Below are 144,179 nucleotides of genomic sequence, written 5' to 3'. Positions count from 1 at the left end.
TCTAACCTTCTCCCTCTTTGTCTCTCGAACGGAAGAGAGAGAGAGGAGAGACACGAGGGAGAGAGAATGAGAAAATAGGTAGAGAGAGATTTAGGGGAAAATAGGTAGAGAGAGATTTAGAGGAAAATCACATGAAGAGAGAAAAATGATGATGTTTAGAAATGATATGTCTTTTTTATATTTATTTGGGGCAAAAAAATATGTTTAAAGGGGATAAAGTTAGCTTAAGAGGTTAAAAGATTTAAAATACACTATTTCCAAAACTTGAAATCCACTTTTTTCTCATGTCCATGCATCTTGATGTCGAGATGATCAATTTGAGGATATTTGGGCATCAAAACAACATCTTCTAGTGAAATTTTTGAGGTAGGTTCAAATTTGATTGCTTAAAGCCTCGACTCTATATAAACTTTTCCCATATAGAAAAGACATTCTCATGCTAAATCATTCATCTCCTTTGTGATACATTCCTCTCAAATTTCTCTCTCTCTAATATTCACCCTCTTTGTCTCTCGATCGTAAGAGAGAGAGAGTGAGAGACACATGGGAGAGAGAATGGGAAAATAGGTAGAGAGAGATTTAAAAGACAATCACTTGAAGAGAGAGAAATGATGATGTTTAAAAATGATATATCTTTTTTATATTTATTTGGGGTAAAAAATAAATTTAAAAGGGATAAAGTTAGCTTAAGAGGTTAAAAGATATAAAACTTAGATTTTTTATAACTCAATATATGTTTTTAAAGATTGGGTCTATTGAGACATAAAACTTAAAAATGGAGGGTATTTTTCCTTAAAAAGATTATAAAAATCTAAAAAATAAAAAATTTATGTGTAGTTTTACTATTATTTTAGAAAAGATTAAGAAGTATTTTAGCCATAAATACTTAATTTATTTGTAGTTTTACTATTATTTTAGAAAAGATTAAGAAGTATTTTGGCCATAAATATTTATTTTTACATTTTCTATTGCTTTAGATTATTTATAAAATACCACTTGACACAAATTGATTTTTTAAAATCTATTTTTTCACTACTTTTTTAAATGTTGTTTGTTTAATTATAATTTTAAATACAGTTTTCATATTTTTTGAGTGTTTTTTAGATTTTTTTTTAACTTTTTTAAGCCCAGCAAGGACTTGCCTGGTTACCCAAATCGGTTCAGGGTTATTTGTACTCGGGCCATGGCCTGGTTCATGGGCCAGGTCCGCGGCAATCGAACAGTGCACAGTGTACTCCCAAATTGCAAAGCCCGCCCTTTCAAATTTCAGCGGGTCGCGGCGTGCGGAGTGTTGAAACCGGAATAGGGGATGACCAGCTTGACTCGTTGCTTCTTTCGAGATCAAACTTCAAAATCAAGGCCTCGGAGTTGAAAGTTTCCCTACCATGTACGGGTGGGGAAAAAGAAGGTAAAATGGTGGGATTTCATACTTTGTTAATGGTAGTTTGGAGCAAGGTAATAAACAGTGCAGTAAAAAACAGAAAGTCCATTTACCAGGAGACTGATCACAGCTAGGTTTTCTCTCTCTACTCTCTGCTCTTCCTTTATCTTTCGTTTTCGCCTCTCTCTTCCACTTTTTCAATTTATATCTGAAAAAGTGGGAATAATAAAAGCTATTTATTGTATTCATTCCCTCTTACTCTGCAGAGAGAGATTTTGACTGTATCTGGAGATAGAGAGAGATTAACCGTAGAGGAACCCATTTCTCCATTCTGGTCCCCGACCTCTTCTCTAGGTTTTCGGTATTCTCTGTTCTATCGCATTTTCAAGAGATTCACCAAAAAGAAGAGCAGATACGTGCAGATCTGGATGGAGTTATAGAGGGGGAAGTGGGGATTGGAATGAAGAAATGTATGCAATTGTGATTTTCAGGTTTGAGAAAGAAATGGACATTGGAATGGGTTTCAGGCAGGTGGAAGAGAGAATGGAGATTGGACTGAAAGATAGGCAGGAGTGATTTGAGAGAGAGAGAGGAAATGGAGATTGGAATGAAGAAGTTCAGGCAGGTGAGTCCAGAGAGGGGTAGACCATGGTCTGAAAATACACAACACCAGAAGCAGCAGCAGCAGAGGAAAGTGGCAGTAGTGTACTACTTGTGCAGAAACAGGCATCTTGAGCACCCCCATTTCATCGAAGTCCCTCTCGCGTCCCCTCGAGGCCTTTATCTCAGAGGTATAAGAGAGAGAGCTTTGAAATCACTTGTTTGGAATGGTCGATTGGTTCGTAGATTTCTTACTGTTTTCTCTGCAGATTTTATTAGCAGGCTCAATGCTCATAGAGGTAGAGGCATGCCTGCAATGTACTCCTGGTCCTGCAAAAGGTAACTCCCCACCCCCAACCTCAAAAAAAAATGTTTGAATTCATCCTGTTTTGGCCCAGATTTTGCTATTAGAAACAACTGAATTCTGTTTTAGAAACTACAAATATACTGATACGAATTCGTTCTGGTTTAAGTTGAAAAAATTTCTAATAAAAAGTTCCTTGTCTGTGTTGCAGAAGCTACAAGAGTGGTTTTGTATGGCATGATCTATCTGAAGATGACCTGATCCACCCTGTTAATGGAAATGAATATGTCCTCAAAGGCTCAGAGCTACTAGATGAACCATCTCCAGGTAATCCATAAACTTTGACAAAAAATGCAAGCCGGAATAAAAAAAAAAAAAAATCTTAGCTCAAGTCCTTCCTTGAAGAAATCATGGCAAATTGTCACAAGACAAAAAAAAGTTCAGGTCTCTTCTTTGAAAATGCAATGGAAGAATTCAACTTTAAAAACTAAACAAAACCCAAGATCTCGGTTCAGGTCTCTCTTCGAAGAAAGCCATGGCAAATGTGACTAACAAAATGCCCAACTCTCTGTTCAGGTCCTTATTTGAATAATATCAGAAATAGAAAATAGTAGTTCAAGTCCTTACAAGGGCATATGGAAGATTGTGACAGAAAAAGGGAAAGAAAAGTAAATTTCTGGGGCTCTCTTCTTTGAATAAGCAATTGCAGAAAATGACGCTCTAATTAAGATAAAACAAAATACAAAATCTTTTTTTTTTTTTTATAATGTTAACGTAAACAGAATGCAAAATCTTAGTCCAGGTTCCTCTTGAAAATTGATAGAAGCTGTCAGAAAATGTAACAAGGATCAAAAGGTCTTAGTTCAGGTCCTGCTTTGAAGCAGCCATGACACTGTAACAAACTTAGGTCACTTCTTCAAGGAAGTGAGTAAAAACTTAAATATCAGAAGGGGGAGACCCAAGATCTTTGTTTGGTTCCTCTTCGTGGAAGGAGCAGTTGGAGAATGTAACCAAGAAAAACAAAACACTACCATAGTCCTGGTCTCTTCTTTGAAAAAGCCATGGCAAACATCGTATTTGAAGTCCTTTGAAGAAGCTATTCCAGACTTTCAAACTAAAAGAAAATACCTGCTTCAGTTCAAGTCCTTTGAGAAGCCATGACTGAATGTAAAAAGAAAAATTTCCCAATGTCTCTCTTTTAAAGAAGCCATGGATGTGACATCCCTAACCTTTCATTGCAGATCGATACCAACCCATCAAACTACAACAACAACCACAGCTTCAGGCTTCTCCTAAGCAACAACAACTTCTCCTTTGCCAAGAGGCCTCCTCTTCTTCAATCACTGAGAAACCCAAGACAACCACCGAAAACGACCACCTAAGCTCTGCAGGAACCTCCCCAAACTCCATCACCGAGAACTCCTCTGAATACAAAGTCTACAAGGCCCATTCAACTGCCTATGCAGGCCCCACACCTGCCACTGATGCTGCCACGCAGACCGAGGACCGAGGATCCCATGCCGTCCGTGGGGTCTCCACTGAAGAGGCCCTAAATGAAGGGAGCGGGGATGAGGCGTCGCCTCCACCTCCTTCGAGCTCGAGCGCCTCTTCCTCAGGTGGAAGAAAAGCTGAAACCTTAGAATCTCTAATCAAAGCTGATTGTAAGAAAATGAATGGGAGTTTTCGAATAATGGAGGACGAAGAAGAGAGAGAAGGAGGGGTTTATAGGTCGAAGGGTTCAAATGTTCTGATGCAATTGATATCATGTGGTTCAATTGCTGTTAAGGAGGGGGGGCATGGCAGTTTTGGGGGTTTGATGATGAAGCCAAGATTGGTTTCGAAGTCGAGTATGATGATGGGGGAGTTGGATTGTCTTTATGAAAGTAACCCCAGGTTTGTGGGGTTGAGATTGGAGGATAAAGAGTATTTTAGTGGGAGCTTGATTGAGACCAAGAAGAAGCAGGTGGGGGAAGGGGTGCCCACTTTAAAGAGGTCTTCTTCTTGCAATGCAGATAGGTAATCTTTGTTCTTTTTTTTTTTGGTCTTTGGTTTCCTCTCTTTTTCAAATTTTTTTCCTCAACAATTGATTGCTCTCAATTTGTTATTTTGTTTATTTGCATTGAGACTATCTATCTCCCAAGATTGCTCTTATCTTTCGAGCCTATTTTCTTACCAATCAATTATGTCCTATGAATTGCTCCGGTTTATCTATTGCCCTTGAATCTCTCTATCATCTTTCTTTACCTTTGTTTATTGAAGAAGTATGGGGGAAATTAGTGTGGTTCTTTATTATGTCCCCAGAATATTTGGTTCAAAACTTCTACTGCTTTACTCAAGAAACAACTTTCGTTTCTTTGGTTTGGTCTTTATAATCTTCGGTGTTCCTTTAAATAGTTGCTTTTAAGTTTCTGCCACTGCTTGGAAACTGATTCTTTCTTTGCTTAGCTTGCCTTAGATGTGAGTTCTATGCTAATGGCTCTCTTTATGTTTATGGGAAATTTGGCTGCGAGTCCAGGAGAACATTTTTTGTTTTAATTTGTCATCCTCAATGGGGTACCTGATTTTTGGCCGGTGTTGAAAATCCCTCACTTTCTCTTTAAATTTTACTGTGCGTTAATGATGAAAGGAAGTTGCAGGGGCTCCAAGATGGATACAACAAATGAGGAGAAAGAAAAGGATTCTGATACAGTAACTGCAAAATGCATCCCTCGAACGACAAAGAAGCAGCCGAAGAGCGGTGAGCCTCCTCAAAGATCGCCACTCGCTGATGCTCACAGGAAATCTACTGCCCACCAACAGCAACAATCACCCCTCAGCAGCAGCAAACGGATCCTCGGCGCTTCTCAGAGGTTCCACTCCTGCAGGGATCATGACAGTGAGAAGGGCGCTTCTCAGAGATTCCACTCCTTCAGGGATCATGACAGTGAGAAGATCATAAAGATCGAAGAAAGTTAAGAACTCTTCTCTCTCTCTTTCTCACATGATTCTGTCTCTCTCATTAATGATGCAGCTTTGTTTGCTGTCATTCTTTCTTACGTTAATTTGCATACATACTTTCATGCTAGCCCAAATTTGAATTGTTGCAAGGCTGTAACATCTCTCTCTCTCTCCAATCTGTGTGCTTTTGTATTTTCTTTTTGTGGGGAAGTTGGTTTTCTGCTCTTTTATCTTGCTCCCCTAAAATTGGAATCACTTAACAGCTCTCTATCTCTCTGGTCATCCGATTGTTTGTGTATGTTCTGAACTTCTGTATTATTTTGCTACATCTCTCTCTCTTCTTCCTTCCTATTAAAAATGTGAATTTTCGTAATGCCACTCTCTCATCTACTTGCTCTTATACTTTCTCACTGCTCAAATTTTACTGATTTGAGTTTTGCAACAATTACAGGCTTCCTTCTGGTGCTCGGGTTATAATCCAATCCAAGGCAGACTCTACTGAAAGCGATGGTAGCAACAGTTCTTAGAAACAATGCAAAAGAAAAGAAGAAAAAGAAAACAGCAGTTGCTATCAATTTACCCACTGTAGTTAGAATGTTGTGATCGTCATCTATAAGTTTGTTGGGTTGTGTTTGAAAGTTAAAAAGTTTTGCTTTGTACTCTGCAATTCGGTTTGTGAAATGATAATGGGTTTTATTCAACTTTGTATCCGAAGGAAAAGAAAGCTTTATCCTCCAAGAAATTAGAGAGAGAGAGAGAGAGGGAGAGAGCAAATATGGGAGAGAGTCAGAAAGCTTGCAATTTTGGCCTTGAATATGAGAGGGAGCAAACGATCCTCATTAGGGGAAAGTTATTCGAGAACAGTAAAATTGGGGAAACTCTCAGAGTTTCTCATGTACTGTAGTTTTCACCCATTTGAGAGGAAAGTTGAAACTTATATTTTTTTCATTTCACTACTTTTTGGAGAAAATTATAAACCATCAATAAAGCCCTAACCCTTTTTGTTGGGTGGTTTGACAACCACTTTATTGATAAATCATTCATTTGACTTACTCCAACAATTATTGGGTGGTTTGACATTTTAGCAATATTTTATGATAAATTTTTCAATTGAGGGAGAGAGTATCCCAATTTCTCGAAGAATCCTAACCCAGTATTATCCCTAGAGAGAGAGAGCATGATCATTTGGAGAGAGAGAGAGAGAGGGCATGATTATGTGTAGGCAAGCGGCCTTGGTGCAACAGTGATAACAAGCTTGGGTAATGGCAAATGGGATTAGTACACGACAGAGCCAACGAGTGATAAAAATTCATAGATATGAGATCAAATTTCAATCTCAACCATACATTGTAAAAATTACGTTAAAGGGTTATTGCAAGAAAATATTATTTAAAAAATATTTTACACATCAAATATATAATGAGTAGTTAAAGGGAAAAGTTTATATAGAGCCGAGGCTCTAAACAATCAAATTATAGCCCACCACAAAAATTTCACTAGAAAAGGTTTTGATGTTCAAATATCCTCAAATTGATCATCTTGACATCAAGATGTATGTAAATGAGAAAAACATGGATTTCAAGTTTTGAAAATAGAGTATTTTGTCACGAACTTTTGGACCGTCAATTTTCAAGATTTTCATAGATATGTTGATCTACACTATTTTTTAAGCTTTAAACTTTATAAATAAAGGTGTAGTTTTTATAAAGTGGCAACCTTAAACAATCCAATTAAGGTACACCTCCAAATTTTATCATAATATGCAATTGGCTCTAAAATTTTTTTAGGATTATCTGGAAAACTATTTTCATATCTAATTATAAAATTTTAAGCTCCAAAAATAGTTAAAATCAAGTAGATCTATAAACATATAAAAATCTTGAAAATAGAGGTCTAGATAATGTGTCGCAAGATGCACTGTTTATGGTACTCAAAATGTTTTTTTTTATTTTTTATATTCAAGTATCTCGATGTCCATATGATCTATTGGAGGGTTTTCCAACATTAGAACAACCTTTTTAGATGGATTTTTTGATGTGTATATGTAATTCTACATTTTAAGGTTGCAACCTTCTATAAACTTTTTTCTATAAATAAAGATGCAAATATATTTTAAGGCTATCACAAAGATTTTCAGTATTGAAACCACATTTCTCGATACTATTTAAAGGTAGGCTCTAATTTGATTGTTTAGAGCCTAGGCTCTATACAAACTGCACCTATAGTTAGGGGTTTAGGTGTAGTTTGTATAGAGCCTAGGCTCTAAACAATCAAATTAGAGCTTACCTTCAAATAGTGTCGAAAAATGTAGTTTCAATACTGAAAATCATTGGGATAGCCTCGAAATATATTTTCATATTTATTTATAAAGTTTAAAGCTTCAAAAATACTGTAGATTGATAGATATAAGAAAACTTGAAAATTGACGGTCTAAAAACACGTTACATTATTTTCAAAACTTGAAATATATTTTTTTCTCATGTCCATGTATCTTGATGTCGAGATGATCAATTTGAGGATTCTTTGGGCATCAAAACAACTTCTTATAGTGAAATTTTTTAGGTAAGCTATAATTTGATTGTTTAAAGCCTTAGCTCTACATAAATTTTGAGTTAAAAATATATAATTTCTTGCTTTCCCACCACCAAACAAGCGAGAATAATAATATTACAATTTATCAGACAGGTTCTCAATATTCAGGCTACCAGTTTTCACTTTCCTCCGGGATTTTAAGAAAGTCAGCAACAAAAAAAATAAAAAAATAGTGGGAAAGTTGTGAAATGTACCCAAAGAGAGAGAAAGGGAGGAGAGAGGGACAACCCATTGTGGCAGGTATCACCTGGATTTATTTCTATCCTTTGAGCTTAAACAAATGGGAAATGTTTCTATACTTCTTCTACATCATAAAAGATCTATGCTTTCCCTACCATCCAGCCGTTCAATTTTGATCAAGAAAGCCACTCACCGTTTGATCTTAGATCCAATGTTTAAAAGTATTTTATTTTTAGTTTTTTTTATACAAATTGTATAAATATGAAATTTGGTATGTGTCATCTTTTTATTGGGGTGCACCTATAAAAAAATGTTAAAAGTAATTTTTTGATAAAATATAATGGCCCAAATGCCCTTTGAAACTTTCAAAAGTATTTTGGTCATTGTATTTTATTAGAAATATTTTTATATATTTTTCGCTAATGTGAATTTAATAGAGGATTGCACCTCCAAATTTTAGTGTTAAAATAATTTATAAAAAAATATTAAAAATAAAATGATATAGAAATGTGATTGGAGCAATCTTAACCTTCCATTTAAAAAGGATGGTTGGATAAAGAAAAATATATGAGTTTTATGGTGACGGGAAAACACTCGCCCCCGGAACAAATTAAGTTCCATTCTTAGGACAAAATTAGACGTGTGTCTTCTTGTGAAGTCTTTTCTCTCTGATTCTGTCTTATGACGTGGCACTAGTGAGGGAGAGAGGGGGTGGGTGTAAGATTTAGAGAGAGAAGAAGAAATCTTAAATAGGGCGGACAGAGGAGAGGACGGGCTATCATCAGTCCACTTCAGTTTGGCTGTCCAAAAGCTATCTTATCCTCTCTTCCTCCCCTGTGATTCACTTTCCAACTTGGGTCCTCTTCTTACCCTCTTGCTTTTTGGACCCCAGATTTTAGGGGGTGTCAATACCCTAAACGGAAACTCCCGCAATGCACCGGGCCTGGCTAGGCTAGGCTAGGCTAGCCTTGGCCCTCTCCTGGGCCTTGTGCTTATAGTGCCATCCCAGGCCCCGACTATGGTCTATTATAGCCTAGCTGGACAAAAATACTAAGAGCAATGATCCAATGTAATGGTGGTATCATAGTATAATGCAACAACGTTTTTAAAAAACCATGTTTGTGGCATTTGTTTGATATCAAATTTTGCACACACATTCTTTTAATCTCAATAATTAATCCTCCAAAAAAAAAAGTTGAATTTGAACCCTAGATATAGTCAAAATGATTCCCCTCCAAAAACGAATCTAGACCATTCATTTTGTGAATTTCAAAATCTTAGCCTTTATAAACTGAAATTCATTTTTTTTTCTTTTTTAACATTGTTCATCTAATGATAATAAAGCCATTCAAAAAAATTGGTCATGAAAAAATCATTCTAAGGCCTAGATCTAAACATCTTACCAAAATGAACGGTCTATATTAATTGGGTTAAAAAAATACTTTTTAAATTGTGTTTTCAATTTTTCCTTTGTTTATAATTATTTATTATAATGAAAAGAGTGTATATTTCAAACTTTGGTTCAAATAAATGGCATTGTTGCATCATATTACTGTATAAGAGCTGCATGAAATCATTGCCTTAAAACTAAGAACAATGATCCTATGTAATGGTTGTACCACAGTATAATGCAACGACACTTTTAAAAAACTCTGTTTACGGTATTTGTATGACCTCAAATTTTGTATACACACTATCTTAATCTCAATAATCAATCCCGCATGACAAAATTTGTATTTTAAAATTTTTTCTAAAACACAAAATGTTTGAGGTAGAAATTATAAAAAAGGTAAACCAACCTGTGTTTTTTTAAAAAAATATTGCCTCTTGGTCCGAGGATCCTCGGACTGAAATTTGATTATTATTTTTTTAGTTTTTTGTTAGTTTTAATTTTAATTTTAGTTTTTTTACTAACAAAAAAATAAAAAATAAAAATAAAAATTTAATTCGATGATAGAATCCTAGAACCGAGGGCAATTTTAGAAAAAAATAAAAAATACCGGTCGACGGACATTCTTTGTAATTCCCATTTATAAATGAAACATTTCGTATTTAAAAAAAAAAAAAGTCCGTACATAAATCACTCAAAAGAGTGATAACGATAAATGAAGAAAAATTAAAGAAGAAAAGGGGTCGGGGCCGGACCGAACAGCTTAGCCCTACATGCCATAGTTGGCGGCCCAGGCCGTACTTTTTTACGGTCAGTTAACTGGGCGGGGCGGGGCGGGGCGGGGGTAGCCGCTTGGCCAATAGCCAGCCTTAAGAAACGTGGTTTCGTACTTGCTAGTCGGGTCCCTTTCTGTGTACTCTCTCTCTCTAATTGTTTTCACTCTCCTTTTTCACTCATTGTTTTCTCTCTCTCAGAGTTTGGCCGCAAGTGCCACAACCAAATGCGACAAACGCTTGATGCAGATGGTTACTTGCTGGTAAGGTGGGTTCACAAGATTCCTAACCGTTGGGCCCATGTCAAATTCACATGAAGCACTCATGCAAGGCCCTAAAAAGTGAAAATGCACCATTTTCATTTGCAGTCCGAGGTTAAGTGAGTGAGAAGTGCATATTTTTCAACACTCAGATTGAGAAAGATGGTCCAAATTTCCATATCATCATTCCTCTTAAGAAATAGATGGCGAGGTAACCTTTTTTTTTTCCGCATGTAAGTTAGTCAAATAACATTCAATTTTTTAAAAAAAAATAAAAAAAGTGAAGGGTGTGAATCGTAGTTATTTACAACCCCTTTCTTGTGGTCCTGTCCTCTTTTAATGATCCATCATCTTCCCATGTGCTTTTTGTTCGTCACTTTCATTCGCTCTGCCTCTCTCTCTCTCTCTCTCTCTCTCATGGTCCTCAGGCTTTGCAGGTTGTTCTCTCTCTCTCTCATGGTCCTCAGGCTTTGCAGGTTGTTCTCTCTCTCTCATGGTCCTCAGGCTTTGCAGGTAGTCCTCTCTCTCTCCTGGTGCCCGTTGGCTTTGCATGTTGCTTGGAAGGTGATGGGAGATTGTGTTTAACCTCCTTTTCATATGAACACGTATAAAAATAAGGGAAAATTGCGGATACTCTCAAGTTTGAACTTTCTAAGTAGCCTCCCCCAGCGAAATTTTTACTTAAATTATATTTTTCTAGCAAATACACCCTTAAGTAAAAAAAAAAGGTAAAAAAATATCAAAATGCCCTCCACCTCTCTCTTTTCCGGTTGTGGTCTCAGTCCGGCAACATGATAAGCGGTCCAACACTAGTTGCACGAAGTCCGACACATCCAACATTCGGTCCTGCAATTGTTTCTCTGTCTAGGTTGTTGGTTGGGGGGTCTATGCAATTTTCCCTAATAAGAACTAGTAAGATGCACATGCTTTGCATGTCTCATTAAAATGTTATAGATGCACAAAATAATATATTAATTCAAGTATTATGTTATATAGTATAGTGAGTGAGAAAATTCAACAGTTTGTCTTTGTTGAGTGCATGTGGCCATTAGATGCCTTATGAGTACTTGTAATTGAACTTTTGATATAATAGAACATGAACTAAGGGGGATTGTGGTCCTGTGTTGACCATAATAAGAAACAATGTTTGCTGATATCAGACTGAGCTTGATAAGCTAGGCCAATCGATTGAAAAAAACCCATGTTACCTGGGCATAGAGAATAAACCGATAATAGCTATAATAAGTCATTCTTTTATGAAGACGGAGTATGCCCAGTAGAGTGAGCTGAGGGACTGTGTAGTCCTTGTGTGTGATGGAAGCCTTTTGCACCATAGAGCTGTGGATTACATCAGGTCTAGGTGACTTTGATATGTCTATAGGGCAGAACTTGAAATCCACATATTGAAGTTACGACCCCTTGCCCATTGGCTAGACTTTGGTATAGTCCTTATGTGTGATGGAAGGCTTTAGAGATAGGGCCAAAGTCTCATTTGCGTATTGTCACACAACATGCACATATGATAGTCGTTTTGGGGAAATCAAACCACTTTCAGGGTGAAGCTTATGCATGTGTGAGAGATAACCCTTGTGCACTATAGAACTGTGGATCGCATCAGGTCTAAGTGATCTTGATATGTCTCTAGGAGATAACCTTAAATCCATAGACTGAAGTTATGACCCCTTGCCCATTGGCTAGACTTTAGTGATTCACTAATAAGTTCTTGCATGGACTGTGGGTCATGGGCAACACTGGTTGGTTTGAGAAAGCAAGTGTGGATCATAGTCTACAGTAGAAGGTGGAGTGCCACAATATATATTTATTTATTCATAAACCATATTGATCCTTTTCTCATTAAATGTATTTAATTATGTTTTTTATTATATATTATTTTTATATTTTTTACTTGATTTTTTTTGGATCTTGGGTATTTTATTTATAAATTTTGGATTTATAGAAACATAGATATTGATTTTACATTTATTTAAATATTCAAATAGATTTAATAAATTTTAAAAATATTTATATGAATTTAATATTGTTCAAAATTGAATGGGAGCCCATTTGTGTATATGGGCCCACCATGGCAAGTTGGTGGAGCCCATGAGATGCCATCATAGGTGGCACACTCCACCTCTTGGGATCTTTCTATTGTGGTTGTCATCAAGTGATTTGGCTTGTAACCCAAGATGTGGTGTGTTTTGGAAAGCTTGTGATTTGAAGAAGCTTTGAAACAAAATAAAGAATGTGGGGAGAGGGTTGTGCATTAGTATAAAAACGCACAATGTTATTATTTAATATGTTTTATGTATTTTAATTGATGGAAAAATAGTTTAAGAAATGGGGGATAAAGGTTGTAGCACATTTTATATGATCTTGATGGCCTATCTATGGAATGGATGACCCATATCTTTCACTCCACAAGTCATCCAATATCAATGTTTAATATTCAATATTACATAAAGATGCAAGCATAGAATACCTTAAGAAACCCTAAAACCCCGTGAAGTGCTATAAAAAAGGATGGACCCTACCTAATATTCACTACACCAATTTCTCTCTCACACACACACACACCCTCTCTCATCTTGATATGATATGGCTAAGGGTTTAGGGTATAGTTAAATAGATGTTGTCTCTCTCAACTAGGTTATCAAGGGATTCTACCTAAGTTTGAGATTTATGATTGAAAGGAGTTTATGTTCCATTGGAGTGGTTTGGCCTAAACTTGATTTTCTGATATTGAGATTGAATATTGACTATTGATTCGGCATCATTGGAAGATGGTGACTCGGTGTGGGGTGTAAAAAGCTCGGTTTCCTGAGATTGAGATTGAATGTTGACCATTGATCATGCGCCATCGGAACGTGGTGACTCAGTGTGGGGTGTAAGAAGCTCAGTTGAAGTAATCTCTAATGCTTTCTTTATTGTTTTCTTTTATTATTCTCAAGCATACTTTGTGTCTTTATTTGGTTATTGAAAGAAAGGTTTTAAGTGACATCAAGTTTTAAGATCTTAGATTTGTTTCTTGTATTTTCTTTGAAGTTGATTTATTATAAAATGACTACTTGTGAGTGATCTAAGCCGAAAAACAAAAAAAAAAAGAGAAGAAAAAAAAAAGACTAAAAAAGAATATTTACATCGGCTTATATCATACAAGTCCTTCTTTCACTCTTTTTATACAATGTGATTGAATATGAGACATTTGTTTTACAAAATGAGTCAATTGTTTATGTGTTATTTTAAAGTAATATATAAAAATTTAATATAACAATATTATTATGATTATAATTAATTAAATTCTAATTGTATTTAGTTATCATAAAATATTTATTAACATCAATGTTTTTTATTATTAAAATTATATTTCTAATAATAATATAAATAATTTGAAAATAATAATTTTTTGAAATTATAATCATCAAGATACGCATGAATGATTCACTATTTAACATTTTATACATTTGAAACTAATAATTGCAAAATTTCATAATTTATGCATAAACTTATATAATTTCCATTATACAATCTATTGAATATTAACTAACAATTGATTGCAGTTTTAATAATTAACTAATAATACTATATAATTATCATCATTTTGATAATGAATAAACAAAATTATAATTTGAATAAACATTTTCTAACTATATAATTAATTACAATATTATTTATATAAATTTTAAAAAAATTATTATCAAATTTATATAATATAAAAAAATTTCAATAAAATTAAGTAGTTCTTCAATTAAGAACTCAATTAATATATATTTTGTATTAATTAAGAACTTAGTATACATGCATCTGGGACAGAAAAGTATTTTTTTACAGACAGGGGGACGACGATAAGATATATAGTGAGATGGGTGGGAGAGAACATGGCAGAAGGTGGGAGAGAATGTTTGGGAGAGCTTGCTTTCAAACAAAATAATAGAATTATATATATATGGAAAAGTCTTCTTAATGTCTATAGACAAAAATAAATAGTGATTTCACCTAACCCCATCACCATCCAAGTTTCATTGCGTAGTCACAATTGTCCTGTAGTGTCTTATTATTATTATTTTTTTATAAATTGGAATAACTTGAAATTTGGAGGGTATGTACATCTTACTGAGGCGCATCTAATAAAAATATAAAAAGAAAAACACTACACAACGCCTATAGGCGAAAATGAACAACGATTTTACTCACCCTCATCACCATCCAAAGTTCATCGCTTAGCCACGATTGTCCGGTAGTATTTCATTTTTCATTTTTTTCTACAAATCGAAATGACCTAAAAGTTGTAGTGTGTGTATATTTCAGTAAGACGCACTTAATAAAAATATAAAAAAAATAATTCGTAAAAAATAAATTCACCAAAATACCCTTGAAACATTTTAGAGGTATTTTGGTCAATTGTTTTCATGTAAAATATTATTTTAATATTTTTCGTAGATTTTCCTATTATATATATATATAGGAAAACACTATGCAATGCTTATAGGCGAAAATGAACAGTGACTTCGCCTACCCCCATCACCTTTCAAAGTTCATTGTGCGGTCACGATTGTCCGGTAGTGTTTCATTTTTAATTTTTTTTTTTTTTATAAATCAGAATGCCTAAAATATGAAGCGTGTATTCATAAAAAATAGGGGAATCTTAAAAAATTATAAAAAAAATATTTTTCAAGAAAACAATTGACCAAAATACCCCGAAAAGGTTTGGGGGTATTTTACTCAATTTAATTTTCATCGATTTTTTTTATATTTTTATTAGATGCGCATCAATAAGATGTACATACCTTCCAAATTTCAGGTCATTTCGATTTGTAGAAAAAAATAAAAAATAAAAAATTACCAGACAATTGTGACCGCGCAATGAAATTTGGACGGTGATGAAGGTAGACCAAATCACTATTCATTTTTGCCTAAAGGTGTTGGAAAGAATTTTTCTACATATATATATATATATATATATATATATATATATATATATATATATATATATATATATATATATATATATATATATGTGCGGTTTCTATAAGGTTGCAATCTTAAACAATCCAATTAAGGCGCACCTTAAAATTTTATCATAACATGTAATATTTTATTGTACAAAAATTCTTCGTATTTTCTTAAAATCTATTTTCATACCTAATTATAAAATTTGAAAATCCAAAAATGGTTAAAATCAAGTAGATCTATAAATATATGAAAGTCTTGAAAATGGACGGTCTAGATAATGTGTTGAAAGATGCACCATTTTCGGGACTCAAATCGTTTTTTTTCATAGTCATCCATCTCGATGTTGAGATGATCGATTAGAGGGTTTTTTCAACATTAAAGTAACATTTCAGGTAGATTTTTGAGGTGCATCTGAGATTCTACATTTTAATGTTGCAACCAGGGTTTAAAAAATCATCGAGTCGAGCCGGACTTGCTCGGTTCGACTCGAGAATCGCCATAGAACGAGCCGGTTCCATGAATAAAGCGTGAATCGCCCGTGTCCAGAGAGAACTGGGCAATTCCCAACAGTGACTAGCGAGTCAGGCCGAGTTAGACCGGGTCACTCGGAAGAACAGGGGCTGCACAGTGTTCTTCACGGGATTTCGATTTTTTTCATCATTTTGTTATCGATTTTCAACTTTTTCAACCTTATGAACGAATCTTACTTTTTCGACTTTAATTCAAATTTCACATCAATTTCAGTCAATAAAAAGAATTAAAAAGCACCGTTTTTTATCAACAAATTTGGATCGAAGAGTGAGAGTTTTAGGGTTTCGGCCATTTCACTGATTTCAGGAGAAAGAACGCATCATTTTTTGCAAAATTTCAGGCTAAGTGATCGTAAGAGTGTTGGTCTGAATTTTGTGTTCATAATTTGGGATTATCTTGGAGGAATATATATCAATTTTGAATTTGAAGGCACGGGTGCACGAAGAATAGGTAAGTACTGTGTTTTTTTTTTATTTTTCCTCCATGCGATCATATTCAGTCAATATTTTACAAATCATGTATTAAATTTATAGGGTTTTGATTTGTTGTAGTGTTGTTTATCATCACATGTATTCAATTTGATTGTATTTATTCAATTTGAGTTGGATTTTATAGAAAAAAAGACTGATGTCTGTAAAAAAAAAATGGACTGTGTTTTTTTTTTTCCGCCATTTTCTCAATTTCAGTAAATATTTTGCAAAGAATGTGTTGAATTTATAAGGTTTTGATTCGTTATAGTGTTGTTTATCATCGCATGTATTCAATTTTATCTGATTTATTCAATTTGAGCTTCATTTTTGAGATTGAATGACTGATGTCTGTGAAGAACTGCGGTTTTTTTTTCCCTCAATTCAATCGAGTTTATTTAATATTTTGATAATAATGTGTTTATATTATAGGGCTTTGATTCCTTATAGTGTTGTTTATCAAAACATGTATTCAATTTGAGGTAATTTATTCGATTTGAGGCAGATTTTTGAGTTGGAATGACTGATCTTAGGTTGGTTTACGAAGAATTGGGTTTTTTTTTTTTTTTTTTATATTCATGATCAATTTTTTTTAAAAATCGTGATTTTTCGAAAAATTGTTTTTGATTATCATTAGGAATTAGACAATATTTTTAATTTTTATTGTTAAATTTCTAGTTCAAAAAATTGCATGTTGATAGATTATTTATGCAAAAAAATACATTTTATTATATTTTTAATGCAAAACTGTATTTTTTTAATTTGTTGTTAATGCAAGAAAATACATTTACAAATACATGTTGTTAAACTGTATTATGTTTTTAATGCAGTTTTGCATTAAAAATTTATTTTTATTTTTTAAAATTTTTAATGCAAAAAATACATGTTGTTAAACTGTATTATCATGATGAATTAAAGTGAATATCATTGTAAAAAAATCCTGGCACGTTATTATATTTTTAATGCAAAACTGTATTTTTTAATTTGTTGTTAATGCAAAAAAATACATTAACAAATACATGCTCTTAAGCTGTATTATATTTTTAATGCTGTTTTGCATTAAAGAAGTACTTTTAATTTTTTAAACTTTAAATGCAAAAAATGCATGTTGTTAAACTGTATTATCTTAAGGAATTAAAGTGAATATCATTGTAAAAAAATCGTGGCATGATATTATATTTGTAATGCAAAACTGTATTTTTTAATTTGTTGTTAATGCAAAAAAATACATTAACAAATAGATGTTGTTAAATTGTATTATATTTTTAATGCAGTTTTGCATTAAAACTATATTTTTAATGCAAAAAATACATGTTGTTAAACTGTATTATCATGAGGAATTAAAGTGAATATCATTGTAAAAAAATCGTGGCATGATTTTATATTTTTAATGCAAAACTGTATTTTTTAATTTGTTGTTAATGCAAAAAAATACATTAACAAATACATGTTGTTAAATTGTTTTATATTTTTAATGCAGTTTTGCATTAAAACAGTATTTTTAATGCAAAAAATACATGTTGTTAAACTGTATTATCATGAGGAATTAAAGTGAATATCATTGTAAAAAATCGTGGCATGTTATTATATTTTTAATGCAAAGCTGTATTTTTTAATTTGTTGTTAATGCAAAAAAATAGATAAACAAATACATGATGTTAAACTGTATTATATTTTTAATGCAATTTTGCATTAAAAATTTATTTTTAATTTTTAAAATTTTTAATACAAAAAATACATGTTGTTAAACTGTATTATCATGAGGAATTAAAGTGCTTATCATTGGAAAAAAATCGTGGCATGATATTATATTTTTAATGCAAAACTGTATTTTTTAATTTGTTGTTAATGCAAAAAAATACATTAACAAATACATGTTGTTAAACTATAATATATTTTTAATGCAGTCTTGCATTAAAAAAGTGTTTTTAATGTAAAAAATACATGTTGTTAAACTATAATATATTTTTAATGCAGTCTTGCATTAAAAAAGTGTTTTTAATGTAAAAAATACATGTTGTTAAACTGTAGTATCATGAGGAATTAAAGTGAATATCATTGTAAAAAAATCGTGACATGTTATTATATTTTTAATGCAAAGTTGTATTTTTTAATCTGTTGTTAATGCAAAAAAATACATAAACAAATACATGATGTTAAACTGTATTATATTTTTAATGCAGTTTTGCATTAAATTGTTTTTTTAAATTTTTAATGCAAAAAATACATGTTGTTAAACTGTATTATCCTGAGGAATTAAAGTGAATATCATTGTAAAACAATTGTGGCATGTATAACAATTATATTATCTTGTAATTTTCAATTTTATTATTAAATTTTTAATGTAAAAAATGTATGTTCTTGATAACTGAGTTGTAACCATGTTTGGAGCTTGTTTTTTTTATTATATTATCTTGCATATTTGTAATTGAGATGTATGAATATTTGTGATCATTTCAATCGAGTTGGGATTGTGTCGACTATATCATTGTAAATTTTATTTGTGTAATTGTGAATGACTATATCATTGTAAATGTTTTTTGTGTCAAATATACGTGTAGTGACATTATGGATGACTATATTAATATAATTTTTTTCTTGATTCTAAGTGTGACTTATACAGACCTTTTTTTATCTATAATGTTGCATAAATATTTTTTTTTTCTCAGTAGGAACTAATTCATATTTGTCGAAATAAAGATTTGTGACAAGTCCATATGTATTGGCATTGTGAATTACTATACCATGGTAAATATTTTTTTATTGATACTATATCAATGTAAATTTATTGTTCTATATGTAGTGGCTGATATAGGCTATTTTTATCTATAATGTTGCATAAATAAATTATTTTTCTCAGTAGGAATTAAAATATTTTTGTCAATAGAAGTATTTTGCATTAACAACAAATATAACTTCATGAACTACCCCTACATATTATCACTACACATGATGATTATTTTTCATGTTCAACTGCTAGGTTAATTTTTAACCTTTTACATTTTAAAGTTGAACCATGGCAAGATCTGTGGAAGACCCTGCATGGCAACATGGGGTATGACTTGATCCTAACAAAAAAGATAAAATTATTTGTAATTAGTGCCAAAGAGTGATAGGTAGTGGGGTTTATAGCTTCAAGCAACACTTGGCAACGGTTAAGGGAGATGTTTCTGCTTGTAAAGAAAGCAGATGGCGGCATTTCTCAAGGCCACCAAAGGTAAAAAAATTACAAAGCAGAGGATGGATGAGGAGATAGCTAGTTTATGTACGCCATCAAGCGGGAATGATCCTGAAGAGCAATATAATAATGACTTGGAGATGGCTACAAGAATGAGTTTACATGAAACATATCAAAGGGAACGCGGGTTTAGACTGCCTGGTGGTTATGACCTGGGCATGCATGGTGGGCCTAGCTCAGACATGCATAGTGGGCCCAGCTCCAGCATGTATGGCGGGCCCAGCTCAAATATGTATGGAGGGGTTAGTGGCAATATGTATCAAGAGGAATCAGACGTTGAAAAAATTGTTTCTAACTTACCTAGGAGTGTTAGTGTTGCAGGTTATGGTCGTATAGACCCATTTCTCTCAAAGCCTAAGTCAGAACAGATAACCCTCAAAGGCATGGTGAAAGGTACGAGAAACACGTTGGGCAGATATATAGGGAAATGGTTCTACGATAAAGGGATCCCCTTTGATGCAGCCAATAGCCCATATTTTCCACCTTTGGTCAACACAATCCAGAGAGCCGGACCTGGGGTAAAACTCCCGACGGCATATGAGCTCAGTGGGCCAATATTGGATGAAGAGGTGGAGGAAGTTAGAAAGTGGATTGAAGAATATAAACAGAGTTGGCCAAGAACAGACATTACTCTCACGAGTGATGGTTGATTGAATAAAGTTAGTAAAAAGGAGTTTGTAAACTTCTTGGCCTATTCTCCAAAAGGTACAACTTTTTTGTCTAGCAAAGACGTATCAGGGACGAAGAAGGATGCAAACTTCTACGTATGGCTATATGATCAGATAGTGGAGGAGGTGGGAGACAAGCATGTAGTCCAATTTATTACGGACAATGCACTTGCATGCGTTTCTGCGGGCAGCAAGTTGATGGATAAGAGGAAGCATCTAGTATAGACCTCGTGTGCTGCACACAGCATCGATCTGATATTAGAGGAGATCGGTGAGATCAAAATTGTGAAGGAGACTCTATAGGAAGCGAGGTTGGTGTCAAGATTTATATATAACTATTCTAAAATTTTATATTTGTTCAGAGAACAGTCTAAGAAAAAAGAGATAATCAGGCTTGCCATAACCTGCTTTGCGACATATTACTTGGCTGTGGACTCCATTTGGGAATCTGAAGGTGCAATAAAGAGATTGTTTACCAATGAAGAGTTGTTAAATGACTGCCTCTCGAAGTTCAATATCGTGCTAAAAGTGGACGGCATAGTCTCAAATAAGAGGTTCTGGTCTTGATGTTCTAGTATAATAGAGGCCACTGCCCCTTTGGTCACGGTGTTAAGAATGGTGGATGCTGACAAGAAAGCTACCATGGGCATCCTTTATGAAGGTATCGAGAGAGCCAAATCAGCTATTGGGGAGAAGTGTAGTTTTGCTAGTAAAGTGATCGAGATTATAGAAAGAAGGTGGAACACCAAATTTGAACGTCCAATTCATTATGCAGGTAAATATATATTTATATCATTAGAATGTTTCATTGTAAATTATTTTTTTATGAAATTTTAAATAACATATCTTTATCTATATATTTTTCAGGTTACTACTTCAACCCAAATTTTTTTTATTTGACACCTGAATATCCCCACAAGATTATAAAAGGGGTCAGATACATTATTGTTAGGTTGGAGAGAAGCCATCGAAACCAGATAGCAGCAATACAAGAGGTATTATTTAATATTTCGGTAAGAACTTGATTGAGTTGTTATATTTGTGAGGAATAATGCACTAAAACGAAATATTTTTTTTTAGCTTGCTATGTATAGGGATGCTATAGGATCCTTCAGAACTAGACTTGCTAAGAATTCTCGAACTAAGATGGATCTAGGTTATCCCCTAACTAATATTTTGTTCATTCATATATTTAATCTTATGAATTGTTCTTGCCCTTAGAATGCTTTTCGCATTTTAATCCAGCTGAATAGTGGGAGATATATGGTAGTGATGCACCTCACCTAAAGAGGATAGTAATCTAGGTGCTCTCCCAAACATGTTCTGCTACTGGCCGTGAGCGAAACTGGAGTACACTCCAATTGTTGCACACTACTAGAAGGAATCGACTCGCTTCAGAGAAGCTTCATAAATATATATATATATATATATATATATATATATGGAAAATTCTTCCCAATGCTTATAGGCGAAAATGAACACTGATTTCACCCACCCTCATCACCGTCTAAAGTTCATCGCATGGTCACGATTATCCGATAGTATTTCATTTTTCATTTTTTTTTCTACAAATTGGAATGACCTAAAAGTTAAAGCGTATGTACATTTTAGTAAGACACACCTAATAAAAATATATAAAAAATAATTCGTAAAAAATAAATTGACCAAAATACCTCTAAAACATTTCAGGGGTATTTTGGTCAATCATTTTCATGTAAAATATTTTTTAAAATTTTTTTGTAGATTCTCTTAGTTTTTATGAACATATACTCCAAATTTTAGGTCATTCTGATTTTTAGAAAAAAAAATGAAAAATAAAACACTACCGTTTATAAACACCGCACGATGAACTTTGGACGGTGATGATGATAGGCGAAATCACTGTTCATTTTTGTCTATAGGCGTTTTGTAGTATCTTCATATATATATATATATATATATATATATATAGAAAAGTCTTTCCAATGCCTATAGGCGAAAATGAATAGTGATTTAGCCTACCCTCATTACCGTCCACATTTCATCCCGTGGTCACAATTATCTAATAGTGTTTTATTTTTTATTTTTTTTAATAAATTGTAACGAATTGAAATTTGAAGAGTATGTACATCTTACTGAGGCTCATCTAATAAAAATATAAAAAATTATCCGTATAAATAAATTGACCAAAATACCCCTAAAATTTTTCAGAGGTATTTCGGTCAATTATTTTCATGTAAAATATTTTTTTTTATAATTTTCAAAAATTTCCCTATTTTTGATGAATACACACTCCAAATTTCAGGTCATTCCGATTTGTAAAAAAAAATATAAAAAAAAATATTACTCAACAAGCGTGACCACACGATGAACTTTAGACGATGATAGAGGTAGGCCAAATCACTGTTCATTTTCGCCTATAGGAGTTACGTCGTATTTTCGTATATATATATATATATATATATATATATATATATATATATATATATATATATATATATATATATATATATATATATATATATATATATATATATATATATATAAACTTCACAACCCTTCAAATTACAAAAGTTCAAGATTAAGACAGTTGTGAATGGTGGATTTATTAATTTTGTAGCCTATTTTTTAAAAAACGTTACTTTTGTGGGGCAATTTGGGAAAATATTATTTTGTGGGTATTTTTGTTATCTCCATATAGGGTAAAATTGAAATTTTAACTAAATGACAAGGGCACTCTACAAATAAAATTCTAAGACACTAATTTCTAAAATGTCATTGCAATTTTGTGAAAATTTCAAATTTGTTTTTGCTTAATGGTAAAGTTACCTATTTAAATAATTTTTTAATAAAAAAGAATGATTGTTTTGATAAATACACCCATCACAACCCCTTCTCACTTGAACCTTCGGATTTTGAGGGGTTGTTAACTCTAGACAAATTCATATATATATATATATATATATATATATAGGGAATGATTTTATGGAACGGTTGTATAGTAGTATAATGCAACCATCCTCAAAAACCATGTTAAAGACATTTATTTGACACAAATTTTTAAATGTACACTCTTTTCATTCTGAAGAACAATCACAATTTTTTTTTTTTTGAAAAAAACCTCTAGAAAGTTTTCATTCTAAGCCCAATTAATATAAGCCGTCCATTTTATTGAGATGGTTAGATTGGTTAGATATAGGCCTCAGAAGGATTTTTTTGTTCCCAAAATTTGTATATAACATTATCATCATTAGCTTATGCTAAAAAGAAAAAGTGATTTTGAATTTGTTAGGGCCTAGATATTGAAATTCACCAAATGAATGATCGAGATTCATTGTTGGATAGGTACTAATTTTGACCATATCTAAGGTACAAATTGATTTTTTTTTTTGTAAGATTGATTATGAAGATGAAGACAATTTGTATGCAAAATTTGGGGTCATACAAATGCCAAAAATATGGTTTTCTAGATATGTGATTGCATTATACTACTATACAATTGTTGCATTAGATCATTTCCCTATATATATATATATATAGGATTAGCCCACTAACTCATATGAACATATGAACCCAACGGCTTAGATTGAATCTGGGCTGATCTGACGGTCACGACTTTATTTTATGTTTGAATTTTAATTTTTTTTTCTACAAATTCAAATCACTTGAAATTTTAGATATGTGTTCTTCTCATCAAGACGCACCTAATAATAATATAAAAAAAATTATTCGTGAAACCAATAATTCCCATAATACCCCCGAAACTCTTTGGGAGGTATTTGGGTCAATTTATTTCATGTAAAACATTTTTTTGATATTTTTCGAAGATTCCATTATTTTTGATGAACACACTTCTAAAATTACAAGTGATTTGGATTTGTAAAAAAAAAAAAAAATTAAAATTCAAACACTATTGGATATTCGTGATCGTCAGATCGGCCCAGATTCAATCTGGATTGTTAGACTCATATGTTCATATGAGCTAGTAGGCTAATCCCAGCTTTTTTCCATATATATATATATATATACATATGGGGAATGATTTCATGCAACAGTTGTATAGTAGTATAATGCAACCATCTTCCAAACCATGTTAGAGACATTTGTTTGGCACAAATTTTTAAATGTACAATTTTTTAACTCTAAAGAACATTCATAAAAAAAAAAATTTTGAAAAACTATCGTAGAAAGTGTTTTTCCAACCCAAGTAATATAAGCTATCAATTTTAGTGATATGGTTAGATATAAGCTTCATAAGGATTTTTTATTATCAAAATTTTTGAAAAAAATATCTTCTTATCTCTTATTTTTAACTTTTATATCTCATAAGACCCAATAATTAAAAACATTAATGATAAGTAAAATATTTTCATCTTTTCTATCTTCTAACCCATAAATCTTTTTGATAATGTATTATTATTGACTTCAACGGCTTATGAAACGACTCTCGTCCCTCAAAACTTAAAGCTGCATTTAACCCGCTCTTTCTCTTTAAATTCAGTCTCTCCCTCTCTCTGTCTCTCTCTAAAATCAAGTCTCGCTCTAAAATCAGTCGCTCTCTCTCTCTAAACTCTGTCTCTCTCTAAGTGCCTTTCTCTCTCCTCCCGAGTTGGGTGTTTTGTACCCTTCTCTCCAAAAAAGAAAAATAAGATCCGACAAAACTAGTATTGGCAACCCCCCTGGTGAATAGAACTCATCCTCTGATTCACCAGATTCTATCAAAGACCCACCAGAAAATGCCACATTCTCGCTGGGAAAAGCCCAATTATTGCTGGAAAAGCCACATTCTCACCTGAAACTGGCTTGGATAGAGGTGGCAATGGCCTGATTTATGGGCTGTATCGAAATTCTGGCCTGTTTTCTGGCGAGTCGATGTTTTTTTGGCAAGGAGAGACAGCATTAACAGCGCCCAAATAGAGCACCTCAGAGCTCGTTGAGACCACAACTTTGGTGTCGGAATTGGCCGCCGAAAAGTCTCAGGCTACCAGATCTCGAGCTTCAAGACCCTTTTAATGAAACCCCATTGCCTGAATTTCGACGAGATGTCCTGACATAGTAAGCCAACAAAGATATGACGGCAAGAATGGCTAAAATCACAACAACAACGGCTGTGATTTTTCCAGCGATTATCGGATGGCTTTCTGGCTTGTTTGGGCGGATGACGTAGGAAATATTGGCCGGAATTGTGACAGAGGAGGTGGTCGGAGCTGGATTCCATGAGGGGTTTGAGGCTGGGGGGCCAAGTGTTGGAAAGAACGGCTCACCATTAACCGGAATCTGGTTTTCTGGTGGTGGTGGAGGAGAGACAGGATGGGCTGAAGCACCAAAATTTGCGGGGTAAAATGGCTGGTCGAGGACCCTTCGATAGATTGTAAATGGTTTACTGGCAATAGCAGATGGTTTCCCAGTGAGGAGAGAGAAATGGAGGAAAATGAGGAACATGGTAGTGGAGAAGAGGTGGCGCCACCGAGGCCAAGAGACCAAAACGGTGGTTTTTAGTGACTGTTAACTACCCAAGAAGAAGATAGCTAAAGAGAGAGTTTGGGACAACGTTGAGCCCCCTTTGGTTTTCTATTCAAGTTAGAGAGAGAGAGAGAGAGAGAGAGAGAGAGAGAGAGGCGTGTTTTGAGAGGTGTGTTTCGCTTACTCATGGAGAGAGAGAGTGAACGATACGGTTGAGCGTGTGTTTTTAGAGAGAGTTAGTTTTTAGAGATAGAAAGTTGGTTTTTAGAGAGAGAGGAGAGTGGTGTGTTCGTTTTGTTTATTTATTGTGGCATACGTCGAAGAAAGGTTGTGCAGTGAAGGGGAGACTAGGAGTCTTCTTCACGATGCCCAATGAAGAGAGAGAAAGTCCATATTTTGGTACTTTGACGGGAAAAAGGAGAGTGAGGACTGAGTTGAGACTTGAGATGTAGAAAGAGAAAGAGAAAGAGAAAGAGAATGAGAGATGAGAGAGAAAGACATTGTGGGTAATAGAAAGGTAGAGTAGGCAAAGGCATCGAAAGGTAAGGAATTAATTGAGAGAGCAAATTGAGATTTGTTGAGAGAGAGAGAGAGTAAATTGAGATTTTTTGAAGTTGAGAGAGAGAAATAGCAAATTTAGATTTTTTTTGAGGAAACTGGAAAGGTGAGGAAGAGAGAGAGCGCATAAAATAGGAGAGAGAAAGCCGAGAGAGGATAATGAGAGAGAGACAGGACAATGACTAAAATCATAGTTTTACACAAGCGTAAAGAGAAAGTAGAATGATGGAGAGAGAGAGACTTTTTATGGGGTTTGTTTGGGTAAAAAATTTAGATTCAAAGGTTAGGAAGGTTGTAAGATAGAAAAGATAGAGACTTTTTGCTTATCAGTAATATTTTTAATTTTTGAGTCTTATGAGATATGAAAGTTAAAAATAGAAAATAAGAGGATATTTTTATATAGCATTATCATCATTAGATTAACAATACTGAAAAAGTAAAAAGTGATTTTGAATTTGTCAAGGCTTAGATCTTGAAATTCACCAAATAGACGGCCGAGATTCGTTATTGGAGGGTACTAATTTTGATCATATCTTGGGTGCAAATTGATTTTTTTTAATAAGATTGATTATGATGATGAACAGAATGTGTGAGCAAAATTTGGTGTCATACAAATGCTAAAAACATACTTTTCTAGATCTGGTGTTGCATTATACTACTATACAACCGTTGCATGAAATCATTCCCATATATGAGCAATAATTTCATGCAACGGTTGTATCATACTATAGTGCAACCACATTAAAAAACCATGTTAGAGATATTTGTTCGACGCAATGTTTTAGATGTATACTCTTTTTATTCTAAAGAATATTCACAGAAAAGAAAATTTTAAAAAAAACGCCCTAAAAAGTATTTTTCTAGCCCAATTAATATAAGCCGTCCAGTTTAGCGATAATGTTAGATATAGGCCTCAAAAGGATTTATTTATTCCCAAAATTTTTATATAGTGTTATCATCATTATATTAACGAATGCTAAAAAAGAAAAAACTGATTTTAAATTTGTCAAGGCCTAGATCTTAAAATTTACCGAATGTACGGTCGAGATTAATTGTTGGAGGGTAGTAATTTTTACCATATGTAAGGTGCAAATTGAATTTTTTTTTCACATAAGATTGATTATGACGATGAAGAGAATGTGTGTGCAAAATTTGGAGTCATACAAATGCCAAAAACATGATTTTCTAAAAGTGTGAATGCATTATACTATACAACCGTTGCATGAAATCATTGCTCATATATATATATATATATATATATATATATATATATATATATATATATATATATAGAAAAGATGAGATTAGCCCACTAGCTCATATGAACATATGAGCCGAACGTCTCAGATTGATTTTGGGTCGATTTGATGATCATGGATGTCTGGTAGTGTTTGAATTTTAGTTTTTTTTTTCTAAAAATCCAAATAACTTGAAATTTTAGGCGTGTATTCATAAAAAATAGGTGAATCTTTGAAAAATATCATAAAAATATTTTACATGAAATAAATTGATCAAAATACCCCTGAAATGTTTCGGGGGATATTTTGATCATTTTGTTTTTACAAATAATTATTTTTATATTTTTATTAGGTGCAAATTGATGAAGTCAATTGATTTGGATCTGTAGAAAAAAAAAAAAAAATCAAATACTATCGGACATCTGTGATCGTCAGATCGGCTCAGATTCAATCTGAACCATTGAGCTCATATGTTTATATGAGCTAGTAGGCTAATCCCATATATATATATATATATATATATATATATATATATATATATATATATATATATATATATAGGGTGTTGTTAGGGTGCACCGGGGAGTGTTTGATGTGAAAGAATGGGTGGTTAGGGCCTTGTCTCTCAACATAACGTCTCACCTTCCATACCAACAGATAAGATGTCAATAAAAGGGAAGTGAATAAGATATTGTGCAGAGACATTAATAGCAATTAATAGAAGAGAGTTGGAAACAATGTTCAACAAATAGCATATCAAAATTGAAGAAAATTAATAAATTGTTGGGCAGTTTTGAAAAAGAAGAAAGGACGCATGTGTGAAGATATGCAAAGTCATTCTCTCCCTTAGTAAAAAAATATATAGATTATTGATTTATAGTGGCTCTCCTCCCAGTTGTTTACCTAGAGTAAGCTAAGTCTTAGGTTGCACCCCAAAAAAGAGAAAAAAAGAAAGGCAAAAGAAAAAGTTAAGAATTTGAGGATCTTGGGTCATCTTTAGTGATAAGTGGGTCTTAACGACCTTCATCATTAATGGTGAGTGATATGAAGATCGAAGAGATTGATGGTTAATTAAGAACACAAACGAGGTATGATTGCCCTAAGAGAAACTTCTACAGTTCATTACTTTTAAAAAAAAAAAAAAAAAAGTCGGTGATCTTGTAGGACCAAATTTGTAAATCGGAAACAAAAGGGTAGTGGGATTGATTGACTCCAAAAACTCCCATAGCACCTTCATTTAACTCCATGGACGCGCAAAAATGGCCAAATTAATTCCATCTTTGAGATTGACCCTCAAGAACAATTTAATAAAGTATGTAAGAAAATGAGAAAGAAAAGCTGAAAAGTTGTTCTTATTTTCTTCGAAATTAATCCCTATAAACTAAATGTGTTTGAAAAAGGAAATATAAATAATATGATCATTTATTTTTGATATATGAAAGCCATAATCATTATTGACGGTTACATGTGGAATCAAATGATTGGGTATGTGTCAATGACTAAGCACAAAATCCAAAACAAATTTCTCAAATACTGTAACAAACTTTAACATGTCAATTTTGAAATTCAATGGCCCAAGGACATTATAAACCTGGTTTTAAAAGTAAATGATCTTATTGTATATATAATCCCTTTGAAAAATTGAAGGCAGTAAAAATCCCTCAAGTATGAGTGTTGGGAATACAAGGTATTGAAAGAAAACGATCAATGTAGTCTTTTACAGGAGAATAATATATATATATATATATATATATATATATATATATATATATATACCTGTTTTATTTTGGCAAAAAGTCACTTACAAGTGATTTTATTACAATAACATATACTTCAAAATAAAATCAACAAAACAATAAAACAACGAAATAACTAATTCTTATGCTTGAGAATATAAAGATGAAATAACATGAAATAAGTAGAGAGTACCGGAGATTACCTCAATAGTGTTTATTACACCCCACACTAAGTCCCCACCACCCGTTGGTGCGGTATCAACGTTTTAGCTTCAATCTCAACCGGAAAAGCAAGCTTAAGCCAAACTTTTCTATAGAACCTTAAAACTCCCTATTAATCACCAAGCTTTGTACCTAGGTCCAATCCCCCAAAGATTTAGATTGCCATATCCATTACTACCCAACCCTTAGGTTAAATCAAAGAGAGAGTTTTGAGGTAGCTTAGGGTTGGGGCGTGCCCCTCTAGAGATGGACTAGGAGAAACAAAATCTAGATAGTGGGAGAGGAGAGAGAGTGGGGTGTGCCCTTTAGAGAGAGAAGAGAGAATGTAGAGATGTGTAGAGAATAGAGGAGGGGAGATCTTCTATTTATAAGACAAAATTAGGTTTAGGGTTTCTTAGAGTTTCACATAGTTTACATCTTTAATGAGATTAAATGTGAACCGTTGATCAAGGGTGACTTGTAGGGTGAGAGATCTGAGCCATCCATTCCATAGATAGGATATCAACATTATGGAAAGTGCATGAACCCTTATTCCCTTTTTCTAAACCATTTTCCCATCAACAGAAATTATCTAATCAAAATATTATGCAGTCCATAAAATAGCAAAAGCCTTCACATACTTTCACAAAATCTTTCAAAATTATATCAGGTCAATATTTGGTCAAATATATTTTCAAGTCATATGTTTCATTTGACCACATATTATAATTGACTATTACCAAAAATAAAAGAGTATCCAAAGGGGGTGGGGCGTGCCACCCATGAGGGGACTAATGGGCCCTACTTTCTAGAAATATGGTGAGCTCAGGTGCACAATGGGCCCCCATGAAATTTTTATATATTTAAATAAATTATTTTTTGGAAGATTATTTGAATATTTAAACTATTGTAAAATCAATATCTTTAATTTTATAAATCCAAATTTTATAAATAAAATACCCAGAGGTTTATAAAAATTCAAATAAAAATTCTAAAATAATTTCTATCATAAAAAAATATATAATTAAATTAATTTGATGGGAAAAAGATCCATATGGTTTATGAATTGAATCAACAATCATATGACATTATACCTTCAACTGTGGACTACAGACCATACTTATATTGGGCCAACCGAGAGTTTCCCATGACCCACAGTCCAAGCAAGGGCTCATTAGGGGGTCACCGAGGTCTGGCCAATGAGCCAAGGGGGCACAATCTTAGTATGTGGATTTCAAGTTCTCTCTTAGAGACGGGTCAAGGTCACCTAGACCTGATGCGACTACAGCTCCTATGGTTATAGTTGTATTTCTTGCACATACATAAGCTTCACCCTGAAAGGTGGCTTGCTTTCCCGAAATGGTCTATTAATATGCATGCTGTGTGATAGTACATGGATGAGGATTTGGCTCCTCTTTCTGAAAGCTCCCATCACACACAAAGGTCACACAATCCCTCAGCTTACTCATCCGGGCATACTCCGGCCTCATCAAGGGATGACCCATTGGAACCATTATCGATTTATATTCCATGCCCAGGTAACATGAGTTTTTTCCAACTGACTGGCCTAGACCGTCAATCATAGATCGTATATACAAATACTGTTTGTATAGTATGGTTCACGAGGGACCACGCTCCTACTGATTTCATGTTTTACTATATGAAATGTTTTTATTACTATCACTCATAAGGCCCTTAATGGCCACATAAACCCAATAGGTATGGCTTCTAAAATGTTTTAGCAATTTTATAGTGGAATCCTATGAAGACCAGTTTACCAATAACAATGCAATATCTCCTAAATATGTGAGCTTTCTATGAAATTTTACGGGCATAAAATAGACTCAAAACCAAACAAAGTAAGCATACCTTGTACTATGGAATGTTGCTACCATATGAAGTACTAGGGCTTGAAAACAAATGAAAATTTGAATGTTGAGACAACAAACTAGTTACACTACCTAAGGTCGCCTGGAAGGACTTATTACACCATTTATTGTTTCCCTAGCCCAATGGCATACCTAGTTTAGAGACAAAGAACCCAATTTCAATGTTTTTGAGAAAAAACTGCATAAAAACATGTATTGTGACAGAAAAGATAAGACGGTTTTATCTCACAACTTGAAAAAATTTCGAGGAAAAGAACCCAGACTTAAATGACTAGCGATTTACAATTTGCAATGTTGTGTCCTAGGCTCAACTCCTACTAGAGTAGGGGCCCTCTCTCCACTGAGTCATCCAAAAAAACACTTGAAAAATTTTCGCACCATAAAATCCAAGTCAATCAGAGGCCAGCCTTCTCTCTCTTTTCTTTTCTTTTCTTTCCCAAGGTTTTCTCTCTAGCCCTCTTGGGCCACACAAAGCTAGATTTTGACCCTTTAACTGAAAAAGTGAAGAGGTAGGCGCATAACCAAGGGTACAGGTGAAGTTGAGGTTCTTTGTCTTGTAATAGAAGTGGAAATATGAGAGATTAAACCTATGTTTGTTTGTTTGCTTTCTAAATTTTTTATTTTTATTTTTATTTTTTGTGATTATGTGCCCCTATAAGTGAAAATGGATAAAAGAAAGAATAAGATGAGATAAAAAGCAACCAAATTTTGATTGAAGTAAGCATGATAAACGATACTTACATCAAGTTTGGTATTGTCCCAAACGAGGTTAGCAATCTTTCTTATGACCTCTGGCTTTATATGATACCAGGAAAGGCTCTAGACCAGTGTTCACAAAATAGAACCGAAACAGTTAACCGATTTTGGGGTTGGGAGTGGTTTGAACCGGAATAATCGGGGCAGTTAACTGGACTAACAAGTCAAGTAGATTTTTTTTTTTTTAAAAAAAGGGCAAAAAAACATCCAAAAAAATTAATTTTTTTTAAAATTTTTTTATAAAAACTCATATTAAGTGTATACTATTATATTACATACATTTATCTCATATAAAAAAATTGAAACAACTTTTATATAATTTAATATTTAAATACAATGAAATATGCAACACAATTTATAATTCATATTAATTCAATTAATGAAATTATAAAATCCAACTACCAATGACTAGTAGTAATGAGAGTGACAAGGGGGATCATGGTACTGTTGTGTTTCACTATCAAGGTTTATAGGACAAAAAATCTGAGTAAGGCTTGGAGGAGTCTGTAATGTCGCAGTTGTGTTCCCTCGCCAATCAGGAACATTTCCCGTGGTACCCCCTTTACCAAAGTCTCCTAGACTCGTCCAACCTTCATGCTCTCCCCTACCCTATTCTATGTTACCCCTACCCTGTTCTGTGTTGGGGCCCTCAATAGCTTCAATATTATTATCATCATGAATAATCAGGTTACGGTGACGGCTACTGCGTCGGCTCTCCCTTGTCGATTAACTTCTACGCCTCGATGCCTTGACTTCCTCCCGAGCCAGTCTCATTAAATCTTCATGTTCATCAGACACCGCATGATGTTGTGCCCATTCATATTCCTGAACGACTGGTTCTTGCCAGTTGTTTTCCATTGTCCCATCTGTCTCTTCATCATCTTGTGCCTCAATTTCATCCTATGTATAATTGTCATTCATGTCCATTGCCATGTCTCCTTCATTAGATGCTGCAACATCCACATTATCATCCATATCGGTAACTGCCCCATTAAGAAAATCTTGATCTAGTAGTGGGGTCCTTAGTGATACCCACTCATCGGTGAGGTGGAAGATATAATCAAGGTTGATCGGCGTGTAGTCTGTGGGGGTCCTTCTTATATGTCTCTCTCTCAATTTCAAATTGTAATGAACGTACACCAAGTTGTGCAACGTCTAAGTCTTTAACCTATTCTGCCTCGGGGCGTGTCTCCACTAAACGTACTCCAGTTTCTCTCACAGCCCGAGGTAGCACATGTTGACTCAAAATTCTAACTGCAATCTTTTTCAATTGCTTTGCTCGAATTCCATGTATCGTCCACCATTGTGTTGATGTAGATAGACATAGAAATACTTAACAATAGAAATAAATTGATTTAAAAAAAAAAACCACAAATAGTATTGTACTAAAATATTACAAGTTTTAACTTAAAACTAACTTGGGTACAATTTTCTAGTAGCTTTTTTGGCATGGTTATATGCAAATTCCCCATTTTTTTCCATGTACATGATGAGCTAGAAATAACAACATGTGTATACAAGACATTAGTACTACATAGAAATGTAATTCATTATTCTAAATTGAAATTTTATGATAGACACGTTTTGATTAAGGTTTACTTGCTGCGTACACTCCATCTGAGTTTCAATATCAGGCTCAAGCCTATAGATGCAGTTTCTTACCCCCTCCTTGATATTTGCAACATCTAAAGTGGCATTGGAGTACAAATTTTGTGGATTAAGAAAGAACTTTGCACATGATTTGTTATATTATTAATTACAGTAACTTTACTCGGAGTTGAAAAAGAATCATGAATTGCGATAATGAATCATAAATTACCTGCTACATGGATATCCCGGTGCAGGTGGTCTCTCCACCTATGATCAACGATCTCCAATATCTCTTCAGTCCATATGTTATTCTCAAATATAGCTTCCCTTGCGCGTCTCATTGCGTCGAACAGAAACCCCATTGTGGGTTTATCATCAGAGCCACTTAACCTCAACACTCGCACTAGAGATTCAATTACAAAAACATCATTGTTACATCGAGCTCAGAACCTTCGATCGAGAAGGGTGCTCTCAACCTGCCTTCTAAGTTGACTCATTGCTGCCCTATTAGTCTGTCATCCATTAGAACATCATTGACCTCAATCCTGCATTGTTGACCAATAATGATTGTATCGTAAAGAATGTTGTAACGAACCTAGTAGTGGACTCCCTGACAATCTCTTGCATACAATGCTCCCTCATCAAAGCATGGAGGAACGTGTGATTGTATACAAACCTTATAATCAACTTGCTCTTCAAAATACATGTTTTAACCCTCATCAGCTTCTCTATTTCTTTGAGCATCAAATTAACATAATGGGCAGCACAAGGAGTCCAATAAAGATTGGGTCTTCTCTCCATTAGCAACAAGCATGCTTTTCTGTAGTTCGCAGCATTATCAGTCACTACTTGGACCACATTTTCAGGCCCAACCTCATCTACAATTTTGTCTAGGTGTGCATATATCAGTCTCCCAGTATGCCTCTTTCTTGATAAATCAATGCTAGAGTAGTAAACAATGCTAAGGCCCACCTATTAAAAAGTTGACAAGATACTTATAGGACTTGTCCTTCCGACCGTCAGTCATGATGGTCACCTATGTACTTGTCCAACAGACTTTGAACTGTGCAATATGCTTATTGACATCATGAACAACAACTTCTAGACATGACCCTGCAAGCTCCTTCGCAGTTGGACCTCTAACACTTGGCTCTGCCTCAGCCATAGAGGTTACCATTTGCGGATAGAAGTCTGAGTTCGCAAAACTAAATGGTAGTGCATTAGCATTTCAGAACATACTAATCATCTTTTTTACCTTTTCTATTAATACACCTACTGATGGAAAATTTATTTTATTTTTATGATATTGTGGCCCGTGGGGATCAAGTCCAGAGGGTTCGCAGGTCATTGTTGGCACATATATGAGTTCATGTCGTTGAGTAGTAAATGACCGATTATATGAGGATGGGCAATTAGAGAAACTACGTCTCAATCTACTAGATGTGAATCTAAGTAATGAAGCCCCACATCTTCCCCTACCCGGTACTACATGCTCTTGAGGTTGACGGCTACTAAATGTACCATCCCTTCTCCTATACATCTCTTGAATTTCTATTTGTCTATAATTATGCTCTTGGAGACTGGCAATCCTAGCTCGTTGCATTTGTGTATCAAATTATGCTTTTTGGTCATCTTTCTCATCTATTGGACATTCGTATCCCCTCCCTATCTCCTCTGCATCATGTTCTCTATGCACCTTTTTTCCTTTTCCTTCTGTAATTAATTTTAACATTTGTTGTTTTACTTCTGCTGACACTTCTTTACAACCAGTGACATTATCCTTTACCCAAGCTAGATGTTCTTTTAGACGATGAATATCACCACCCATTTTCTTGCCACAAAAATTACATCGAACTCTTCCTTTGTCATTTACTTTTGTGCCATATTGCCACGTTACATCTCCGCTCCTCATCTTATTATTTTCTTGTAAGTTGTCTTGAACATAAAAGTTTATTAAAAAATATTTATTTGGAATATCACTCTACCAAGGGGGACCTAGTAAGCATGGCGATATCACAACAAAGATTAATTTACATGTATATGAATCAAGAAAAAAATGGGCAAGCCGCTCAAGTGGCTCCAAGCCGATTCAATGTGTAACCCATTGGAATGTGTAATGAGACTATATGTGTTTGTGTAATTCTAAATCAATACAGTAGACATTATGTTGTAAATTATTATAAAATTTAGCATAGAGTTATAGGCATTTAAAAATTTCTCCTGTTTTTGTCTCTTAAATATAACTGGTATAGTGCACCTCCTAGAGGAGTAAATTAACATATACTCTCTTAGGCAAAAGACCTAATTCGGAGAATTTTTTCAATCTAAAATTTTAGAGTCCTCTCCAGAATAACAAAATGAGTATAGAATTTAAGCTCTCTTAAATCCTTTGATCAAACCATCCAAAAATTGAGCAATCTTTGAATAAGCATAGGATATTTTTTTTTTTTTTTTGAAGCACATATAACGGCTCTATTGATATTAATCACTAGGTTAAAGAAGATTCCACCCCAAATTTTGCGGTCATAAAAGTACCCCTAAACAAGCTATTACCCCAGAGTGAATCAAAGATGTGCTATCGCAGGAGTATCAAATTTTTTGTTAAAGTCTAAAAAAAAATGAAGGCCAAAGAAAGAACCGGGTCAAACAAAGAACAAAGGCCACCAGGAAGCAATCCATGAGAGAAAGAGAGATGTTGAAGAAAGAGCAGATCGAAGAGAGAGAGAGAGAGAGGAGAAGAAATGAAGGAGCCAGAGAGCAGCTTACCAAGGCCACCAGGGAGCAGCTTCAGAAAAAATGGTGTGACCCAAAAAAACCAGCAAAATCAAAGACTACTGTGGCGGATTTTCTTGCTAAAAAATTATCGTTTTCTTGCCCACCTCCTTCTACTACCATGAATAATAATACTAATTATAATTATTCCCCATCTCCAAAGAATAATAACAACAATAATCATCAAGAGACCACTGTAGCGGATTTTTCACAAAAAAATTGAAGAACATGAAAAAATCCAATACAAATAGTAAAAAACAACATAAACTTGAAGTTTTTCACTCAATATCCATGATTTTATACACGATTTGTAGGGATAAGTACAATAATTCAACGATAAGAACAAAAAACCATAGAAAAAAGAATAAACAAAGGCTGCAAAAGGCGGAATCACGGGTCCTGCTAAATATAACCGTCACTGTTAAAAATAACAGACGTTATCTTAAACGTACCGTTATTTTGTTATATACGCCGAACCGGACAGGTTCAAGAAAAACCGGCCGGTTTTTGCTAAATACCGCCGGTTCGATGTCGAACTACCCGGAGTCGCCACCCTACCGGTAGCGATCTAACCGGCCGGTTCCGATTCTAACCGGCCTGTTTTTCTAACACTGGGTTGGAGTTAAAGAATCTAAAAAGAATCTAACCTAGGGTTAAAGTATGCATTAAGGTTTTTCTCTCTTTAAGAGTATCTCACTCTTAAAAACACTTTTTCTCGTTATGCTCTCAAACTGCAAACTTCTAACTCAAGAAATATCCAGGTTTAGGTCTTATATAGAGGTGGGGTGAAACATGTTTGGTTAGTAAACATTTTTTATGATACAGTGAGTGTATAATCAACTTTTTGTTCCACCACGTTTCAAGTGGGCTGTATGATTTTGAAGAAAGCCAAAAGATATTATACTTTCTCATGAGGATAATGTTTATTTACTCCGTTGGGTAAAACCCCACCTAGGATAAATTTTGGGGAATATATCCTCTTCAACCCAAAGATTAACATCAATAAAAAAAATCCTAATTGCACTTTGGACGCACTTGGAAAAAATAATGGCTCAAAATTTAAGAAAGACCATCCAATTTATAGAAGGTGATATTTAACTATTAGAAAACTAAAATTTCAAATTTTCTTCTTTTGAGAATAATCATTTAGTGATATTTAGATGGTTCCAAATATTTCAAATTGAAAAAAATCCCAATCAGGTCTTTCAATTGATGTGGCCTTGAAGAAAATATTACTTATTGCATCTTGGAACTTTAGAAACACATATATCCAGCATTTCCGCTCCTTATTTCATTTTTCACCAGTATATAGCATTTTTGGCTCTATGAATTGTAGAGAATCGTCATAGGTGCATTTTACATTAAATTTCATCCAAACACTCTCATAATTGAGGAAGTTATTGGCATATTTGTGGGTGTGGATCTAAATTTCAACAATGTGCATATACCCTTCCACACTTCATGGTTATTTCACAATTTTTTCACAGGTATGTGACTATTCTGGTTCCATAAAGTTGTAGAGAATCGACCATCAAATCTCACCCAAAAACTCCAAGTATCAAGGGAGTTTTGAGTGACTTTTTGGGTATGGATGCAAAAGTTTAGCAAGATCGCAGCAAGTCAGCCTCAAAATTTCCATTAATCTTGAAAAGGACATGAAAAATCTTATATTGATGGGAAAAGGATTGAGTCACGAGTTTGCACAACAAAGCCTCATCTCAAAACTTCTCTTGGATCGGGAGAGATTATCTGAAAGTTGAGCAACTGTAACCTAGCAAGCAACATATGAAAGTGCTCAAACCCGCAAATTCTCTCTATAATTTGTCTGTGATCCAAAATAAGAACCCCATGGAAAACTCTCTTGACAAGGAACAACATATCCAAAAACTATGTTATTTCTTTACGGAAATTCGGAGATATAGGTTCCATAAAATCACCATCTTGTGTTGTTTGATAAACAGTAATTCGAGGTTGCACAGGACTAATATGCTACGACCTAGACCTTTTAGCACACTGTACCAGATGATATCGGATTGACACCAAATTTTGAAAGTTAAGGCTTTTGAGGACACTCTTCTATCAAGTTTCAGGTCCCTTAGGTACGAATTTTTCAGGGGTTCTTTTGTAATTTTGCAATTTTTATGTGCTACAGATGCCATCAACTATGCTATATGAAGTTTTTATTCAGTATCTCGACTTCCCAACATTGTAATAGTCTAATTTTATTATTTTAGATCCTGACCCTTTTTGGTGCCCATTTACATTCATCTATCTGCATAGGGTCTGAACCATGACCCTTACTAGCTGGAGCCATCCAATCGTGGGTTTTGGGTGGCAAAATATCCCAAAACTTAAAGCTTTTATTCATGATGTCCTTTAATATAAAATATGAGGATCCTCCAAACTTGGCCTCAATGTGTACTCATTTGGGGCCTTTCCGTAACCTTCTCATATTCATGGTCAGTTTCTGGTGTATTTGTTACTGGACACTGTACGGGCGAATAGCGATGCACCTTGCAATTGGCGGGTTTTCATTGATCGGGGTGGGAACCATCATTTACCTAACCTTTTAAACGTTTTTGGATAAACTGTGGCATGTATGCCCATCCTTAGTCTTAAGCTTGTTTTCAGGTATGGGTTGCAGCATATGACTTGTTGGATGCTTTGATATAGAATTACATCAAATAATTAACCCTAAATCAACCATCATGATCTAAAAAATGAAATCACACCATTATGCTTAGTAAGAACCTTTCTAATAATCTTCTAATATATTTAGAATTTCACCTTCCTACAAATCCATATAACCTAGAAGTCCCAATAAAGTTGTCCTAACTAACCCTTTTCTTTTATCAAACTTTCCTATGATAATCTGATTCACCACATGAAGATAAACTTTTAGAAACCTTTAGAGGACAAGAAATCAATCTAAAGAGGGATGGGATATGCCATTGTGACGAGAATAAACATGCCCATCCTTTCTTATAAAACTATAACTTTCATATTTAAAAACCAAAGATCATATTTTCAAGAAGGATATTTCAAACAATTATTCTCCTAACTAAAAAAAAAGGTGCGGTTCCTATAAGGATGCAACCTTAAACAATCCAATCAAGGCGCACCTTACAATTTTATCATAACATGTAATTTTGTTATAAAAAATTCTTAATATTATCTTAAAATCTATTTTCATACGTAATTAAAAAATTTTAAATTTCAAAAATGGTTAAAATCAAGTAGATCTATAAATATATAAAAATCTTGAAAATGGATGGTCGATAATGTGTTGCAAGATGCACTATTTCCGGACTCAAAAATGTTTTTTTTTTTCTTTCATATTCATACATCTCAATGTCGAGATGATCGATTCGAGGGTTTTTTCAATATTAAAACAACATTTCCGATATATTTTTGAGGTGCATCTGTGATTCTAGATTTTTAAGCTTGCAACCTTATATAAACTAACCATAAGAGAATATTGAGGTGACTAAAAATATTTTTCTTTTTCTTTATAAAATGAAAAACACATAGGAAAGATCTCATTAGAAGACTGAGCATGCTTTGAGAAGAAAAAATTCATTTTCCACTAGGCACTCCTAGATGGCACTCATGATCAATGCCTACCCCATGAATTAATCAAATCCCATGGCCCATAAGTATTATTAGGCAAATGCTTCATGATTAGTCCATTAAAGCTAGAAATTTTTTTGATAAGATTACAAATTCATCGAGGACTGTAGGTGTGACATTTAAGTTACATCTAGCTAATCAATTTTGGCGATGAATTTTGCCTGCATATTTTAGGTAATGTTATAAGTAGTAGAGGGTCTCTCTATTTTATGGTTGTTCAAGGCCTTGACATCATTGTATTTTAAACCTATTGGTAGATTTCACACGGATCTAGTGGGAACATGATCCTAGTAAGGGCCTTGATGAGCCATTGGCCCATCCAAGATAAGGCAAGCCATTCTTGCTCATCATATGTGCCTAAATGAGCTAACTGGGTCTAGCCAATCTAGGACTTTGGACTGGTGTCTCCAGTCACTAAAACTCTTTCGCATTAGGCATAAGGTACAATTGATGAGGGTTTGCAGTGCTAAGCCCTCATCAAGTACAGAGATATGCCCAACTGCGATTAGTCGGGAGGAAGAACTAATCTTGCGTAGGGCTGATGGTTTGTGAGAGTAACTGCCAAATCTTTAACACTGCTACCCAGTGAAAGAAAGACCTATATGATCTTTATTAGGGAAATACAATTATTATTATTATTATTTTTAATAATAATTACCCCTTATAATTTTGGCAACAAGATCATTCATAGATGGTCTTATTACAAATAACAGAAATTCCAAACAATAAGTGACACATCAATAAAATAAATATCAACTACTTGATGCCATTCATACAACCTAATACTGTGCTTGAAAATATAAAATAAAAGAACAAACAAATAAAAGAAAAGATGCTGGAGATTACCTCAATCGGGCTTTTTACACCCCACACCGAGTCAACACATCCAATGGCTCGGGATCAGCGGTCTAGCTTCAATCTCGAACCGAGAAAGCTAATTTCGGCTAGGTAACCACCCTTAAATCTCTACAAGACCCTAACTTCAAAATAATTAGACTCAAACCCTAATTTTTCCAACCCTGATTTAGGTCATGAGAGAGCGAGAGTCTCTATGTTGGGCGTGCCCCCTAGGGTCTTTCTAGGAGAGAGAGTAGATAGAGAAAATAAGAGAGTAGAGAGAGGGGCGGGCCCCTTAGGGAAGAGAGAGAGGTATGTAGAGATGGGGGAGAGCACCCCTATTTATATTAAAATTTAGGTCAAAGGTTTCTTTAGGGTTTCCCATAGTTTGTCTCTTTCTTGAGATTGAATATGGACTGTTGATCAAGGTTACTTGTGGGGTGAGATATCTGAGACATCCATTTCATAGATGGGTCATCAACATTATGGAAGGTGCATGAACCATTATCCACCTTTTCTTAAACCATTTTCCCATCAATATATTTAAATAAAATAAATATCATGCATTCCATAAAATTGCATGATCCATCTCACATATTCCATAAGAATATATCAACATAAATCAAGTAAATAAATACTACCAAATATGAACAAGATAAGGTCAATATTTACTATCTATTCAAATTGACTACATCCTTTTAAAACAAACTTGCCAAAATACAAAATAAGTCATAGTCATTATTTCCTTTCCAAGATATGACTACATGACATAAGATGTTATTTCCAAATTTAAACAACTTACCGCCAAAATCAACAAAGAGTATCCAAGAGGGTGGGGCGTGCCACCCCTATGTGGCACGTGTGGGCCCCCACCCACATGCCACATAGTGTGCCCATGTGCACTATAGGTCATTATGAAATTTTTATAAAAATATATATTATTTTAAAATTGAATAAAACAATTTAAAATATATATTCAAATTTTCATAACTTTGTAAGAACAATAACTGTATTTTTATAAGTCCAAAAATCACAAATAAAATATTGAAAAATTCATAAAAATTCAAATAATAAAGCTAAAATCATTTCAATAATAAAATGAACACAATTAAATTAATATGATGGTAAAATGATCCATATGGTTTTTGGAATTCAATTTGTAATAATGGGGTACTCCACCTTCAACTGTAGACTACAGACTACATTAGCGTTATCAAACTGACCCAGTGTTTCCCATGACCTACAGTCCAAGTAGGGGCTCATTAGCGGGTCACCAAAGTCAGGTCAATGAATCAAGGGGTCACAATCCCAGTCTGTGGATTACAGGTCCTCCCGTAGAGACGAGTCAATATCACCACGACCTGATGCGACCACAGCTTTATGACGCATATGGGTATCTCTCGCACTTGCATACGCTTCACCCAAAGGTGGATATCTGGTTTTTCCGAACGATCTATCAATATGCATGTCACGTGATGGAACATGGATGAGGTTTTGGCCCCCGTCTCAGTAGGCTTACCATCACACACAAGGGTCACACAGTCCCTCTACTCACTCATCTAGGTATAAGCTCCGACCTCATCAAGGGCTAACCCAAAACCCTCATCGGTTAATTCTTTATGTCTAGGTACCTTGGGTTTTCCAACCGACTGGCTTAGATCGATAAACATAGTCCGGTATAAGCAAACATCATTCGCTTAGTATGGTCCTCGAGGGACCACACTCCCACTGAATTTATGTTTCACTATAATGAAATTATTTCAATACACATTCATAAGGCCTTTAAAGGCCACATAAGACCTCTTTAGAGGTATCAATTCAACCTTTATAGCTCTTATTCCTACGAATAAATCCAAAAGATTCAAATAAATGTGAAAAAATCCGAAAGAAAATCCAAAAACTAAGAAAAACCACCACTTTAAGCCTATAAATACCCCCTCCATAACCTAAAAAAAATACATCAGAAATTCCCTAGAAAGTGTTATGAAAAGCAATGCAAAAATATTTGAAATTAGGAAAAAAAAAAACCTTAGAAAATTCTTACAAAATTTAAAAAATCCTGAAAATTCCCCGAAAACCCCAAAAAATACCAAAACTCAGATTCTACCTTAAGAGATTCCAAAGGCCTTAGAAAACTAAAGAATACCTCCTACAAGTCCCAGGAAAGCCTATGTAGACCCTACCTACAATTACCAAGCTCTTCCTATTGCCTTAAGAACCATAGGTCAACATCAAAGAACATTAGATCTACCAATTTTAGCAAGCATAAGGCATCTAAAAGGAGGTGGTGGCACAAATCAAAAGAGCAACTCTGGGTCCTGAGATCCCAGAGGTAAGTATCTCATTATTTATTTAATATTGTTTATTTTTATTTTTAATTTATTTTTAATTTATTTGTAATTTATTTTTAATTTATTTTTAATTTTTCAATATTTTTTGTTATTTCTTATTTAATAAAATTTTAAAATAGTTTTTAAAGCAAATTATACAAATCCGGAAGCTGACTGCTAAAAAATGAGTTAGATCTAAATAGATATGTGTCGTTTCTAAGTCCATAAATTCAAATGACTCCCCTTTCTCTACTTTTCACAATTTAACTCAGTTTTGCAAACATTTGAGTTGATATTAACTTAGTTTCCTGGATAACCCACCTATCTAGGATAAAAAACCCCAAGAAGAAGACAAGAGCAGGGGCATGACTCCACTAGCTAGGCCACCAAACATTCAAGAATAAAAAGAAGAATAAATAGGGACAATCCCATATACCATCTTGATAAGGATCATCCCATAATATGAAAATTCCATAAAGGTGTCTCATCTAACATGCCAATAGGGACAATCTCATCCAATGGACAAAACTCTACACGGACAACCCCAACAAGTTACTTGGTAGGGACATCTCCATTCAATGGTTATAATACACTAAGGGCAACCGGTGAAGCCCACGCCTTATCCGACAACTTCCAACCGGTGTTTTGAAATGCAAGATGCGACCGTATGCGTTGGGGGGCCGATGCAGCCTGGTGCAGTCATGATGTGGGTGGATCGCCAAGATACGGTCAATAAATATAAATAATTTTAAAAAATAGGTTAATGCATAGAAAATAATATAGAGGTGATAAATGTGATAGTACGTACTTAGTTTAGTCATTAACTCTAAAAGTATCAACTTTCAGAGATTTTGTATCCACTATTTGATATAAACTAAAAACTTGAAACTAGTTTCATAAAACATTCAACAATCAACAACTATAAGCACCAATCTGCAACAACATACTGTAAAGCTATAAAATACTGCAAACTAAAAGTCTATGAAGATTATTGAGTTAAAAAGTCAAGTTCAAGAAGAGTAAATACAAATTATACAGTCATTATGATTTCTCAAGTCTTGATAGTGAGATTCTAAATTTCGATTTTTAAATCCGAATCAAAAAAGTCGTCTTGAGAGTCTCCAAGTGCATCATCATTACTATCATCTTCGGTGGCCTCCATGTATTCTATTTTCTCGATCTCCTCTGTGTTAGCCTCTTCCTCCTTGACCTCTGGAGCTAATGTGCGACGAGACCCAGCTCTACCCCTTTGTACTCTAGTGTTAGGCCATTCTTCTTCATTAGCCCCTATGGCTAGCATGACATCAAACCAAGTAAGATCTTTACCCTCAAATACATGCTCTAGTCATGGATCCGTAGTCCATTCACTTGTGCAATCACCATCAGCTTCATATGATGGAATAGGATTGAAATCCATGTGCTTTTGACACATCCCCTAAGCCCCTCATTATACTGCACATAAATCAAATTATTCAACTTCTTCTTATCTAACATATTTATTTTTTTGGTATGGAGCTGTAATAGGAAATTAAAATTAGATAAATTAGATTTTAGAAAATTGAAAATTGAAATTGAAATCCAAGAAATAATGATTAATGACTTACATGCTCAAATGCACTCCAATTGCATTGGCAACCAGATGAGCTACATGTGATATTCAACACTTGAATAACAAGGCTTTGTAGATTTGATGTCTTGTTTCCATATAATACCCACCATGAAGCTATATTATATTTTATAATTAAATTTTAGATAAATATTTTATTATTTGTATAAATGGAACTATATATAAAGGCATAAACAAGTAAGTGTATTTTGGCCTTTTACCTGGATATGTAGTGTCCTTGTTTCGAGTAGCATTCTCTCTCCAAAAGTTTCCACGGCTAACTTGAACTAATCAATTCTTGGCTCTAGATCTCATTTTAGATATATTTGTTAGGAACTAATGTCTCAAACACATCTTAGAACCCACCATTTATTACACGATCCAACTCAATAGATGAGTGCTTGTAGTGAAGAGATGGATTTAGAAAGTAGTTGGTTGAATGAAGGTTCCTGTGAAGCTGGGTATCTCATCTCCCATCAATAATTCCATGTATAGACTTGCATTTATTTTCATCATCGTTTAGAACATTTTCTATCTATCCTCTTTCCTTAGTCATTGCTTCAAGTATATAGCCCATGTTGGGTTTCACATTACCATCAACCAGTTGAAACACTTTCACGAAAGGGCCAGTTACCTCCAATTCAAAAACTATTTGAGTCCAAAAAGATGTATTCAGAATAATTTTTTCAACCTTTCTCTTATCCCGATGCTTTGACCATTGACTTTGACTCCATTACTCTAAAGCAAATATGGTCATCAAGCTATCTTTTTGCTTGCATGAGCTTCAAAGAGTGAGAAGTGTTGTGCCAAATCCAGTGATACCCGGTCTCACTAATTTTTTTTTCTTTGTAAAAGTCCTCATCATGCTAAAGACCTTGATGTGATTGTAAATTAATCCAACAACAAATATAGCCTTTGAAATCACCCCACTAAATAAAGACGGTGTACCCATTTCCTAAGCATAAGATTAACACAATGAGTTGCACAAGGAATCCAAAACATATGCAACCTTTTTAAAGTCAATAACAGCTGCAACATAAATAACACCATTTTCAATACCCAAAAGTTACAAATCAACAACCAAGCATCAACCAATACACAAATCGAAGAACTTCACAAAATAAAATTGCAGCCAAATTTTTTTTTTTTATTCAATCGATCTAATAAAAGCCACGAATGTGGTAGAAAAATGATGTTTTGGGAGTTTAATACCCCTGCAAACCCTTTCCCACCATTTTTGGGGGGTGAAAAAGACCTTAATACATGTGTTCGAAAAATATGACGAACCACATAAGCTATGTGGGATGTGATGCATATGCGCACACATCTCTCCAAACCACATATGCGGCCATTTACAATGCGTTGGGCAGCACATAATGCCTGATGCGTCGTATATGCGGAGATTTAGCTGCATTTTAAATCACTGCTACCAACATGTCTTGATGTCATCAACTCCTGAAGAGCAAAATGAAGTTGCAACTGGAAAAGATCACTAAAATGTTGTGGGGTGATCACACACTCTTCCCATTCAAATAAGCCAAGTGGGCATCCACTCTCCGCTCAGGTGTCGTACTCCATGGCATTAATGGAGTCAAAAAAGAAAATAAGCTTAGCCAACCAAACAAGAGATTGAAGGACTAGAAAGCTGAGAGTGACTCTAAATCTAAAGACAAGTTTGAGTGAAATAATTCAAGTAACAAAAACTCAATAAGAATTCAGCAACTTTTGTCAAATAAGTATTGGATACCAACCAAGGACATGATAAACCCAAAGATAATCAATATTAGAATCTCCCTGCCACATGGAAGATGAAAGGATAATCGAGTTCTCATATGTTTCTAGGACAAAGTGCCACAAAAAGGAAAAATTCCACCGACTCTTCATCTCCTCCTCTATCCTTATCTTCTTCAAAAGAGAGCTAAACAAAAAAGAAATTCTGCACGTCGAAAATCTGAATAGAAACCCCAGTGTGGGAAAAAAAGGTCACATGGCTTAACATCGAAAGGAACCCTGGGGCTAAAAGAACAAAAAAAAAAAAAAAAAACAGAAAGGAAAAGGAGAAATAGAAAATAGAAACTCCATCGGGCTGAAAACTTGAGAGGGACCCTGGGGCGTTAGAAAAAATAATTTCTCTATCTTTTCGTCACTTCTAGAAAATCTCTAGAAATTATTCTCTTCCCAAGTCAGAATGGTGTCCAAAGCAAAGGCATCGGTCCAAGTAAAGTCAAAAGTACCTCCACTATCTGAAACTTCGAAGGAGTGGTAGTGGAGGAACAAAATTGGAAATCTAAGGAGATTGTGAGCATTTTGGGGCAGTATCCCACATTATCCAAAACATTGATTTGCTCAGAAATTTCAAGAAAAACTCTCTTTTGAATTGTGATATAAGAGCCAAGACTGGAAGTACTTCGTGATTCCTCGTCCTGAGAGTCCTAAGAAAAGGCTTGGTAAGCTCATGTTGAAAAAAAAATAAAAATAAAGCTCCTTGGTAGCAAGAACCTAAATTGCTTAACAAACCTATTTTCAAAATTTCTCACCCATTTTCAAAATTTTCTCCATATAGTTGTAAAATTTTCAAAAACCTCTTTAGTTAAAAAGTAGTCCGGAACTTTGAATCTATAAAATCCTACCATTTTATCAAAATCTTCTAAAATGTTTTAAAAAGGAAAGGGTTTTTGTGGAGGCTTGAATATGATGTTTCTGTCGTCACCAATTCCTAGATTGCCACTCTTGTAAACAGTTAGGAAAACAAAAACCAACCCCTACGTCCGCACACCAAAAAGCCCAAACATGTGGATCCCAAGAATCAGAATCAAAGACAAAACAAGAAGTTCAATTAGCTAGGAATTCATCATCTCATCATTTCTTTTAAATCAAACTCTCATTCGATTAGAGAACCAGACAAAAAAAAAAAAGGTCTAAAGTCAAAGAGGACTATACTGACAGCATCTCATGTAGCTTTGGGATGCCTACAACAATGAGCGTCACTAGCCCAAAGATAGCATAGTCCATGCTGATTGTCACTTCGGATCCTGATTGTCGGAGTGCTCTCAACCCGATTGACTCAAGCACCAGTTCGATGTCTTATGGATCAAAAGCATTTATCGGTGTACTACCTATCCAAAGGGTAATAGTCATTCAAAGGAATGATCGGTCGGAAAAAGCTTTTCTTTCCATCGTATCTCAAGTGTCTACTTCTTTACCATTCACCTGGTACCCCAGGTGAATGTTAAAGAGAGAAAACTATACACACCCCTCTAGAAACTCTGGCTATGGAAATTCCTAAAAACCTTGATTCAGCACCCAAAGGACCAAAAAATCCCTTGTAGACCATTGGCTACCTAGACCTGATATAATTGTCCCAAAATTACCGAAAATCTATCCCGACTCGTAGTAGACCCCGAGAGCTTTCCATCGTTCTAAGAATCACCCTAATTAGACTTGCGGTTAGAAAGATCGAAAGATAACATTTTAGTCCCAACCTAATGGGGGTACCCTCATGACATGTGGCGTGTCGCGTTGACCTGCCGACATGTTACACATCGGGCGTGTGCCCAGGCCCGTGTCATGCAGCCTGGTGGGCCTAGGGGCAGCTCGATGATGCACAAAATAGCATTTTTCTAATTCGAATAAGTGCAACAAATTCAAATAAATTTAAAAAAAAAAAGAAAAAAGAAAAAAAAAAGATCAAACAAAGTCGCCACTTCAAGCCCTATAAATACCACCAGAATTAGAAAATAGGACACAATTTCCAAAATCAGAAAAAATACCAAAAAATACCCAAAATTAGAAGAAAACAATTATAAAATTCCCAAAAATATTAGAAAAAATCCCAAAAATTTCCCAAAAATCCCATAAAACATCAAAACTCAAATTTTACCTTAGGAGATCCTAAAACCTTTAGAAAACTAGGGATAAATCTGTATCGTTTCTAAGGCCATAATTCGAGTGACCCCACTTTCTCTATTTTTCATAAATTTAACTAAGTTTTGCTAAGATTTGAGTTGATTTCATTCATAAATCGGTGTATATTGGAGCATAAACAATAATGCAATACATTATGGTTTGTTTGTATAAGGTTAAGGCCCTAAACAGTCAAAGTAAGGTGCATCGTCAAATAATGCAAGATTATGTTGTTTCGGTTGAACATGGATCTTTATAATGACTGAAAGTTTATTTACATCTCTAATTATAAACTTTAAAATTTAAAAAATAGTGTAAATCTAGCTGATCTATTAACAATTAAAAATTTTGAAAATTGATGGTCTAGATAATACATTACAATATAAAATTTTCAAAACTTTGAAATCCATGTTTTTCATGTCCATACATCTTGAAGTCATGATGATCGAATTGAGGGTTTTCAGCATCGAAACAACCTCTTCTACTGAATTTTTGAAGTGTGCCTTCGTTTAATTATTTAGGGACTCACCCTTATATAAACTTTTTTATATATAAAAATAACATTTTTACAATAAATAAATATAAATATTACAAATTTAAACACAAAAAAAAGGAAAATATCATGAACTTAGATATAAAACAGACCGTGATCAGTATGATTCCTCAAGTAGGGGATAATGTAAAGGCAAAAAAAATGGATGAGACTAAGAAGGGTTAAAGGGAGAAATATGAGAGATTTAGGTGCACTTGATAATAGAGAAAATAGGAGAAAGTCTCAGCCATTCCCTCATACTACAATTTTCTTCAGTTTGGGAATAGTAGAACTGGGAAAAATTGAATCTCATTTTTTTCTCCCTTACTGTTACCTTGAGTAAAGTTGCAGCCCATGGGGACCCCTGTGCTACAACTTTCCTGACAATTGATGCTCTAGCTAATCCCCAAGGCCCCAACAAAGCCTTAGCCCGCCTATGAGAGAAAGATGGAGGTCAAGGAAAATAGACGCTCTCGCTAAACCTCTTCAAACCCATTCCTTACAGCCACTTCTCTGCGAACCATTCTTACTTGCTCCACTTCCCTCCCAACTCATCTCCACCATAAAGATGATGGGTACGTTGATTGCATTACAGCAAGTTAGAGAGAGAGAGAGATGCCATTAATGCTACAAAGGCCACTTAAATTCTGCAATCCAACCTTTATTCTCTCTAAAAACAAGCAAAATACTATTCCTCACCTACAAATTCGTACTCTTCAACTTAATCTCTCACCTTTGCATACATAATTTTCTGAGCTTCTATGCTTTGATATATATGCAATTTATCATGGTTATAGATGAATTAGAGTTTGACATCTCGAAAATAAAGTCTAGCGGTCACAAAGCTACTGGATGTTGGGAATTTCAGGGTCTTAGGTTTTAAGAAAGTAGGGCTTGTTACTGATGCAAGGAAAAAATAAAATCAGAATAATAAAAATAAACAAAAACAAAAGAGTTGAGAAAATATATCCTCTCCAAAGTCTGCAAGGGAGTTCACCCTAAAACTATACCATCTCTCTGGGTCTGCAAGGAAACCCACATCAAAATGATTTTTTCACAAGATCAACTTTAATCAATTCAAATCTTTTCACAAGATCAACTTTTCTCAGCTTTCATTCTTTGATCATTCTCTGATATGTTTACAATGAAAGATATCTTCCCGTTGAATACACTTCAAATAAAATAAATAAATAACCCCAAATAAAATAAAGCATATCTCTAAAAAGATTTGTGCTTCCCCTATCTGCTCTCTTTTAACCTCAAGTGCCATCCCTATTTCCATCCCCTCAACCATTGATAAATCCAAAACATATCTTCCTATATCTAAATCTCATTTCTTTCTTATATTTAAATCCCCATTAAATGTCTCACTAAATTTGTTTAAACCCCCCTTAAATCTTTAACTAAATCTCCATAAAATCTTCCACTTAACAATACTTACCAAAAGTCCCTCATCTCCTATTTAACTTTATCCTTATCCAATCTCTCTTCATCTTCCTTATTAAAAAATAAATAAATAATAAACTCCAAGTTTTGTTTGCATTATTCTCCCCGAGTTGGTAGAAGCTCGACCTCGAGCTTATCGAACTCAAATATTTTAGGTGTCTTCTCAAAAGTTGGTGATGTAGTCCCACGATGCACTTCGACACTTTTTCTTCCATTTCTTCTTTAAGCCGATTCATCGAATGCTTCATGCTTATCTCGATGCAGAACATAGTGATGTCGGGCTCAATATTGATTCTCTTTCAGACTCACTTGGTCGGATTTCAAATACTGCATTACACATATCTTCTTCTTCATAATTGATTTGCAAAATTTCTTGCACAGTGGGGTTATCGTCGTCGTCTATTGTATCGAGATCTACCTCTCCATATTCTCGTTGTACATTGGGGTTATCAGCATCGTCTGTTGTATCGAGATCTACTTGTTCATATTTTCGTTCCTTTGGTTCCGATTGAAATCTATGTAATACATCACGTAGATATTGTTCTGCTACTTCGTTAATACTCTCTATTAGGTCTTCTTTGATTCTATCAAATCATTGATCGAAGCTCTCTATAGCTAGATAAGGAATCTTAGGGCTCTGATACCAACTGATGCATGCAGAAAATAATAACCAGAATAATAATAATAATAAATAAAATAGTTGAGAGAATATACCATCCCTCAATGTTTATAAGGGAATCCACCCCCAACGAGAGAATATACTCTCTCTCAGAGTCTGCAAGAGAATCCACCCTAACACGATCAAGGGAATCCACCCCAATGAGAGAATATACCCTCTCTCAAGGTCTCCAAGGGAATCCACCCTAAAAAAGAGGTTTGCAAGGGAATTCACCCCAAAAAGATCTTATCACAAGATCAACTTTATTCATCACAAAATCAACTTAACTCTCATTCTCTCGTTGGGGTGGATTCCCTTGTAGACCTTGTTTTTGGAGTGGTTTCCCTTGCAAACCCTGAAAGAGGGTATATTCTCTCGTAGGGGTGGATTCTCTTGCAGACCCTGAGAGAGGGTATATTCTGTCATTGGGGGGTAGATTTCTTTGCAGACCTTGAGAGATGGTATATTCTATCAGCGGTTTTATTTATTTATTTTTATTGTTCCGTTTATTATTTTCTCTCCGAATCAGTAGATCAAGGATCTTATGGCTCTAATACGAACAGATCAGGCAGAAAATAAAATTAGAATAATAAAAATAAACAAAAACAAAAGAGTTGAGAAAATATACCTTCTCTCAAGGTCTGCAAGAAAATCCACCCGAAAATTATATCCTCTCAGGGTCTACAAGGGAATCTACCCCAAAATGATCTTTTTACAAAATCAACTTTACTCAATTCAGATCTTTTCACAAGATCAACGTTTCTGAATTCAGATCTTTTCACAAAATCAACCTTTCTCAATTCTCATTCTTTGATCATTCTCTGATCTGTTTACAACAAGAAACATCTTCTATTTAAATACACTTCAAATAAAACAAATAAAAAACTAAAAAAACCTCAAATAAAATAAAGTGTCTCTCTAAAAAAATCTATATTTCCCCTATCTTCTCTCTCTTAACCTCATGTGCCATCCCTATTTTCATCCCCTTGATCTTTGATAAATCCGAAACATATCTTCCTATATTTTTTTCATATTTAAATATCCAATTAAATCTCTCACTAAATCTATTTAAACCCCCCTTAAATCTCTAACTCAATCTCCATAAAATCTTCCACTTAAAAATACTTACCAAAAATCCTCCCTCCTAAACTTTATCCTTATCCTAGCTCTTTTTTTCTTCCTAATTAAAAATAAATAAATAATAAACTCCAAGTTTTATTTTCATCATTTGTAGATTAGGGTTTAATGTTTTGAGAGCTTTATCTTTTTAGTAATTTCATTGTGGTGTTTCTTGTATAAACCTCTTAGCAACTTTAGAGCTTCTAATTGTAGGGCTTGCATTCTGATAATTTTTTTTGAAATGTATTGCATTTCATGATGAACTGGGATTCAATCGTTGTAAAGATTTCATTTTTTTTTCACCTTGAATTGTCAGGAAAACTCTTAAAAACACCATGGGGTGAAAGTGTATAGTGTTTTCACCCGGCAACGGCTCTTGTAGAGCCATTGTAGTTTAACCTGAAAAAGTCGCAATGGCTTTCGTAGAGCCGTTGAGATTTCGCATGAAACAACAATTGCACCCGACATATTATATTCATTGCGGTACCACAATAGACATAGTATGTCTGATGCGATCCATTTTTCCATGCCGTCCAAAAAAATGGGACAGCTTCGAGATACTACCTAAAGTTTCTTTTTTTTTTTCATTTGATATATTAGGGCTCAATGATTGACTGCTTTTGTGCTCCTACTCCAGTTGCCCATTAAAATATTTGAAGCTCACTCTTTATGTTTACAGGGTTCTTCATTAGTTCTCTTTTGTTCCTTAGGGAAATTCTAAAAGCTTTTAATTTGATGCTCTATCTTTATAGTATCCTTATGTTTTAAGGTTAATTTATAAGTTTTTTTTGGCAGCAAAGATAAATTTCTTGCTTTTAAGATGAGTACTTTAGGTATTTTGTGTGATATATATATATATATATATATATATATATATATATATATATATATATATATATATATATATATATATATATATATATATATATATATATATATATATATATATATATATATATATATATATATATAAAAGTTTTGTAGGACATCAAAAATTGGCACTTATGATTTAAGATATGTATGGTAATTATTTTTTCAGTCTTGAATTTTGGGAAATTTATCAAATTATCTCTTCGAATGTTGAGCAACCAGAAAAATAAATTTGAGTCTCAACTTTAAGACAAGTAGTTTGCAGCTTTCTCAATATCAAACGAGTTATCACAATTCATCAAACAGGATTCTATGCTTTCAAGCAACTAATTTTCACCTCCTCCTAGATTTCAGGAAAGTAGGCTTCACTTTCCTCCTAATCCATCCAAGAAAGTAGGCTACCAAATTTCACTTTCCTCCTAAAATCCAAAAAAGTTAGCCGTTGGGATTTTCCCAGTGAAATTGTAGAAAAAGTTATGAAAGGCACCCTTAGGGCCGTTTGGATACTTGGAAACACATTTCCAAAAATATTTTTCTGTGGGAATGGTATATTTCTGGCATTTGGATCAAAATTTTGGGACTGGAAAGCATTTCCAGCTATAATTGTTTTCCTCATTTCGAGCCAAAAATAAATAAAATTGTGCCGTTGTCTTTACCCTCTAAAATTGACTTCTAGCCCGATTTCCTCGTTATGGAGATCTCCAATTTATAAAGTACAATTAATTCCATAAAAACACCCCCCACGAAAGGGAAAAACTATTTTAAATTGTAGAGAAAGAAAACTATTTCTAATATTAGAGAGGAAAACTATTAAAAAATTTAGAAAGAAAAATAATCTCAAAGCTTTTATAGAGAGAAGTGACATAAATTTTAAGTTTTAGAGCAATAAAATATTTAACATTTTAGAGAGAGAAACTATAACAAATTTTATAGGGAGAAGTACATAAAATTGTTTTAGAGATAGAAACTATCTCAAAAAATTTAGAGAGAGAAACTATCTCAAATTTTAAGCTTTAGAAAGAGAAAGTACTAGACAACATTTAGAAATAGAAACTATCTTAAATTTTTTTAGAGAGATAAACTATCTCAAATTTTAAGTTTTATACTGAAAAAGTACTTAAAAATTTTTAGCGGGAGATACTATCTAAAAATTTTAGAGAGAGAAATCTCAAAATTTTAAGTTTTAGAGAGAGAAACTATCTCAAAATGAAAGTTTTAGATAAATAAAGTACATAAAAAACTTTTAAAAAAGAAACTATCTCAAAATTTTTAGAGAGGTAAGCTATCTCAGTTTTTATATTTTAGAGAGAGAAACTATCACAAAATTTTTACAAAGAGACAGAGAGAAACTATCTGAAAATTTTTAAAGAGAGAAACTATATCAAATTTTAAATTTTAGAAAATTTTAAAATAATTAGAGAGACACTATCGCAAAAATTTTAGATAGAGAAACTATCTCAAATTTTAAGTCTTAGAAAGAGAAACTATCTCAAATTTTTAAGAGACAAACTATTTCAAAAATTTTAGAAAGAGAAACTATCTCAATTTTTAAATTTTAGAGAGAGAAAGTATTTTTAAATTTTTAGAGAGAGGAACTATACCAAATTTTACAGAGAGAAACTATCTCAAATTTTATGTTTTAGGGAGAGCAAGTACAGGAAATTTTTTAGAGAGAAAAATATCTCAAAAATTTTAGAGAGAGAAAATAATTGAAAATTTTTAAAGAGAAACTATTTGCAAATTTTTAAAAAGAGAAGCTATGTCAAATTTTAAGTATTAGAGAGAAAGAATCTTAAAATTTTAGGCAGAAAAACTATATTAAATTTTAGATAGAAAAACTATCTCAAATTTTAAGTTTCAGAGAGGGCAAATACCGGAAAACTTTTAGAGAGAAAATATCTAAAACTTTTTAGAGAGAGAAACTATATCAAAATTTTTAACTAGACAAACTCTCTCAAATTTATAGTTTTAGAGGGAAAATATTTAAAAATGTTTAGAAAGAGACATTATCTCTAAATTTTAGAGAGAAAAACTGTACCTAATTTAAAGTTTTATAGAGAGAAAGTATCTCAAAATTTTTAAAGAGACAAACTATTTCAAAAAGTTTAGAGAGAAAAATTATCTCATATTTAAAATTTTAGAGAAAAAAGTATCCTAAAATGTTAGAGAGACATTTATATTAAATTTTAGAGAGAAAAATTACTTAAAATTTTTAGATAGAAAAACTATCTCAAAATTTTTAGAGAGAGAAAAAACTTAAAACTTTTAGAAAGAGAAACTATTTTAAATTTTTAGAGAGAGAAACCATCCCAAAATTTAAGTTTTAGGGTGACAAAATATCTTTAAAAATTTAGAAAAAAAAATTATATCCAATTTTAGAGACAAAAACTACTTGAAAATTTTTGGAGAGAAATTATCTCAAATATTTAGAGAGAGCAACTATCTCAAATTTAATTAAAAATGCTATTATAATGAATAATAGAATATAACTATTTGAAAAACAAAATTTAGAAAAAAACATAAAAATTTTATGTATTCATGTAGCATCCAAATAATCGGATTCTATTTTATAGAAAATACTTTTCTCGAAATACATTTCAAAAAAAATAAATTTTTTCGAGTAATCTTTTTCCATTGATCCAAATGGCCCCATAAGGTTTTGGCATTTCTAGAAAAGTTAAAGAGAGGAAGATAAAAGGGAGGATGGGAGAGTATTTTGCAGGGGGCTGAGAGGGAGAGAGCGCACTTGGTGGAAAGAGAGAAAGCATGTGCTTGGAGAGATATGGCGTGTGAGAGAAAACAAGCAAGATTATGGGAGAAAAATGGCAAGAGAGCATGGGTTGAATTGTGGTATCTAAGCGTTAATTTAGCCCTTTGGGTTTGAAACATCGAACCATATGATATTAAGAGAGAGACTATCTGAGTGCAATCTGATGTTTAATGTGTCAAACATCGGATTGCTTTCTCTTCTGGGATTTACTCATAACATAGGACAATCTGATGTCTTAAACATCATATTAGAAAAAAAGCGAAATTTTCCTTAAACATCATATTAGAGAAAAAGCAAAATTTTCCTCAAGTGTAGAGCAATATGATGTTCGAAATATTGAACCTAAAAAAGGGTAAAGTATGCTTAGTATAGAGTGGTCCGAAGTTTTATACATCATACGCAGCAGTAGAATACAAGTGTTGGGCAATCCATGTTTCGAACATCAAACTACCCTACGAATGAGGTTGTTCAAATTTATTTTTTTTATGCTGGAGTACTCTATGAAAGTGAAAAATATAAAAAATAACATTAAGAAGTAGTGTTGCACACAAAAATTGCCCCTTTTCATAATAATACTACATGCAGAGAAGAGTAGAGCAGGAAGAGTGAGAGAGAAATCAAGTAAAGTAGCAAACTGAAAAGTCTTTCATTACAATGCTTTCTTGCTTCCACACAAATCAAAATCAAATGAATTCGACTCATTACACTAAAAAATGGTGCTGCTGCTATTCATGCTACATACACAAAAGAGAGAGAGACAGGTGTTGGTTCTTCATACAAGGCAAATGGATTATACAAAAGAATGGCCCTATTCGTACTATGTAGTACGTACAGGGGGGTGGTCTCTATGAATTGAAGGATATGGATTTCAGAATCAAAAAATTTCCTTATTCATATCAAACAAAAAATCACAGTCGAACTCTCTTGCACATAGTAGAAAAAGCTAGGATCAAAATGGGGAATCGAAATAGGGTTCTTGAGGCTCAGGGTAGCCACCTTCAATGTCTGGTTGGTCATTTCCCCCTGCACCTGTTGCTTCCTCCCATTGACACTGAAGCTCCTCGTTCCTCTTCATGAGGAGCTCCATCTCGCTGGTTAAGCGTCCTTGCTCCAATTGCAGGTTCCCGAAAAAATCCGAGAGCTCACCCTCTCTCCTTCTTTCCTCGAACGTATCCACCACTCTGACCAACTCCTGCCGCTGAGCTTCTGAGAGGTCCAACATCCAATCTAACTCAGGAATCATGGCAGCCATTTTCCCTCCATTAACCACTGTCTCGGCCTCCCCACCTTCTTGACTCGTCTCTCCCACTCTCATCTCCTGATCCCCACTTTCTCTCTCTTGATTCTCGTCCCCTGCTGCGATTGCTAGGTTCTTGGCCTCCTCTCTCTCTTCTTCAGCTTCAATTTCTTCATTCTTGGCTTGATCTTGCTCTTCCCCCGTTTCATCAATATCTTGATTCTTGGCCTGATCTTGCTCTTCTTGAGAGGGAAAGAAAAGGACAAACTGGCGACAATCCTCACCACTGATCCTCCTCCTCTTCTGCAACGCATCAGCTACGTCCTCCTCGTCATCGACGGAGGCTTCCAGTGGGTAAGGAGAACTCAGCGGAGGGTCTGTCGCCATGACTAGACAGATAAAGATTGAGGGTTAGAGAGAGAGAGAGAATTTGAAAATGAGAGGGGAGGGGAAAGGAGGGAGAAAACATATACATATATAGGTGGGGTTGGTTGTTGGGTCCGCTGGACGCCAAAGCTCGACACTGCTCGCTATTCATACTCTCTTTCTCTACTTTTTCTCTCTCTACTTCTTTGCATACCTCTGTCTCTCTGCTTTCCACTCACGCGCAAAGAAATAGACAGATAGAAGGGAAGGGGGTTCACCTTTTTTTTCATATTAGAGAGAGAAAGTGGAGGAGGTTTCATGGTTTTTGCAGACTGACATGGAGCAGAGTGGAGTTCCATCTTTTAGAGAGAGAAACAGAGGGCAGATAAGAATGTGTTTTATTGTGTTGTGTTCACGGAGGGTTTGGAGAAAGCATGAATGGAAGTTTTTAGCCATTGGCATGAAACAGTTGGGGTGGATTCCATTTCTACTACTTGTTGTTCAGGCATAACAGTGATCAATCTTCATGGTGAGGGTGAGGGAACACCGTGCCGCTCATTACAAAACGTACATTAGTACTAAGGCTGCTAACGAACCTCGCTCGGCCTTTTAACGGGGCCGGCCGCGTTCTACATAGCTGTTAGCCGGCCTTTACAGGCCCACCCGGGAGGGCCCGAAAGTTTTGACCAATGGGCATAACTGGGCTAGCGGCCAAAAAGTGCCTCGGGCTGGCCAATAAGGTTTGGCTGGCCCATTTAGCTTCTTTTTTTTTTTTTTAATATAAATCTTCACTTTTCAAGATTTTTTTATTCCTAGTAAGTCAAAAATTAAAAATTAATACATGCTAAAATAGTTTTAAAAAATTTAAAATCTCCTCTAGCTCTAGAAATCCAATCTCTCTCTCTAAATCCCCATTCTCCTCTCTCTCTTAAAACTGAATATCTATTTCTCTCTTTAAAACCCAATCTCTCCCTCTCTTTTTAAGAACCCAATCTCAATCTAAAAACTAATATTTTTCTTTCTTTCTAAAAGCCCAATCTCTCTCTATAGAAATCCAATATCTTTTTCTCTCTCTAAAAACCTATTTCCATTTTTATCTCTAAAAACCCATTCTTTTCCCCTTTAGTTTGTGGTTGAATGAAAGAAGCTATTTGGCATCCCCTGTTATATTCGGATAGTGATTTCATTCAATGGTTGTATAGTAATATAATGCAGTAATTATAAAAAATTATGTTATAATCATTTGTTGGATCCAAATTTTGAAATATACACTCTTTCCATTCTAGACCTTAGAAGGGCATTTTCATTTTTAATTTTTGTGGATGGCTTTATTATCATTAGATGAATAATATTAAAAAAAAAATTTGATTTTGAGTTTATAAAGGCTAAGATCTTGAATTCTCCAAATGAATGGCCTAGATTCGTTTTTGTATGGGATTTATTTTGACCACATCTAGAGTTCAAATTTTTTTTTTATTTTTTTTTGGATTCATTATTGAGATAAAGAGAACGTGTGCAAAATTTTGTATAAAATTTTGAGTCATACAAATACCACAAACATGGTTTTTTAAAAGTGTCATTACATTATACTATGATACAACCGTTGCATGATACTATGAGATAACCGTTGCATGAAATCACTACCCGCTATATTCACATGTAAGTAATCGTTGGATGCCATCACCCAAGTATTTGCAAGCCAATTGAATATTTTTTATCTCTCTAAAAACTCATTCTCTTTCTCTCTCTAGAAACTCAATCTCTTTCGGTTTCTAAAAACTCATATTCTCTTTATCTCAAAACCGAAATTTCTATCTCCCATTTCGTTTCTCTAAAAACTCAATCTCTCTTTCTCTCTCTAAAAAATATTCTTACTACTAAGAAAGTTTGAAGATAGAGAAAAAAAAGAATAAAAGAAATTTTTTTAAAAAAAAAACATTTCTTAATAGGCCGGCCCAAGCCCAGGCTAATAGAGAGTTAACGGGCTTTGGGACAAGCAAGGCCGCAATAGTACTTTTCCCGGGCCGGGCCAGCCTGAATATTTCCAAGTGGTCAACCCGGTCCTAGCCCGTTGGTAGCCCTAGTTAGCATTAAAGTGTAAGCAAGCAAGCTAGGCCTAGGTGGATTCATGCTTAAATGTAGGCCCAACAAGATTGATGGGCCGTAAAAGGGGCCTAGAACCGCTCCATTCCAAGCCTTCAACGCCCACCAATACATACGTTTGGCTAGTCATAGCCATCTCCATTTTGAGTTCCATATAATTAAGGAAAAATTTATATAAGGTTGCAACTTTAAAATCTAGGATTAAATATGCACCTCAAGAATCCATCAGAAAATGTTGTTTTAATATTGAAAAATCCTCTAATTGATCATCTCCACACACACACACACACATATATATATATATATATATATAGTAATGATCTTATGAGATCCTATCACACCTATATGTGTAGGACCCCAAAGGATCGCCATTAAATTTGGTATAAATCTCAAAAAAAATTATAACATGGGTGTGAGACTTGACTTTTCTAGAAATCTGTGTCAAATTTAATAGTGATCTTTTGGAATCCTACACACATGGGTGTAGGAGGGTCTCACAAGGTCATTTCCCCTATATATATATATATATATATATATATATATATATAACATTTTTTGAGTCTTAGAAACAATGCATCTTGAAACACATTATCTAGACCGTCCATTCTCTACCCTAGAAACCTCACTTGAACTTTGTAGTTTTGATGTCGAAAGTCCCCAAATTGACCTGAAAATTGAAACTTCAATAATAGTGCATTTCTATATGCAAACTTCTTACAACATGCTAAGGTTAATCCTCGAAATCCATATTTTTCCAACTCATAATTATCAATTTTTTAAACACCAGAGGAATATTTTTAGATGATGCTTTACCTTGTATTGGAAAAGCCTAAGACTTGAATTAAAAGTCAGCAATTTTTTTTTCGCTTTTTTGAACGGTACTCAACAAATTTATCAAAAAAATGCATATCATTATATATATATATATATATATATATATATATATATATATATATATATATATATATATATATATATCAAAAAATACTTAAGAGATAAATTATTTAATATTTTGCTCTTTCTCTTTTGATTTAATTCCAAAAATATCATCAAATAACATTTCATTATGAGTTAGAGTAGTAGCTATTTTAGACATGATTTGACAAAAGAAAAAATTTATATAAGGTGTGAACCTTGTATTTTAAAATTGACATACACCTCAAAAACGAATTAAAACATATTGTATTGTTACTACAAAATCCTCTAATCAATCATCTTGACCTTGGGATTTGTGGATATGAAAAAAATTAATTTCAAGTTCTGAAAATGGGGCATCCGGTAGCGGATTATCTAGACCGTCTATTTTCAAGTGTTTATAGTCTTACTAGATCTGCACCATTTTTAGAGCTTTAATTCCATGATTAGGGATCAAGTCAATTCTTTAGATCATTACAAATTTTTTCGGCACCAAAACTACATCTTTTAACATAATTTAGAGACATGCCTTACTTGGATTTTTTAAGGTTGACGCCTTATACAAATCGCACCCTTTAACAAATTAAGTAAAATATTAAATAATTGGTATTTTAAGTAGATATGTAAATTTCTTATAATTGTTTTTTAGAGATTAAGAGCTCAAATTTATATTTTCAATAGTAAAATGGCTACCCATTAAATACACGCCACACTTAAAGCGACTAAAATATGACACTCAAAGATGGCACCAAAACTCATAAGGAGTGGTTTTGTATGAGGCATCAACATTAAACAATTAAAGTCAATTACGCTTAAGACTATGCCGAAAGAAGCAGTTTTGGTGTCAGAAAATCTTGCGATGGTATAAAAATCTATTGTCATCCCTAATTATGAAATTTAAAGTGTCAAAAAGTAATATTGAAAAATTAAAAAATTTTGAAAAATTTAAACCTTACGATGGAATAAATTTTTTTTATAAACAATTAAAAATTTTGAAAAATGTTTTTTGGAGTAGATGAAGTGTGTGTAATAAAAATATCTAAACGTAACGGTTTTGTTTTAAATTAACTAAATGTGGTAGAAATTGGACGTTATGAAAATGTGACGATTTAATTTCATTAGAATGTTTAAATAAACATTAAACTTCAAATAAAGACCAGAGAACATCACACTCGGGGACAACTTTTCCCTTGCATTTCATATCATAGAAACACAGGCTTTTCATATATCATATACTGAGAACGGAACCGTACCAAAGGTTTAATCATTTGTTACAATTTACATCAGCTAAAGAATATGAAAATAGGTTGAATACCCTTGATTTAAGCCTTGAAACCTATTCATTTGTTTTTAAGGAAGAAAATACAAAGACACATTAAAAGAGGGAATAATATCAAAAGGCATATTAGCTTGTATACATGTGATTGCACGCAGGAATACTAATCCTCTAGTCCAGCTTTCATTCAAGAACGGGCTTCAAGTGGGACCAAGGAAAAAACCTTCTCTCTCTCTCTCTCTCTCTCTCTCTCTCTCTCTCTCTCTCTCTCTCTGTAACTCTTGGAGTCTGTCTCTGCTTCGCTCTGTATGTCACTTAGTTCTCGCAGAAGTAAACTTCAAAAGTAAAATCCACTCCAGACGTGTGTCCTCAAGAAAATCTGAATGCTTCTCTCATCGAGAGATTGGTTTATATCATTTTTCACATGTTGATAAGCCATAATTCTTAACTGATAATCACACATCTTTTAAATTTTAATCTTCACCCTTTATCTTTATGTTGGACTTGTCTTCTTCTCAAAATCACTAAACTGCAAATCATGCCTCCTTATCTCATCGTTTTGAATGATAATCATATGATTTGAATAAATCCATATGCACATGGTCATCTCATAGTAACTCGTTTTGGTCAATGCTTATCCTCATTCCAATCAATTTTGAATTCACAAATTTTGGATTCAACAAAATCAATGTACGAGCAAAATCAATAGATATGTTATTTTTCATCTTCTACTGCCTGGTAGTTAAGCTCTATAATGTAGTTGTGACATGTTTCCCTATTTCTTTAACCACTTTCTAATGTTCAATTCTTTGATTACAGATTTTGATAGTTTGAGAAAAGACTCAGAAACGAACACAATGGTTTAAGTCTCACTTCAAATAGACTTCAAACGAGAGAGGTATAGGCTGTTCAAGGTACCACAGTTCTGCTAGAAATTGCGTCAACAATAACAATGGATTGTTGATGCAACCGCTTTCAATACATAAATCAATTAATAGTACACCTTTTAAGGGTGATAGGAAATCGAGTCGGGACTCCCATAGTCCTAATCTCATGGGAAAATTCTTCATACTGGAAGAGAAATCTTCATTTTAGTGATCGGGAGTCATCTTAGCTAAAAGGCATGGAGCATAAAGATTTTAAGGCCTTAACTGCTGGGGTATGCGGATGACGAATGAATTCACCTCCGAGCGATATGAAACTTCTAAGCGAGTGCTATGATTCCTCGAATATAAGCCCCTGAGAGTCTCGGCTCAATTCTAAACAATAAAATTTTAGAGTGTCAGTCAAAACATATCTTACCGGACGGTGGATATGGACATGAGTTAAGTCAAGTTCAAATATTGCCCAAGTTATATCATTCTTGGACTTTAAGGCATATCAAGCCTCAACATGTATATCTTCAAGGGTATTACCTCAATATATAACATATGACGAGGTTTTCCTTATGCTCTGCTTGTTAAAACCCCATATTCTTAACTAACAACGGATTAAAAGAGTTATATCATATCTCACCCAAAACTCCTCCAATATCCAGTGGATGCATCCATGTACCATGGAAGTATATGCATTCCCAAAGTTTTGTCTCAAACTGAAACGTCTTCATGATCTCTTTTCATAGACCATAAGCCATGATGCACATGTGTAACTAATGATTGATTATGTATATCAAACTACATCAGGCTCCTCCATATATCACATGGATAAGCACACGGGCCTTAGGAGTATATGTATCCCAAAACTTATCTCACAATGCAATGGCTTTGATATTTTCTATCATCAACCATAAGTTAAACTTGAACAGGCTTAACTAACGAACTACCATATTTGTTATCGATCGTGAGTCAGAACATATAGAGGCTGACTGATGAGTCAGGGTTTCAAAGGCATAATGGGGCCTTCATATCTCGAATCATGAGCATATCATATCTTTCATATCACATCTTCACATCATGGGGCATATCTGAGCAGGAATCGTGCTCATCTATTATCGACCGCCTGTTAAGACAGTTTATCCAGCATGCGTTACCGACTTCGCTGCATATTTCACATCTTCAATCTATCAAGCGTTCGATAGAACACACTTAGTCTTATATGAGGACTAAGAAACATGTTTATCGTCCAAGATATATCTTCAAAGGCTAAGCTTATCAAACTTATATGTCCTCTATCCAACATTCGTTAAGACAGCTTATCCGAGGTGCGTTACACAACTTACGCTTATCTAGCGCTTGTTACAAAACTTACACTTATCCAATGCCTCTATCAAGCGTTAGTTAGAATATACTTGCCTCCTATCAAGACTAGAAGCGTACTTAACCCAAGGCACATTCTTTGGTTCTTCCTAAGCTCATCAAGCATATCCATCATTAAGGTATTTATCTTACATGCATTAGAACCCTTGTCTCACAATAACCTCAATTTTTATTGAGCATTCATCCAAATGTATTTAGCCTTGTATACAACTAAAATACACCCAAAAGAACAGCCCCAGGCATTGCGTGCATGGGAGAATCCCAAAAGGTGTGTAATGTCAGGCTGATTTGGGTGAGTGCACTGACATTCTCCTTATTTGGGTGAGTCCACTGACATCCCAAAAGGTGCCTCAATTTTTGCAAACATTCTCCTTATTCTAGGCACCTGAACTTATTGAGGGAATGAATAACAATCTCATCTCCACATCTCAATACACCCACCATCACTAATCCTTATTCCCAGAAGATAAACCCTTTGATTTCTTCATAGGTGTCCTATAAATCCATTGGCAACAGGAGCCTATCGACATATCACACCCCTAAAACATGACTTCTCTTGTCTTGCCTCGTTACCTTTCTATCTCTTTGAGCCTCAAATTCACAGCTACAATCCAACGTGGTGAAGGTCATGCCATCAACATACCTTTAACTATTACTCAGGATGAGAGTAGCCGGAAGTGTCTTGTGTCTTTCAATATCTTAGGCTTGGCCTCCTCTTCCGATGAGGGGATCCCTGAGATTGAAGTCCATGAGGGGGCATTAGTGGCTGACTCGATGAAGGATGCGAAGTCCAGAGAGATTGCTCATCTCCGGGACCTAGTGACAAGGCTTTGCAGTGAGGTAGAACACCACCAAAATACGTCTAACTTCTATCGAGGAGAAGTTGAACATGCCATGGAGACCTCTCCTCTGTTAAGAGGAAGCTGGCTCGGATCACAAGACTAACTTGTTTCAGGGAGTGATACCCTGAAGCATGGTTAGGCAGAGCTATTTTCTTTCTCCCCTCTTCTTTCTTTGTTTTTTTTTTTTATTTTTTTATTTTTTATGTAAGGGCTAAGTCCCCAAACCAGTATCAATAAAGCTCCTTATTTTGCTCATCATCGTATCTCAATGTATATTATATTTAATTTAATTTTTTGCATTCGCATTATCTCTGCATTCATGAGCATATCTCATGCTCTATGCATCGACAGTTCAAAATTGTTCAATTCAGACGAGGAAAAATGTGGTAAAACTCCCTTTTCTCATCATTATCCTTCCATCATCCTTGCAAATTCCAAAGTGAGGATGCCCAAGCGTCACACCTCCCTTAAATCCCACTTCTTCTTCATTCTTCCTCAATCTTTCACCTTGACACACATAAACTTTCCTAATATCCCTCTTTATCTTTCGACAACTTTTCATTTTCCTGGTGACCTTCAACAAGCCTTTGTGACCTGTTTCAATCTTGTGAAGAAAAGTTTCATCGGCCCGTATTCAGCCTCTTTCCTCTCACGAATCTTCGCAACCTCCATTCCAGTGAGTTTGAAAGCCTTCCAACCAAACTTCGGTCCTTTGCATCAGACTTCGATGACCTCAAAGCTTTGAAGAACATCCATTTCTCGCAAGTAGACCCTGTAGATTTTGGTCTTTCGAACTTCCGTAACCACATTCCAACCTTTTCGATAGGAGTTCAGCATAAAACACTGAGTTCCCCTTCCTAGTCTATTTTCGGTGTGTCTATTCTCTCCTTTTCTTTATTTTACATCGTACACTATCTTCTTCCACCTTTTCCTTACTATCGACTTTAATAGCCATTGTTGATCGTACCTTGGGTCCGAGGCATCTTCTCACGATGGTGAAAAGGTTTAGTGACCTTCATTCAATCCCGTCCTCTAGGTCTGGCCCAATGCTCTGGGGTTATGCCCCCAACTTTGGCTTTCAATCAATTAGACACATGGGATTTTTTGAGATTCAATACTTCATGCGCAAGATATGCCCAAATTTTGTAAAAATCCATTGGGATTTCTTCAAGATTTGGCTAAGCTTTCTATGAGGTGTCAGTTTAGAAATGAAGGTTCAATCCTAAGTTATCTTGATCTTTTATAACTGATATTGGCCGGAAATTGAATGCCCTATGCATTTGGTTACTGATGGTGGATCATATCTTCCGTCAGTAAAGTTTTATGCTTATGATCGCCCGGCGGTTTAAACATTAAAAAAAATTTGGGGATTTTTCAACCTTAGGTCTCGAGTTATCGAGCATATGTTAAAAGGTTACCGACTTATACAGCTGAAACAATCCAGGGGTCTGAATCCCAACTTCCAATCCTATAAGAGCATCGACCATTGGTTCAAATCCTTGGGTTACACATATAAGCATGCCTTTGAGGATCGAACTACATACTGAGCCACAAAGCATCAGGCATAGGTTAGGAACCTTCAACCATAAAAGAAGTATGGGACTAAGGATAGAACGTCGTCCTGAGCCTACGAAGGCATCAGCTATAGGTTAGGAACTTTAAACTATAGAAGAAGTATGAGACTAAAGATCTAACCTCGTCCTAAGAATGCAAAGGCATCGGGCGTAGGTTAGGAACCTTAAACCATAAAAGAAGTATGGGACTAAGGATCGAACCTCGCCCTTAGCCTACAAAGGCATTGGGCGTAGGTTAGGATCCTTAAACCATAAAAGTAGTATGGGACTATGGATCGTACCTAGCCCTAAGCCGCGAAGGCATTGGGCGCAGGTTAGGAACCTTAAACCATAAAAGATGCATGGAATTGAGTCTTTAATCATGGAACCTTTAGGAACCTTAAACCATAAAAGATGAATGGAATTGAGACTTTAATCATGGAACCTTTCTCTTTCTAAAGAATCATGCACTCCAAGCCATTTCCAAAGGAAGGGGAAAATTGGAGAAAGGAATGCCCATGCATCTCAATGCCCTGACATAGTCGTTTATCTCAAAATGATGGTCATTACAATGAGAACCTTACATGGCCCACACATATTAATTTTTTGATAGAGTCTGTTGAGTGTGGGGAATTCACCCATCATTCTTTCCATGGCCTTCCTCAGTGTGGCCTCCTTTTACACTTTGCACAAAAATGTTGTCGGCTCTAGTTCTCTTCCAATTGTGGGGCACTATATTCGTGTGCAATCTGTATTGTGGGCAACTTCAGGTTTTAGATGTGAAGGAGAAAGTTGATATATTCCGGGCTATTGCACCTGGACCCACGAAATATGTGTGCATTTTAGAGAAAGACTTCAATTTGCAGGGTTTCTTACTGCCTGTGAGTGTTTGGAATTCCCTTACGATCGTTGCACCAATGTCGTTCGAGTTTACCTGGAGCCTTAGTGTCCCAAGACGAGCACCAATCTTTTTTGCCATAGAGAGGCTGGCATGTCACTCTTGGACCTACACTTTACTGGCGGTCTTTCCCTCTTAGGGGAATGCTATGATAGTTTATTCCGGAGAATGAGATCATTTTCGTGTTTGGATCTTATGAGGGCCTTTGAAAGCCCAAATTCTTAAAGGGATTATTCAAAGAGTTTATGAAATTAGCAGCTGCGTGGAGAGTAAAGACATCCCCTTTCAGGTGTGGATTAGCCATTTCTTCAATATGCAAAAGGCTAAAAAGTACCAAACACCCCCATCTTCAATACTAGTGAAACACCTTCTCCTCTTATAATAGAGATTCCTCCCCACCCTACTAACTTGGATGATACAGTTTACTTGGTGTCCTAAATTGCCCTATTCGTGTGCCACTTTGCCCTTCTAAATTCTAGTGGTCACATGATTAGATCAGAGTGCCTCTGTGTTGCCTATAATTTGGTCGAGTTGCCATCGCATTTCTACTTGAATTGTTCAATGTGGAACCTGAGCTCTTCTAGCTCAAAATCACTTTAGGTTTCTACATTTATTTGATCTAAGCTAGAGGGTTCGACTCGTCACTAGGGATTTCCATTATAGGACTTTCAAGTTTTTATACCTTTAAAAACACTTTCTTTGAAAAAATCTAAATTCCCATTAGATTTGTTAAGATTTTTATCATTTTTAGGATTAGTGTCCCGTATGAGACTGGATGAGGTGATAGGAAAAAACGAGGGCATGGGACACTCCTTGGGATACCCCATGCCTACTCATTTTTTGGCACCGATGTTTGTTGGTGCCACTAGAAGCCTTCCAATGCATTAGATGCCATCAGAGCGAGAGAACAATTTCGTCCTTGACCCTCTTGAGAATTCAGGAGAGTGTTGAACCGTATTCAGGGTCATACTCCTGTTACTCAAGTCGAGTTGAACGAGATGGTATTCGACTGACTTGTGTGTGTGCTCACTTGAAATTGAGATTTTTAAAACATGTGTGGAGCCAGAGATATCGGGTGAGAAGGTGATACCTGTTTGTCGGTGTTCGACAATCATAAGGCTTCAAAAGCAGTATCGTATAGTAATTCGATGATGTCTCCCATTTGTTGGGCCGAAGGAGCAAGGTTTATGGAGTCGGGGTTTTGAATACCCGTGAAGACGAACTTCATCGGCCCTTCGGGCCTCTCACTCTTCCATGAGGGCATGTGAGAAACATAACCCTCTCCGATCATGTTTTTCTTATTTTGTATTTATAGATTCCGCGACTGTCGCGGTTGCCCCTATTTCTAATGGTCCTAGGCGGTGCCCGACATGAAAGCCTTAGGTTATAAGCATGTACCACGCTTCGAATGACCCGTATTTTTATTTCTCATAGTAGAATTGAACCTGTTCGAAGTAAAACAAGCTATAAACATTTTCGAGAGCAAGATTCCCTGTTTCGAGAGTAATAGTGATACAGTAAGGTTCATCATATATCACCAAAGGTGAGAACGCTCCCTGGGATATTGATGGCCCCTGACCGGTCGAGTTCTAGTAGATTGACAACTTGGAGTTGGTTAGCATAAATGGTGATCACCCCTTGATCTGTAGGAAAATTGAGACATTGGTGAAGTGTCGAGGGTTATAACTAGTTTTTCATGAAGCTAAGGCCGTCCTAAGAAAAGGTTAAGAGAGGAATCTATATCTGAAACATAAAATCTAACTATATAGGTTTTCTGCCTGTCTCTTGCTTCCATCATAAGCATTGATTGTGTGCTTAGGTTTGTACCTATTCTTTTTAGGGTCCTAACTGGACATTTGTTGAGGGCTGCCCCATTATCAATGAGCACCCTTGGGACTCCATGTCTGGCCACATAGACAGTGATGTATAGGGCCTGATTATGGAACCTGTGTCAAGAAGAATGTCGTTATCACTAAAAGCAATGGGCGTTGAAGCCGTTACTTGCACGATCATTCCACTCAGTTGTTCGAGTCCAGTGTTAGGTGGCACATGCGCTTTTTGGAGCACACTCTCAATTTGACACCAGTGAAAAGGAGAGCTCTTAAGCAAATCTAGGATGGATATGGAAGCAGAGATTCTGTCTAGGTGTGTCGGGAGGTCATAGGTGCTAGGGAGACTAGTGGTTGTCCCCTCTTGAATTAGTTGAGCACTAGAAGTTGGGGTATTTGTGACCGGTTGTGGCATAGGGGCAAGATTCCCTATCCTTTCCTGTAATGTATCGACTTTGAGCCGCGTTGGCTTGAAATGTTGACCATATCTTGTAAGTGAAGTGATACCCTTATCGTTAAGGGCGTAGGAGGGTTGGTCTTTGATCCATGAGTCAACCTCCTCGTACGCTCCTTCCAATTGGATTGTATATCCCTCTACGACTCTAATTACCGTCAAGCTATTGGGAGATTAGCTGTCACCTGGTTTAGTTTCTTCAATGGGAGTCATCTCAATGTCTTGATATTGTGTCAAGGGTTCTTGAAGGACAAACTCATTCAAGATCTCTGGAGCGACTGTCATTATGATGTCTTGATGCCATGTTTGTGGTTCTGAAGGGGTAGAGTCCCCTTTGTGGTTTTGAATGGTGGGCATCGAGATGTCTCGGAGAGGTTCTTGAGGGATGGTTTCCTTGGAATCAATGGAGTAGCTGGCATTATGCACAGGAAGATGAGTAGGGATGGATCTATAATGTATGGCTCTTCGTGGATGGTAGAGACCACAGTTTTGCCCCTTGGATCTAATGGTGAAGCTTCTGTGGTTGTAGGCTATGGTGCACTCGGCTGAGTGTCACTAGTCGGCAGTCAGTTGACATAGATTCCCATCTTTTGATTGGCCTATTTGATGGGCTCACCAGGTTTCACCACTTAAGGAGCAGAGATTGGAATTGAGTAAAGTTGGTCTTGTGAAGAGATTTTTTGGGGTGGACTCCCTTGCAAATATTGAGATAATGTATAGCATCTCAACTCTATTTTTTTTATTATTCCGATTTTATTTTTTCCCTGCATCAGTTGGTATCAAAGCAAGTAAGATCCAGAGGTCCAATTTTGTTTTTTGCAATGTCACTGAAAGCTAATCTCGATTGCTTGGAACAAGCTTTAGAAATTTTGACCAAACTTGACCAAAGTCGTGGAGGATGTTCGAACCGAATTTCATGAAATGAGTTAGCAGTTACCATGGTTGAGAAAATATTTATCCGAAAAGGGTGTTTGCAACCATAAAGATCCGATGCCAAATCTCACTGTAGAGATGAATCAAGCTCATCGACTGGCCCGGTTGCTGATCTAAAACGTCAAGACAAGATCTACGCCTTATAGAGTGCCCACGAGACTGTCACATGTAAAATCCAAAAGTGAGGAATGTCATAAAGCTTGAAAAAAAAAAAAAAAAATTAAAGCCTTGAACACACCACCAGCTACCTAATTCACTTCTAAAGATTAAGCGTGAGGAATGCCATAAAGTTTGAAAAACAAAATTTCGTTTTTTAGGCCTTGAACCCAATAAGTAGCACACCACTAGCTACCCCAATTCACTTCTAAAGACTAAGCGTGATTGTGACCTTCACCTATAAATAGTCCCACTCGGTAATTTTTGGACCAGAAATTGTCATATTTGTAAATTCATAGCATTGAAATTCAACATCTCTTTGGTAGGAATCACATTTAGCCAGCTGCTATTAATATGTTTTGGGTAAATTAAAGGAGAAGCCGTACCCATACTAGAAATCGAACTCAAGACGTCATTTTGTGACTCCATACCACCCTAACCACTGCTAGATTTAGCCCCGCAGCTTTTTAATTTGCACGTTAGAAACAGACATCCATTACATAGATACTCTAGAGCGATTCACACTTTTGTTTGGAGAAATCAAGGGTTTAACCAAATCAAGCTAACCTACAAAAGGGAAAACAGAAAATACTTAACAGCAGTAATAGAATCAGACCTGCGAGAAGAACCAACGACATTTTGCAAAACTGTTTGTGCACAATACACCTGAATTTCACTGTGTCTATTTCACAAAAGCAGAGTTATATGTTAATCTCCATTGCCAAATACAACAATTATTACCAAGTCCATCCATTGCACACTATCATTATCCCAAAACAATGCAGTTGTTTCAAAGCCTAATGTTTTCATAGAATGCAGAACTTCCTACCCCAGGCATAGGCCGGAACACATACATGAAGCCAACCATCAGTTAAACACCATAATTGTACCAATCATTACCAAAACCTTATCAAAAAAAAAATTTAAGACCACTGCAAAGCTCTCAGTCTCAAAATCCATCTGCAAATTGGGTGGTGGTGGAATGCATGCACCACCTTTTCGCACCACTCTTTCTCTCTCATCCTCATCCTCATCAACATCATTCACATGATCAAGTGATCTGGACTTGCGTATGGGACCCTTAGAGGGGTTAACCTCTCCTACTTCCTTGAAAAACTTAGAAACTCTCTCTAAAATGTAAGATGGAGAAGCAGTGGAAGGAGGGATGACAGTGGGGATATCTAAAGGACACAAGGGAGAGACTATCAATCTGCATCTTTCGTACCATGCAGGAATGAGGCCTGGTAGGAATAATGGGTAGGGTGGGGGAGCTTGGTCACTGACTTTGGCTGATGGAGGAGTGAGTTGGGGCATGGTCAGTTGTTGTGTCGATAGAATGGACAGGGGTGCAGAGAATTGAGGCATGGGTTATAAACTTTGAAAACTGTAGCTGTTTAGGAAGTGTTGACGACCCTCTGATGGTCCTCTTGGTAGCCTTGTGACCAATTTAGAGTTTAGAGAGGGCAGTAAAAGAATTAGAACACACACTCACCCATACACATAGCGAGAGACCTGTGAGTCCGGATGGTTCCATTGAGGAAGCAGGATCTTTTGTGGGTCTGATCATAGAAGGGGGAAGTCCCGCAGTCATGTCTCTGTCTAGGGCATAGATGGTGTCGTCATCATAAACTTCCTTCGAGGCCCAAAACTGCAAAATCTTCTTTAGCTGAGACTGATTTGCATCTTTGTTTTGAGGGTTGTGATAAATTCTAGCCAGCATAGCCCCAAGAACTGGTCTAAAGGCGAGGGCCTCATTGTCGAGTTCTAGAGGATTCGTACGCCTTTGTAAACTGCAGTAGAAGACACTAAAACTGGTGCGAGTATTTCAAATCAAGCATTGAATGACTCCTGCAATGAAATAAATAAAAAAAGCCTCAATCTAAAGCTTGCAATTTAAATAAAACAAAAAAGTTAATGGACGATTCAAGCTCAGAGAAACCTTGTTTCCAACCAAAAGCTGTTCTTCGACAATTGAAGAAGTATAGAATCAGATCAAATCATCAGGGAACACAATTTTCTTGCATGTACATGACAGTTCCAAAGGCGCAAATTTATGGACTGACACAATTGCTTACATGACAAATAGAAGAGGCAAATCTATTCATGGGTAAAGGAATGGGCTCAAGGCGAGATGCGCCACAAGATGACATCTTGATTTCGATTCCCACCATTGATAAGGGATGCAATAGATTTATGTAAAATGTCATTAAAAGTCATCATGGCTTCTTCCCCATAAAGAACAGAAGCCACTTACCTGAACTTATATTCAGAATGGAGTGCAGAAGAAGCACCTAAAATAGGAAAGCTATGAGAAGTGTGGACTTCATTCAGGTTGTATCCACTTCTAGTCGTGCAAATAACTTGCAGGGGTGTAGTCCAATTGCTCTACTTAGAAGTTGTGACATAGTATTGTACAGATATGTCTCACTAGTTCTGCCCCTGTGCCATTCCGTGATCCACATTAACTGTTTTAATTATTGATGGTGCCTCCCTTAGGTGCATGATTTGTATGTTCACATGGTTATTCAGGCATATACTGACAGCAGTATTTAATTATCAATTATTTTTGTCACTTCCAAAAAAACCTCAATGGGAAAGCTTGTCAATGTATTGCCAACCAGAGTTTTCAGTCTCTGACAAACTACTGAATGCTAGCTCATCTAATACGCATGACAAGGAAAAAAACAAACTGCCCCTTTCTATTATACATGACGGGGTGATAGTAAAGTCTTGCCAAATACGTAGAGAGGCATGATAATAGTGATCAGTAATGACCTAAACAAGTTCAAGCGACAAAATCTGAGGATCTGAAAGAACTTCCTAATCCAAAATAAAAGTTTTCTTTGTGTTGGTGCCATCTAAAAGCATTAGAACCTGTTCTAATTACTTAAGAACTAAGAAATAGGTGACCCACCATCTGGGATACAAAACTAAGAACGAGTAGAGTTATCAAACAGTCAAAAAACATGGTCTTGTTGAACACACCTAAAGGGCAGAGTTACTTTACAGATTAAAAATAACTCTTGGGACATCCTATTTCAAGGAATCCACATTAGAACATTACCCAAACCAGTCTCCAATCATGGCCCTATACTTACTTGACTCAACCGTCACCCAATTTGGCCCCTAGACCTTACAGGTTCGTAATGATGTGGCTTGTGAATGGTAGGATATACAGCCTAATTTCTCAATGGTTGTCCTCCTTTGTGTTTCAAGACTATGCAAGAACTTCCAACTCCTGTAAGAAACTAATGACCTGGAACCAAGAACACTTTTCGGCCACCTCCCGTTGAAAAAATTGTCCCACTCATCTATTATCAAAGATATCGACTTGCTTGAGGATGTCAGCTACCTGAACCCAAGGGAGAGAGCCATTAGAAACACTACTAAGATCAACCTACAAATTGCTTCAAGAAGGACGAGACTTTCAGGCTTCAAATGCCGCAAGATCAAATGGTTAAAGGAAACAGAAAAAATGTTCTTCCATCAAATGGCTCTCTATAGGAAAGGAAGCAACTCTATCTTACAAATTAAGGTAGAGGGTGCACATTCGAAGACCACAATGACATCTGTCGAGTGATAACTTTCTTCAAAAATATTTTTTCTGCTAAAAACATCGTTTGACCAAAAGTTGCCATTATTGAAATCCTAATCAATCTCCAATGCGTGGTCGGCCTGCTTAGGGCAACCATTCTATGAAAAAAGAAGTTTGTAGAGCCATCCTCGAGCTAGGCCATGACAAGGCACCTGGGCCCGATGTCTGCCCAGTAGAGTTGTTCCAACGAATTGTGGTACATTGCCAAGACATTATGGACTGCTACTCTGAGTTTTACGAGAGGGGCATCACAAACAAGGACATGAATGCCACCTTCATCACCGAGAGGAGATCAAAGACTTCAAATACAACTGTCTAATCCTACAAATACTAGCCAGTGCAGACCTCCCAGCTACCCAGTACCTAAGCCAAGTAATGTTGCCTCCCCAAGGTGACTTTGCGCAAGGAAGGCAGATCCTTCACGTGGCTCTAATTGTGCACGAATGTATTGACAAACGAGCCCAATCCAACTCGTCAGAAATCATTTCAAATTAGATTTTGAAAATCCCTACAACCGCTTGAATTGGGACATCCTCAACTAAATTCTATCTTTAATAGGTTTTGAAGCTAAATGGAGATCCTCCATGCCAGAATGCCCCCTCCTCTGAGCACTTATAGATAGTGTTACATAGACGCCGACGTGTGTATCGTGTCCAGTGTGTATCTCAAGTGTCTAGAACTTTGGCCCAAAAACCCAATATGTCCTCAAAATGTCCATTCAACCTTATATATAATATACACACATAAATAATAAAAGAATTTCAACATATAATTTGCTAAAATAATAAATAAACGATCTAAAATTTCAGAAATATAAATAAATTTTATGGAAGAAAAATAAAAATATATCCTTCTATATATGCAAAAGTAATATTTTGCATAACGCATGCCATATATATTTCACAATTGTTTTAGTAGAAACATTCATAATTTGAAATTATCAGAAGGATGGCAAGCTGAATTCAGCAAAACACAATTTATATTTTAGAACATATATCACATTCAAATTTTAGAGACTCTCTATGCGACAATTTTAGTACATAAGAATATTATAATAAATGGCAATAAAATCATCATCATAGCTTTTTTCCAATTAATTGGGGTCGGCTACATGAATCCTAGTCCGCCATTTCATTCTATTAAAGGTCATACCCTCAGTGAGGCCATAAGTCCCCATATCTTTTCAGATTACTTCTACCCACGTCCTTTTAGGCCTACCCTTTACCCTTTTCAGTCCTTCTACTTGAACTAACTCGCACCTCCTAACAGGTGTTGTACTTGGTCTGCGCCATATATGGCCAGCCCACCTAAGTCCACTCTATCTCATCTTATCACCTATTGGTGTCACACCTAAATTCTCCCAAATGGATTCATCTCAAATGCTATCCCTTCTTGTCTTGCCACTCAACCATCTCACCATCATCATCTCCGTTACACTCATTCTATGGGTATATTGTTTTATGTCCGCCCAACTTTCTGCCTCATAGAGAAAAACTGGTCTCACAACTGTCCTATAGAACTTGGCCTTCTACTTTATGTCCGCCTAACATTCCAGTTGCACATCTCTACTTCGCCCACCTACTTCTAATTCTGTGTGCGACATCTTCCTCAATCTCTCCATTTTTCTGTATTAGCAACCCAAGATAAATAAATACATAAATATTATATTTTATTACATTTTACTATTTGATAAGAGAGTTCTTTTATTTTGAGTCATAATATTTAAATAGTTTGACTTCTATGCTCTAATAGTCCATCACTTAGTTTAACTATTATATATATAAAATGTTGTTCATTTAACATGAGATTTCCTTATAGTGATTGCAAGAAGCAGGCCGCTTCAACACGTCCCATGTTCCAAACTAGCCCTTGGCTTTCATTTTTGAAAATGCAATCCTATAACGTTCAAAAAAAGTTTAATCACATGAAAAAAACAACCCTCACAAGGATTTGATCTCAATACCATTTGGGTCAAGAATATCCGTGCTACTATTTGGCCATGAGCTTCCTAATAGACAACCTTTGAGTATTCGTGAGATTATTTGGGGTTGGTCACTATCACAAAAGTGAATATGGCAAGGACCAAGCTCCCGAGGGTTGGGCTTTGAACATATCAAAGCTCGACCCTTTGCAAGGAGAATGAGTTACAGTACAGACTTTTTACCCGAAAAATATCTCAATCTACCTCTTTGCATGGGGAAACCCAAGAAGGACAAAGGGAATGGCATAGTGCGGAAGTTTGAAAGATGGTTAGCTACCAAGAAAGTTTGTACCCTCTCCTTCAGAGGTCGAAACAACTTGATAAAAGCCACTTTAGCTGAATACCCATCTATCAAATGTTCCTCTTCTGCATGTTGATGAGCAAAGTCTATAAATTGGAATGGTTAATGCTGAATTTCCTCTGGAACAGGTCGGACGCTACTCACAAAATACATCTGGTGAGTGTTAACTTGACAAAAAGGTGGTCTGGGGATCTGAGAATTCAAGACGCAATTGTCACACAGAGGCGCACAATTGGGGGTGGTCGTCGTACACCATCCATCAGATGCCATAAGGAAATTTACGTAAATTGCCCTGCCCTTATGTAATGGCTATAGAGAGAGAGAATATAGCACAGTTAAGGGCCTTGCATCGCAATGTTTGCATTCGAATGGTAAAAAAAGAAGAAGTATTCAATTCAGCTGCTGCTTCTGCTAATAAAATTGTGTTGCACACGAAAATTGCTCCTATTCATAATCATATTACATGCAGAGAAGAACAGAGCAGAGGAGGCAGAGAAATCAAGTAAAGTAGCAAACTGAAAAGTCTTTCATTACATTGTTTTCTTGCTTCGAGAAAAATCAAATCATAATAATCAAACTACTTCATGCAATGCAAGGAGGAATTCTATTCAAAAATGATTTACAGTAAAAAATGGTGCGACTGCAATTCCATACTACATACACAGAAGAGAGAGAGAGAGAGAGAGGGTTGTTGCTTCTTCATACTAAGGCAAATGGATTATAGAAAAGAATGACCATATTTCATACTACAGGTCTCTATGAATTGAAGGATATGGATTTCAGAATCCAAAGATTTCCTTATTCATATCAAACAAAGGGTCACAGTCGAACTGTCTTGCACATGGTAGAAAAAGTTAGGATCAAAATGGGGAATCGAAATAGGGTTCTTGACGCACGTCTGGTTGGTCATTTCGCCCTGCCCCTGTTGCTTCCTCCAATTGATGCGTGACGACGTCCGGCTCACTAGTTGAGCATTTCTGTTCCAATTGCAGGTTCCGGAGCAAATCCAAAAGCTCCACCTCTCTCCTTGCTTCCTCTAACATATCCACCAAACCCTGACGCTGAGCTTCTGAGTGCTCGAAAATCCTCTCTAACTCAGGAATCATCGCAGCCATTCTCCATCCATTAACCGCTCCCTCAAAAGTGAAGAATGTTCTGCACAACACAAGGAGGAAAATCATAATCGTAATCAAACTACTACTTCATGCAATGCAAGGAGGAATTCAACTCAAAATGGGTTACACTGAAAAATGGTGCTGCTGCTATTCATACTACATGCACAGAAGACAGAGAGAGAGAGAGGGTTGTTGCTTCTTCATACAAGGCAAATGGATTACAGAAAAGAATGGCCCTATTTCGTACTACAGAAACAGGGGGGTGGTCTCTATGAATGGAAGGATACGGATTTCAGAATCAAAAGATTTCCTTATTCATATCAAACAAAGAGTCACAGTCGAACTCTCTTGCACATAGTAGAAAGAGCTAGGATCAAAATGGGGAATCGAAATAGGGTTCTTGAGGCTCAGGTTGGCACCTCCCACGTCTGTTTGGTCATCGAACCCTGCCCCTGTTGCTTCCTCCAATTGACTCTGCAGTTCCTCGTTCCAGAGGATCTCCACCCTAGTGATTAAGCATTGGTGCTCCAATTGATGCTGAAGCTCCTCGTTCCTCTTCGTGAGGACCGCCAGCTCCTTGGTTAAGCGTCTGTTCTCCAATTGACTCTGAAGCTCCTTGTTCCTCGTCGTGAGGACCTCCAGCTCCCTGGTTAAGCGTTCGTGCTCCAATTGACGCTGAAGCTCCTCGTTCGTCTTCGTGAGGACCTCCAGCTCGCTGGTTAAGCGTTGTTGGTCCAATTGACGCTGAAGCTCCTCGTTAGTCTTCGTGAGGACCTCCAGCTCCCTGCTTAAGCGTCCGTGCTCCAATTGACGCTGAAGCTCCTCGTTCCTCTTCGTGAGGACCTCCAGCTCGCTGGTTAAGCGTTGTTGCTCCAATTGAAGTTGAAGCTCCTCGTTCGTCTTCGTGAGGACCTCCAGCTCCCTGGTTAAGCGTTGGTGCTCCAATTGACGCTGAAGCTCCTCGTTCCTCTTCGTGAGGACCTCCAGCTCCCTGGTTAAGCATTGGTGCTCCAATTGACGCTGAAGCTCCTCGTTCCTCTTCGTGAGGACCTCCAGCTCGCTGGTTAAGCGTTGGTGCCCCAATTGACGCTGAAGCTCCTCGTTCCTCTTTGTGAGGACCTCCATCTCAGTGGTTAAGCGTTCGTACTCCAATTGATGCTGAAGCTCCTCATTCCTCTTCGTGAGGACCTCCAGCTTGCTGGTTAAGCATTCGTACTCCAATTGCAGGCTACCAAGAAAATCCGAGACGTCAACCTCTCTCCTTCCTTCCTCGAAGGTATCAACGAATATGACCAAACCCTGACGCTGAGCTTCTGAGTACTTGAAAATCCTCTCTGATTCAGGAAACATGGCAGCCATAATCCTTTCGATACCCACTGTTACTTCAATTTCTTGATTCTTTGCCTCCTCTTGCTCTTTGTGTGCCCCTGTTTTATCAATTTCTTGACTCTTGGCCTCCTCTTGCTCTTTCTGTGCCCCTGTTACTTCAATTTCTTGATTCTTTGCCACCTCTTGCTCTTTTTGTGCCCCTCTTACTTCAGTTTTGTGATTCTTTGCCTGATGTTGCTCTTTCTGCGCCCCTGTTTCATCAATTACTGGATTCTTGGCATCCTCTTGCGCCCCTGTTTCATCAATTACTGGATTCTCTTGCGCCCCTGTTTCATCAATTTCTGGATTCTTGGCATCCTCTTGCGCCCCTGTTTCATTAATTTCTGGATTCTTGGCATCCTCTTGCGCCCCTGTTTCATCAATTTCTTGATTCTTGGCTTCCTCTTGCTCTTTCTGTGCCCCTGTTACTTCAGTTCCCTGATTCTTGGCCTGATCTTCCTCGAACGAGGCTTCCGGGGGGTCAGGAACCCTCAGCGGAGGGACCGTCGCCATGACTAGAGACTGAGAGAAAGAAAACGGGAGGGGCGGGGAAAGGAGGGAGAAAACGTATACATAGGTGTGGTTGGTTCATAAGCGGTTGGTTGTTGGGTGAGCTGGACGTTACACCTCATCACCGCTCACTCTCTCTCTCTCTCTACTTCTTTGCACACCTCTCTCTGCTTTCCACGCATGCGCAAAGCAATAGAGAGAGAAAAAACATGGGGAGGGGCTTCTTTTTCATACTAGAGAGAGAAAGTGGCGGAGGTTTTTGCAGATTGAGATATGGGGTTCCATCTTTTAGAGAGAGACGGAGGATGGCAGATAAAGAGTGTTTTATTGTATTGTGGTCATGGAGGGTTTAGAGAGAGAATCGACTGGAAGTTTTTTATTTATTTTTCCCTCTCGGGGATGGATTCTATTTTGTTGGTCCCTCATAACAGTCCTCATGGTGAGGATGAGGGAACACCTGGGCATACATTACAAAACTTGAGTCTTTGGTGGTAATAAGTGTCGAGAGGATCGAAGATGCCCACCTTTTTACTATCAATGTCTATAAAATTTGGGAGATGCTCAGCCCGTCCCTCCTTATTTTATTTTACTTGCTCTAAAGTTTGGAGCATTCCTCAAGTGTAGCGTGCTGCCAGAATTGGGTTGAATTGTTTTATCTCAGAGTGACTTACGCACAAAATTTTGAAAAAATTGAAATGAAGATAGGCCAATCCGCATTTTTTCTTATGTTTTCTAAAATTGCCCTCCCGTATGAGGATGCCATCCTCATAATCCATTCTATTTTATTTTTTTAGTTTTTTTCGTTAATGTGCCTCGGACCGCTTTTGGTTTCTTGAGCGGTCCGAGGTTCCCATCCTTGGACAGTGGTCCGAGATCGCCATCCTCAGAATGCACTATATATGCCTTTTTTGTTTGAGAAAAAATAGTAGTCCAAAGATGGGAACCGCAAACCGCTCTCTGGACTGAACACAACTCAATTCCAGGGCGGTCTGAGGTCCCCATCTTCATACTGCTCTTTATTTCTTATTTTTTGAGATAAACAATAATCCGAGGATAGGGACCTCAGACTGCTCAGCATCGATCCAACTATTCTAACCTCGGACCACCTGGGCATTTCCCTATTAACGAAAAAACTTTGCCCTACTAACGAAAAATAAAAAAAAATTAAAATGAGGATTGAATATGGCATCCTCGAACCAAAAGATAATTTTAGAAAAAAATAAAAAAATACAAGATGACCGACTTTCCTTGTAATTTCGGTCTCTAAACACAACATTGTATATTTTAGTTTAAGTTTTCGAGTCCGCACGCAAATCACTTTATCTTTCCACTTCTATGTCAATATGGTTTCTCATGCCAATGTTCTTTTCACTTCTATGTCAATATAGTTTCTCATGCTCATGTTTCAAAATCTGCACCGGTGGAGAAGATCATTCCACCATAGATCTATGTCAGATTGTTGGATCAGCAATCAAGATTGGGTCTGAATCACTCCAAAATAGTGATCCAAAAAATATTGAAGATTAAATAGAATAAAAACAATTACAATAAACGTTTATACGGTAGGGATTTAAAGGGGACTTAAAAAAAATTAGAAAACTTAAAAACATATATATATATATATAAGGATGCAACCTTATAATGTAGAACAACGGATGCACCTCAAAAATCCATTAAAAAGGTAGTTTTAATGTTAAAAAACCCTATGATTGATCATCTTGACATCAAGATGTATGACTATGAAAAATAAAAAGATTTTAAGTCTCAAAAATAGTGCATTTTGCAACATATTACCTACATTTCCAAAACTATCATATGTTTATAGATCTCATTGATTTTAACTATTTTTGAAATTTAAAATTTTATAATTAGATATAAAAATAGATTTTGAGATAATCCTAAGAATATTTTACTTCAAAATTATATACCATGATAAAATTTGAAGGTGCACCTTACCTCTACAACTACAGCTACAGATGCATCCGTATGCAAACTGTACGCATATATATATATATATATATATATATATATATATATGGGAGTAGATTTTGTATGCCCACTAGCTGACCGCTACAGTAAACGCCAATGGCCCAGATTGAATCTGGGTCGATCTGATGGTTACAATCTCTTTTCGTGTTTAAATTTTAATTTATTTTTAATAAATCCAAATCACTTGAAATTTTAAATGCATATTCTTCTCATCAAGGTGCACCTAATAAAAATATAAAAACAAAAATCGCAAAAACAAAATTGATCAAAATACCCCAGAAACTTTTCAGGGGCATTTTGGTCAATTATTTTCATTTATATTTTTCAAAGATTCACCTATTTTTTATGTATACACACCCCAAATTTCAAATCAATCCGATTTGTAAAAAAAAAATTAAAATTCAAAAACTACGAACATCTGGGATTGTCAGATCGGCCCATATTCAATCTAGGCCGTTGGCATTTACTGTAGTAAGGGATATGCCTCTCATCTTTGTAAGAGATCTTCAGTGTCACATGATCAATTCCAGCATCATGTTACATCTCATAGAAGCTTTCTCTCTCTAGATTATCTGCTAGTAACTGTTTTACGTTGTGTTCTATTTCGTGTTATATATTGTTGGAAAACCCATTCTCAGTCGTTTTTTCTCTCTAGAAAAGCTATCAAACTGTGTGTACAAATTTATGCGAACTTATGTGAGTTTGTTTTAACTTTATTCTTCATCTTTTGTAACTGAAAATAGTATTTGAACGTTAAGAAAGCCTATATGAGCAAGGAAAAATTAGTGGGCATCATCTTATAATGTTAGAATGATTTATGATGGGCTTTTGATAGTGCATGCTTGCTGGAAAATTCTATTTGGATTGTTTAGAAAAATTAATCATCAGTTGCAATTGAGTTTTGGTTGAGATTCTTTAGTGGATAATAAAGTTAATAATATTTGTACATTCTCTTGAGTTCCAAATAATTTAGAGCAACTTTTTGTGTGTATTTTGATAAGAGTTGCATGTCATATATTTGTGGATATTTCTGATTGAGTTTAAAACCCAATTTGCATGTTGATATAGCTTTATTTATTTCTTAAAATCTTAAAGATCCACTATTTTTTAGGCCAACGCAAAATCTTCTAACCGATCATCTTGACCTCGATATTTATGGATATAAAAAAAAAAGAATTTCAAGTCATAAAAAGAGTACATCTTGTAACGCATTATCTAGACAGCTAGGACCATTGCTAGCCAAATAGTTGTTCCTTGTGTGTAAAAATCATATTTGATATTGGATTTTAAAGAAAATGTCATCAGCAATGCTAAACCACATCAAAAAAAAAAAAAATAGTACGAACAAAATTCAGATATACCTCATCAAGAATTTGTTTAAATGTCCAAATTACCTTTGTTCTGAATTTGTAACATTAAAATATGGAAATTATTTTGATAATTTAACTCAATTAAATCACTTAAGCCAGATGACCTCAATATCTTTTCTCTTCTCGGGTTTTAAACCAAAAAAATGTTTTTCATCAGAGAACCTTGTTCCAGCCATCAATTTCCTTCTTATTCTGAGTTCTAAACTCAAGACGATAATTTTTAATGAAACCTAGAACAATGAGGGGTGTCTAGGTATTTTGAATCGAGTAACTTAAGTAGCTAAATTATTAAAATGTCCTTACTTATTTATAGTTCCAAACTCTAATTAGGGACAATTTTAGTATTTTGATGAGTCTTTTAAATTTAACCAAAAGAAATTGGTCAAATGTTAAATAGTTCATCCCTGAAGTGTAATTTGATAATGCTCCCTAAAACAACTTAGTAAGTAACCAACTAAAATGATTTTAAGAAGGAAAACTTTATATAGTGTAGCAAATCTTTAAAGTTGTGGTTCCCTTCTCGCCAAAAAAGATTGTTCCTAAGAAAGAATCATGAAATTGATTTTTCGCCCTTGATAATTATGGGTTTTAAAATAATAGAATTCAAGTTCTAAAAACAGCTTGTAACATATTTTTTGAGGGTCAAATTTCATAAGTAAGGCCAAAAATTTATTTTTGAGTAACCATAAAAACTTTAACATTTGGATTGCATTTTCAACTGGGTTTCGAACTTAAGATTTACTTTTTAATCACAAACCCTAAGCTTTATGTTGACCTCACCCTTTTCAAAAGTAACAACTATATTTAGTCTGCTTAACCACCTAAATTGATTTTTTGAAGCAAATTGACGAACATGATTATATTTCCCCTATATTTGAAGAAAATAAAAAATTGTACTAGGGTGAGGCCCTAAAAAATCAAATTAAGACGCACCTCAAAAATTCACTAGAAAGGGTTGTTTTGATGATAGAAATCCTCAAATCGGTCATCTCAACCTCAAGATGTATGAACATGAAAAAAACTGAATTTCAAGTCTTGGAAATAGTGCATCTTATAATATATTTTCTAGACCATAAATTTTCAAGTATTCATAGATCTCTTTGATATACACTATTTTTTAAACTAAAAATTTTATAATTAGAGATAAAAAAAAATTCAAACCATCACAAAGATCCCCAAATCTAAATAACATGTTTCGATACTATTTGAAAGTGCGTCTTACTTTGACTTTTTATAGCCATAGCCTTATACAAACCACACCCTTAAACAAATGGTGGAAATATAATGTACATAACTTAAGTTTGGTGTATACAATGCACAAGTAGTGTATGCATAGTAACCCATGTATCATGACAACTTTCGAGCAATAAGTGGTCATTGTACATAGTGTTGGTCATCGCCGTACTACTTAATACGCACAATTTGAATAAGGTGTCAATCCTAAACAATCAAAGTAAAGCGCTGATCTAAATCTAGCTAAAAGAAGTAGCTCGGATACTAGTAAAAACAATTAAGATGGCTTAAAAATTCGTTCTCATGCCTAATTATGAAATTTAAAACTCAAAAGTGGTTTAGATCGAGAATATCCATAACCACTAAATTTTTTAAAAATAAACGGTTAGATAATGTTTTATAAGATATATCAAATCTTTTTTTTTCCATATTCATACACCTCGAGGTGGAGATTACCAATTACAGGGTTTTTTTCAAAATCAAAACACCATTTAAAAATAGATTTATAAAACACCATTTTTAAATGGATTTATGACGTGTCACGGCATAAGGTTGATACCTTATATAAACTTTTTCCCTTCTTAATTCCATTATCATGACCATTGTTTAAAGGCGCTCTAGATGAGAAAAGTGAGGGCCTCTAATTTGAGGAGCATACCGCTGGGAGAAAGCGGGACATTTCAAATAATGGAAAAGAGAATAACAATTAAAAACAATAATAGGAAAGGGATTATATGCCTCCACCCTTTCCCTATAAGAAGATTACCACGGAAAATTGCATATATCTCCAAAGTTGACTTTCTAGACAACTTTCCCCAAATAAAAAACTTTTTTCGAAACGTTTACTCCAAAACCAAGTTTTATAGCAAATACAGCCCCAAGATAAAAAAACTTTTTGACAAAAATACCTTTTCTGTATATAAAAAATAATAGAGGCGGTCCCCATGCTCGAGCCTATATGGAAAGTGTAAGAGTTCAAGCTGCAACCATAAAAGAGGCTGCCTGATATGCTCCACTGACCTGTGGGATTGACAATTGGCATAGCTGGGGAAAACAATACTGATTAAGGCATAACGCAACATGGGGTTAGGAACTTCTCTTTGGATTTATTATTGTATATAAAATTACTTTCTTTCGTGGAACAATGCTCAAGTTTGACGTCTTTTTTTGTGTAATGATTAGGTCTTGGAAATGCATACCATTGATTCTAGAATGGACTATTATTATTTCATTAACTATTTAAAATGAAGAAATGGATCTTAGAATACTTGTACAAAATACTACATAGAAAAATAAATGGAAGTACGAAATTCTACTACTTCACATGTTCCTTGAGGATGGATTAGAGTCAGCCTTGTGGAACGATTAAGTCTAGGAAAGGTGTACCATTGATTCTAGAATGGAGTATTATTACTTCATTAATTATTTCTAATGAAGAAATAGTTCTCATAATACCAGTGCGTGGCATAATCCATAACATAGAAAAAACAAATATAAGCATGAAATTCAACTACTTCACTTGTTCCTTGTGGATGGACCAACGTTACAATATTTTGTTTCCAATAGACACGACAATATCAGGAGCCACTGAAAACATGTATGATACATCTCTATCATGTTTCACTTCAAGCAGAGCCATGTCTAGCGAATTGTTTTATTTTCCTGAAGCATGATGATCAAACTCATTGGATGTGCCTTTAGCTACTCGAAGGAGTCATTCCCATTATAAACAATCGCTTTCAATTTCCCTCGCTTGTAAAAATTGGTTTGTCAGTTGGGCTTTGCATGAAGGGTCCACCACAGCAGAAAAACTAAGGTGAGTCACTGGTGGGCATTACGCAAAATTCACATTTGCATATGAAATAACACTGAAACCTGGGACAAAATAGGTGAATAGCATCTCATAAGAACAAATTGATCATAGGAACAAATTAACAAACACATTGATATAAAAATATATTGATGAACAAACCATCAATATCCATAACTAGGAATACACAAACCACATGAACACCAGATACAGATAAATATAAATCATCAGTACCCAATTGTGATAGTGCACAAGGAACAACAAAATATTGGTTCAATTAGTTTGTTAAAACATCAAATAGGAATTCAAATATCAAGAACAAAATGAAATATAGAAAAATATAGTCTAAAAAAAAACCCTCTTCTAGAAGTAATAAATATAAAAATTATAACTTAAATAAAAAAAAGTAAATAATAACAATTAGCAAATTTAGATTCAAATAGTTTGTTAGCCTATAAATCAAAGATAGGGAAGAAAAGCATGTAACATACATAATGCAATATATAATAGTGTGGTTTGTATAGGTTGAGGCCCTAAACAATTAGAGTATGGCGTGTCTCCAAATAATCGTGAAGTATGTTGTTTCAGTAGTAGCATAAATCTTTATAATGGCTTGAAAGTTTATTTACATCTCTAATAATAAAAATTAAAAAGTAAAAAATAATGTAAATCGAGCATATCTATGAACACTTGAAAATTTGGAAAATTGATGGTCTACATAATACATTTGTTCAGGGCTTGTAATGCAGATTGATGCAAAGAAATAATAACACCATAAAATAAAAGAAAAAGATTGAGAGAATATGCCCCATCTCAAAGTCTGTAAGGGAATTCACCTCAAGGTTGAGAGAATATACCCTCTCTCAGGTCTGCAAGGGAATCTATTCTAAAAATCTCTTCACGATACCAAATTTTATTAACTCATCCACTTTTTTTTTGCAATGAAAGGAAACCTCCTTTTAAATAGACTAAAAAAATAAGATAAACATTAACAAAAAACTCTCTCTACACTTTTCTTATTTTATCTCTTCTTCCCTATTTTCTCTCTATTAAAATCTCGTGCCAAATATTTGCTTCTATCTCATGTTTTACGCCCTTGTTGTTGAGAAGATAAACCCCCTTTAGATCCAACCTTATCTTATTTATACTCCTAAACTACCTCATCTAATTTAACCTTATCTATTTATATTCCAAACTAACTAGCTTAAATCAATCAATAACTAATTAACCAAAATCAATCAATATCAACTCACGCACAAAATCCTACCTACCTCTTAAAGTTAAAAGATAAACTCAAAAAAATAATAATACTTTGTTTTTTTTTTTCTATACCATTCTCCCGGGGTTGGGAGCAGCTCGACCTCGAGCTTGATTCAAAGCAGATCTCCTTCTTCATCACCATGGAGGTCGATTTGTTGAATTTGATCTTCTAGAGCGTCTTCCTCTTCCTTAGTCAAGTGTACATACATCTTCTCTTTTGGGCATTAAAACGAACAATGTCCAGGTTCGTTGCATTGATAACACATAAACGTTGCACTCTCTTTTTTTGCTTCATTAAATTTCGGTTGGCGTAAAACTACCTTCTGGGGGTAAAAGCGTTTATCGGTGCTCCCTTGGTATTTCATTTCTACTTGTAAAGCAAGTTGAAAAGATTCACTTAAAGTCCATAAACGATGTAGAAAAATCTCATCTCTAATAGTAGGTTTAAGGCCATTTACATATCGAGCAATCTTTTATCCTTCCGTCTCTTACAGGTTATTTCGAGCAACTAATCGATAAAAGTCGCCCGTATAATCTTCTATTTTTTTTTCATTTTTTCGAAGATTTTGGAGTTCTTGAAAGAAAATTTGTTCATGATCCACAGGAAGAAAATTTTCTTTCAATTTCTTTTTCGTCTTTTGCCAATCAGTAATTTTTTCTTTCCCACTACGAAATCGAGATTGTTGAACTTGCTCCCACCAGGCCGCAACATACCCACGGAGCTTGGTAGCAACAAGTTTAACCTTACGTTCCTCTGGCAATTCACTCCATTCAAAATAATTTTCAATTGCACTTAACCAATCAATAAAGCCTTCGATGTGGAGCTTACCATGAAATTCTGGGAGTTCGACTTTAATACCAAAATCTCGTGGTCATTCTATAAGACGAGGATCTGGCCTATAATCTTCTCGTGGTCGTTCTATAAGACGTAGATCTGGCCTATAATCTTCTCATGGTCGCTGTATAGGATGCGGATCTGGCCTGTAATTTTCGTTACGCTCGAAATCAACACCCTGGATTTTTCGTGGAATTCCTGATGCAAGATTAATGTGTTTGCTAGTACCTTCTTCACGAGGAAGGTTATTCTCCAACTGCTGCAACATCTGATTCATCTCCTAATGCATCTCACGTACTTCAGTTCGAAAATCCTCTAGGCTTTAGTCAAATTTCTATAGCTTGCCCCCAACAATCATCCATAGGAGCACGATTAGCTTGATTTGCTTTCGGTGGCATTGAAAACTCTGGACCTAACTTACTCTGATCTAACTTGCTTTGATACCAATTAATGCAGATTGATGCAAAGAAATAATAACACCATAAAAATAAAAGAAAAAGTTTGAGAGAATATACCTTCTCTCAAGGTCTGCAAGGGAATTCAACCCAAGGTTGAAAAAATATACCTTCTCTCAAAGTCTGCAAGGGAATCCACCCCAAAAATCTCTTCACGAGGCCAAATAGACTAAAAAATAAGATAAACATTAACAAAAAACCCTCTCTACACCTTTCCTATTTTATCTCTTCTTCCCTATTTTCTCTCTCTTAAAATCACATGCCAAATATTTACTTCTATCCCACGTTTTACCCCCTTGTTGTTGAGAAGATAAACCCTCTTTAAATCCAACCTTATCCTATTTATACTCCTAACCTACCTCCTCTAATTTAACCTTATCTATTTATATTCCAAACTATCTAACTCAAATCAATCAATAACTAATTAACCCAAATCAATCAATATCAACTCACTCACAAAATACTGCGCACCTCTTAAAGTTAAGATAAACTCAAAATAATAAATTTTTTTTTTTTTTCTGCATCAGCTTGAAATCCATTTATCTTATATTCATACATCTTGAAGTCAAGATGATCGAATTGAGGGTTCTTCAGCATCGAAACAACCTCTTCTAGTGAAATTTTGAGGTGTATCTTAATTTGATTTAGGGCCTAATGCAAAGCGCATCCGGAACATTTTATTCTAATTTTTAAATTAATTTTCAGGGATTAAGTAGGGCTTTTATTTGTTGATTGGTTGTATTATGACTTAAGACATAAAGCGTAAAATGGGTATTTAGTTATAATTTGGTTAGTTACTGTTTTTATGAGGTGAGAACGTGTGGATGAGGAAGGGTAGATATAGATGGGGAATTAAATATTTAAAGTAGTAATTTTTATAGAAGATTTTCATGAGAGTGAAGATTTAAAGAAAGATTTTATGGTGGAGATATTCATGTGAAAAGGAGAAGAGCTAGAGTGAGAAAGAGATTAACGTTGGGGAAGAGAGAGATAGATGTGGCGGAGGATAAAGCAAAGGTACGAGACGGATGAAAGTAAAGAGGGTTAATAGGAGAAAGATGAGAAATTTACGTGCACTTGATAATAGAGAATATAGGGGAAAGTCTTAAACTTTCCCTCATACTATAGCTTTCTTTAGTTTAGAAATAATAAAACATGAGAAAATCGGGATCTCATTTTTTTCCCCAATTTACTGCTCCCTTGAGTAAAATTAAACTAATAGGGACTTGTGCTACAACTTTCAAATAAAATTTATCTTTCTACAAATCCAAAACACCCCAACAAAGCCCCAGCCTGCCTATGAGAAAAAGAGGGAGCTCAGGAAAAATAGACACTCACGCTAACCCTCTCTCAACCCATTCCTTACTGACACTTTTCTGTAAACCTTTCTTACTCGCTCTACTCTCCATCCCAACCCATCTCCACCACGAAGATGATATATATATTGACTGCATTCTAACAAGTTAGAGAGAGAGAGAAATATGCCCTTAATACTACAATGGCCCCTTAGATTCTGCATCCAACTTTCATTCTCTCTAAAAACAAGCAAAATATTGCCTCGTTTTTTTTAACGAAACATTGTTCCCCACCTGCAAATTCCTGGTCTCTACTTAATCTCTCTCATTAGGGTATACATAATTTTTCAGAGCTAGTATGCATTGATATATAGGAAATTTCTCATAGTTATTAGATAAATTAGGGTTTAGATCTAGGAAATAAGACCTGGTGGTCATAGAGCTACTGAATTTTGTGAATTACTGGGCCTTAAGTTTTAAGAAATAGGGCTTGTTTATGGATTAGGCTTTAATATATTGAGAGATTTATTTTTTGAGTGATTTTCATTATGGTGTTTTTTGCATAAGCCTCTAGGTGATTTTAGAGCTTCTAATTTTAGAGCTTGCATTTTTATAAGTCTATTGGAAGTTTATTGCATTTCATGATGAACTAGGATTCAATGGTTGTAAATATTTCATGTTTTCCCCCTTTGAATTTTCCAGAAATAAGTTGATAGATATATATATATATATATATATATATATACACACACACACACACACACAGACATATACACACACACATACATCTATGTATATATGTGCACACACACACACACACACACATATATGTATATATATATATATATATATATATATATATATATATATATATATATATATATATATATATATATATATATATAAGATACTACAAAACGCCTATAGGCGAAAATGAACAGTGATTTTGCCTACCCTCATTACTGTCCAAAGTTCATCACACGGTGATCTAAAATTTGGAGTGTGTATTCATCAAAAATAGGTGAATCTATGAAAAATATCAAAAAAGTATTTTACATGAAATAAATTGATCAAAATACCCCCAAAGGGTATTTTAGTCAATTTATGTTTTGCAAATTATTTTTTTTATATTTTTATTAAATGTGTCTCACTAAGATGTACACACGCTGTAAATTTCATATCACTCCGATTGTAGAAAAAAATGAAAAATAAAACACTACCAAACAATCGTAACCGTACGATGAACTTTGGACGGTGATGAGGGTTGTGGTATAGACCCTTAAAGTGCTCAACATTTTTAGAAATTTAGATACCCATATCCTATAATATAGCAAATTTTTGTTTAGGGGTATTTTAAGTAATTAGTCAATGGTAAGCTAGAAATTCCTAATATAAACAAAAGAATTTATTAATAATAGTGGACAATGACATTACCGATATGGTGTGTGGCATCACCCACAAGATGTATTAATTGTTTTTATCTATTAATAGAATGCCACTATTTTCTTATAAAAATATCCATTCTACCCTTTAAAATAAAAAAAAATGCCCCTACTTGAAAATTTTTATATTACAATTCAAGGGTATTTTAGTGTCCAAAAATGTTGAGCACTTTAAGGGTCTACACCACCAAATGGTGTAGCCTAACAAAACCCATATATATATATATATATATATATATAGAAAAGTCTTCCCAACGCCTATAGGAGAAAATGAACAGTGATTTCGTCAACCCTCATCACCATCTAAAGATCATCGCACTGTCACGATTGTTCAACATTATTTCATTTTTCATTTTTCATTTTTCATTTTTCATTTTATTTTCTACAAATCGGAATAATCGCACTTAATAAAAACATAAAAGAAATAATTCGTGAAATAACATTGACCAAAATACTCCTGAAACTTTTTGGGGGTATTTTGATCAATTTATTTCATATAAAATATTTTTTTGATCTTTTTGGTTGATTCGTCTCTTATCATAAACTTTGACATATATTTGTAGTAGTGTGTAAGCAACCTGGGACTGCGTAGACTCGTGCTTGATTGTAGGCCCAGAGAGCTTGATGGGCCCTAAAAGGGGGCCTGGAACCATCTCATGCCAAGCAACCTTCAACGCCCATCGGCACCTATGTTTGGCTGCATCACAAGGTCATAGCCATCTCTATTTTGAGTTCCATAAAATTAATACTAACTTTTCATACTAGTTTAGAGTTTTCTTCAAAAGGTAAAACTCCATCACATTGTGATTTTCCAATCCCACCACTAACACCATCCCACCTAACACCTTCAAAAAGCAAACTCCTAATCTGCTTTAAAATGGTAGGGCCCGTCTTCTCTACGCACTTACCCAGAAAAAAAAAAAAAACTCACTAAAACTTATCAATTTCAATGTTGAAAGTCCCTAAATTGGCCTGAAAATCTATATGCTCAGATTATAAAATTTGAAACTCAAATAATGATGCATATCTATCGGAAAACTTATCAAAACATACTCTAATTTTAATGCTTGAAATCCATATTTTTTTAAATCCATAATTATCTGATTTGAGGTTTTTTAATCACCAGAATAATATTTTGAGATGAGGCTTTACCTTCTATTGGAAAGCCTAAGACTTCCATTAAAACTCAGCAATTATTTTTTATTTTTTTTCTTGGGAGGAGGGAGGGGGTGTGTGAATATATCAAAAAAACTCCTCGCATTAAAAGAAAACAGTTTCATATTTCGCTTTCTTCTTTTGATTTAATTTTAAAAATCTCATCAACTAACACATAATTATGAGTTAGAGTAGTTGATATTTTGGACAAAGGAAAAAGTTAAAATAAAGTGTGAATCTTATATTTTAAAATTAGCATGAACCAAAACAAATTGTTATGTCACTGCATAATCATCCAATCGATCATCTTGATCTGAAGATTTGTGGATATGGAAAAAAAATTTAATTTGAAGTCTTGAAAATAGAGCATCATGTAGTGCATTATCTAGAGCATTATTTACGTTCTATTTGATCTGCACTATTTTTAGAGCTTTAAATTCCATTATTAGGGAAGAAAATCATTTTTGAGGCCATCGCAAAATTTATCGGCCCCAAAACTACATCCTTAGGTGTAACTTGGAGACACGCCTAACTTGGATTTTTTAAGGTTGACGCCTTACAAATCATAACCTTTAACAAATTAAGTAAACTATTAAATAATTGATATTTTTAGTAGATCTGTAAATTTCTTATACATTTTTCTTTTGGAGATTATGAGCTCAATTTTATATTTTCAATAGTAAAACGGCTGCCCATTAAATGCATGCCACACTTAAAGCGAATAAAATATGACACTCAAAGATGGCACCAAAACTTATAGGGAGAGGTTTTCTATAAGGCATCAATATTCAACAATTAAAGTAAATTACACTTAAGAATATGGCGGAAGAGGCAGTTTTGGGGCCAGAAAACCTTGTGATGGCATAAAAATCTATTGTCATCCTTAATTATGAAATTTAAAGCTACGAAACTACTACAATTGCTCAGATTTATAAACAATTAAAAATTTTGAAAAATGATTTTTTGTAGTAGATGCAGTGTGTGTAATAAAAATATCTAAACTTAAAGAGTTTTGTTATAAATTAACTAAATGTGGTAGTAATTGGATGCTCTGAAAATGTGACGGTTTAATTTGATTAGAATGTCTAAATAAACATTAGACTCCAAACAAAGATCAGAGAACATTGCACTTGGGGTCAAATTCGCCCATGCATTTCATATCATAGAAACACAGGTTTTTCATATATCATAGACTGAGAACAAAACCGTACCAAAGGTTTAATCTTCTGTTACAATTTACAGCAGCCAAAGAATAAGAAAATAGAATACCCTTGATTTATGCCTTGAAACCTATATATACGTTTCTAAAAAGGAAAATACACAACACATTAAAAGAGCGAACATTATCAAAAGGCATATAACCCTGTATGCCTGTGATTATATGCAGGGATACTAATGCTCAAGTTTGGCCTTCCTTCGAAAATGAGCTTCAAGTGGGTTCAAGGAAACAACCTTCTCTCTCTCTCTCTCTCTCTCTCTCTCTCAGTAACTCTTGGGAAACATTCATACGTGAGACTCTCTCTGCTTCGCTCTATCTATCACTCAGTTCTCACATAAGTAAACTTCAAAAGTAAAGTCCACTCCAAAAGTGTGTTCTCGTCAAGAAAAGCTAAACGCTTCTCTCATCAAGAAATCGGTTTATATCATTTTTCACAGGTTGATAAACCATAATTCTTAACTGATAATCACACATCTTTTACCTTTTAATCTTGGACTTATCTTATTCTCAAAATCATTGAACTGCTGATCATGCCTCCTCATCTCATCGTTTCGAATGATAATCATATGATTTGAATAAATTCCTAACGATAGTCACTCATTTTGGTCAATGCTTATCCTTATTCCATACAATTTTGAATTCATAGATTTCGGATTCAACAAAATCACCATACAAGTAAAATGAATAGATCTATTATTTTTCATCTTCCATCGCCAGCCATTTAAGCTTTGCAATGTAGTTGTGACATATTTTCTCGTTTCTTTAACCGCTTTCTAATATTCAGTCCTTTGATTATGGATTTTGACAATTTGAGAAAATACTCAAAGATAAACGCAATGGTTCAAGTCTCACCTCAAATAGACTTCAGACATGAGAGATATGGGCCACTCAAGGTGCCATGTTTCTGCTGGAAATTGTGTCAACAATAACAATAGATTGCTGATGCAACCACTTTCAATATACAAAAAAATAAATACTGCATCTTTTAAGGTGATAGAGCATCGAGTTGGGAATCCCATAGTCCTAGTCTCATGACAAAATTCTTCATATCGAAAGAGAAAACTCCATTTTAGTGACCGGGTGTCACCCTAGCGCTATCGCACAAAGCATAGAATTTTAAGGCCTTAACTGCCGGGGTATACGGATGATGAATGAATTCACCTCCGAGTGATACGAATCTTCGATGTGAGGGCTATGATGCCTCGAACATAAGCCCCTAAGAGTCTTAGCTGAATTCTAAAACATAAAATTTTGGAGTATCAATCAAGGCATATTTTAACTAACAGTGGATATGAACATGAGTTAACCCAAATCAAAATATTACCTAAGTCATTCCCGAATTTTAAGGCATATCAGGCTTCATCATATATATCTTTAAGGATTTTACCTCAATATATAACATATGACGAGGTTTTCCTTCTGCTCTGTTTGTTAAAACCCCATATTCTTAACTAACAACGGATTAAAAAAGTCATATCACATCTCACCAAAAACTCCTCCAATATTCAGTGGAGAGGAATCCATGTGCCATGGGAGTATATGTATTCCCAAAATTTCATCTCAAACTGATACGTCTTCATGATCTCCTATCATAGACCGTTAGTTACGATGCACATGTATAACTAACGATGGATGCAAGAAAATATGTATCTCAAACCGCATCAGGATCCTCCACATATCATATGGATATGCACACGGGCCTTAGAAGTATATGTATCCTAGAACTTGTTTAATAATGAGATGGCTTAAATATTTTTTATCATCAACTGTAAGTTAAACTTAAACAGACTTAATTGACGAACTATCATATTTGTTATTGGTCGTGAGTTAGAGCATATAGAGGCTGATTAACGAGTCACGGTTCCAAATGCATATTGGAGCCTTCATATCACGAATCTTGAGCATATCATATCTTCACATGATGGGGCATATCTGCGCAGGTGTTATCGAGAACTATACTCATATATTATCGACCATCTGTTAAGACAGTTTATCCAGCATGCATTAACGAGTTCACTACATATTTGATATCTTCAATCTATCAAGCGTTCGTTAGAACACACTTAGTCTTATATGAGGACACAAAAACATGTTTATCATCCAAGATATACATTCAAAGGCTAGGCTTGTCCAACTTATATATCCTCTATCCAACGTTCGTTAAGATAACTTATCCAAGGTGTGTTACACAAGTTACGCATATCCAGTGTTTGTTACAAAACTTATGCTTATCCAGCACCTCTATCCAGTGTTAGTTAAAATACACTTAGCATCATATCAAGACTAAAAGTGTAACCCAAGACACATTCTTTTGTTCTGCCTAAGCTCATCAACCTTATTCGTCATTAAGGTATTTGTCTTACGTGCATTAGAACGCTGGTGTCACAATTACCTCAATTTTTATTGAGCGATCGTCGAAATGTATTCAGTCTTGTATACAGCTAAAATACACCCAATAAAGCCGCCCCGAGAGTTGCGTGCATGGGAGAATCCCAAAAAGGCATGTAACGTCCTACTGATTTGAGTGAGTCCACTGGTATCGTGCATCTCCATCATCATGGCCATGTATGCATTTTCGCAAACATTCTCCTTATTCTAGGCACCTAAACTTAATGAGGGAACGGATAACCATCTCATCTCCACTTGTCAACGCACCCACCATCACTACTCCCGATTCCCATAAGACAAAACCCTTGGTTTCTTCATAGGTTTCCTATAAATCCATTGGCAACAGGAGCCTATCGGCATATCACAACCCTAAAACATGAATTCTCCTGCCTTGCCGCATTGCCTATCTATCTCTCTCAACCTCGAAATCACCACTGCCATCCAAGGCGATGAAGGTCTTGCCAACAACATCCCTTCAGCTATTACTCAGGGTCTTGCGTCTTTCCATATCTTGGGCTTAGCCTCCTCTTCAGACAAGGGGGTCCCTAAAAATGAAGTCCATGAGGCGGCATTAGAGGCCGGCTTGATAGAGAATATGAAGTCCCAAGAGATTACTCGTCTCCAGGACCTATTGACAAGGCTCCACCGTGAGGCAGAACACCACCAAAATATATCCGACTTCTATCGAGTAGAAGGCCAACATGCCATGGAGACCCTAGCATTTGTTAAGAGGAAGCTGGCTTGGGTAACAAGACTAATTCGTTTCAGGGAGTGATGCCCTGAAGCATGGTTAGGCGAAGCTATTTATTTTTTCCTTTTTTTTTTCTTTTTTTTTTCTCTTTTTTATGTAAGGGGTAAGTCCCAAAACAAGTATCAATAAGCTATTTATTTTGCTCATCATCGTGTCTCAATACATCTTATATTTAATTTGTTCTTGGGCATATCTCATGCTCTATGCATCAGCAGTTCAGAATTGCACAATCCCCACTTGTGTTAGGCATAGGATGAGTTTGATTACATAATCGAGACCTCCTCACCCTTGTCTTTTTGCATAATGACAAGGGCATTCTGTTTAAATCATGGGGGCACAAGAGTCTTTTGATTTTCCGATGAAGGAAACTATGGTAAAACTCTCCTTTCTCATTATTATCCCGCCATCATTCTTGCGGATTCCAAGGCGAGGACGCCCAAGCATCACACCACCCTTGAATCCCACTTCTTCTTCATTCTTTGTCATTCTTCTGCCTTGAAACACATAAACTTTCCTAATATCCCTCTGTATTTTTCGACAACTTCTCATTTTCCCAATGACCTTCAACAAGCGTTTGTGACCTGTTTCAATCATGTGAAGTAAAGTTCCATTGACCTGTATTCGACCTCTTTTCTCTCGAAAATCTTTGCAACCTCATGTCTAGTGAGTTTGAAAGCTTTTCGACCAAACTTCGGTCATTTGCATCCAACTTCGGTAACCTTGAAGCTTTAAAGAACATCCCTTTCTTGCAAGCAGAGCTTGCAGATTTGGGTCTTTCGAACTTCCGTAACCACATTCCAACCCTTTCTACAGGAGTTCAGCACAAAACAATGAGTGCCCCTTCCTATTCTATTTATGGTATATCTATTATCTCTTTTTTTTTATTTTACGATGTCTATTATCTTGTTCCATCTTTTCCGTTGTATCAACTTTAACATCAATTCCTGGTTGTAACCTAGCTCTTGGGCATCTGCTCTCGATGGGAAAAAGGTTCAATGACCTTTATTTAATCCCATCCTCTAGGTCTGAGCCAATGCTCTAGGGTTATGCCCCCAACTTTGGCTTTTGATCAATTGGACATGGGATTTTTTGAGATTTAAAACTTCATGTGGAAGATATGCCCAAATTTTGTAAAAATCCAATGGAATTTCTTCAAGATTTGGCTAGGCTTTTTGTAAAGTGTCAGTTAAGAAATCAGGGGTTCAATCCTAAAATTGAATGACCCTTGCGTTTGGTTACTGATGTTGGGTCCTATCTTCCGTCGATAAAGTTTGATGCTTATGATCGCCTGGCGGTTTAAACCTTAAAACAAATTTGGGGCTTTTTCAACCTTAGGTCTCGAGTTCTCAAGCATAGGTTAAAAGGTTACCGACTTATACATCTGAAACTATCCAGGGGTCTGAATCCCAACTTCCGGTCATATAAGAGCATTGATTATTGGTTTTGATCATCGGGTTGCACATATCAAGCATGCTTTTTGGGGATCGAACCACGCCCTGAGCCATGAAGGCAATGGGCACAGGTTAGTAACCTTAAACCATAAAAAAAGTATGGGGCTAACGATTGATCTTCGTCACGAGCATGCGAAGGCATCAGGTGTAGGTTAGGAATCTTAAAACATAAAAGAAGAATGGGACTAAGGATCCAACCTCGTCGTGAGCCTGCGAAAGCATCGGGTGTAGGTTAGGAACCTTAAACCATAAAAGAAGTATGGGACTAAGGATCAAACCTTGTCCTGAGCCTACAAAGGCATGGGGCATAGGTTAGGAACCTTAAACCACAAAAGTAGTATGCGACTAAGGATCAAACCTCGTCCTGAGCCACGAAAGCATCGGTCAAGGGTTAGGAACCATAAACCATAAAAGATGCATGGAATTGATCCTTTAATCATCAAAGAATCATGAAACTGATTTTTCACTCTCGACAATTATGGTCTTTAAAAGACTAGAGTTCAAGTTCTAAAAATAGCTTGTAATATATTTTTGGACTGCGTATTTCAAGTTTTTTCTAATTCCATAAATCTGCACATTTTTTGCAGCGTCAAATTTCATAACTAGGAGCAAAATTTTAATTTTAAGCTACCATAAAAACTTTAGCACTTGCATTTTCAACCAGGTTCCGAACTCAAGATTTACTTTTAATCATAAAACCTAAGCTTTACGTTGACCTCACCCTTTTCAAAAGTAACAACTATATTTAGTCGGCTTAACCACGTAAATTGATTTTGTTAAGCAAATTGACGAACATGGTTATATTTCCCCTATATTTGAAAAAAAATAAAAATTATACTAGGGTGAGGCCCTAAACAATTACATTAAGCCGCAACTCAAAAATTCACTAGAAGAGGTTGTTTCGATGCCAAGAGTCCTCAAATCGATCATCTCAACATCTAGATGTACGAACATGAGAACAAATGAATTTCCAGTCTTGGAAATAGCGTATCTTATAATATATTTTATAGACCATCAATTTTCAAGTGTTCATAGATCTCTTTGATATACACTATTTTTTACGCTAGAAATTTTATAATTAGAGATAAAAAAAAATTCAAACCATTACAAAGACCCCAAATCTAAACAACATCTTTCGATATTATTTGAAAGTGTGCCTTACTTTGATTTTTTAGTGCCTCAACCTTATACACACCACACCCTTAAAAAAATGGTGGAAATATAATGTACATAGCTTATGTTTGGTATACACAATGCACAAGTGGCGTATGCATAGCTACCCCATGTATCATGACACTCAACTTTCGAGTAATAAGCCATCATTGTACATATTGTTGGTCGTCTCTGTACTACTTAATAGGTACCGTTTGAATAGGTGTCAATCTTAAACAATCTGAGTAAAGCGCGGATCTAAATCTAGCTAAAGAAGTAGCTCAGATACTAGTAAAAACAATTAGGATGGCTTAAAAATTCATTGTCATGCCTAATTAAGAAATTTAAAGCTCAAAAGTGGTTTAGATTGAGAATATTCATAGCCATTAAATTTTTTGAAAATAAACGGTCTAGATAATGTTTTATAAGATGTACCATATCTTTTTTTTTTCATATTCATACATCTCGAAGTGGAGATGACCAGTTACACGGTTTTCTTCAAAATCAAAACACCCTTTAAAAATGGATTTATGAAACACCAATTTTAAATGGATTTATGTGGTGTAAAGCATAAGGTTGACACATTATAAACTTTTTCCCTTCTTAATTCCATGATCATGACCCTTGTCTAAAGGCGCCCTAGATGAGAAAAGCGAGGGCCTCTAATTTGAGGAGTATGCAATGGGACCGCAAAGAGAAAACAGGACCGTTCAAATAATGGGAAAGAGAATAACAATTAAAAATAATAATAGGAAAAAAATTATACACCTCGGACTCAAAACGTCATTCTCTGACTCCATACCACCCTAACCACTATTCGATTTAGCCCAAAAACTTTTTAATTTGCACGTTAGAAACAGACATTCATTACATAGATAATCTAGAGCAATTCATTCATTACATAGATAATCTAGAGCAATTCATACTTTTGTTTGGAAAAATCATGAGTTTAACCAAATCAAGCTAACCTACAAAAGGGAAAACAGAAAATACTTAAACAGCAGTAATTGAATCAAATCTGCAAGATGAACCAAAGACATTTTGCATAATTGAATCAAATCTGCAAGATGAACCAAAGACATTTTGCATAACTGTTTGTGCACAATACACCTGAATTTCACTATGCCTATTTCACAACACAGAGTCATATGCTAATCTCCATTGCCAAATACAACAACTAGTACCAAATCCACCCATTGCACGCTATCACTATCCCAAAATTTTGCAGCTGTTTTCAAAGCCTAATGTTTTCATAGAACACAGGACTTCTTAGTGTTTTAAAATGCATTCCGTTTTAAAATGCGGAATGCAGCCAAAAGCGATGGGGGCCGATACAGCGATGCAGCTTGATACGGCCCTGATGCGGATGCAACGCGACGATGAGGTCAATAAATATAAAAAAATCTAAAAAATTAAATTAATGCATAGAAAAAAATATGGATGTGATATATATAATAGTAGATATGTTACTTTAATTATTAACTTCAAAACTATTCGTTGTCGGAGATTCTGTATCCGATTATCCACTATCCTCTAATAGAAACTAGAAACTAGAAACTTGAAACTAGCTTCATAAAACATTCAACAATCAAAAAACATAAGCACAAATTTGCACCATAAGCACAACCATCAACAACTATAAGCACAACCATAAGCACAAATTTGTACCATAAAGCACAACCATCAACAACCATAAGCGCAACCATAAACACAAAATAGTGATATTAAAAATCAAAAATTAAGCTCAAAAAGAGTTAATAGTTAATAACTTAACTATTAACTCTTATCACAAATTCACCCTAACATCCCCAAATTAACAATCAAAGGCATCACATCAACATCCAAATATCAAAAAACAGCCAAATCAAATATTTGAATGAAAAATAAATTTCTGCCAATTTTTTTTTTCCCTCGATTTGATGCAAAAAAAGCCACAAAAGTGGCTGGAAATCATCATTTAAGGGGTTTACTACCCCCAAACAGTTTTCCCCATTTTTGGATGGTCAAAAAGACCATTTTGCCCCTCCTCAAGAGGAAATATCGAAAAAAAAATTGACGAAAGGGGCTGCGGTAGAATGCAGTGCGATGCGGTGTGATTCAGGATGCGACTACGATGCGGCACATATGCGGCTGCTTAGGCCAAAAGTGCATATGCGATCAGTTCTGATGTGGAGCCCACCGCAGCATACCGCATGATGCGGCCACATTTTAAAACCATGCTTCTTACCCCAGGCATAGGCAAAAACACATACATGAAGCCATCCATTAGTTAAACACCATAATTGTACCAATCATTACGAAAACCATATCAGAAAAAAAAAAGGGGTCATCCTACCACAGATTATAATCAACAAACTTCCTCTCACCAAAAAGGGCTCATCTCGCAGCAGCTCTAGCACTCATTGAAGAGTGATAATTTGTGCTTCTCTGCTTTCTATACGATGTGTACACATCATCATATTGGCTCACCTCATTAGGATCAGCAGTGGCCCCAAGCCCAAGCCTGCCACTGCCGCTCCTCTCAACACTCCCATCTGCAAAGCTCCCAGTCTCCAAATCCATCTGCAAATTGGGTGGTGGTGGAATGCATGCACCACCTTTACGCACCACTCTTTCCCTCTCATCCTCATCTTCATCAACATCATTCACATGATCAGGTGATCCGGACTTGCGTATGGGACCCTCAGAGGGGTTAACCTCTCCTACTTCCTTGAAAAACTTAGAAACTCTATCTAAAATGTAAGATGGAGAGGCAGTGGAAGGAGGGATGACAGTGGGGATATCTAGAGGACTCAAGGGAGAGTAAGGAACCCCACTACCAATCTGCATCTTTCGTACCATGCCAGGAATGAGGCCTGGTGGGAATAATGGGTAGGGTGGGGGAGCTTGGTCGCTGACTTTGGCTGATGGAGGAGTGAGTTGGGACATGGTTAGTTGTTGAGTCGGTAGAATGGACAAGGGTGCAGAGAATTGCGGCATGGGTTGTAAGCTTTGAAAACTGGAGCTGTTTAGGAAGTGTTGACTCGTCGAGGGGATGAACTGAGAGGTGGGCCCCACGGGCGGTAGGGAAGTGGGAAGGGCACCGGTTGGTTCTTTGTGCTCATGTTCAAGTGAGGGTAGGCCTGAGTTCCTGTGCTGATCGGGTTGCCACTGTGCAAGACCCTCTGATGGTCCTCTTGGTAGCCCTGTGACCAATTTAGAGTTTAGAAAGGGCAGGAAAAGAATTAAAACACACACTCACACATGCACACAGCGAGAGACCTGTCAGTCCGGATGGTTCCATTGAGGAAGCAGGATCTTTTGTGGGTCCGATCATAGAAGGGAGAAGTCCCGCAGTCATGTCTCTATCTAGGGCATAGATGGTGTCGTCATCATAAACTTCCTTCGAGGCCCAAAACTGCAAAATCTTCTTTAGCCGAGCCTGATTTGCATCTTTGTTTTGAGGGTTGTGATAAATTCTAGCCAGCATAGCCCCAAGAACTGGTCTAAAGGCGAGGGCCTCATTGTCGAGTTCTCGAGGATTCATACGCCTCTGTAAACTGCAGTAGAAGACACAAAAAAGTTTTCAAGTATTTCAAATCAGGCATTGAATGAATCCTGCAATGAAATAAATAAAAAAAGCCTCAATCTAAAGCCTGCAATTTAAATAAAACAAAAATGTTAATGGACGATTCAGGCTCAGAGAAACCTTGTTTCCAACTAAAAGTTGTTCTTCGACAATTGGGGAAGAATAGAATCAGATCAAATCATCGGGAAACACAATTTTCTTGCATGTACATAACAGTTCAAAAGACGCAAATTTATGGACTGACACAATTGCTTACATGACAAATAGAAGAGGCAAATCTATTCATGGGTAAAAGAATGGGATCAAGGCGAGGTGCGCCACAAGACATCTTGAATTCCATTCCTATCATGGGTAAGGGACGCTGAACTACCAAAAAATAAAAATAAAAAGTATCTATGCATAGGCACTAATGATACCCCACTTCAGACAAACCACCCTAATCTATGACAACAATCTATAGACCCACATAGTTGCCTTGCTCTCTCTATGAAACAAGTCTTAGAATCTGCTTCATCTACCCTAAGTCCATATATCATAGGTCGCATGAAGCAACAATTTAATTGCAGCAATATCAGTTGGAAACTCCCACTATAACTGTATTGCGTAATAGCACCCCCTTTTCATCAAGCTTTCTTTCAGATGCAACCAGATCATCAGAAATACTTTCTTTCAGATGCAACCAGATCATCAGAAAGGATTTCAAACTTTAGGTAGCAGTCCTATTTCAAACTTTAGTCAGCAGTCCAGCTCAATCTACCCTGCTTCAGTCCAATCAATTAGGCATCTATAAATTGGTGTTCACATGCAATAGATTTATGTGAAACGTCATAAAAAGTCATCATGGCTTCTTCCCATAAAGAACAGAAGCCACTTACCTGAACTTATATTCAGAATGGAGTGCAGAAGAATCACCTAAAACCAGAAAGCTATGAGAAGTGTGGACTTGATTAAGGTTATATCCACTTCTAGTAGTGCAAATAACTTGCAGGGATGTAGTCCAATTGCCCTACTTAGAACTTGTGACATAGTATTGTACAGATATGTCTTACTAGTTCTGCCCCTGTGCCATTATGTGATCCATTAACTGTTTTAATTATTGAGGGTGCCTCCCTTAGGTGCATGATTTGTACGTTCACATGGTTATTCAGGCATATGCTGACTGCAGTATTTAATTATCAATTATTTTTGTCAACATCCAAAAAAACTTCAATGGGAAAGCTTGTCGATATATTGCCAACCGGAGTTTTCAGTCTCTGACAAACTATTGAATGCTAGCTCATCTAATACGCATGTCAGCGAAAAAAAACAAACTACCCCTTTCTAATACACATGACGGGATAAGAATAAAATTGTGATAGTAAAGTCTTGCCAAATACGTAGAGAGGCATGATAATATTGATCAGTAATGACCTAAACAAGTTCAAGAGACAAAATCTGAGGATCTGAAAGAACTTCCTAATCCAAAATGAAAGTTTTCTTTGTGTTGGTACCATCTAAAAGCATTAGAACCTGTTCTAATTACTTAAGAACTAAAAAATAGGCGACCAACCATCTGGGACACAAAATTATGATCGAGTAGAGTTATCAAACAGTCAAAAAACATGGTCTTGTTGAACACAGGTAAATGGCAAAGTTACTTTACAGATTTAAAATAACTCTTGGGACATCCTATTTCAAGGGATCCACACTTGAACATTACCCAAACCAGTCTCCAATCATGGCCCTATACTTACTTGACTCAACCATCACCCAATTTGGCCCCTAGACCTTACAGGTTCGTAATGATGTGGCTTGTGAATGGTAGGATATACAGCCTAATCTCTCAAAGGTTGTCCTCCTTTGTGTTTCAAGACTATGCAAGAACTGCCAACTCCTTTAAGAAACTAATGACCTGGAACCAAGAACACTTTTCGGCCACCGCCCATTGAAAAAATTGTCCCCGATCTATTATCAAAGATATTGACCTGCTTGAGGATGTCCGCTACCTGAACCCAAAGGAGAGATCCACTAGAAACACTACTAAGATCGACCTACAAATTGCTTCAGGAAGGACGAGATTTTCAGGCATCAAATGGTTAAAGGAAACAGAAAAAATGTTCTTCCATAAAATGGCTCTCTATAGGAAAAGAAGCAACTCTATCCTACAAATTAAGGTAGAGGGCGCACATTCGAAGACCACAATGACATCTGTCGCGTGATAACTTTCTTCAAAAATATTTTTTCTGCTGAAAACATCATCTCACCAAAAGTTGCCATTATTGAAATCCTAGTTAATCTCCAATGCGTGGTCCGTCTGCTTAGGGAAACCATTCTATCAAAAAAGAAGTTTGTAGGGCCATCATCAAGCTAGGCCATGACAAGGCACCTGGGCCCGATGTCTTCCCAGTAGATTTGTTCCCACCAATTGTGGTAAATTGCCAAGACATTATGGACTGCTACTCTGAGTTTTACTAGAGGGGCATCACAAACAAGGACATGAATGCCACCATCATCACCGAGAGGAGATCAAAGACTTCAAATCCAACTGCCTGATCAACAGTTCCTACAAATACTAGCCAGTGCTGACCTCCCAGCTACCCAGGAGCTAAGCCAAGTAATGTCGCCTCCTCAAGGCGACTTTGTGCAAGGAAGGCAGATCCTTCACGTGGCTCTAATTGTGCACGAATGTATTGATAAACGAGCCCAATCAAACTCGTCAGAAATCATTGCAAATTAGATTTTGAAAATCCTTACAACCGCATGAATTGGGACATCCTCAATTAAATTCTAGCTTTAATAGGTTTTGGAGCTAAAAGGAGATCCTCCATGCCAGGTTGCCCCTCCTCTGAGCACTTATAGATAGTGTTACATAGACGCCGACATGAGTATCGTGTCCAGTGTGTATCTCAAGTATCTAGAACTTTGGCCCAAAAACCCACTATGTCCTCGACACGTCCATGCAACCTTATATATAATATACACATAAATAATAAAAGAATTTCAACATATAATTTGTTAAAATAATAAATAAACGATCTAAAATTTAAGAAAAATAAATAAATTTTATGGAAGAAAAATAAAAATATATCCTTCTATATATGCAAAAGTAATATTTTGCATAACGCATGTCATAATTATTTCACAATTGTTTTAGTAGAAACATTTATAATTTGACATTATCAGACGGATGGCAAGCTGAATTCAGCACAACACAATTCATATTTTAGAACATAAATCACATTCAAACTTTAGAGACACTCTATGTGACAATCTTAGTACGTAAGAATATTATAATAAATGACTATAAAATCATCATCATAGCCTTTTCCCAATTAGTTGGGGTCGGCTACATGAATCTTGGTCCGCCATTCCGTTCTCTTAAAGGCCATACCCTCAATGAGGCAATAAGTCCCCATATATTTTCCACCCACGTCCTTTTGGGCCTACCCCTTACCCTTTTCAGTCCTTCTACTTGAATGAACTCGCACCTCCTAACAGGTGTTGTACTTGGTCGGCGCCATATATGGCCAGCCCACCTAAGTCTACTCTCTCTCATCTTATCGCCTATTGGTATCACACCTAAATTCTCCCGTATGGATTCATTTTGAATTCTATCCCTTCTAGTCTTGCCATTCATCCATCTCAACATCCTCATCTCTGCTACACTCATTCTATGGGTATATTGTTTAATGTCTGCCCAACATTCCGCCTCATAGAGAAAAGCTGGTCTCACAGCTGTCCTATAGAACTTGCCCTTCTACTTTATGTCCACCCAACATTCTAGTTGCACATCTTTACTTCGCCCACCTAGTTCTAATTTTGTGTGCGACATGTTCCTCAATCTCTCCATTTTTCTGTATTATCGACCCAAGATAAATAAATACATAAATTTTATATTTTATTACATTTTACTATTTGATAAGAGAGTTCTTTTATTTTGAGTCATAATATTTAAATAGTATACTTCTGTGCTCTAATAGTCCATCATTTAGTTTAACTATTATACTATATAAAATGTTGTTCATTTAAATACACATGACAATTCCTCATAGTGATTGCAAGTAGCAGGCTGCTTCAACACGTCTCATGTTCCAAACTAGCCCTTGGCATTCATTTTTGAAAATGCAATCCTACAAAGTTCAAAAAAGGTTTAGTCACATGAAAAAAACAACCCTCACAAGGATTTGATCTCAACACCATTTGCGTCAAGAATATCCGCACTACTATTTGGCTATGAGCTTCCAAATTTTTTTTTTTTTTTTGAAAGAGTTAAGTGTGACCATGAGCTTCGTAATTTGCAATATAATGACGACACTCCAATATGAAGTGTCGACAGATAACCAGTAAAATGGCCTGAGACATACAGACAACATGTCAAACCGGTGTCTATGCATGTTGACACGTGTCAAAGTGTTGACATGTGTCGATACCCGATACAATGAGATCTATGAAGTGTCTAGGTAATACTGCTTCTAGATCCTCATCAATTGGTCCTTATAGGACATTTTCCTACATCACGAGGGTTACGACAGAGTGATCCCCTTTATGTGTTCATGTTTTTCATTGGGCAGGCACATTCGGCAGATCCACAGAAAAAGTTTACAACCATGAGTTCCTAAGGGGGTTTGCCACTTCACGACTAGGAAAGGCCGTCATCCACCTCCAATATACTAATAATATATACATGTTTTGTAATATCACTCTTGTGAGATTATTTGGGGTGGTCACTATCACAAAAGTGAATATGGCAAGGACCAAGCTCCTGAGGGTTGGGCTTTGAACATATCAATGCTCGATCCCTTGCAAGGAGAATGAGTTACAGTACAGACTTTTTACCCAAAAAATATCTCAATCTGCCTCTTTGCATGGGGAAACCCATGAAGGACAAAGGAAATGACATAGTGCAGAAGTTTGAAAGATGGTTAGCTGCCAAGAAAGTTTGTACCCTCTCCTTCAGAGGTCGAAACAACTTGATAAAAGCCACTTTAGCTATATCTCCATGTATCAAATGTTCCTCTTCTGCATGCTGATGAGCAAAGTCTATAAATTGTAATGGTTAATGCAGAATTTCCTATGGAACAGGTCAGACGCTACTCACAAAATACATTTGGTGATGTGGGACAGTGTTTGCTTGACAAAAAGGTCTGGGGATCTGAGAACTCAAGATGCAGTTGTCACACAGAAGCTCACAATTGGTGGTGGTGGTACACCATCCATCAGATTCCATATGGAATTAGCTCGACGCTTACCATTATGTGGGTGATGGTATTAACCCCATGCCTGCAGCTAGCAATCTTGTGGAAGAAGGCAGTGTTTCTATCTCTTGCTCAAAGCCATTTGATTCTGGATGTCTGGAACAGATTTCTTCCTTCTTGAGAAGATGCATGGCCTCTTGTCGTTTAGAAGACTTAGAGAGGTTAAGGCTCAGATCTCTTCAACAGTGTGCAAATCTTTGATTTGAGTGAGCACAGCAGCACAAAAGTTATTTAGGATCTATGGCTCCATTGTTTATTTACAAGTTTTAGTATGTGAAGCGTTCTTTGGAGTTTGAAACCTGCCCACTCGTGGACAGAGAAAGAAACCTGTCAGGACCCAAGCAGGTTCTCAAATTTGGGTTCATCGAATTAAGAGGGTTTGAATCGAAAAGGTTTTGGTCCCAATAAAGGTGGGAGGGCATTGAGAAGGATGGGTTTGTGGTCCAAGGAATAGGATCCATTGTACATGTCATCTCATTCATGGGAGATCAAAAAGCAATCAAATATGATTAAGGTAGGATCTGAAGAGTGGTTGGACCAAGTATAAGCAGAGCCATTAAGAAGGATATCGATGACATTCTTGTGGGGAATGAAATTTGAGAAGCCAGTCATGATAGCAATGATTCTAGTATGACAGTTCCATGTACCCATCTGACAGTGTTGAAATCTCCTCCTATGACCCATGGGTTGGGATGCAAAGGCACTAAGCTCACTTCAAAAGTCAAAGGCTTAGTCCGTTCCAGCCATATACAATCGTGACTTCCAGCAAACATCATCAGAATTTCTATATAGGGCAATGGATACCACATAGGATCCAATGGTTTCAGAGACAAAAGTGTGAATAGTGGGATCGGAAAGACGATAATTCAAAGGATCGCGACAGTGCAGCGTCTAAATGCACCTTGGGGATGAGGACAATGTGTCACATCGGTCGGCAGAGCTACAGGTGTATTTGCAGCTGAAGCTTCTCGAGACTCATTGTCGACATCAATGAATACCCGGAGTTGGTGAAGGCTGACTTCCAGGATGAGGGAGAGAGGAAACCTCAACTTGGATGTGAGAAGATGTGGGACGCAAATTGGTGACATGGCAATTCTTGGATGGTCACGCTTCCAGACTTCTTCGTGTGAGAATTGGAGCATTTGCAGACTATTGCAGTTGATTCGTGACACCTGCAATCCTCTAGAGTAGGAAGGAAAATTATGATCCACAATGACTGCTATAGGCATGAAGATTTTTGCCTCTTGAGGGGAGATGGAGATTTTGTAAAGATATGTTCCAAACTTCAAGAATATGGAATGTAGAATGCATTCTTAGTCGGAGATTGGATCAAGATGGTGGAAGAGCCTATGGGGAGTTTCTGGAATGTTTTTTTAATTTAATTTTATGGAACCTCCACAGAAATCTCCAATGCTGTGTAGGTGGCCAGATGACAGGCATGCAGAAGAATACCTTGAAGATGGATCCATATTCTTCAGTTGGGAGGGCTAAGAAAGCCCAGCTCCAAGGTTTGAGATGGAGTTTGCATTTTCTCAAGATGAGGTCTCTTATGGCCGCAACTAAATCATCACTTCCTTGGAGGGGAAAGAAAGGAGGTAGGCTGCCCTAGCCAGAGGCTAACACATATGAATTTAGAGTTCAAGATGGTTATGCATATTCCTAGAATTATGTCTAGGTGGATCAAATTCAGCTATAGAGGATAGTTTCAGGAAATCTAACATGTAGAAAGCTACCTTGGATATGGATGAGCTCTTGGCTTGGTCTAATGACAAGGGAGAAGGTGGTTAGGAGTATTTGATGTTGAATAGGTAGGTTTCAGGTTTGGCTTGTGGGTCTACAAAGTTGGAGGAGTTGAGAGTGAGGTAAGTTTGTTCGGATTTCTAGCTTTGGTTGAGTTGCCGATAGAAAGCTTTATGAGGCTGTAAGAGGTGTTTTTAGTTATATGGTATAGATGGAGCAAAGGGATGGGAGGTTGATAAGAAAAGGAAGTTGGAATTATGGTTGTAGGTGTGGGTGTGAGTTAGGGGTTTCCATGGCACTAAATGGAGTTAGGGAGGGGGTCTGTTTTCTGTGGGGGGGGGTGGTGTGTGAGCTTAGTAGGTTTATTAGTAGGGATTATTAATCCTACTAAGGGATTATTAGTAGGTTTAATGAGCTTAGAGTATTTGTGGCTAAAGAGAGGACAAAGGAATATGGGTTGATTTAGCATTATCATCTAGAGATTTGGGAATTGAGGCTGTTGAACCATCGAGACGCACAATCGAAGGAAAGGAGGGGAAGGATCATCATCATCATCATCATCATCACCATCATCATCATCATCATCATCAAAGCCTTATCCCAACTATCTTGTTCCGCCATTTTTCTCTATAAAGAGTCATGTTGTCAACAAACCATAAATCCCCATATCTTTTCTCACTACTTTCATCTATGTCCTTTTAGGCCTTCCCTTTTCCCTTTTAGAGTCTTCCACTTGAACCTCCGAACTGGTGTTGTATTGAGTTTGCGCTGCACATGGCCAGCTCATCTATGTCTACTTTCCTTCATCTTATCGCTATTGAAGCCACATCTAAGTTCTCTCGAATGTATTCATTTTGAATTCTATATTTTCTTGCCTTGCCACCCGTCCATCTCAGCTACACTTATCCTATGAGCATGTTGTTTCTTGACTATCCAACATTCCGTCCCATAAAGCAAAGTTGGTCTCACAGTTGTCCTATAGAACTGTCCCTTCAGCTTTATTGGTATATGCAGCAATCAATGTTTAAAAAAACGGACCGCCCGGCGCCTAGGTGCCCAAAAAAAATTTTTCGCAGGCCTGGACTTGGGCATCCCAACACGAGTGGCCGTACCTGGGCGGGCGCCCAACACAGTTGACGAACTTTTTTTTTGTAACTTCGCCCAAAAGGGCAAAGGGGGTCATTTTGATGCTCAAGTTTGTATAAAATAAGTTTAGGGGTTTATTTTCAACCCCAAACTGAAAAAAAAAACAAGAAACCCTCAATCTTAAACTTATTTATGAGAATCTAAAGCAATTGCTGAGAATCAAAAGTACTTCTTGTGGATTGAAAAAGTTTGTCTTTCTGATTGAAATTATTTTTAGGGTGTTATTGGTGGTATTAGAAGACTTTTAAGTTGATTTGTGGCTCGACTAAGATAGCCAACATCGAAGATCAGAGATTGGGTAGAAAAGGTCAGTCTGTAATCTTTATTTGAGATTTATTATTTCAATTTGACAGATCTTCTGTGGGGTCTACTAGGGGTAGAAATCCGGGATGGAAATATTGTGTTAACCCAGATAAGAATGACAGAAATAAAATTATGTGCAATTTCTGTGGACATGTTTCTAATGCTGGCATATATAGATTTAAGAAACATCTTGCCGGTATTAGAGGTGATGTCGCCCCATGTAAGAAAGTCTCAGATCTTGTAAAGAAAGAAATTTTGGAATACATTGAAGTTGAAAAGGGTAAAAAGTTGCAAAAAAAAGGATATAGCACAATTAAAGTCAGGGGTTCATATTTTTTATGATAATATTGAAACTGAAGAAGAGGATGCTGAAGAGGAGGAAGAAGAGGTAGCCATGGTTAGTACTCAGAGCTCTAAGACCAAGAGGGCTTTTGGGTCTAAGAAGGCTCGTACGAGAGGGCCTATAGATAGTTTCTTTACACCTAGCCCTGAGACAGTAATTGAGAAAGGCTAGGGAAATTGGAAAAAATAGGTGACAATTGAAAATAGGTTTAAAAAGGAAGATAAAGCCAGGGTGATTCAGTATATTGCTCGGTGGTTTCACCATGCGGGCATTTCTTTTAACACTGCTAGTTTGAATAGCTTCCATACAATGTTGGAAACAATTGGGCAATTTGGGAGGTTTGAAAGCTCCAACTCCTTATGAAATTGGGGAGCCACTACTGAAGAAAGAAGTCAAGTACACTAATGAATATCTCAAGACTTATAAGGAGGTTTGGGCTAAATTTGGAGTTTCTTTGATGACAGATATGTTGAGTGATAGGAGGAGGAGGAGTAACATGAATTTATTAGTAAACTGTCCCACGGGTGCAATTTTTTTGTGCTCAATCGATGCTGCCAATGATGTTCATGATGCGTATTATATATTTTCTTTCATTGATAAGGGTATTGAGGAGGTTGGGGAGGAACATGACAGATAATGCTGCTCCCAATCTAGCTGCAGCTCATTTGCTTCGACAAAAGAGGTCTTGCATATTTTGGACTTCTTGCGCTGCACATTGCGTAGATCTTATACTTGAGGCAATTGCTGAATTGCCTCCTATTAAAGGAATTATTTTTAAGGCTAAGAAGCTTACAATCTTCATAAACAGTCACATACTTACCCTTAGCATGATGCGTAAGTTTACAAAACAGAGAGAGAGAGCTAGTGGGGTCACTAGATTTGCCACTGCCTACCTTAGTCTACAGAGCATGTATAAGAGGAGGATCGCATTAAGGTCTATGTTTGCTTCAGAGGCGTGGAGTAGGTGTACGTGATCTAAAGATGCCAAGGGAAAGAAGACACGAGATATTATTCTTTCGAAATATTTTTGGCGTAAGGTGAAGCATGCGATATTAGTATTTCCTCCCTTAGTGAAGGTCTAGCGCTTGGTTGATGCTGATAAGCCCTCCATGGGCTTTATATATGATGCAATGGAAAGGGCTAAGAATGAGATTGCTGAGAATTTGCCGATGATGCAGCGAAGTATGCCCCAATTTGGGAGATTATAGATGATAAATGGGATAGGCAGCTCCATAGACCATTGCATGCAACGGAATACTACTTGAACCCCAAATTCTTTTATGCAGATGCAGATATTGAGTCAAAAGGGGTAATTATGGATGGATTTTAATGAGTGCCTTGAGAAAGTAGTTCCTGATCCAAATATCCAAGATAAGATATCAATTGAAGAGCTAATTTCGTAAAAGTGTTCCTTGATGTCATTTGGCAAATATATGGCATTAAGGCAGAGAAACAAAGACGAACCAAGTAATATTCTTTTGACTTATGTACTTTTGTTTTATAAAATATAAATTTATAATTTTCTTTTAAGTTCTGATAATGTTAAATACCTAAATTAATTATAAAGGTTGTTGCCCACATATTGCAGCCCAATGGCGGAGACAGCATGAGAGCAGCGCTCCAAACCTCCAGAAGATGGCTATGCGGATGTTGAGTTTGACAACTACCTCTTCTGGTTGTGAGCGCAATTGGAGTTCGTTTGAGATGGTATTTTACTATTTTACTATGTTACTATTTTAGAGGAATAAAATTTTATATGCTTTTTTTGTTTATAAGTTCATATTTAGTTTGTAATATAGATTCATAAAAGGTAAGAAGCTCATAAACCTATAGTAGTTACTTATGCATTATTTTTCCTTATAGGTGCATACAAAGAGAAGAAATAGCCTTGAGCAAAGGAAGCTCAATGACTTGGTTTTTGTTAGAGAGAATCAAAGGCTCAAGAAGAAGAAAAACCAGCCAAAAAAGGACCCTATCTCTTTGAAAGACATGGAGAATGCTTCAGATTGGCTAGTTAGTGACCTTGGTACTGAGGAGATCTTCCCTGGGGATGGTTTGACATGGGAAATGGTCGAGGAGGCTTCAAGGCAAGCTTCTGATCCTAGGAGGACTCGAGCAACTTCTTCTGCTGGTACTTCACGGAGGGAGATAGAGGAAGAGGAGGCAGATTCAGAAGAATCTCTGGAAGAAGAGGGATATGTTGAAGAGGGTGATGATTCTAATGATGACGGCCTCAATTATAATGCAAAAGAAAGCAATGAAGATGATGATTCAGATTCTTAATGATATATTGCTTGTCTTCTCTCTTCTTTTGAAGTAACTTTAATACTTTATTGCACCATCTTGGCTTGGACTTTAAACATTTGGAGTTTGAACGATTTTTATTTAGTTATGTAGTTTGTAATTTTTTTGTCTTTTTGAACTATTTCGTTGTGTGGTTTACTGGTTTTTCTATAGTTTTGGAAGTCAGTTTGTTGATGACTTGGAGAGTTGGAGACTTGGAATCTTGGATGTTATTATGGTTTATTTTATGGACATGGAATATGCCAATATGGAGAATTTCTGAATTTGAGCGTTGGAGACCTTACAGTAGCCTATTAGAGTTTTAAATGTTTTGTATGGTTCAAATTTTGGAATAAATGACAAATTTTGACACAAATATATGCATATATGTGCATTTGGATAACAAATATATAAAAAAAAACTAAGAATTTACACCTCAGGGTGCCCGAGGTTCTGGGCGCCCGCCTAGGCGCTGGGCGCCAGGCAGGCCGCCTAGGGGCCGCCTAGCGTTTTTTGAAACCTTGGCAGCAATCACATAAAACTCCGAACGCACATCTCTACTTCGCCCACCCAGCTCTAATTCTATGTGCGATATCTACCTCAATCTCTTTATTTTCTTGGATTATGGACCCTAGATATCAAAAATAGTCTCTTTCAGGTATTTCTAGACCATTAATCTTAATTACTTCTTTTTTTCTACTCCTACTATTACTAAACTTGCATACCATATATTGTGTCTTAGTCTTGTTAATTTTAAAACCTTTAGATTCTAGAGCATCCCTCCAAAGTTCTAATTTTACGATTATGCTGCTTTTAGTCGCATCGATCAAAACTAAGTCATCCACGAGCAACATATACCACAGTATCTCATCTTGTAGATGCCTGATTAACTCGTCCATAACTAAAATAAAGAGCTATGGGAACAGGGAGAAACATATTTAACTAAAACAACTAGATATGCCTAGTTAACATCAACGTTGACCCCTGACATAGGCCTATTGTCACTAAAACCTCACTTGTCTCTCGACTAGTTGTCTGCACACTAGTTAATATTCCCTTGTACATATGTCTCACACTAGACGGGGTGCAAGGGTATGATCTAGAAAGGGAGCAGGGTAAGGATTAGCTAGGTATATGAGTGGGACAAACAAGGATAGGTTGTTTTTTTTTTCCCCTCTTTTTTTAAGAATGAAAAGGAAAAGTTATGGGCGAACAGAAGCAAAATGTGGTAAAAGTCATCGTTAGGATAAGTACCAAAGTTATCCTCCCCTTCTCCAAAGAGGCAAGAAGGAGGACAGAGAGAGGAGGGGAGAGATCAAAAGAAATATTGATGTAACGGGGGTTAACAGGATGGCTACAATGCCTTAAAAAGAAGACTAGTATGGGCTCACGGATGGGAACGAGTTGGATTTCGCCTAAAGATCCAAGTTACGGTGGATCCCAGGTAGCCCGCCTTATGAAGGAGAACATCCAACTCAAAGCCTCCTATTCTTTCTCGCTTATAGATCTACGTTTGCTATACTTGGACATCCCCGACATCGTACTTAGTAACAAAAGGTGTACCGCTTTGTCAGCCGAAACAGATCCAGTTCTACCAAACAAGTGAAAGGAGAGAACAACAGGCTAGTAACAGCCTTAAGCTCCCCGATCACCCCCGTGATGGGGTTAGGTCCCCACTTGTCTCCAGATGAGGAGGGACAAGACGACCAGCATCAACACCACTTCACGCCTATATTAACAGACATGGCGCAGATGTCCTTCACGTATCTGCTGAAAAGCATCCGTGCTTGCTCGTTCACCTTAGGATTAAGAAGAGAAACATAAAGCCATAGCCTCTGCAATCACTCCCTACTTATTTTCGGTTTCTTGCCTTTGTTACAACGATAGGAAAGTAATATTTCCAACATAAAATTTCTCTTTTTTGGACTTTAAAGAACTGTTATTACTCTTTTTTTGAAATTATTTATTTATTTTTATTTTTACTAAAACATTATTATTATTATTATTATTATTTCAAATAAATGTATGGTACATTATGTACCAAAATTTTGTTCTCTAATAGATTTTTAATTTAAGCTTTTCTCTCACTAATATTTTTGACTAATTCTCTCACTAATAGTTATGACTAATTTTAATTTATTATAAATTTAAAATATTTGATAATAATCATGTCATATCAAGGAAATAATCATGTTATATCATGGCAACAAAAAATGGAACCAATTTTTTTTGTTGTTTTAATTTCAAAGAATTTATAAATTTAAGTACACAGTTTTAAGCAATAAATGTAATTTATGACTAATTTCGTGCATTTAATTTATAAAATTTGAAATACTTTTAGAAATTGTGGCCATTCTTTGTTTCATTTCCAATTTGCTTTCCTTTCTAATTATAATATAGAATCAATATAAAACTGGTTTTAATATCTTTTATATTTTCAAATCTTGAATTTTTATTGCTTTTGAATTTCAATCAAAACTCAAATTTCCTGTTTCTAAAGGACTTAAAAATACAGTTAAATCTTCCACGAAATTTCTAATGATTTCAATATAGTTTATGACCAATTTTCAAGGTTCTTATAATGTATTCTTAAATACGATTTAAATATAGTTTATGACCAATTTTCAAGGTTCTTATAATGTATTCTTAAATTCTCTACAAAATATATCCTGACTTTTCTATGAAAATAGTTATAAGAAACCATATTTTATTTCTTTGTTATATTAAACTGAAATCAATTCTTTTACTTGGTCCTAATATTCAGGAACGTAGAAATAATGATGAATATTTTGAGTTACACCAAACATTATTTTAGAAAGGTTAGTAATTACATTCCACTTAAAATTGTGAACTCCAACATGTATCAGCGATTCTTTTGCTATTTGAATTCAGTGTTATTTATTTCCTTAAAATGGACTATTATTTCGATGCTACTGTCTTTTCTTGGCCTGTGGTCTGGTTTTTGTTTTTTGTCACCCACAAATGACTCTTGTTTGGATAGCTGGATACATTGTTTCAGTTTAGAACGAGAAAGAGTGACAGAGATCTACATGAGGATAAGAGGAGAACCACCCCCCCAACCCAAAGGGCGGGGGGTTGGTTTGTGAAGTCATATATATGAGGACAAGCATGATAGAGATTACATCCATGGATGGATAAGATGTTAAGGTCATGCTTTTGATTTATTGAGTACGTGTTGAAGAAAGTCTAAAGAGAAAATTGGAATGAAGATAGAGAAGAAAGAAGCCTCATACGAGAACAAGAGGAAACAGTTCTTTAATTATGAAACATGGATGTTGACTTGCTTTGATGAAATTATGTGCATGTGGGCAATTGCCTGCAATGTATTATTGCTCCAAATTACTATAATACCTTTCCCCATATTTTTTATGACAACCATCTTATTCTTTCTATTAGTCCCCACAATCCCATTAGGAATATTCTCATAAATGACCGGACCCCTATCTTATTCCAATAGAGAACAAAGGGCAAGAGGCTAAATGGTAATAACACCGGTAGTGTTATCAGGATAGGGGTCCGATCCTAATATAATTCCAGAATAATCATTTATAATAATTCATGTCTTATGTATATTCTATAGTAAAATGATCTTTTTAATTCAAGAAAAAAACTTATTTACCTTTTCAAAAAAAATACAGAAAAACTTATTTAATTGCAGTAGTCATGTAGTGATCAAGTGTTAATAGCTCCCAAAGGGGACCCTATTCCTTTGAAGTGAAAAATCTCTAATAATCTATTTTATCTATATGTTAATTATAAATACCTAACATGCTATATTAATTTTTGTCTTTGAATAGTTTGTTCTTCTCTCTTTCTCAGTGCATATCCAAAGGCAACGCACATAAACTGTAAATTCACTAGTGAAAATTCAAGCCACACATTTACAGTAGCTTTTCATTTGAAACAGTGACCATGTTTGCACAACTGAAAATAAGTAAAGGCCAATCTAGTATAATGTCTTTCTTTAACCTCATTTTATATTTAAACATAATGGGATATTTTACAACTTCCAGTGCTCAAAATCTTTCAACAGGACTATACACATTTAACATAGACCCCCATCATTTCTTTCACTAGTTTCTCAATTGGAGTCTTCATATGGTGAACCTTTGGATGATCGCTGATAGTGCAACTTGATTTGATGCATCACTTTATATGGACCAAGAAAAGAACTTACCTGAGTCTTCAGTCTTCACCTACCGTGGGGGCCAAAACAAGGGTTACAAATTTCAACTTTCGTCCATGGAGAGATGCTCATACTCTAACAACAGGGTCAATGCAAGTGCACCAGGTCATGTCCCGACAAGGGAGTCTGAGTCTTAATCACATATATTTCCCATTTTGGCACTTCTACACTTACACCCATGCTCATATTTTTCATTCTCAAATCTTGCTTACGTTTTTTATGGCATAGATTTTTTTCATGCAGAAGCTTGTAGGTTTTTTCACACAACCTCGCAGTTTGGCCAAAAAGCATTAGCATCATGAGTCCTTCCCCTTAGTCACCCATAAGGACCCCTCTCCATAGCTATGTTAGAGGACCTCATCCACCTTATGTGGTTGTGCATCTCACAAGTATCAAAGCTACCACCCTCTTGCTAACCCTATAATTAGAGAATAGCAGTGCACATCTGATGTCTCTCAAGTATCTTGCTAGTGAATCCTTACTGTTCGTCAATATCTCTTTTATAATGAGTTTCGTCAAGAACTTCTGAATATTTCCTTTTTTCAAGGTTGCACAGATGAATAGCAAACCGTAACAAAGGAACTCTTTGCTCCTCTAATTGTCATGAGCCAAAAGGCTGCGTGCAAGACAAAATTACATTGTGCTCTTACATTACATTCTAATGAAAATATTGCATCAGTTCCAACTAGGTTTCAAATGCTGAATTCAAAATTGATGGTCACGACCAATGCCTCGAAGCAAGATTAGTGGACAAACAATTTCAGCAACTCCAAGGAGATGAGTAAAACGGATCACTAGCCCAATGCCAACAAATTTTGGCTATTATTACTTCAACATTCCAACAATTGGATAATGGATCTAATGAATGTGTTCTTTTCTTTAAGAAAATAACAGATGTACACTTGGTCCCCATGGTTTTCGCCAAAGAACTCTAAATGACGCAACCTAATGGCTTCTGGTCCCCATGGTTTTTGCCAAAGAACTCTAAATGATGCAACCTAAGCGCTCTCGAACACATATCATCTCAACTATGTCAAAATACCATGCAAAGCCATTCATGAACTCCACTAGGCACTATATCCTTGATTTGATCTTTATAGGTACATTATTTAGTCCTACATTTATCAGTATAGAGCAACAGATTACTCTTAATATTTAGTGAACAAGGTATTCTACTCCTGTCTTGTGGGTATATCAGCCCAAATAAATTAAAACCAATGGAAAAAATACAGCCTCTCTAGACTAACCAAAATCACAAAGAACAAAAGGGTTCTCAAAGGCAGTGATCTTCAAGAGATAGACCAAGTAAAAGCAAACGCTGCAAAACAGAAGAGGCACTTGATGCGAAAGACTAAGGGCATCTAAATTCCTTAGGGGGAGAAATTTCTCTCAATCCATATGGTACTTGCCAAGTGCTTAACCCTCACATAAAGTGTTTTTAAACTCAGCTCAGTTACTCGGCCTTGGCACCTTGCTGAGGCGAGTATTGGTGCACATACTCAGGGATATGGGCACCTATACTTGGGCGAGCACTATAGGACTCGCGTGAGTACTGTTCAGTGGAGCTTTAAAATAAAATGGGATGGAAATCCGCCCCCCCATTTCCCATTTTCTTTGCAATAAGAGGCCAAAATCCCCTTTTTTATGCAAAACTTTAAATTATGCTAAAAACTCACTAGGTGTACATATTGAAAGCAATGGATTTGAGAAAATGATTTGTCTTCTCACATTTTCTAGATCAAAGAAATGGGAAATTTTGCCCTATTTTGAAAAGCTTTGATTTCGTCAAATTGGATGGTATATCTTTGATGAAAAGTAAACCATAGGTCTATCTTTGCATTCTTGATCCAACCGTAGGCTATTTCTTCCACAAAAAACAAAGAAAAAACTCACCCCAAAGAAGTAACCCTTAAAGCATTGAATTCTCTTACACAAGGGATCTATGCCACCAAAACGGAAATAGAAAATGTTAATCAAAAAACATTGTCTAAGTCATTTTCTCCACATTAAGAAGTGATACATATGTTTTACTCCAATTAGATCGCCCATGAAAGCGAATTTCAAAGGAATCATCAGGAATGGGTCCCTAGATAATTTCAAAGAAATCATCATAAGTGGTGCTAAAACTGCAAAAGCTATTAATTAGTTAGAGCCTTGTGAACAGAAATTCCGTGTCAAACAGACCGCAATCTCACCATTAATCAACAGTAGTTTAGATACTAAACCTTCGGACTGGAGGTGACCTAAGTGAAGTCATATCAGTAAATTTTCTAACCCAAAACTAGAGCACATGAGTGGAGCAAGAACCCTTTCCATGAATAAAAACTTTCTGACTTCTAACGGCAGTATATGCTCAATGAATGCATTTCACACATTTCCAGAAGCGTTAATATCCACATAAAAAACTCAGTGGCCATCCAGAATGCAAACTTGCTTAAAAAGGCATCCAATTTGCAAAAGCCTTAGTGCAGATTATAACTGAAGATTAATCCTAACATGGATGAATCACCTTGAATCGTTGTCTTAATCCAAACATGGCCAAATTGCATAAACCTATTTCTCTTTTTCCTCCCTTGTACAACAAAATAAGTTCCAAACTTGATGGTTTACAGATCTAAAAAAAAAAAAAATTCGCAGTGTCATCCACGAAAGATAGGAAATCATCACAAAATCAAAAGCATTCTTCAAAAGCAAAAGTAAACAAAGGCTGCATGTATGAAGAAAGAGCACCTGTCAAACAGTATGTCATTCGCAAGGTAGATGATATGGAGCTGCTTCTCCGAGTCGTCCAATGTAAGCACACGATCTCGCAATGCCTCTGCCAGTGCTGGCGCAAAGGGTGACCGCTGCATAAACCAAATCTTCGCCCCCTTAATGGACTCCTTTGTCCCTGTCAAGTTGTTGAGAACCCCACCCAACTCTGAGGCCACATCTGAAGGCAAAGGCCCCGACAAGCCCTTGAAAGCCTTAGGAGGTTGCTCAAACTCTCCCCTAATTTGCCCAAAAAACGGCTGTGGAGGCTGCCCTTGGAGCTGAGGAGGCCGGTGCTGGTCGAAGAACCCAGGGCCAGCAGGTCCCGGGAACCCAGCAGGCCCTGTGTGGTGCATGGCCGGGCCCATCGCGGGTCTGTGGTGCATGGGAGGGAGGTTAGGGTTTAGAGGAGTGGGGTTGAAATTTGGAGGAGCCGGATGGGTGCAAATCCATAGCATATAGCGATAGTAGGCGTGGCCTTCGCCACCAAAGAGGAAGGCATACCCGGGGTTGTCCTGCTGCTTCTCTCTGATCATGGCTTCGAACTCGGGGCCATTTTTGGCCGCATACTCAGCGAGCTTGTCGATGCGCTTTTGGAGCTCGGGGTCTGCAGGCGGGGGGGTCGGTGGAGGGGGAGGGTCCCATGGATGGAACAAGGGAGGGGGGAAGATGTTTTGGTGTTGTTGGGGAATGGGGTGTGGAGGGAGGTTGTAAGGGGGAAGGTGAGGAGGAGGATGGGGAAGGGGCGGCGGGCGGTGAAAGGCTGGGGGGAATTGGAGGGCGCCTGGATTGGGAAGGTTGTTGACAGGAAGATGATGGTTGATGGGGAAGGGGGTATAGGGGTTGGTGTTGGTGGCGCTAGGTTGAGGGAAGTGGTGTTGCTGTTGCAACCCAAAGGGGGACTGCTGCGCCTGTTGGGCGAAGCCGGAGTAGTCATGGGGTGGCCTCTCCATGTTTCGGCCTCGCTCCACCTCTACTGCGTGCGTTTAAAGGAGGACTGGTACCGAACCTGTACTGCGTTCAAAGGAGGACTGGTGATTTTAATCAGCAGAGGATGGAATTCATGGAGTCCATGCCAAACCCCTCGCTAGCCTTTCAATTTTGCGTGCATTTCAAGTCCACCTTAGAATCTGGGCTTCTACATGGTGGACACTGGACAACAAGGTTACCCCGATAGCCCACTGTGAAAAGTTATCGGATCGGTAGATACGCGATTCATATTGGAGGTTTGGCTGGATCCAAAATATTTGGTGTTGATGAACATCACCAAAAAAATTATAAAATCTGGACTTTTAGGTTTTTCCAAAAATAGTAGTATTGTATTATGGTTTTGTATTATTTTATTAAAAATATATAAACACTGAGAATTTGTGTCACGTCTAAGTGTGGTATCCACTACATTCCAAAATGAGATTTAAAAATGTAAATCGGTGCAATAAAATTGATCTCTCTAACTCAAATTTATAGTGAAAAAAAAGAAGTGTATTATATAGTTTTGGACCTTTTCATTAATAGAGAGAAAGAAAGGTATGACCCTCACAAATAAATAGGTCTATCGGGTAATACTTGGTATAGACAAAAATGAATTTTAAAACATGAATTTGAAATAAGCTTTAATGAAATTACAAAATAGATAAATAAATTAATACTTAAAATGGATAAAGCAACTTGAAAATAAATTATGAAGTGGGCATATAGACAAAAGGTGCCACATGAGCTATTGGTATTTTTTGTTTCCAAATATCTCATGAGCTAATATTATTTTTTTATTTAAATATCCCATAAATTTATTTTATTTTTTAAAAAATATCCTATAACTAGTGTTATTTTTTTCTTTTAAATATCCGGCCCAGACCCCTCCGCCTAGGCAGTTTATCAGACGCCGACTTTTTCTTCACTACCCTCAAGAAAAGCTTGCACAAGAAATATCTTTTAGATCCCAAATTTAAATTTTGGGCATATGATCGCTAGAACCCGACAACCAACCTCAAACAAAAAAAAGATTAACTCTCACTCTCTACGTGCCTCAAAGGAATGGCATCCCAAAATTTCACTTAAACCATCCAATTTTTGGAGGGAATGATCTAGATGTTTAAGAACTCAAAATCCAATTTTTTTCCTTTGAAAATAACCATCTAGTTATAATTAGATAAATCTAAAATTTTTAAATAAAAAAAATATCAAGCAAGTGTTTTGCCTAATTTAGTAAATGCATAGTATACTCCTGGGGTAGCCTCCCCGAGAGAACACACTATACATGCTCAAAAATCAAATAGTGGCACGGTAAAACTTCCCTGATAAGGAAAGAGCATTATCATTTTATTTTATTTTTTTGACAAGAGTAATGTATTTTATTTAATAAACCAGAAGATTACAATGAACAAAGTTAAAACAAATCAGGCGAGATACAATCAATGAATTTAATGGGACTCCTTTTTTAGCCATATCATCCCCAATAAAGTTTGCTTCTCTATGGATAAGGTTGAAAAAACACATATGCAGCCCTTGGTAAGATCCTTGATTTTTTGCCATAAAGAACGTAGCCACCATAGAGGTCTTGACAAGCAATTACACAAGTTGATTATGTTGATAGAATCTCCTTCAATATGCAAAGTACTATCCAAACATGTGTTCTTCCAAATGAATAGACCTTGTAATAAAGCTGACATCTTTGCATCTTAGCAGCCATAGATCTACGAGGAGTGGTTTCAAACTTCAACATCTACCCTAGCAACACCTCAACCTTCGATACTCAAAACCAACTCCACGAGGAGTGGTTTCAAACTTCAACATCTACCCTAGCAACACCTCAACCTTCGATACTCAAAACCAACTCCATGTACTAAAGATAATTCAGTTTTTTAACTCCTTCATTTCCAATGTCACGCCATCAAAAGTCATGTAGAACTCTAACCACAATTCCCATACCAATGCTCCTTTAAAATATTTCACAATAGTCCACCTATCCTCAAAGTCCCACAAAGCTGCATTTGACTCATAAGGTGATCAATCGAAGATGGAAGGGGCATAAGACCTCCTACTTTTTGCATTACTCAGCACCATAACTGAAAAATATATGGATGCAAAAATAGGTGGTCTTCATTATCCCCATCTTGTTTACAAAAAAAGGCAAATATTAACAATGATTTTCTCTCTCTTTCTTAAACTATCAATTGTTAGTACTTTTCTTTATGCCAAAACCCAAATCAAAACTTGTATCTTATGGGGGATTCGACACTTCCAAATCTCCTTGAATAAAGGTTGATTCCATTGAATGTGATCATAAAACCATAATTGAGATGCAGATTTCACTGGATAGATACCATCCATCTCAAACTCCCACACAGCCTCATCATTTGCAAAACTAGATATATGAATTCCTTTCAAGAGTTTTAATAATCTATTTATTGCTCCATCGCAATGTGAGGTATACGATGGTAAATACAATTGATGTTCCAAACTACTGACATCCCTTGGAATGTACCAGCCTCATTAACCTTTGCCATAGGATTAGTGCTTCTTTGAAAAATATGTGGATATAATAGCTTAAAAGGTACATCACTAGCCCATTTAGAATGCCAAAACAATGTATTATCCCATCTTCCAATTACCTGTCTAGAATGGGCCATCACTAACCTTCTCATTGAAGAGATTGCCCTCCACACATATGTCTGCCCACCACTTGAACTACCAACTATGATATTACGGTAAGGATCCAAGTCATATTTAGATTCAATGACATTTATCACTTTACATTGCTCGCCACCACCTCTTTGCTAACAATGCTTGATTAACTAATTTCAATCTCTAAATACAAAAATCTCTGTCATTCTTAGGTGTGCATACTATATCCAACAAACCAAATGAAACTTTCTTGCCTCCTTATCCGAACCCCACAGAAATTCCTCATCAACCTCTCCACTTGTTTAATAATATCTACAAGCATACATAATAATGACATTTGATAAATTGGCAAATTTGATAAAAATGATTTAATCAAAGTTACTCTTCCCCAAAGAGATAGATGTTTGGCTTTCCAAATGTCAAGTTTTTTATTTGCACACTTCAAAACTGGATCCCATACTGCCTTAGTCAATCTACAATCAGATAATGGCATTCCCAAATATGTAATTGGAAAGAATTCCTTCTTACAGTTCATGATTTCAGCCAACTAATTCACCACCACATCCAAACAACCTGCACCAATAATTGATGTTTTGGATAAGTTAACTTTGAGTCCCACTACGAATTCACAACACCTTAAAAATCATCTGATGTTTAGAACTTGATCAACATATGCCCCACAAAATAAAATGGTATCATCTATGTACTCAATATGAGAGATAATAAGACCCTCAAAACTCACCTAAAACCACTTTTAACTCTTGCATGGATGCATTCATGTGCTATCAATACTCCATCCATAATCATCCTTCCTTTAATAAATGCAGTTTGAGTGCCAAAAATAATGATAGGAAGTACTATTTTCAATCTTTCAGCCAATACCTTTACAATAATCTTGTAAAAACTAATTAACAAATTGATTGGCCGAATACCATTTATACTTGTTGTAGATGTCCCATTTTGAAAACTGATAAATTTGATGGTTTTCTAAACTCTAGACAGCATTAGGATCACACTATCTCAGTAAACCCCCGGACCATGGACCACCATAGTCCACACTGCCTGCCCTGTGATTCAAAATCCTGCAGAACACACTGTTATAGTAATATATTAAGTAAAACTAGCAAAACGGCTTATTTTTACTTGATTTTGTGCAGGAACCATTTCAAAAGCCTATGGATCAACCTAAAACTGAAATATGCGGATTCTAGACAAATTTGGCCTGGGGGACACAATTGGTGTCGCCCAGCCTAGACTGATCCAAATGGTGTCATTTTTTGCAGGCAGCATCAAGATAGCCCAAAAATCAGCTTGACAAGAACCCACCAATTCTTAACAAATTTGGTCTGGGCGACACTAATCTAAACCGGCCCAAATCAGCTGAGTTTTGGCAAGCAGCATCAAAACATCCCAAAAATCACCCCAGAACTAGAATTTGCCATTTCTAAATAGATTGGTCTGGGCGCCACACTAGTGCCACCCAACCTAATTTGGCCCCAAAGGGTAGTTTGAGCTGTCAAATCGGTTGGCTTTTGGATATTCTCATTCTAGTATTATTTGAGTTTTTAAAAAGGTGATTTCGGGACCCATTTTGTGGTTAAACCTTATTAGCTTGTATGTCACGAAAAACTAGAGACTCTAAGATACGAGAGAAGACCCTGAAGAAAACCTAGATCTAGGAAAACCTTAGCTTTAAGCCATTAAACATTCATCTCTTAGGTTAAGAAAACCATCCAACCAAGCCAAGGCCTGGTCAAAAGCTAAAGAGAAACAAAGAGGATGTACGATATAAACTGAGTCGATCTTAATACGGGCAAGGCCTCAAAGCCTCGAGAGTCTCGGGCCAACTGGCTTGATCTATTATAGTTTACTTTTCTTGAACTTTCTTTTACTTTCTTGTTTATTTTTATTATAATTAAATTAGTTTTATTGCATTTTAAGTAGTATTTCACATTTTGGATCAATGTTGGCTCTGCCACTGATATGAGATCAGATCTACTCATTTCTTAATAGAATTGGCCTTATATCAGAATTTGATTGTCCCCACTCCCTATCAATTTTAAAAAATCAATTTTTGATTCAAATCTGATCGATTCTCATTCTAAGATCGTCCCGATCTGCATTGTGAATAGTTTGGCACCCACCGTGGGCCAGTTGGAACTTGATTTAAACACGAAATATGTGTCTTTTATTCATTGTTTTCCTGCTTTCCGATTCCAAAAAGTCCAAAAAACTATTGTTATCAGTGTCTGGGATTTTTGGAACCCCGAGAATCAATTTGCTTAGTGTGACATCACTAGTGTCGCCCAACCTGGACCTGGCGGCACCACCTATGCCACCCAGTAGCCTAGGCAGCACCATCTGTTCTACCCAGACTGGACCTGGTGGCACCAACTGTGCTGCACAAATCTAAATGCCCCATAAAAATCTTGAGACCCCACAACCATGTTCCCTTCTCATCAATTTGGGGTTCAAAATAATTTTTAAAAAAATGCAAAAAAAAATATTTTAAGAAACTAGACCATCTCTAATTTATGCTTTTTTATTTTATTTTATTTTAATTAAATCTATATTTTTCCTGGATATTCTTAGTTTGTGCATGATTAGATTACATTTTCTTATAGGTTAAAAAAAAAAATTAAATAAAATAACCAAAATCAACAGGGTTCAGGGCCCAAAGTTGTTCTTGAAACCCGCAAACCCAGTTTGCCTTGGGTGGCACTGCCTGCTCAGAAGCCTAGGCGGCATCACCTGACCACCCAGACTGGGCCTAGTGGCACCACTTGTGCCGCCCAAATTGAGAGGCCTCAAAACATCCCGGGACCCCAGAGCGGTTGGGATTTGCGTAACTTTCACAATGAGCGCCCCTCCGTAATCTTTAGCCTCAAAGTAACTCCAGACACATTAGGACCTCGCTGATTCCTTTAACAGGTAGCAAGGACCTACGTGGAGACCCACTTAGCCTAGCCTCATTTCTGCAGTTAGAACCCACTCAAACCTACCTTACCCATAGTTTAGGGCAAAGTTTTCAAGTGCTTTGTTTGCTTATTATATTTGATTAGTCTAAGATCTCAGTCCAGGTCCACTTTTGGCCCAAGCTGAAGCTCGTTGGGTCCGAGTCGATGCTCATAGTCAACCCAGCCCAGGTCCAAAGTAGGTTCACAACCAAGTCCAAACCTAGGCTCCCTTTGGTGCGAGATAAGGCTCACACTAAATCTCACCTAGATCTCAATCCGAGTCCACACCCAGTCCGAATTTGAAACCTTCGAGGTCCGAGTCCAGACTTGTACCCAACGTAGCTAGGTCCGACCCAAGTTCACAACTAGGTCCAAACCTAGGCTCCCTCTTGGTGCTAGTCAAGGCTCACACCAAATCTCACCTAGATCTTAGTCCAGGTCCATACCCAGTCGGAATTTGAAACCTTCTGGGTCCAAGTCCAGACTTATGCCTAGCCCAACTAGGTTCGAACCAGGTTCACAATTGGGTCCGAACCTAGGCTCCATCTTGGTGTGAGCTAAGGCTCACACCAAATCTCACTTAGATCTCAGCCTGGGTCCACACCTGGTCCAAGTCTAGGCTTGAACCCTGCATAGTCAAGGTCCGAACAAAGTGCACACCCAGGTCCGAACCTAGACCCCCTCTTAATCTGAGCCAAGACTCATGCCCATCTAGTCTAGATTTCAATCTAGGTCCTAACCTAGGTCTTGATTCAAAGTTGTCTCTAGAACTAGACTAGGTTCATTGTAGTTCAGGGTCCAAACCATAACCCACTGAGTCTAGCAAGACCTCGAGTCTAAGACCTAGCTTCGGTCAGAACTTAAAGTTACCCCTGGGACTAGGTTGGGCTCACCTCTGTTTAGGATTCAAACTTAAGTCCATCAAGCCTAGCTAGGTCAAAGTCTAAGTTAGGCCCTAAGTCGAGATCTAAGGTTCAAATAGGGAAAAGTTACCATGTCAGTCACCTAGGGCGACTATGATCATTGCTCCAGAACCAACTCCAAACATAATCTCCCAAAACCTAGGGACCAGTATGCCGCAATCCCATGGGATTACGGCCAAAACCCGGGTCCGTCCATTTTCGTCGCCCAAGTCTTCAACTTGAGCCAAAGTCTCAGGGATCAATTCCAGATCCTGAAATTTTTGTTGCTCAAAAAGCTAGCTTTGCTTGAAAGACTTTGAATAGTCAAGTGGTTCGACCTAGGGTCATCCTACAAGGGCTCTTAGGAACCCAAAGTAGAATTCGAGTGAGGGAAGAGGTTCATGTAGTGTCAAATGCTCATTCACATAACTCAAACCATGATAAATCTAAGGCATGGTTGTCTCAAAACCAAGACGTACCTAGGTTTAACGGATCTAATATGGCTTCGAGCCACCACAACACAGCTCATGGCAACCTCAATGCCGTAGAAAATACAGAGATCGACTTGAATCGGCCCATAGGTGATATAGGTGTCCAAGCAGCCCTCCAAAGTCTTGTTCACCGAGGCTATACTGATCACGCCCTAACACATGCGTCGGTCTCAAACCAGTTTAGTTCTATAGGATAACCCCTAGGATAACCGAGTCAACCGGTTCTTCAATCAATTCCAATGATCCATCCAGTCCAATAAGCCATGCAATTCCAGCACCCGCGGTAACACATATAGGACAATACTTCCCTGAACCCCATACATATCAAGCTACCCCGACGGCTGCAGCATACCAACCTCAGGTCCATATGAGCCAACCTCTACCCCAAATTTTGACTCATCAGTCTACACTTGGGAACCCGCCAACTGGTGGGCCTATCGTCATGCTAAATGCCTAATATAAAGGCACTATGGAAGCAATGCAAGACATGCTTGTAATATTGGACATTCACGAAGTTTTACCCCCGAAGGGCTATGTTCTTGAGACCCTCGGAGGCATGGAGGACCTTCCCTTCGGATTTTTCATTCCATAATTCTCAAAGAAGTTCAACGGGAAGAGCGATCCAGATACTCATGTTCATGCATACCTCCTTTCTGTTCCAGCTTTATGAGATAAGCCAAATCAATTGAAGGCCATATTTTCGCAAACGCTGTCCGGGGAGGCTCTGAACTGGCATTGAAGAATGATGTGTACTGAACCGCACATCACTCCAGACGAAATGTTTAACCTATCCATCTCCTACTACTGCAGATCGACACCAAGACCTCTCTCCCTGGGTGAACTCAGTGCAACGAAGAAAAATCTAGGAGAATCCTTTGAGGACTTCATCAATCCATTTCGTGAGGCAGCAATGTGGGTTATCGAATGTCCACTCACAGACCTGATTAAAATCCCCATGGCCTTAGATAATGCTGCTCCTGAATACAAGACCTTCTTCAACCAAGGTCTTATCCCCTTCTCTTTCAACTCCATGATTGAGTGAGTTGCACACCACAAAAGGGCTGAAGGAACACCCCTCAGCATTAGGCCCGACAACACCCATAACCACTCCCCAAAGGAAGTCAAATAAGAACAACAACAACAACAACATCAAGGGGAATACTTTAGGTCCTGTTGATAAAATTGTCATTAATGGCTCAGCTCGAGGTTCAGCCACTCAATGCAATTATCAAACCAAAATCAGAGGAGTCGACCTAAGCCAACACTCAAAATAACAACCAAAGACGAGAGGATAATTTCACTCCTCTTAGAGACCCACTAAAAAAGGTACTTGAACTACTTCTGTCCAAAAACATGGTTAGCCGTCCAGAGTCCTCCGAGCAACCATTCCAAGTCACAGACAAGAGCAAGTGGTGCAAATGGCACTGAAATCATGCACATGACACCCAAAATTGCTATAATTTGAAATGGGTTATTCAATGGTTGATCGATAGGAGGACATCACTGTCCCATCGAAAAGTTAGTATGTTGAAGAACCTAATCAAAAGATGGGTATCTTCACAAACCCTCTTCCGAAAAATACAGCCACAACGGTCGGAAAGACAGAAGCTCAAAACAATTCTAAGGGCAACATCATCATCCATATGATCAAAGTAGGAGTCAAAGAAGAAGACACAACTCAATTTATATTCCCTCGTGGTCACTACTTTCAAGAGCCCCAGAAGGATCTATTGGATCTTCTAACATGGACGCCTTCACCTCAAAGCCTCGAAAACCCACCTAAGTGGGACCAATATTGTCACGACCAATAATGTTTAAAGAGATTTAGAAATACTTTAAGTATGCAAGTGGACTCATCCGGTTTGCCGGTGAGGTATATGTGGACCTATCCGTTATGCCGGTAGCGATTAAGTGGACTCATTCGGTACAGCGGTGATGTATAAATGGACCTGCATGGATTAAGTGGACCAATCTGAGACGTCGATAGGGATTAAGTGGACCCATCAGGACGTTGATGGGGTATATATGTGGCCTACTTAGGACGCCAATAGGGTAATTTGTGAAATCCTTTGAATTATGCACTACCGTTAAAATGTTATATGTATTTCAATTATTCGGATTATACTTAATTATGTATTTTTTAAAGTGAAACTGTTAATGTATTTCTGTTAATAGATCTCATTTTTTTAAAATATTGATATCTTTCAACCATGATTATTTTTAGGATTATGATGATCACTTACTGAGTAGTCAAACTCATCAAATTATGGTAAACATGATAATTGCGGTTTCATTTTGAGTGCTCGTCAGGATCAACTCTGGAAGATATTGTAGTTGTGCTTAAACTTTCTTTTGTTACTTTGTAAGAATTTGCCACTGTAAATTTGTATCAAGAGATGTATATATGTTTTGACTGTCACATCTCAAGAATATCAGTATTGCAAATTCTTGAGGCGTGACATATCCCCTCAAATATTCTTCTTTTCTCTCCTTCCACACCTCCCATAAGATCATGCCTCTCGTGATTTACCATATCGTGATTTACCATATTACCAAACCTAGCTGTGGTAAAAACGGAAGTGACAAATTTGAGAGAAAGCCCTCAACCTTTGAAGGCATAACCATTGCAACCCCAAGCAGACAAAAAAACGAACTCCAGATTCTAGAATTGAATGAACAATGGAGAAATAGATGAGCACCTATTTCACTATCCTCCTTACATAATAGGAAAATATTTGGCAGGATCTTTCCCCTCTTGATGAGATTATCAATTGTTAGAACCTTTGAACTGCTAGCTATAGAAATGCTTGCACTTTAAGAGGTAAAGGCCATTTCTAGACAATGGAAACTTCAGGCATGGTCCATCTTCAACGATCATGAAACAATAATTGGTACATCGACCTAATTGAATACTCTCCATCTTTGTCAATATCCCACACCACCTCACCAGCAACAATATGAGATATGTAAAAGTCATTAAGTAGAATCAATAAGTTAAAGTATTCAGTAAAGAGAGAGTCTGAAATTCTATTACATAGAAGGTTAATATTCCATACAATCTGGTTTTCCCAGCACTCAAATTATCAGAGATGAGCGCATTGGGGTTAGCCATTCTCTGAAATACAAGAGGAAACATATATTTCAAAGGTGAAGAGCCTAACCATTTGTGATGCCAGAAGGAGATATTGCGTCCATCGCCTAAAGACCATCGTATGTTCCTGTGAATGAGAGATTTACATGAATGAATAAATCTCCAACAATAAGACATCTCTCTAGTACCTTTCCTCCACCCTACCCACATACCAAATCTATCCTCACCATACTTTGTAGCAATCACTTTGTACCACAAATGGTCTTTGAAATTTAAGCTCCTCCACCACCACTTACAAAACAGAGCATGATTGACAAGTTTCGCTCTCCTTATTCCTAGACCTCCTTCTCTCTTAGGTGTGCACACCCTATCCCATCTCAGCAAGTGAAATTTTTTAGTATCTGCAAAAGAACCCCATAAAAACTTTCTTAATATTGAAACTAACGAGTGGATCTGCAATATGGACATCTGATAAATGGGTAAATATGACAGGAACGCCTTAACCAGCATTATTCTTCCCCCCAAGGAAAGGTATTTAAATTTCCACAGGTCAAGCTTTACTTGGATCCAATGGATGATTTTAATCCCAAACAGCTATCGGGAGTCAACCATCTGAAATAGGCATCCCCAAATACGTGATGGGAAAATTCCCCAGTTTACATCTTAGTACCTCTTACCATTTCCTAGACTAAAACATCACCGCAGTTAATGTCAACTACTATTGTTTTATCAAAATTGACCTTACGGCCGAAGACAACTTCACAACATCTCAAAAAGATAGCAATATTGCTAATCTGGTCAACGTCGGCCTCACATAACAACAAGGTTTCATCTGCATATTGCAAATGAGAAATGCAGGGCCCTCATTTGTCATTTGAAAGCCCGTGAAATGTCCACTCCTTTCAACATTTCTCACAAACAAACTCAAACACTCTGCATAAATAGTAAATAAGAAAGGGGAAAGAGGGTCACCTTGACGAAGACCCCGAGAAGCCTTGAAGAAGCTAGTTAGACTACCTTTATATAAAATGGTAAAGTGCGCCGAGGACAAACATTCAAAGATCCACTTTCTCTACAACTCCCCAAACCCCATATTCTTCATGATTTCTAGCAAATCACTTCACTCCACCCTGTCATAAGCCTTTTTCATATCCAGTTTAATGACCACCCCAACACTACCATTCAGAACTTTGGAATAAATACACTCTTGTGCCACCAAAACACTATCTGAAATCAATCTATCCTTGATAAAAGCTGACTGGGGGCCTGAAATAATAACTAGTAACACAACCTTTAAACATTCTGCAAGAACCTTCGCCACAATTTTGTATAGGCTAGTCGAAAGACTAATGGGTCTAATGTCACCAAGAGTAACAATGACTGACTTTTTAAGAATCAGTGTAATAAACGTGGAGTTGACCCCTCTAAAAAGTTCACATCTCCTAAGGAACCTCTAGTCATTTCTAACAATTCACCACAAATCAGATTCCAAAACTTATGGAAAAAAATTAAAGGGAAGCTATCAGGATCGGGTGCCTAATCCCCAAACAATGAAAAAACTGCACTTTTTAGTTCCTCCATAGAAACATCTCTTTCCAGGGAGGACCTTGAATCTGATGGTAAGACCTTAAACTCCACCCTATTTAAATGAGGGATATGCTTCACCTTAGAGGTGAAAGCTTTTTGAAAATGATTAATAATGGCATTAGACATTCCAATACTATCTTCAGCATTCACTCCTTGGATCACGAAACTAGAGACATCATTCTAACGACATCTCGCATTTGTTGTGGCATGGAAAACCTTGGCATTAAGATCCCCCTCCTTCAGCCATTTCACTATCGACTTTTGTTTCCAATAAATTTCTTCAGCTCTTCTAAGCTCATGTAGATCATTAATTTTAGAGCTTCTCTCCACCATCATCTCTTAGGACCATACTCTTGAATTTTGTATTACTAGGTCACACTCCTTTATACTATGTAAGACATCCTCAATTTGTCTCCTAACATAGTATCTTTTCTCATTTTTCCAAGCTAACAACTTATGCCTAATGTTGAGGATCTTCTTATGAAGTTGGAAGTCTTAAGGAGCCAAAGGAGATCGTGTTCTTCCAAGAGCTTTTAATCACATTAATAACTTCCTCCTCCTGCAGCCACCCAATTTCAAACCTAAAAGGTTTAGGACCTTCTGAAACCACTTTAGTTTTGAGCATAATGGCGGTATGATCCGAGGACAACCTGGGCAAGGCTTTGACAGAAGCCATATGAAAGAATTCAGACCATTCTCTAGACACCACTAACCTATCAATTTTAGATATTGACATAATTGAAGTGCTTCCATTGGTCCAAGTAGATACTGCTTCTGAAATAAACAGATCTAATAGAGCTTGGGACTCTATAAATCTGTTAAAGATATGCATAAAAGACGTAATAGCCCCACCATAATTGTCAAAGTTATCAATAAATCATTATTGGTAATAATAAATGCAATTCATGTATTGATATGCTTTGTTAGAGTCATCAACAACTTTAGGGTTTTTTTTTCTGAGATTTGTATCTTACAGGTTTAGGCTAATAACATTAAGGAATTTTTTGATTATCAGATAAATTTTACTATTTCTTCTATTGTTATTATTTTTTATACTTGCAATGGTTTGAGCTTTCTAGCTCAAGGCATGAACACCCGACGCCTCTTCTAGAAACCGTAAGTTCTTCATGTCTTTGGTAGACAATTATTCATTTGATCATGACATCTAATAGCAATCCAAACAACAGAAATCCGAGCATAAACAGCCCTAACTGCATTTTGGAACTCAAGAATTTCGTGTTGAAAACTTAGGAACACTTCATTCCTATATTAAAAGATGCAGAATGGTATTTGAAGCTGGGAACAACTATTTATCTACTTGAGCAAGATGATTTTACCTCCATTTCCATATTCTTCATCCTTGAGAACTTCCCCCAAATACTATAAAAAATTCTCTCGTAGCATGGACGTGGTTTCAAATCTCCAAAGAGAAGGAGGTAACCCTACCTTATATGTGAATGAAGCCCAATTATTATCGAACAACTAGCTTGATTATGTACTTTACTTTATGTATTGGAAAAACCAGTCCAACAGCTGAAGCAGAAGAAAAAATTAAATAATTAAGAACTGAGTATCATACGTGAGTGTTTGCAAACAAGTTTTAGTGAACAAATTTGAAAAAAAAAAAAGATCATCTTGCATAGGCAAATTCGACAACTACTAGACCTACCAAAATTGGTTCCACATTGTAAATCTCGAGTGAGGTGGAAGCTCATGAATACTCCCACAAATGTAATATGTGTGATATGAGGAGCAATCTGAGCTTGACTCTCTTACGCACAACAATTTATCTCTTAGGGTTGTGTCTCGCTTTAAAACTCAAATGGGAGAGTGGATCTACTCTCTCTCACACACACACAAGATGAGCTCTCACAACCTTTGTCATGTGTTTAGAGACCTTCACCCGTCCGCTTTTTATAATGGGAAAAAGGCCCTTATTATTTATGTAGAAGTAAACTCTTCATGAACCATTACAATGCATGGTGCATGTCATTCATGAGAGGGTAATCCCCTAATGAAGAGGTGCAATCTCACCCCACCTCCCTCTCATAAGGTTACATAAGTCATGAAGGGATTGTAGTCCAATGGGAGTGCAGTCCCACAAGGGACGTACCCTCATATCTACATCTTCCACTCGTCCTATATGTGGGAGGGGTTACATGCCTAAACAAGAGTTGTTATTCATTATTGCATTCTGAGTATTTGTTCATACAAAGGAAAAATATGATGTGTGACCAATTGGAGCAAATCTTATGCTAGAGAGAATAATACTAAGTTTTCAACCAACTAATATGGAACATCTCATCTCTCTACTACCGGCAAAATAAAAGCCGCTCAACTTGCCCTAGACCTGATTTGACTACACCGGACTAAGTTCTTAATTAATCCATCATGAGCCTAGCTTAGAATATAGCTTAACTCATTCCTACATAATTACTTTCAATTTGCATGCAATATATATTGTTTTCTTGTGGTACTAAAATAGAGTGTGATATCAAATGATCTTCCTTTATGCCTTGTGTTATTTTAATCTGACCCAACCATTATGTCAACTATGTCCCAGACGAGTTTCATACTTGACCCTGAAGAACACAGCCAAAGTGAATGATTAAAGTAAAGTTTTCTAAGGTCTATGAGGGCTTCATTGGTCACATACTCATTAGCCTCACACAATGGCAAAAAGGAATATGGGTTATATTTTTCTACACGATTAGGTGTTTTGGTTGCTAATATAGCACATGTGGTATGAATCACAAGTCATAGTGGATCACATCAAATGTGTGTCGGAATCCACACTATGCAAGTTAAAGTCTCTTCTCGGTCATGCAACTGCTCGCCACCTAGGATCCTACAATAATATCCATGCGTCAACCTGAACATTCCTAATATTCATCCCGGACTACTTACAGGCTACATGATCTTGAGGACATCAATTTGAATAGATCATATAAATTGCCTTATAGAATCTCATTTCAACATCACTATATCCTCGTAACCCCCAAATCATTCCCTCGAAACATAGCATCTAACTCGAGGTTCCCCAAGGATATCGAAAATTTCTCTTTACTGTTGACCAATGACCTTGTCTTGTACTCTGATACTGGATACAAGACCCATTGCATATGCAATATCAGACACGTGCATAGCATCATGTACATCAAACTACCAACCGAACTTTCATATGGAACATGTGACATTTTGTTCTTCTCAGCTTCTATCTACAAAAATATATTGGGACTAATGGTATGGCCTTTCTCAACTGGAGTATCTACAGGTTTTGAGTCTTGCATATGGAACCGCTTAAGGATCCTTTGGATATATGTTTCTTGTGATAAAGCAAAAACCTTTGAGTGCCATCATGATGTATCTTAACACCGAATATGTAACTCGCCTCACCCATGTCATTCATCCCAAATATGGAGGACAACCACTCATTTGTGGCAACAATTTGCTTCAGGTCATTCCCCAGCTAATAAAATATCAACATACAAAGACAATAAATGGATGTTTTTCTTTTACTGCTTAATTTATACACAATGGTTTTCTTGAAGCATTTCAAAGCCATAAGTTATTGTCATATGGATTTTGATACACTATTGTCTCGATGACTACTTATGATAATATATGGACTTCTTGAGCTTGATACTTTGCACTCAAGTTCGGGGGCTACAAAACCTTTAGGTTACTCTATATAGATCTTTTTCATCAAGTTACCATTTAAAAAAATAGTTTTCATACCCATTTGGAAGAGTTCTAGCCTCTAGGTCCATATACGCGAGATTGTTAGGATTAGGCGAATCAATTTCATTCTCACCACCATAGAGAATATCTCATCGTTGTCCACTCCCTCAATTTGGGTGAACTCTTTCGCCATTAAATGGGCTTCATACTTATCTATAGTTTTATTTACATTCATCTTGATTTTTAAAGCCCACTTGTTTCCAATTGGTCTTCTATTAGGCATTAGATCCACAAGTTCTCATATTTGATTATGCTCCATGGAACTAAGTTTGTTTTTCATAGTAGATATCCACTAATTTGCAGCAGAAGAATCCAAAACCTCTGGAATGAGTATCAGGTGAAATACATGTGAGACCCTCTATTTCAAAGTTTCTATGAGAAACTTTTCCTCGTTGTCTCCTTCGAGGTTCTTGTACCACCTGTGATTCACTCTCGATAGGTGCCTCATATATGGTCGGTAACTCAATGTGGGCCATTTACTCATTCTCATCTTGTTCTCACTCTTACTGCCATTGACAACCATAAGAAAACCCCAACTATTATCCTCAAGTGAAGGAACTACCTTAATGTATGTATGAGTTTCAGGCTCTTTAAACAAACGAGGGTGCTTCCTATTAAGGAATTTTGTTTTTATAAAATCCATATCGTGATATTCTATGTCATTCATCTTGTCACCATCATGTTCTTAATAGAACACATATCCCTTTTAAGGCTCAGAATATTTGATAAAAATGCACTTGATAGACCGCCTATTCAGTTTCCCTGTCAACTGAGAACCGATATGAATATGTGCAGCTATCTCCCAAATACATAAATGAGAAAGATCTGACTGTCTACTTATCCACAACTCATAAGGGGTTTTGAGAATGTATTTTGATGGCACTTTATTTAAAAGATGCATCGCAGTAAAGAGTACCTCTCCCCAAAATGAAATTGGGACGTTGAAGTAAGTCATCATAGACTTTACCATATCCAACAAAGTACGATTTCTTATTTCTGCAACACCATTTTATTGTGGAGTGCATGAAATCATCTCTTGTCTATGGATTCCCTTATCCTCACAAAGTTTTTTAAATCGATCAGGTAAATATTATCACCATCGATTAGGGTGAAGAAGTTTAATTCTTCTGTCCAACTGATTTTCGACCTCTAGTATAAACCGATGAAAGCAATCTATTGCTTGTGATTTATACGAGATTAGGTACACATACCTACAACTAGAGTAGTCATCGATAAATATGATAAAATAACGGATCATGAAACATAGTCATTTTTTCTACAAGGCAATAAGGGTTTATGTGTCTGAACTGACTACAACCAACTACTTTAACAAAAAAAGCCCCCCGAAACAACCTCACTAGGCCGTCACCGAGAAATTGAGCAAGGAATGTATTGATCCAGAAGATTGATTTCTTTATTTCTTTTAGGAAATGGCTTTCTAGTTGATTTTTCAGTTATACAAGGTTCACTGTTAGGGCCCAAACTTTTCCAGCGTATTGTTTTTCATAGGCGAGTGGACAGGACAAGAGAAACGCCGTGCATGGAAAACCGTGTGTGATGTGTTACCACCATGCATAATTAAATAGGGTAGTCCAAGGGACTACCTCTTTTCCTTCTTTTTCCTCTCCCTTGTTCACCAGGTGCCCCCCCCTTGTTTGCCACTTAGTTGTGGCATGCTGCCACCTCTCCTCTCCCTACCCATGTTAAACCCCAACCTCACTCCAAATGCTACACCCTCTCTGCCTCTCTCTCTCCGTCTCCCTCACGCCACCTTCCTTGGCCTTAGAATTTTAAGGCTTTCTATTCAACCACCATTAGAAGCTTGGGTAAACCTGGAGGTCTCTTGGCACAGGTAAGTGGATTATAGCATCCATGTTTTCATAGTTTTTGTTTGAATATAAGCTTGAGCATGTATGATAGCATGCTAGAATAAGCCCTGATTTTCCAAGACTATACATCGTATTTGCATGATAGATTGAGCCTTAAAGGAATTTTTGTTGGCTATAAAAATTGGTAGGTAAACACCCTTGTGAATCTGATTTAAGCTGAAAATAACCTTGCATTAATGCCTATTTTAGTTTGAAAGTTACTAATCACTCTTTGAAGTGTGCCAAAATTTGGGTATGAAATTTGGTAATTTTCCAGAAAGATGCATGCTCTGTGAATTGAACTTCTGATTGACTTATATACATCAAAATGAGTTAAAAACCAGTTTAAATGAAATCTATGTATGTCTACTATGATTTTTCTGTTTAATCTCAGTTGAAATTCTTTACAGATTGAGAGCTATGTTTCTGTTTGTGAGTACATGCCACTGTTATCAAATTTCAGCAAATTTCAGAAATATCATTCCTATTGTGTTGATGTTTTGTTTGGCCAAATGAAGTCCAAATGACTCATAACCACAACCATTTGACAGATACACGAGTTTACTTGGGTTTCATGTTTTAATCTTGTTCAAATTCTGTATAATTTGAGAGTTGTGTTTCAAAGTATGTGGACATGTATTTGTTAACAGATTGCAGAAAACTCAGAAATTTTGTTCCTGTTTTCATAAGTTTTAAATAATCAAATGGGGTTCAATTTCCTTCAAACCACTTTTATTTGAATGGTCTATGTGTCCTTTTGAATTCACATGTTCAAAGCATTTTGAAATTATTTCTAAATCAAGAGTTATACATCAAATTATGAGAATACTTCATTGATGACCAAACTCAGCAATTTCCAAAACTATTGCTTCTGTTACTTTAAGATTTTGACATACCAAATGGGGTCCAAATGCTCTCAAGTTACTATCACATGAAAACTAAGAATGTTAACTTGAAAGTTTGTTTTGGAATTATATTTAAATTCCATATAAAATTGATGTTTATATCCCAGATTATGAAACATACCACAATATGACATTTCAGAATCTCAAGACTCTATATTAGCCCTGAATTGGTCATGCTCAATTAAACTTCGTACTTTCTGTGATTGAGGGAGGCTCATACTCACTCTGAAAGAGCAATTGAAAAGAAGTAAATTTCTCTCATAAGTTGGATGTTATGTTTCACCTTACACATGCATATTTATGATAAGAATTATAATGAATTCTTAGTCATTGAGTAGATCATACATCTGATATGCATTGATATGTTGAACATGGCTTGATTCTTTTGTAAGATGATACTGAAATGGCATACTTATGATATCATGAATGTTCCTGACCTCTTGAAATGAGTGAATGTTTAAGCATGCTTGTATTAGGTATGATACTTATATAATTCTGATTCTGGCCACTACGTAATGGGTCTTCCATTGGCAGTGGATACTGTATCTCTGTTATCTGATTCTGCTTATGATTCTGGTTTTGATTCTGGCCACTACGCAATGCGCTCTCCATTGGTAGTGGATAATGTATTTATCTGATTCGGATTCTGATCCTAACCACTACGCAATGGGTCCTCCATTAGTAGTGGGTACTGTAATTCTGATAATTGCCTGCTACGCAATAGGTCCTCCATTGATAGTGGGGTATACTATACCTCGAGTCCTATGATAGGAGAGGAGTCGAGATGTAACTGTAAATAACTGGGAGGGTTGCGCCTCCCACTCTGTTATGGGCACTATATATTGGGTCCTTCAATGGTAGTGTAATGCCCTCTGGCCTGACGGCACCAGAGGAGGGTCGTGTCTTGCAAGGCCTCAGCCTATCGTAAACCCCAAAGAGCGTTGGGGACTGTGTGTGTGAGTGAGGACATTACGAAGTGGGGCCCCCACTTGTCATTGTCCTCCTTCCTAAATGAGGGTAGAAGTCACAAGTTACAAGACTGGCTTAGCCTGGTCGATGTGACTTCTACTTCCAGAGTAGGCCCTGATAATTTCTATCTGTCTGGACTGTATGCCCTAACCAAGCTTCTGACTGTGTGATAGTGATCTATGTATGTATGACCATTTAGTTCATAAAACATGGAAAGCCCTGAGATCTAAACTTTTTCTGCTCACTATGTCTGTATCTATTAATGTATGATTGTATTTTGTGATCTTGCATGAACTGTGATAGTTGTGGATCTGTTATTCTTTAAGAGTGCATCTAGGTTGGAATGCAAGGGCGTTGAATTCGCTTACTAAGCCTTAAGCTCATACCACTCTTTTCCCCTCTGTGTAGAGTGAGATCTGATACCCTAGTGTGGACAGCTGGATGGTGGTGGCAATCGTTTTGAAGCTTAAAGTTCCAGTTGGTGACTCTTTTGACGGTAGGTGCCTGGTGGATGTGTGAAATTGTATTTTGAAGAATTCAGGATTTTTTGTGATCAGGCCTGTTGTGCCTTGAACTTGTTGTAACAGAAAATTTTGGAGTCTGAATAGGTATATAAATGGTGTTATTTTACTCAGTTTTGAATTTTGTTTTGTATGAGTTTTGGCTTTATTTCATGGTTTGTTGTGATTTCAAATTAAATTATGCGTTGAGCCACTCCCACCTGAGTGACATCCGTGACCTCTGTGTTCGCGAACTCGTGCTCTGTCGCTATCCCATGCTCCTGTATGGGACGGCAGGGGTCGGGGAGCAGGGTCGTGACATTCACAGATAGGTAAGTCTATTTTGGATAAAAGCAACAATCATTCTTTGACTAATCAAATCATCCTATCTTTTTTTATATGAGCAAGCCTAGTATGTCACAATATGGAGTTGTGTGTGATAGAAGAGGTGGAAGGGGGGGGGGGGAAATAATGATGTCATATAAGAAAGAAGAAGGAGTGAAACATTAACATCATCATTATCCAAAACAAACAAGATTTATAATCTCGCCATAACACTAAAAACAATCTTAAAGCATAAATGTAGCATAATTAATCCTAAAACAATCATCTCTAACTAAACATAAAATTGAAAACAATTTTTTTCTCATTCCTGAGCATAAAGGACATCATGGAGAATAAGAGTTTGTCCACTTTGAAATCGGAGTGGGAGTGGTAAGTTCCAACCCCAAGCACATCGTGTGATGTGCAATTCCCTATGAAAGTCTTCTGGTGTCCAACTGGCAAAGTTTGAAGCTCAATGACCCTTCTCCATCCCTCGCTGCATGTATGCTCATAAATCCACAATCCACCTAGTAAGTTATGAATAAGCAACAAGTACCTAAGTGCAAACATTTGCATAGCTAAATAAATATGTTCGGACCTTTCTAGGTTCAGGAAAGTGTCCCTTCTTCTCGCAATTGTAGAAAGTTATCTTATATTTGTCCCTTTTATGCCTCACATGGCTATGCTTGGCTTTTTTTTTCCTCGGCCTCTTAGATTGCTCCTTCTTTTGAGGTGCCCCATTCTTTAGCTTACCTCGAAGTTTATGTCTAGGAGGTTTACTTCTCCAACAATTAGAGTGGTTCCAACTTCAAAAGATGAGCGAAACTCAACCTCTATCTCAAGGTGATGAAAAAGTTGGGAAACATTCCTTCATTATGCAAAATTAAGGACTTTAGCCTCTATCTCAAGGTGATGAAAAAGTTGTGAAAAAGTTGTTACAGCTTCATTATACAATATTAACATTTTCCCAAGATTCTAGAGGAGTCCTAAGTAACTTAAGCAATTGTTGCTCATGGCTGAGTTTGGTTCCAAATGTTTCAAGCTCACATGTCATTTGAGACATTTTCGTACATGAGGCGCCGCCATCTACAAATTTTGAGACATTTTGTATGTTTTAAAAGCCATAAATGAGGCTCATAACCAAGCAGCAGAAGTGTCAGCATACTTATGCTGGAGCGAATCCCACATGACATTTATTGTGGTGAACCCTTCAATTCACGAATGGGGTCATCAACCATAGCACTTAGCAAAGTAAAGCGAGTGCTACGGTTAATATTATCTCATGGATCTTACTCACAGAGACTTATTCAGGTTTTTGCATTATGGTAGTTAGGTGTTTAAGAGTACCCTGATCGTTTAGAAGGTATTGCAGTTTCCTATGCGACATAGGCAAATTACTCCCTTTAACATTTCACCTTTTGTGAGATCTACGATCATATGTTTAGAAGTCATTTTAAGCTCAAAACAACAAAAGTGCACCAATTAATATGGATGTTTATCATTTTTACGCTTACTCATTGTCTAGTTACTTAAAAAACTTGAACCTTAAAGCCACGATATGAAAATTTCACGTTGCCACTTGAGCTCTTACTTGGAATCAATATCAAGTTTCTTTCTTGGATGCAGCATCTTAAATATCTCATAATTTGCAAGTAATGCACCTTCCTAGTTGCACTCTCACTAAAAAAAAAAAGGTCCTTATATACAGCCTTAAAAAGCAAAAAAAAAAAGAAAAAGAGTAGGACCAACTATGCACAGCTTAGCATGTGATACCTATAAAATTAATCAGTCATGCTGCCCATGGTCTAAGAGGCATCAACTTGCATAAGGCTTGTAACTCCACAATGCATAAAGCTGGCAAGACTACGTGGTTGGTATATTAGGTTACATAGTGCACCTGCCCATGGTTTTAATATAACAATCATGTGCGCTTTGCAACATCATAGGCCGCCTTCAAAAGAAAGGTTGGAACGATAATGCGAGCACAATAGGAAAC

At 36.3% G+C, this 144,179-nt stretch overlaps 3 protein-coding genes and 1 long non-coding RNA gene across 4 annotated transcripts; 2 read left to right on the top strand and 2 right to left on the bottom strand.

Moving 5' to 3' along the window:
- Positions 1 to 1,641: 1,641 nt before the first annotated feature.
- Positions 1,642 to 5,781, top strand: LOC18429934 (UPSTREAM OF FLC protein (DUF966)). The gene is made up of 6 exons (XM_088870842.1): positions 1,642 to 2,172; positions 2,251 to 2,320; positions 2,497 to 2,612; positions 3,527 to 4,301; positions 4,922 to 5,234; positions 5,672 to 5,781. The coding sequence occupies exons 1-6, from the start codon at positions 1,977 to 1,979 to the stop codon at positions 5,747 to 5,749; spliced, it is 1,548 nt and encodes a 515-aa protein (XP_088726968.1). The 5' UTR covers positions 1,642 to 1,976; the 3' UTR covers positions 5,750 to 5,781.
- Positions 5,782 to 77,432: 71,651 nt separating this feature from the next.
- LOC18429941 (uncharacterized) lies at positions 77,433 to 80,038 on the bottom strand. Its single transcript, XM_020664723.2, has 2 exons — positions 78,386 to 80,038; positions 77,433 to 78,006 (listed from the first exon to the last, which is right to left on the bottom strand). The coding sequence occupies exons 1-2, from the start codon at positions 79,845 to 79,847 to the stop codon at positions 77,954 to 77,956; spliced, it is 1,515 nt and encodes a 504-aa protein (XP_020520382.2). The 5' UTR covers positions 79,848 to 80,038; the 3' UTR covers positions 77,433 to 77,953.
- Positions 80,039 to 101,520: 21,482 nt separating this feature from the next.
- Positions 101,521 to 122,409, bottom strand: LOC18429943 (SUPPRESSOR-OF-WHITE-APRICOT/SURP RNA-binding domain containing protein 1). Its single transcript, XM_006840111.4, has 3 exons — positions 121,204 to 122,409; positions 102,911 to 103,188; positions 101,521 to 102,834 (listed from the first exon to the last, which is right to left on the bottom strand). The coding sequence occupies exons 1-3, from the start codon at positions 122,175 to 122,177 to the stop codon at positions 102,026 to 102,028; spliced, it is 2,061 nt and encodes a 686-aa protein (XP_006840174.1). The 5' UTR covers positions 122,178 to 122,409; the 3' UTR covers positions 101,521 to 102,025.
- On the top strand, positions 113,529 to 113,955 carry LOC148781776 (uncharacterized). Its single transcript, XR_016058535.1, has 2 exons — positions 113,529 to 113,690; positions 113,847 to 113,955. It is a non-coding gene; the product is annotated as an uncharacterized LOC148781776 (long non-coding RNA).
- Positions 122,410 to 144,179: the final 21,770 nt, after the last annotated feature.

The sequence above is a fragment of the Amborella trichopoda genome, chromosome 6, assembly GCF_054954075.1.
Source record: "Amborella trichopoda isolate Santa Cruz 75 chromosome 6, AtrichopodaSantaCruz75HAP2 v2.0, whole genome shotgun sequence".
Lineage (NCBI taxonomy): Eukaryota > Viridiplantae > Streptophyta > Magnoliopsida > Amborellales > Amborellaceae > Amborella > Amborella trichopoda.
Note: the sequence above shows the minus strand (reverse complement) of the source record. Positions and strands in the feature narration are given on the sequence as shown.

Excerpts from the sequence above, each read along its gene's own strand:
- LOC18429941 (XM_020664723.2), bottom strand. The coding sequence starts at position 79,847 with ATGGCGACGGTCCCTCCGCTGAGGGTTCCTGACCCCCCGGAAGCCTCG. Across the intron at positions 78,007-78,385 it reads TGACCAAACAGACGTGGGAG|AACATTCTTCACTTTTGAGG; the intron begins GTGCCAACCTGA and ends TGTGTTGTGCAG.
- LOC18429934 (XM_088870842.1), top strand. The coding sequence starts at position 1,977 with ATGGAGATTGGAATGAAGAAGTTCAGGCAGGTGAGTCCAGAGAGGGGT. Across the intron at positions 2,173-2,250 it reads TCGAGGCCTTTATCTCAGAG|ATTTTATTAGCAGGCTCAAT; the intron begins GTATAAGAGAGA and ends TTTTCTCTGCAG. Across the intron at positions 2,321-2,496 it reads TACTCCTGGTCCTGCAAAAG|AAGCTACAAGAGTGGTTTTG; the intron begins GTAACTCCCCAC and ends TCTGTGTTGCAG.
- LOC18429943 (XM_006840111.4), bottom strand. The coding sequence starts at position 122,177 with ATGGAGAGGCCACCCCATGACTACTCCGGCTTCGCCCAACAGGCGCAG. Across the intron at positions 103,189-121,203 it reads AATGACATACTGTTTGACAG|TTTACAGAGGCGTATGAATC; the intron begins GTGCTCTTTCTT and ends CTTCTACTGCAG. Across the intron at positions 102,835-102,910 it reads GGAACCATCCGGACTGACAG|GGCTACCAAGAGGACCATCA; the intron begins GTCTCTCGCTGT and ends AATTGGTCACAG.